Genomic DNA, 143040 nt, shown 5'->3' on the forward strand with positions numbered 1-143040 from the left:
CAGCACAGTGACCATAAACAACCTTCAAATTTCTTACAAATGTTTAACCCATTTAATTGTGGAGACCTCATGGGAGAGACTAAGAATAGGTCCAACATGCCCATGCTGCTGTCACTCATAGGGCTGGATGTGTGGCAGACTCTTGCAGCTTAACCAATTCAATCCTACCTGCACTTCTGGAAGATGCCTGACCAGCTAAGCTTGGTGTAGGCTGCCAGAGATGCCTTTGAGGGAATAAACTGAGCAGTTAACCTGCAGTGGTGGTACATATCTACTTCTCTTTTTTTTTTGGGTTGAGCCACTGTTGTGTGTTTTAAGATGGTTTGGTTTAGGTACCAGTAGCTACCTAGAGAAAGTTCTGCATGCATATGAGTATGTGCTTGGTCTGTACAGTCACTGTATCATGTCTGGAAAAGTCTTCATATGGGTTAGAGGGGTTTGCCTCCAGCACTTTTTGTTGCTTCTTTCCTGTTTCATCCTTTGTCAGGAAGAGTCAAAGGTGGATTTAGCCTTTCAGCCAGATTTGCAGCATTGTTGCTATGGAAAACCACTGCAAAAGAAAGATGGCCAGGGACAACCTTGGTTGTTTCATAAGGGCGTGGAAGGAATGACTGGTGGTAGCTCATGTTCAAGAGGTATGGGTGACTCTTGGAGGAAACAGGAAGAGCGTGACTGGTGTGGCACTAGAGAATTTGTGCAAGGAAACTGCCTTAAGTCTATTGTGTTGGAAAGGAAGAAGTTAATCTTCTCATTTAGGTGCAGATGAGACTATGTCTAAACTGGTTGGGGTATTTTTTGCTCGTGTGAAAGCTTCTGTATGCATAAGATGCTCAGGCCAAGAAGGAAAAGCAGTTTTTCCTACTGTAAGCTGTGGTTGGGCAACAGTAAGCATGAGCTGTGTCACTAGTAAATGTGGCCTGCCTTAATAATTTGCAGAGCTGTTGTGTGAGTTCAGGGTTTAAATACCCAGCTAGAATGGCTGAGAACAGGGAGGGAGAGGTGGAAGCCATGAAGAATAAGCAAAGCTTGCCTGTGTTCCCATGGTAGGCCTCTCAATTTGTGGTTTCTGTGCACTGGGGAGCGGGAGTTCGTTAAACATGCATGTGGTGGAAACAGGACTGCTGGGTAAGGAAGGCGATGCAGGTATTGTGCTTGTTCTTGCTGTCTTTACTGGTCCTTTCTACCCTCTTGCAGAGCATCTCGCTGCTCCAAGTGTTCAATACCACTACACAGGGGTCCTCAGGAGATGATGCTGGCAGTCAGAGCCACTTCCAGTCCAACCCATTGAGGTGTTGCGGTTATATGCTCTAGCAACAGTAAGCCCTGGTGATTCACCAGCTGGCTTCTTGCTCATAAGAGATTTTCATTGTTTGGCTTGACTTCCTTGAAAGAGAATGAAGAACTGAAAAGAAAAAAATAAAATACCCTTTATTATTAAATACGTATAAATATAATATATATCATACCTTAGTAACATGCCGCTGCATGCAGCAATCTGATTCTGGTTTTAGGCAGTCTTAGTGAAGCATCTTTCGACCACAGTGTATTTTGATCTTCCATTTAATTTTCAGTAGGCTTTTTCTTTACCACTCTTGACATATTTTTAAGCAGTAGCAGTTAGTCCTCTCCACCATGTAGATGCAACTGAATATAGCCAGTAACCAAGCTGTCATTTTAAAACCTGCAGTCTGCAGAGGAAAGAAGTGTGGTTATCAAAGGAAGTAGATATTAGCTACTCACACAATTAAGTTTTCCATGTTATTGGCAAACATTATACTTGGAGTAGAGTAACATGGATTTACATTACCTCAAACTGATTACGTTTAGATTTTTGTTGGGCCTTGGTAGGGTGTGTGGGAGAATTCCGCCTGTTAGGTTTTTATCTTGAATCTTGTGGCCACTGACAGACTACCTATTGCTGTTACAACAGTAGCTCCACCTCTCTCCAACATTAATTAGGAGAGGTTACATACAGTTTAAGTAAACTACACCTGGGGCTATTTGTGAGGATGACCATAAAGGTAAAGGACATGGAGGGGAGACAGAGGGAAGAAAAGATTAATGGTTACTAGGTTTCTTAGGTTCTCTTCTAATTTTTATAACGTATTTTTCTTCAGGATAGGGGAAGGGGTTAATAGTGAACCACTGCTAATTCTGGGAAGGTGCCGCACCCCAGAATTACAGGAAGGATTGTTGAGGATGCTGGAAGAAGCAGTGACCTTTGAATTGCTTTTGTTCAACACAGTATAGCTCAGCTGGCTGATGTGGATTGTATGCTTGTTTCTGTCCTATCACAGTACAAAGCAAGCTTGTTAGCTTAACATATTGTTATAAATCAGATGGAAGTAAGTTCAGGTTACACTGCAATTGACGAGTTAATACAGTTCAGCAGATAATTTGTAGCTAGCTATCATGTGGTGACTTGACTGTTAGCAGTCATCTCTCCTTAGCCTCAGTTCCTTACAGGACCACCTCAAGACACTTGTCCCTTGCAGTCCTGACTGCCAACATACAGAGTTAAAGATGGGTAGCTTTGAAAGGCAGCCCTCTGTGTTCAAACATAGGACTCTGAAAGGTGCTGGGTATAGAGCACCTATTTCTTTCAAAAGAAGCTGTTGGAGCTGTTTCTGTACATAAACAGAAATGTGGTTTTGGTGCAAAGTTAATCCAGAATTACTTAGCAGCATCTCCCATAGGTTGCTGTCAGTGTAAGGATCCTGGATTATCTAAGATATAAACAAGACTTTTCTATCTAATCAAATCTGAGAATTAAATTTTGTCCAGCAGTGTTGAACTTTTAGGGAGAATACTTGAAGTGTGTTTTATTGCCAGTGTAATGGAGATTCCTGTCCCTGCAATGGAAAGAGCAGTATCCCTTGGGTTTGATCCAATTGCCTTCTAATATTACCTAAGACACCTTGGAGTATCCGAGATGTCCTCTTGGGTCTAGTGCATAGGACTTGGGCAGACCCTTATCCTTCCTGAGCAGCAGTTGGAGCCTGTGCATGGTACAGATGTTGGCAAAGGCTTAGAGCTGCCTGCTGTTGGCTCATTTATCTCCAAGGAAGAGGCAGAAGAGCCAGTCCAGCAGCACCTAACTGCTAGGCTAAGCAGGTGTGGAGGAGACTTGACACTTGTGAGTGTCAACTACTAGTAGTATTACCATGATTATCTCAATGTTTGAAGTATGGCTAAGTTACTTACTATGGAAGTATGAGTTTCTCCTTCCATCTGTGGCAAGAGATGCTGGAAATCTCGGTTTTCTTTTCAAACAGTTTAGCAGTCATTCTGGTCCTGCTGGTGGCAGAGACAACTTGAGTTAAGATATCTTTGGAAAAATGTGATTTTTTTTTTTTATTGAAGACTTTTAGTTGAAGGCTTTTCTTCCTCCAGAACCCGCGTCTTGCTGACTCCTGTGGGAATGCCATGTGTGGCCGAACATCTTGAATACATGTTCCTCATCTCCAACATACGATGTAGAGTTGTCAAGCACTTCCTAAGGGTTTTGCCTGGGAAAGTTCTAGAGTATTTGAACTAAAACACTGTTTATAATGGATGTGCACTAGTCTGTGCAAAGTCAACTGACAGACTCCTGTAGAGTCACCATATAGCAAAGCATTTGTTTTGTGGACTATGTCAGTGTGAGTAAGTCTTACTGACTTTCTGAATTAAAAATCATCTAAATGTCTAAACTTCTGCTAATGCTCACGTCTCTGTTAAATGAGCTTTGGTTCAAGCACAGAGGGTATATGCCTGCCTTCCAGTTGTAACACTATTTGCTGTCTTCACTAAGCATCATTTGGTGTGGAGGAAAAGGCCTTTCCTGGTTTTATTGGCAACTAAGTTATACAGTCATGAACATTCTGGGCTAGAACATGTGTCTTGCAGCACTTGTTCTTACAAAGCATTTGTCTTAGAATGGGTGAAAGACCATTTTTTAACCAATTTTATGCACTGACCCTGACAAATCTGTTACGTTTATCTTGAGACTCTAAGTTAGCATGTAAAGCTTTTGAGAGAGGGCTTCACAATGATGTTCCTGTTGTTGATCCTGTTCATGTGATGGCCTGAGCCCACCTTGCAGTGGAATTGACTTGTTCTGTGTGCCATCCTAGAGGGAAGCCAGCCTTTTGGAGAGGCAGCATACAGATGAAGGGTGAAAAGTCACCCTCTGTGCATGGCTTTTCCTTTCCTGAAAAGCCCTGTATTTAGTTTGGCAAAGCTCAAGCACTTTTGTCTGTGGCCCAGCAATGAAAACTGCTGGATGAACTGAGATGGGTTTATATGGAGTGATTTCTTCCTGCCCTGTGGCTTCAAGCTGTCAGCTGTGTGCTGAAAGCTGACATAATTAGAAACCATGCAGCTGTTTTATTTTAACCATCATGTATCTATTTCTGTTCTCTTCCAGACATAGTTCTTTTCCTCTGTGTCCTCTGCTCCATCCACTGAAGTCCAGAGAGTTGTAGAAAAAAAGGGTTAGTCAAGAGGGAGCTGAATACTTAAGGATGAACTACCATTCAAGAGGACCAGTAAGATACTCTTTTCCCTCTAATCCACTGAAACCAGCCAAGGAGTGTTTCCCCACTGCCGCTGAATACATTTGTCTTTCAGAATGTGAGTAATGCTATGCAAAAGAGCGCTTAAAGTGTCAAATGATTCTATCAGGTGCAAAGTATGGCTGTTTCCAGGAAAAATATATGGCTTGCCATGTAGTGTGTTACATGTAGGCTATCAATCCACTGGGTGGCTTGGTGTTTACAACACTGAAGCTGTTTCTATTTCCAGCCAAGTCTCGTAGTGGAATACCAGTCCAAACAGGTTTTGATTGTCTAGCTCTTGTCCAATGTGCCTTTTAAAATAAATGTCAAACTCTATCTTATCTAGGTTTTACCCTCCTCTTGTAAAGACTAGCTTTCCATTGCTTTCATTCTCTTGACAACCTTCTTCATGTCTGCTCTAGGTATAATCTGTGGCAGTGGAATTGTACATGGTGCTCCAGAGGGAGTCTGGTCTGTGTTGCAGTGAATGGTGTACTACTTCTTGAAGTAGCTCATCTGTAATACCAACTAGATTTATATTTTCCTTTTTGATGGGTGAATCACAGTTTTGGCTCCAAGCCACTTCTGGATTGCTTTCAGCATGATCAAGTATTTACCCTTTTGCAGTGGATGATCTTTTAGGTTTTCAGTTGTTTATTCTACAGGCATTTGATCTTGCACTTTGTCTTATTGCATACTGTCATATTTGTTACTTGATTTAATTCTGAATTAAATCCTGATTTGTTTCCAAATACCTAGGACACAATTCAGTATGGTGTACTCTCACATTAGTCTATGACAGCTTCCAGAGCTGACTTCTTTTTCTCCTCTGTTCTAACTTGTAACTATTTTGAGGCCATACAGTTAGGTGTATCACCCCTTTCAGACCTCTAGAATGGAAGTTTACAAGCAGAACACTGAGGGCTATACCTCCAGAAGGGAGAGCAGCTTCAGTGCCTCTCGCACTGTGCATCTTTGCTCACTGTCAGTGGAGGACGTGGGTTAATGACTGCAGCAGCAGCAAACCCTTCAGCAGGCCTTTAACTAGCCACTCAGTCCAGCACTGCTTCCCTGTCAACCTCGAACAGAGAAGCGAGGGGAGATGGAGACTCCTTCCAGTGAAGTCAGAGCCTCATCTCGCCACAAATAAGGGAGGTACCCTGCTGTTTGTACTATGTAGACAGCCTGAGAAACTCAGCTGTCACTGACACTGCTTGATCTTTTCTCCCCACCCAAATGCTTTGTAAGCATTTTCTTAAATTTTTAAGTAAGCCTAGACCAGGCTGTCTCTGGCCCACCCAGTCTCAACAAGCAGGAAGGGTGGAACATCCTGAGAACCCTGTCTGCTGGGAGATGACCCATATGCTCAGCACAAAGATGTCGCTGTGTTGTTATTGCAGCCCTGTTACAGCTAAGCATTACACATGTATGTGTCCTTCTGGTTTAGTCTAAGTATGTGATGGTACTGGCACCAGGGTGGGGGCAGTCCTCATAATTTTTATTTCTTTTTTTTAAATATTCTTAAAATGCTGTATTTCAGCTACTAAAAGTCTTGAAGCACTGACTCTTAGTGTTTACCGTGGAAGATTGCTGGTTATAAAAAGATAGTGTACACTGTAGGAGAGAATCTCGTGGCATTGAGTGTTACAAGGTACCCAAAGCATGGTCTGTACCTTGCTGTTTCCTGTAGGGGATAAAGCTGTGGTGAAGCTTACTACAGAAGTCATCTGTGGTTGCTGCTTGACTCCACTGCTGGGATACTGGGATGCAGGAGGGAATTTGGATCATTCTGCAAGAATGAACTCTTGAGTACTGGAACTGGGAAGTGCAGGCAGGGACAACACTGTGCTCTTGCTGGTAATGGTGTAGTGCGGCTCTGCATAGTATGGGTAGGAGTAATGAAATGTAACAGGTCATGGATGGTGTCCCTCACATGCTGGTAGCTACTTTTGTGGTGTCTTTGTTCTGTATTCCCCAAGTCTGGTTTATCTGTAGTGTGATTGTGACATGCCCCTCAATGTGACAGAAAGATTTCTGGATACAAGAGACTGTAGGGTCTGCTAGGCTTGTATCGAAGTTTGTATTGAATTGTATTGTTCTGTTTTGCTGTCCAGCAGTTCAAACATAGACACTCCTTTATTTGTTGCTGTAGCCTCAGATTTTCCTGACTGCTTTCTGGAGGCTAGAAGTGGGCATGATAATGATGACAGCCTCAGCCCTCATGGGCAAATGCTCCAGGGTCTAATTTACCGTACTTTTGATTCTCATCTTGCTGTTCCTCATCACCACCTTCCCTTTTATGATTCAGAAACCAGACCTGTGCTCAAGATCATGTTCACTTCTATTTCCTTGAGTCTCCTTCATAGAGAGTAATGACAACATGGAAATATCTTGTCCTGTCATGGACATGTTGTTAATTTCATTCTTCACAATAGGAAAAAGGTCATTAAGTTTCCCTACATCTTACTACTAGCTCTGTAGAACAATTATGTTAAATAGAAAACCAAAGAGTAAACCAATTTTATATTTGTAAGTTGTCTTTCATCTCCTAGAGATGAACATCAATCCAAAACCAAATTATAAGGGGAGATACTTTTTTTTTTTTTAATCTCAGTTCCTTTTTCCCTTTTTTACTTTGCTTTTACAAGACTTATAGCTTAGTCTCCAACACATGCATCATTGCCTTTACCTGAATAGCCATCCCAGAAGTAATGGGGAGAAATCTTCAGATAGTTGGGTATTAGCACAGCTTAGTATGTGGTTACCCAGTGAAGGTGATTTGAGTCAGCTATAGACCTGTGCCTGCATAATAGTTTCTATTTTTGTATTAACTTCTGCATGGGCAGTTCATTACAACAGCTGCTGGTTTTCTTGCCTCTGTTTCAAGAAGAACTGCCCACGGAGAGGTTAAATACCATGGCATAGGCATGCATATGTCTCTGTTATTTAAGGAGGAAAATGAGCTGTCATGGCAAACATGATAGGGAGTCATAAGGGTTGCCGAAGCAATTCTGATGACACATTAGTATAGCAAGATCTTGTTAATGGCTTAGTGTTTAAGTCAATTCTTCAGCATTCTGCAAGTTGGGGCAGTTCTGTATAATGTACATTTCTCAATTAAGGAAAAGATTGACAAGGCAGCAGGAGGCTCCCAACAGAAAATTACTTCAGTGCAGTTTAATAAGGAGGAGGGTTTTTTTGGGATTATCCTAAGTGAGACTGAGTAAATGCTGCTTGACTCAGAGCCCTAGGTAAAACCATACAGTTTGCTCTTAGGGGCAGAGGAAGCAAAGCAAAATGGATTAAAAAAAAATCCCCAAAGTGAAGGGTCACAGGCCTAAAAAATTACTTCTGTATCCACCAGCTTTGGATCTCTTCTCCACCTGCTTGCAATACGCATGAGTTCAATTAAGCTGGTGGTACAGCAGTAAAAGAGGACAGTGAAGAGGTAAGTTTGCTTTAAGGGGTTTCTGATTTGTACACAAGCTGTATTTAGACTGGTTGCTGCTAAACAGAATCCTGGATGTTCTCTAGCCTGTGTTCAATTAGATTCTAGCAGAGCAACCTAATCCTGTTATGTTTTGTTACTGGCAAATTAAAGCAGTGTTCTAAAAGGAGATAGTAAATGCCTTTCAAAAGGTTGAAACAGCACTTACCTTTGTTTGTTTATGGCTTTCTTACTATATCCTTTACGTGAAGAGTAAGACTGAAGTCATAAGATTTTGGGATTATTTGGGTACCAGAACATGGACCAGATGGGATGGTGAGGTCTTTGTGGGAAAACGTTGCTTTCTGTGCCCACAATGTAGGAAATGCTTAAGATAAAGCTTAACATCAAGCTGGGGGGTCAATTACATGTGTACTCCTTCATGGATTTTTACTTTCTCTTTGATAACAGAACCAGGGTTAATTGACATACATACCTGGTTACCATAGGGTGTCTCTGTTCAGACACCACAAAAAAAAAAGTCTAGCTTTTGAAATCTGGGCAGCAAATCCTCCATATACTGTAATCAAACACAGCCCTATGACACCCAGCTGCAGTGGTGCTGCCAGGAATAATAAAGGCAGAGAGTGAATGATGGTCCTTGTGTATTAGAAGCTTCTCTTCTTTCCTGAAGTTTCATAATGAAAGATGCTCCCTCAATAAAATCAGAAAGGAAAGTGAAGGTTTAGTAAATATTGTTTGAGCCTGATAAAGGATGTTGACAGCTTCCAGAAAAGTGACTTGATTTTGTTTTTGAACAGCTTTATTTTAATTACTAGATGAGGATTTGAAACTAGGTCTTCAGAGATGCACAGGCAGTCAGTAGTGGGATAGTTCAGCATCTGCTGTGTAAAGGCATTGTGCTCACATGACCTAACTGCTAGCCAGGATGCTGGTCAGACTGAGTTCTTGGCTGCACATTGGCATTTAGTAAAGTTTGTCTAACTAGAGTTTATCCCAGGAAATTACACATCTTTGAAACTGTGCTGCTCCTAAATATCTTGGAGATATTAAAATAGGATAAGGAGATTTAAATATCAAGGATCGTGGTCTTGCCAATTAAACTAGATGATTGTTATAGGACCCTTCCAACTGATCTGTTCTGATGAGAGGGCTGCCATGGCTCCTTAACTGTCTAAGAGCAAAGACAGCAATACATCTTTCCTGTGACTACTGATCCAGCTAGGCAGGTCAGACCACACTTTACTGAGGAGACAGCTGGAGAAAACAGTGATCCCAAACTAGCTGTTGTTCTATCACAGGATTAATAATACTTCACTATTATTATTAGGGAGTGTCTGGCAGCTAAATTAAGTAGGGACTTGTGGAGTAGTTAATGGAGGGCATCTAGGGAAAATGAGAACGCAGCAGTCAGAGTATGGTGCTTCTTGAGAGTGTTTGTAAAATGTCCAGTGAATTGAGTAGAAAATTCTTGGATCACAAAGGTGAAATAGTCATATTTAAGAGCTCTAAGTGGAATTGTCTTCCAGAAAAGTGATTGTTCCTTTTAAATGTGAAAAATATTTGATATTTCATGTGCCTTACCTGTATATTATATGGCAGTATTATCTTGTGCTTGCTTTAAACTTGCTGTTCTTGTTTGAAATCCTTGTTACTGTATGAGAGTGAGTAGTGTTTTCTTGTTCACTTTCACTGATCCACACATTACTCTCTAGTCCCCTACCCCTTCCTTCATACCTTTTTCAGGTTGCACAATCCTGGTCTATTCAGGCATACCATGCATAGAAGGTGCTCTGTTCCTTTGATCAGCTGTGCTGCTCTTTTCAGGACCTTTTACAGTTTATCTGTGTTGGCTTTGAGGTGGGCAAATGGTATAATTTAACACAGTATTCAGGATAAAGGCATAATGTGGATTAATGTTGTGATATATTTGTTCCCTTTTTGCTTTTCTATTCTCCCTAGAAGCAGTTTCTACTGTTCCTCTTGTTTTCTTTCTGAGTTGATATTCACATAGGTGACTCTGCCTCAATCTTATTTCTGAAAAGGATAACCAACTCATCATCTGACACTTATACGTAAGGTTAGAGCTGTTTTTTCTGTTGGTGTGTCGCTTTATGCTTTTTCATTCCAAAGTTCATCTCTTGTTTTATTGTATAGTATCTCAATATTATGACATGTTTCTGCAACATGTTGTAGCTTCTTTACTGTCATGAGTAGACAGTTATCACTGGATGATTGTCATCTCAGTATTTCTTTTTTAGACCATTTATGAACGCAGCAAAGATTCCTGTGAGATAGTGTTGTAATTTATTTCCTGTTTCCTCTAAGTGATTTTTCCACCTCAAGACTTCATATCTCATGGCAGCTCAGATCCTTTAAGAGGCTTCTGTGAGAGATGTTACTTAATTTCTTTTGGAAATCCAAGCAGACCTTATCAAGCAGATCTGCCTCATGCACCGGCTATTGGCCTGCTCAGGAACAGAGGTAAGTTTGCAAGGCAGCACTTTGCTTTACAAAAGCTGTGATGATTTCGCCCCATACAGTAGATTTATAGAAATACATGCTACTTTTATTAGTTAATTGCTTGTGCTAATGTGGGCATTTTGTATATCATACTGCACCATCAAATATTCCCCATGCTTGCTTTAGAATCTTTTTTTGGAAAGATTTCCCTCAGTCTTCTAGATGAAGTAGTGTTGGGTGAGAGGCTGCATATCATGCCGACATTGTTCAGGTATATGGCAGAAATATCCATACTGATCAAGAGTTGTTTCCTATTTTGTAGGTTTTGTAACTTCCTGTTCATGAAATAGTTATTCACAGCATCTAGAAATCAAGTTTTATGAGTGGTTTTTATAAAGACTTCACATCTTACTTCAGAGTAATTTAATCATTTGGAAACAATAGTTCCCTGGGATTTCTACGTTTCATTGCCTTTCTGTCACCATGTTTCCTTCATAACTGCTGTGTCCATGTCCTTGTTTAAGGCAAGTGTTCTGGGTCTGTGCCACTATTATCTTAGAGAATTATGTGAAATGGAAAACATTGTTTTGGATTTCTGCTGCTGTTCTGTTCACATCAAACTTTTTTTACTACTTTTATTTTACTATTTGACTTTTTTCAACTTCCATCCTATTCTTGAGGTTGCAGTGTTGACCACAGGATTCAGAACAGTGTATCCTGTGTGCACAAGTCTTTGTTTTTGTGCTTGTCAGTTTGAAATTTCATAGAATCATGGAATAGTTGGGGTTGAAAGAGACCTTAATGATCATCTAATTCCAGCCCCCCGCCATGGGCAGGGACACCTTCCACTAGACCAGGATGCTTAAAGCCCCATCCAACCTGGCTTTGACCTCTTCCAGGGATGGAGCATCCACAACTTCTCTGGACAGCCTCTTACCAGTGCCTCACCACTCTCACAGTGAAGAGCTTCTTCCTGGTATCTAATTTAGAGACCCTCTTTCAGTTTAAAGCTATTGTCTTTTATCCTAGCACTAGTTGCTCTTATAGGAAGTCCCTCTCTAGATTTCTTGTAGGCCCCCTTTAGGTATTGGAAGACTGTTATATGGGCTCTCCTGAGCCTTCTCCCATGCTGAACAGCCCCAGCTCTCTCAGCCTGTCTTCATAGCAGAGCTGCTCCAGTCCTCTGATCATCTTTGTGCCCCTCCTCTAAACTTGCTTGAGCAGGTCCACGTCCCTCATGTGTTGGGTGCCCTGAAGCTGGATGCAGTACTGCAGGTGGGGTCTCACCAGACCAGAGCAGAGTAGAGAGTGAGAATTACCTCCCTCAGCCTGCTGGTCACGCTCCTTCTGATGCAGCCCAGCATACAGTTGGCTTTCTGGGCTGCAAGTGCACACTGCTGGGTCATGTTGAGCTTCTCATCAACCAACATCCCCAGCATGTCCTCCTCCTCAGGGCTCCTCTTAGTCCAGGTTCTGCCCAACCTGTAGTTGTTCTTGGGATTTCCCCAACCCAGGTGCAGGGCTGCAGTGTCAAATGTTTTGCACAAGTCCAGGTAGGTCATGTCAGTCACTCTTCCCTTATCCAATGATGTTAACCTGTCATAGAAAGCTATCAGATTTGTCAAGCATTATGTGCCCTTAGTGAAGCCATGCTGGCTGTCACCAGTCACCTCCTTATTGTCCATGTGCTTTAGATTAGTTTCCAGGAGGATCTGCTTCAAGATTTTGCTGGGCACTGAGGAGAACCTGACCAGCCTGTAGCTCCCTTGGTCTTCCTTTTTAACTTTTCTAAAAACAGGGGTTATATTTCCCCTTTTCTAGTCAACAGGAGCTTCACCAAACTGTCTCAGCTTCTCAAATACAACGGGTAATAGCGTGGCAACTTCATTTGCCAGCTCCCTCAGGACTCAGATGCATCTTGTCAGGTCCCATGGACTTGTGCACCTTCAGGTTCCTTAGATGATCTTGAACCTGATCTACAGCATGGGTGGTTCTTTATCCTCCCAGTCCCTGCCTTTGCCCTCTGTGACTTAGGTGGTGTGGCTGGAATTCTTGCCAGTGAAGACTGAGGCAAAGAAGTCATTGAGTACCTCCAGCCTTCTCCATGTCCTAGGTAACCAGGTCTCCCACTTCCTCTTAAGAAATTTCTGTATGATATTACTTATGTGAAGCATGTATTCATTTTCTGTCTCAGTTCAGGTGAAAATCTGGTCAGCCTTTGTTATGGTTAATCTTCTCTAGAAGCTTCCCCAGTCCCTGATGAGCCTGAGCCTCTTTTCCTTATGCCATTGCTTTAGTTGTGTATTAAGACTTTGCTTCCTTTTTTAGGATGGGGTCCAGGTCTTTGGCATCCGATGATCTGCCTCCAGAATTTATCTTTTATGTGGTGCCCAGGTGGACCACAACCCCTGCCTCCTTCCCAGCATTTCCTACTTAGTCCAGGCTTTTTTGGTGTTTGTAAGTGTAGCACCAGCAGGCACACCAGTACACTGTTTCTGGAGTTAGGAGTCAAACCTGTTGAGTACCTGGTAACTGAACCACTGAAGGCTATTGCCTGTCCCTTTTTCTCAGCTGGGGTTTCTGCTCCAGGGAAGTATTATCAGCCCAAGAACTGTTACGTTTTTAATCAGTTTGGTACCTCTGTGTCAAAACACTAGGCCTGGAAGAGCTTTTCAGTGCCTTAAAAAGCCTCCTCAACTTAACCTCTTCCCTTAACCATCATAAATAGGGCTTTTTTGCCTGCTGGTGAGACTATTCAGAGATTGCCAAGAGGCCTCTGTTGCGTATGTCTTTCACTTGTGCCCAGATCAAGTCACAGGAAAGAGCTCTGTCTCTGAAGGTTACGGGCTGCCTGGAACGAATATGTCTTCCCACCACCTACACTTAGGTCAGGTAATCATATGGGACTTGATACTTACCGTGGGAAATTGTCACCCTCTAGCTAGGCTTATGACTGCATTTCTCTTGCATATCTGGACTGACTCAATAGAAGTGTTCCTATATGGGATGTTCCAGTTCTAGTGTTGAGAAGTAATTACATTATGTGCATCCTTATCAACACTATTCATGTGTTTCATAACAAATTATGCTGAGACGTTGAATCCAAATTATGAGAAGCTGAGGCTTATCTTTAGCCTGCATTTCATTCAGAAGAAGCTGGCCTTCCCAGAAAGGCAGTCTTCCTGTTACTTGGCTAGCAACTTGACACAACATTGAAGGAGGAGTTCCAGATGTGTAAGATGTATTTGCATGAGTGTTATTAATGTGGTGATTCCTGAGCTGTAGAGGGGTCAAATGAAGGTCATTAAGGTGGAGGAAAAGAGTCCTTAGATGTTAAAACTTCATTGCAGCAAAGCAAATATGTGCCACACATATTTTGTTGTGATGTTCTGTCTTCTTTACTTGCCTTCTGAACCAAATCTGTGTGTAAGGCTATGTGGGCATATACATCTTCTAATAGGCTTGGTGGAACTGAGAACCTAAAATTGAAAAAAGGGTTGCAAAGAAAAGATTGAGAAATGCTACTTTAGGTTAGAGTTTGTGCATGCATTAATTCACTTGCTACTTTAGGTTAGAGTTTGTGCATGCATTAATTCACTTGCTAATTGGTTTGCTGTAACTAGCACAATTAGAAATGCTTATCTAGACAACCTGCAAATATTTATCACAAATGTTTATGACTTAGAAGAATCTTACCAGGACAGAACTATGTGTGTGGCTAGGTAGCCACAATTAAAATCAACATCTAAGGAGTTAAAGAAGAATTACAAACTTGAATATATCCATTATTGTTGGGGCATGTTCTTTTTTGGCCAAATAATCAATTTCAAGGAAATTCAAGGGAGTTGAGAGGCACATGCCACTGAATTTATATCAGTTTGTCAGCTCTGTATCTGGCCTAGCACTAACATTATCTCTTTAGAACATGTCAATTTTCTGCATTGGTCCTGCCCAGAATGTCTGGTTTGCTTTTAATTATACTGGAGAAGGAAATAAACTCTGCATCCTTGCAAAATTTTCATGGCTCTTCTGATTTGGGGTGTTGCAGGGTGTAGTTAATGCTCTGAAAAGTCTTTGGGATTCCTGGATGAAAGGTGTGATGAAAGAAGTGTATTGTTGTTTTAGGGGAGGAATCATACTACTAGGTAAGCCTCTGTCACTGAGACTTGCTGGACTCGTTTGTTCTGACTTGCCTATGACTCCTTTCTTTCCTAATTCAGGAGATAAAGCCTCAAGTCTATGCTGAGATGCTGCACAGTGTGTTGTGGCATTTGGGACAGTGCATCTCCCAGACAGAAGAGCTTCTTGCTGACCTCTCAGTGGTACCCAAAGGTGAGTGCTGCAGCCTCTGACTTGCTTCTTGGTAGTTTGGGCAGCATGGCTATATCATGTGTAAGTTTATAGAGCAGTTTGAGCTTTGGGTGAGGGCGGAGAGAGAATGGCGCTAGCTCTGAGCTTTCTTTTGATTTGAGCTGCCTTCCATGCATTGGTAATCCTTCTGATATTTCACCCTTTCTCCTTACCTAAAATGCATTTATTTTCCACCTGCTCCTCAGCTCCTCTACAGCATTGTATGGTGACAAATTAAGGTGGCCTATGGCCACTGGAAGTTGTGGTGGGGAAGCAGGTGAGAGTAATAACTGCACCTCAATTCTGATCTGCTTGTGTTAGTACAGTTAGAATGTGTTGCAGTCACAAGTACTGAGTCGATAACCTGGCACAAAAGGGCAAGCGGAGTAAACAAAGTAAAAATAGGTTCTTGTGCTTTTTTGTATTTTCATGGGCTGTGTATGCAGCCAGTGAAGTGTTAATCTGTGCAGAATAGGTTTGTATATGCACCAAATCTGGCACCAGACCATTTCACCCGCCCTGCCTTGGAATGAAAATCAAACTAAAAATCCACAAGGACTCTAACAGTTGTGTCTTGCTTCTGGATTGGATTTCAAGCAGTCAAAGCAGGATGAAGAGAAAACTATATGGTGCAGAGCTATTTTCAAAGGCTCAAAAGCAGAGATCTATAATCTGGGACTGACGAACTAACAGAATAAGATACTTTGTCTATGATAAATATAGCTGGAAATGGAAATCTGAAAGGTAAAGATGATGTAGAAGTTGCAGAACCTTATCCTAAACTGATTGCAATCAGTGGCCATGTACTTAAATATTTCCTATATACCGGGATGGCCTCTTGCATGTTCATGGAAATTGTAAAGTCCTTATGTAGTGAGTAGCCCTCCTACTTCTACTACATCTTATTTCAGAACATGGGAGACTTTCTCAAGATGTTGGCTGGGGCAGTCAGCTGTAGACAGATGCTCTATTGAACAAAAATATTTCAGTTGTTGATGTTAGTTACGTTCCACAGACTGTCGTAGTGGTACAGGAAGCTAGCTCTGTCCCAACAATTAAACAGCCCGTAACCTCCAAAAAGCCCTATGCAAAATGGATGATAAAATAACAAACAACAGAACTTTTGTGATGATTTCAAAGGTGATCAAATAATATATGAACAGCATTTTGCATCATGGCATTAGTTACTGGTAAGCTCTGAGTTAATATATCACAAAGACTGAATGCTGCCCTTGAATCTTGATGCAAATGACAAGAACAGTATTTGGAACTGCTGTCTTTGCCCAGCTGAAGTGTGCTCTTGGTAAGCATCAAGATCTTAGAATTGGGTGGTTGAGGAGGAGCTCAGTTAGTAGTGGCAAATACATTAGTGATGTTTTATCTGACTGCAAAGGGGTGGCATGCAGCACTTACTGTTTTTGTGGTATGTTCAAGGGTGTGGGGAGATCAACTGATTCAGCATGACGCATAGAACACCACACGTTTTGTTTCCCTCAGTAGATCCCTTCAGTGTCTGGAAGTCTTCCATTGTATCAGCTTGGGAGATACTAAGCACTGAGTCACTGAGGTTGGTAACTGACCTCATCCAAGCAAGGGTCGTATGGTACTCAGGCACTGGCTGCTGCTTTTTCAATGCCCAAAGAGTAGAGGTTTTTGTCCTATTATCTTAGAAGTGTTTGTCCCAAGTATGCCACAAGAGGAGAGGAGTAGTATTAGGTTGGTGTGATTGTTTGTGGCAAAGGTGGGAGCAGAAATAGCATGTCTTGCCTCATGGCCCTTTGCTTTTGCTACAGCACTGCTGGACTAAGACAGATGTATTCCCAACCACTATGCCAAGGTAGGTAGTTTCAGGGACCTAGTCTGGGTTTTCAAAGTGCACTCACCAGGCTAGCAGACTAGTCTGTTCAGTTGTCTCGTGAGAAGTCCCACTCCTAGGAAGAATGATTATAGAGATGTGCCTGAATTCATCTTTGAATGGAAAAACTGGTCATGGCTATAAATGTGGAGAGACCATCATCAGCAGATGTGCCATCCAAGCTCTGACACTGGCTCTTCTGAGAGTATTGGAGTATGAGTGAACAGGGGTATAAAATAAAAAATATAATAATGAATTTATTATAGGAAGCCAGCAGCAGATCAAGTGGAAGAAAATATGCAACCTCTTCTGTTCAGTGCATGGTGAAACCCCTTCAGTAAACGGCTAGTGCCAGAAAATGTGGTTTAGATTAATCTAAAAGCAAATCTATGTTGGGGATGCTGTGAGGGCTTAGCTTAAGAAGTCAAAAAATGTCAAGAGCAGATCTATATAAAAACCCAGGGTAGCTGTTCCCTGCTTATCCAGCAGTTCAGTGACTAGGGCCTTTTAGGTTACAGTTACACTTCCTTTACTTGTCTGAACAGACATTTTCTGATCAGTTTTCTGGTATTGTTCTTACTGAGGCTTTTATAACACACAGTAGCTCTACCAGAAGAGATGGATAAGCCCAATATAGTGAATCAAATCCTATCAGGCAGGGGGTGGGAGCCAAACTTTGATCATTTGCATTGTGAATGAACTTTTAGGGAGTTTGGTAAAGGATGAGAGGGGAAAAGCAGCTTGCAACCTGTGTATTGTGCTTGTCTTTTGCTTTTGGGTATATGTGCCAAATTGGAAGGTAGGGAATTCAATTGGGGTTGATCAGAAGGTCCTGTTTTCTTCTTGGTTTCACAAGGAAGACCAGACAATTTTAGGAAAATTTCAGTACAGCTCTTCTTCCTAATGTACCAATAACTATTAATGCAACTTTATTTCTTGCTGTATTGCACATATTAAAATATCCCATACTGAGGCTTGATTTAATATATCTCTCTCTAAACATAACTTCACTGTGATTAAAATACTTTAACTCTGTATAAACAGCTGTTTCCAAAATAGTGCATTCGAATGAAATGCCTTCAGTATGGTTTAACTTTTTAGTGATCAAAACACATTCTGTGGGTCAGAGCCAAAGTGCGTAAACTAGGAAAATGAATAGTTTGGTTTACACACCAAATGAACTATGCTCTGAAATTGTCAAATGCTGCTGTCTCCATGGATGTGTTTTGGGCTCCTGTTGGGAATGAAGCCTGTTTTAAATGAGAACAGAGGTTACTATAGGAGGTCTGATGTTCATCCATAGTATTGCCAAGACAAGAAGTTTTGTACTGAACTAAAAGATCTTGGGTTTGAAACTCTCGCTAATTCACTGCAGACAGAAAGCTATCAGATCCAGACTGTGAGGAGGTGGTTTTTAGAGTAGAGAGGACTCAGCCTTTGAGGTCTCCCAGTGGAGTCTAGCTTCTGGTATCATTAAGGTTTGCTCTGGAGGAATAACAGTTATCCTCATCCATACCAGAGGATAATGCATTACTGTTACCTGACTTCCCTTGTCTTCCTTCCTGAGAGTTAATTTGTAGCTTAATAGAGTTAGGGCAGTAAAACGAAAAATCAAAGCATGTGGCATAAAGAGGCAAGAAATACGAGGCTGTACAAAAACACCTGACTCTGGGAGGCATCTACACAGACAGCTGTGGTATTGGGGAGTGTCTTCTGAGGAGCATAACTAGCCATTAAGAAGTGCCTCCTTGCCACAGAAGAAAAAAAGGATGCATCTGTGGTTGAAGGTGATGAGATCATCTCTGCCTCTGTATTCATCAGCACCACAGAGGATCAGTGTTTCTCTGGCTGGTGAGTGTTGCTGGGTGGAGCAGAGTTTTCTTGATTACTAGAGTGCAGATAAGACCATGCAGAAGTCTGATTCCTAAACAGGGAGATCCACCTGCAACTGAACTATTTAACTATAGAGATAGATGTCCCCAGCACAGAGATCCTTGTCCTTCTGGTAAAGCATGACAATCCTGCCCTCCATGACATAATAGCAAAAGAGTGAGTTGGAGGTGTAATATATGTGATTAATAAATGAATGGACTGATTGGACATAACCTGGGCGAGAACTGTCCCTAAACATCCTAGTAGGTTTCAGCAGAGGTAGGCTCAAAACTAGACCTAATTGCAAGTGTGGTTTGTTTCATGGGTACAGACCCTAGCATACAAGTATCAAAGGCTAGAACTCCTGGACACTACTGGACATATACGCTGCTCTAATACAAGTAATACACATTTGGTGTTGCCTGTAGTCGAGCTGTTCTTCAAAGAGTAAAGGATACCTAATTTTGAGCGAAACAAGACTATTCCCTACATTCATACTGATTTCCTGAAATGGGTGGTAAAAGATTAGGTATTTACTGAAAAGGCTAAAAATAGTTATTCTTTACTGACATTCAGCAAAGTTGGTGACGAGCATGTCTGCTGATAAAATAGACAAAAAGAGCAGAAAACCTTTTTCTTTTTGAAAAGGCATTTCCATTTTAATTTGTACTAATTACCTACATGAGGTTGTAGGTGGTTGTTGACACTTTGAGGATGTTGGTTGATTAGAAGCTCAGCATGATCTGGCAATGTGCACTTGCAGCCCATGTGCTGGCCTGCATCAGAAGGTGCATATCCAGCAGGTTGACGGAGGTAGTCCTCCTCCTCCTCTATTCTGCTCTCATGAGACCCCACCTGCAGTACTGCATCCAGCTCTGGGGCACCCAACACAAGAGGGACGTGGACCTGCTTGAGCAAATCCACAGGAGGGCCATGAAGATGATTAGAAGGCTGGATCATAGGAGAGGGTAGCACCTCTCCTATGAAGATAGGCTGAAAGCATTGGACTTGTTCAGCCGGAACAAGAGAAGGCTCCAGGGAGGCCTTAGAGTAGCCTTCCAATACCTAAAGGGGAACCTACTGGAAATCTGGAGAGGAATGTTTTATAAGAGCAAGTAGTGCTAGGATAAGGGGTAATGGCTTTAAACTGAAAGAGGGTAGTTTTAGACTATATATAAGGAGTGGGTAACCTCTTCCAGTGTCTCACTATCCTCACAGTAAAGGAAGGATGTGATGCCCCATACCGTGTGGGACACAGTAAAAAGAAGTTGCGATGCTTCATCCCTGGCAGTGTTCAGAGCTGGGTTGGACGGGGCTTTGAGCAACCTGGTCTAGTGGAAGATGTCCCTGCCCATGGCAGGGGCGTTGGAACTAGATGATATTTAAGGTCCCTTCCAACCCAAACCATTATGTGATTGATTCTGATGCAGAAATTTACAGAAGTGCATCCTTTAAACTGCTTTCTTTTAAAAAAATAAAGTTGAATCAGTATTGGAAACCGAGGAGGATTTTATCCCTCATATCCCATGTTTCCATTTCCACCAGCACTGCAGCAGTTCCTCAAGTGTCTGTTTCCCCTCACAAGTCTCTAAGACCTGTGGAGAGTGAGCAGTTCGGAAATGTTGGAGGAGGGGGTCTGTGCTGCCAGTGTTTGTTGAGGTAGCTGCTATGTGCATGAAAAGGAAATAGAGACAGATTGAAATGGAGGACAATGCTGGCTGTCGGAGCATGGGTCCCACAGGCAATGAGGTGCTCGTTTTTCAAGTGTGAGTCTATACCTATCATAGCTTAGGCAGAAGGCCATATCTTGAGGAAATCTGTGTACAGTTAAGAAACCGAAACTGTAAGAAACAGGAGTGCTGCTGCCTCAGTATCTGCAGGGCCAGCCATATGCCATCAGGGCTGTGCTGTGTGTTCTCTGTTAAGAGCAATGGAGGGATGTTGCTTGGATTGTTTGGGTGGGAGCATGCTGGAGTGGGCTGATTGAAGCATAGAGAACCAGGCTGATTGAGATATGTGACAGGGGCTCAGGATGGAGAGCAAAATCTCTCCAGCGAGGAGGGCAAAGTGAGATGCTAAAGCAGAATCTTTTAAAACATGAGAGATGGCTAGCTAAGGAGAGGCAGAATCATCTTACCATAGTGGACTGTTGTAGTTAGCCAAGGGACTTCCATGTAACTGGCAGTAACTGACTGCTGATAAAGTATGCTCCAATTCCATGAGATGGGACTGTGAAAAGACTGAGATGAGGATGGGAATGGTCTGTCGGAAGCTGCAACATGTTAAAGAAACTGAGGCAGGACAGTACCACTGGTCTTAGGTTTTTATCTGAATATCTGCATCTGTGAAACCCTCAGAGGTAATTGATAGTGTATATAGTGAAGGTCTAAATGGTAAGAAGTCAAGGCTTTGTGGAAACAGTTCGGCTCTAGTGCGTGTATATTATGTGCTTACTGCAGCTTGTACTTTCCAGAGAAAGTAATTTTGGCCAGCCTGGGCTCTGCTTTCACTGTGATTTCTTTTTTGCCACCTTATAGTCAAAAAACCTGCAAAGACTTACTCTCTCTCTTTGTTCCTTTCTGCCCCTTCCTGCCTGTGTTTTCTGAGGTGTTGCTCAGAAATGGCAGTGCCTGGAAAGAGGAAAATTGTGTTTTGTATGTCTGGTCTACAGCAATACAAAACATGGATCAGTGGGTGTAAAACAGCATGGTAAACAGCAGAGTCCCTCCTCCCTAGAGCTGGCTGTTGCTGTTTGTCACTCCAGGCACCTTTGAGGAGTTATCCCATGTGTTTTTCTGTTACCCTGTACTAATGCTGCCCATTGATGTAGGGACTTAATGAGAGGCATACAACAGTTACTACAAAGCATGCTGTGGAATTACTGGGGATCTGAAATAATTGTGCTTAAGGCTTTGCACTGTCCTACAACAAAGCTCCTGAGAACACATGCAAATGCAGTTATCCTCATGTTCTCTTGCTTAATGCTGCAAAGGAGGACATAAGTGGAAGAAAAATGCTTATGTGTTTTTTGTCCATGTGTAGGTAAAGTTCCTGACCCTTCTTACAGGTCTGTTGTTGGCTTTCAGTGAGTCACAAAGTCCAGGTCTTATTTCCATATCACATTTACAGGAGTAGCTATTTCTCTCCCCTCTGGCAGATTGTCTGCCAGGAAACAGGATGTGGTCTCTTACAATGTATGTGTGGTTTTGGTGCAATAAATCCTAAACCCTGTAGGAGATCAATAAATGTTGCTATTCATGCCAACTGAAAATAACTCAAAGCTGTATATTATATGGCATCTCCAGTAACCTAGATTATTCTTGGTTCAGAATTTATTTAATCAGTCATGAATTATTACATTTATGTTCAGTTTAAGTACCTGTGTGGGCAGTCAGCTGCACTTGAAATCTGTTTAATATTTCTTAATGGGAAATTGTCTCTACTAGCAATACCTGCACAACTCTAGGCTTTTTCAGGGGTGCATGTGAGGCAATGAAAGCAAGTGAGAACAGAGGAGATTCTTACTAGATACAAAGAAAATGCTTTTGCTTTTGATCAGGAACTGGATCAAGTCTTAGGAGAAGACTGGAGGGTTTCTGTCCTTGGAGATACAAAAATCTTGCTTGGACGAAGTCTGGAGCAACCTGCTGTAGTGGGACCTGGTCTGAACAGAAGGTCAGACTCACAGGGTCCAGAGGTCCTTCCCAACCTTCCTCATTCTGTGAGGTTTGTCAGATGAGTTAAGCTGTGCCAGATATGATTTGTTTCAGGATGTGCTATTGTTTGTGCAATAGAGTGATTTCTCCATATTGTTTTCTTCAATGTAGGTAGTGATCCAGATGGACAGAGCAGCAAAGCGTATGGAGCCATGGAAGATGGCAGTCATCGTTGTGTCAGTGATATTGGTGTTAGCCCTCATCATTGGCTTGACTACATACTTTTTATGTCGTGGTAAGTGCACCAGTCTTTGTTGTCTCAAATCATCAGGGATCTGTTGTGTTTCACTTCCTACTGTGGTCTTGCATGATGATTTAGGTATACAGCTCACCCCTGGTATAGAATCTGCATGAGAAAACTTACTACACCGTATTCAAGATCTGAATTGATTAGAAAACCTACAAGAATACTTAAAATATTATTTATTTTAAGCAGGGATTTAAGTTTCTCTCTCTTTTAGTTTGTTGTCTTACCCCAGTGCCTCCATGGGTATTGTCCAGAGCCCCCTTTTCCCAAAGTGCTGATAAAGCTGTAATTCCACAGCTGACAGGGTCACAGCCAGAGCCTGGGAACCTTACTTGTGCCATACTCTGTGACATACTGTGCCGGTCTGAATTGTACTGCAGAAGGTCAGCCACCTTCGCTTTTCTTCTCTAGATCAGGATCGATATTACAATGCAACTTTCCTAGTCACCAATGTTGAGTATGACCCTCAGTATGAAAGGCAAACCACAGAAGACTTCAGGCACCTGAGCCAAGAAGTTGAAACCATGGTAAGCTGTTTCTGTTTCTGCCTGACCTATGGTGAAGCGTCTGTGACTGATTGGAAATAGAGGTGATTGTGCCTCATCCTTATGCCACTTACCTTTCAAATCTTGCTATAGTGGGTTAAAGATGCATTGCTGACTGTGCACAAGAAGATGGTAAGCACAGGTGCTGTCTGTTCCAGTAGCTCTGTGGTGGAACAGGCACCCACAGAGCAGAAGGGACAACAGAATTGGCCAACTCAGGTGTTTGATTTTTACCCTCTGGTGAATATTTAGGATCTTTGGTGTAGAGATGGAATTCTGAAGGCATTTTCTTGTGTTTCAGAGGCTCATGAGACTGCTATATCTTGAGATCATGTACATATTACAGGTGTGGTTTAACACATTCTTTTTACTTAACAGATGTCTGCAGTATTCAATGGGTCCTTTCTAAGTAGAAGGTACATCAGGTCCCATGTTGTCAGCTTAAGGTAAGTAATGTGAATGTCTGGAATAAGGAGGGGTGTGATAAATATGCTTTCTTCCTTCTGCTTGACCATATGGAGCGTGCCTGGTTGTTTATGCTTGGATTACACCAGCAGCATGACTAAGTTGGCTGGTTGTTGCTCTCCTTCAGTGCTGACAACACTGAGGGCTCAGTTACATTCAGAGGTCAGCACGGAAGAGAAATTTGCCTTATAATTCTGCAGATTGATTACCAGTTGTTTATGGCTGTGATGCAGTAACCAAGTTACTACGTGATCCCAGTTTTTACTACTAGTTAAGGGATTGAGAGATGCAGGGTCAGCTCTTTATTTTACTTAATTCTTCCTATGGAAACTCAGGCTGGTGTTTACCCGTTTTCATGGTGTACAGCAGAAGATGACTATTCTCCTCCCTCTCTGAAAAGTTCTGAAGGACTAAATGATTCCAATGTGAGATACCTGGATACAGAGCTGAGGGAAAGAAGTGGGGCAAAAAGGTATAAAGGTCCTGTTTAAGAGTTTTTAAGCCTTTCCTGTCTCTGCAGTAATTATGTATTGCTCTTAGCAAATAAGAGTCATCGCTTCCTTCTCCTTCACATTACTTTTGGTTTGGAGATATATTTCTATAAGGCTTGCTTTTGCTGTGGAGTATTTTTCCTAGACAGCAAAGAATACCAGACTTCCCACAAATGTCCTTCTCCACAGCACTTCTGGGTTTTCTTGCCTTTACCTCTCTCTGGATGGAATGAGTAATTTCCTTAAACTGTTCCACACTGTTTTCTGCTGTTGGTTTCTTCCACAAGCCTCCATACTGTATGTCAACTGAAAAGCCTCCATACTGTATGTCAACTGAAACTGCAGAACTTGGGATCTTGACTACATACCTTTTAGGTTGACCAAACAGTGTATCTCATCCAAGCTTGTTTTTGCTACAGATAAGTTGTAGGTATCTTTAACTAGGAACTGGACCAGCTTAGCTGCATCTCTGCTGTCATTCCCTCTAGGCTTTAGCTGGCTTTTCTTTAGACTGCTAGCCTAAAATATTGGGTCCAGTATTTTATACTGACAGTAAGTGATTGTGCCTTGCTCAGGTAACTCAAGCTATTGAGTTTTTTGTCTCCAGATAAATAGAGCTAACTGACCAATAAGTGGACAAGTGACTTAAATAGAAAGAAATGCCAAAAGACTTTTTTAACTTCTGTGGCTCTTAACTGGGTCTTTTAATGGCTGTTAGGAATGGCCTGTTGGGTGTCTATTAAAGGGTTTTAATTTGCTGTATTGTCCTACTGACTGTGAGCTGTGTTGAGGCCAAAGGGTGTGACCCTTCCTCTCCTCCTCGTCTATACTGCCTATGACAGTTCCCAGAAAATCCTGGGAATATGGGAACAGTGGGGAGTACTCCCACTGTTATAGCAAGAACCAAGCCTTTTGCTGCCTGCTGACATGTCATCATCTTCCTTCGCTTGTGCACAGCTATACTATTTGTTCTATACATCAGTGCAGACCAGACCTCTTTTTATATAAAGAAGGCATACAATGCACAGCAGGACAAAGAGGATTAATGGTGGAAAAAAGAGAATGACACCACTTTGTTGTTATTGGTTTGCAGCCCAGATGCTGATGGAGTGCTTGCATCTGTTGTTCTGGTATTTAAATTTGCCTCAGCTGACAGTAAGGCAACAAGCTGGAGTCAGGTCAACAACGTGTTACGCAGAAGGCTAAAATCAAGCTCCACACTCTTGAATGTTGACGAGTCTACCCTTAGACTCACAGGCAAGTGGCTTAGGTTTGTGTTTTCAGCTTGGAATTTGTTCCTCATACTTTGCTGTTCTTAGTGTAATGAATGTCACCTTAGTATGCAAATGCAGACTGTTCTTATTTTCTTCTTTCGCCTTCTCCAAATGCTGTATTACTGCTGACAGCCTGGGAACTTGGAAGAATTAGCATTAAAAGAACCAAAGCATGCTGGCAGTGATTTATGAGTGAGCTCTCTGTGTACCAGAGGCTTTCTCTGTGCACCAGAGGCTTTCTCTGTGCAATGTAGGTCTGTTGGTGGAATGAAGTCATGTCGTGTCCTTTCCTCCCTGACTCATCAAAAAAAGGCCCAACTTTGTGACCATGGGCTCACAGGTTACTTTAAGGCACATAGTGAATTGAATGAGAACCTGTATCACCAGGTACTGGAATGCAGAGTCCTCAAGCTATTAAAAAAATGTACAGAGATACCACTCCCTGGTATCTCATTTGCTTATCTGACAAATTGTTGTGTCCAGTGTTCGTAACAAAACCTGAGGTTCCTTGGGCAGTAATCCGCTCCCATGAATCTGTTGCTGGTTGCCATCAGAATCTGGCAGTTTTTTGTAGGAAAGAAATCAGTAATGTTAGTTTAGCTCCAGTCAACCCCAGCACTGAGGATTTGTGAAGAGTGTTTTGACCATGTTGCCATACTGAGCCTGAATAAATGCATGTAGGCATTTGCTGGTGGCTGTGCACAATATACATGTAGATGTTACTTGGATGTATTTGCAGTCATCTGTTGCTTCTGTTAGCTTTGAGCTAAGGCAAGAAAGGCGTATCTTTTGGCCTTATGCTTTCAGTGAGGAACAGATGCGTAACTGAACTTCTCCTTTTACCATACTGTCAATCCATACAGTTAATGTAAACTATTTAATTTGTGTTTGCTGGCTACAGGGAGGGAATCTGTGCTAAATCACATAGCAGTATAAAATATGTTTACTGTGTGTTTGCTTTTCATTCCAGACTTGAATAAGGAAAAAGGCGATAACCTTTTAAACAACTGTAAGTACAAATGCTGTATAGAAAAGGTCCAGCAATATGGTGCTATTGGTTCTGTGTTTACAAGACTCTTATGCTTTTAAGATGCAAGTTGGGAAAATAACATTAAAGATACTAGAGCAGTAGACAGAGCATGAGCCAGGGAAGACTTCAGCTCATTTTCCTGCAGTCAGGCTGACTCTGTAGTGTTTGCAGAATCAGGCATTCTGATTTGGTGGTGCAAAAGTGTAAAGCAGTTGCTTTAATGTTGATTATGGGAAGTAGGGGCAAGTAGATGAGCTGCTGTTAGTGAGCTTTGCACAAAACCAGGATTCTTGCTGGAATCCTTTCAAAAACATTTTCCCTCTTGCCCCCTCATCTCTGCAGAAAGGTTTGACCATAGTTGTCTGTCAGATTTGAGCTAAACCTGGCAATATACAGGGAAAGGCCAGAGTGTAGGAGATGAAGAAGAGCTGGCCATAGTGAGAAAAAGGCAATGGCACAGCCCTGGAGAGGGGCAGGTTCTGAGTCTCTCTCTCCTGTTGTCTGCTTCCCCCATGAGGTCTTAAAGCTTCTCTGGAAATGGGGAGACAGTTTAAATCCCTTCCCATGGGACTCCATCAGTCCCCTGAATGGTCTCAGAGCCTTTGCACACTAGCTTCTTATCTTTAAATGGACTGAGAATTAACTGGTTTGGAGCTAAGGTGTTTTTTTTTTCAGCTGAGTAATACATGCGTGTGCTCTTGGTACAGTGGCTATAAGTAAACTGTTGGAAGAAGAGGATGTTATTTTTTTGTTGCTGTTGTCAAAACTGACCTGGAGGTGACCTGACAAAATCCCTTCTTTGTTTGCCCAGCTTATGGGTGGGGTTTTTTGTTTGGTTCTGTGGGGTTTTTGCAGACTAGTCTTCAGGAATTCTGTGACACTTAAAGCTGTACTGACTGTGTTGGTCTTGACTTTGCTATACAGGTGGGATGTTAGAAATAAGGGAAAGATTGACTTCACTGAGTTCTTTAGTGATGTGCAGTATCTGTCTTGTGCATATTTTGGTGGTGTGTGGGGGCTTAGATCCCCCTTGGTGTGGTGGTTATTGGTGGCTCCTCAGTATTTTCATACTCGATTTTTAAGAAGTCTTAAAGGCAAACAAAAACCTCAGGATGATGCTTTTTACTGAGAGTTTAGTCTTTAGTTGAAACTTACATGTTGCTATTATGAAAGCTATATGAATGTAAATGCTTAGGTTATCAGTGCATGTGTGCCTGTGTTCCTGTATGCACAGATACACTAGTGACTGCATGTTAACTTTCTCTCTGTACAGTTCTAGTCAAATATCAAAGCAAACAAGGTTTGTAGAAGCAGTATCTTTCTAAACAGGTAAACAGCTACAACTGGGAAAATACACAAGTGTCTCAGATACACAGCCTTCAGTTCCCATGGGAGTGCCTATGGGTTTGTGTGTCTGAAAACTGGCTTAATGAAAAAGTAGTGACTCTTCTACCAAACTTTGTCTACCGCACATCTATCCTGAGATGCTTGTGACCATGACACCTGGTTTCCCTGCTGCTGGAGGCACTGGTTTAGGTGGAGGCTGTCTCATACACCCTGCCCTGTTATACCTCTGCCTGCAGCTGTGAGGGCCTTTCCCAAAGCAACACCCTGATTTCCCTCAATCAGGTAAAGCAGAGCTGTTTTTTCTTTGGTAGGCTGTGGAATACGAAAACAGGCATTCTCCTTCACAGGAGAGGAGAGAATAACCGGTGGGCAGCGTGCACGGGAAGGGGAATGGCCCTGGCAGGCTAGTATTCAGTATGACGGGAGCCATCGCTGTGGTGCATCAGTGATCAGTAATACGTGGCTAGTGACTGCAGCCCACTGCTTTAAAGGGTAAGTCATCAGCACTTCAGCACCTTTCTGATCCTACAGGTCTTAGGACTCTTGGATGCTCAGACCTTTTGGGGTCTGCTGATATTTGTATATGCAGAAAGATAATAATAACTTTAAGTCTGTTTTTTCAACAGTGAGCTAAGCTTCTTTAGGGATCTTGTTTTATGTGGCTATGACATAAGCTCAGATACCTTACAGGGGAAGAACAAATCCTAGGAGGTGGACTGCCAGCTTTGGAATTCTGCTGAGACCTCCAACACAGAAAAAGTTGGTCCGAAGAATTATCGTTCATGAAAGATACAACAGCTTAGGCCTTAATCATGAATATGATGTGGCTGTTGTTGAACTTGCCTCTGCTATTGTGTTCACAAGTGATGTGCACAGTGTTTGCCTCCCTGAAGCATCTCATGTGTTCCCAGACAACAGTTCCTGTTTTGTCACAGGTTGGGGAGCTTTGGAGAATGATGGTGAGTGTCTCTTGCTTTCCCATGCCCTGTCACACATGTATTTGAGAAGATTGCTGTTAGTTTTATGTTTTGGGTTCTTTTCTTCTTTCATTTTGGGTTCCTTAGACTTAGTTTGATAGGTGCATGTGCTAATGATACACCTGTGGGCTTAGTTTGCTGCTTGTTTTTCTGGCTTGGTCAGTAGGTTGGAAAGACAGTACAGTGAAAGACTTTACAAGTTAGCCTTACAGGAGTAAGAGCAGCTTTTGTTGCATCATGCATTGTGCTGGTTGAATACATTCTGTTCTCCATTCCCACTGGCCCAGTCCACCTGAGTTTAGCTCTGACGTACGCTCTTTCACCATTCAGCTTTGTCATAGATGTATCATGACAGTTTTCATCAGTTATTCTTTCTTTGGTCATAAATCAGTCTTCATCTGATGACTTGAGTGAGCTTCATTCAAATTAGTCTATGTCAGTGAGGACTGAGATGATGAGACTATGTATCTGCTTATGAGATCCATTACACTATACAAGTAGTGTATGGGGTGCATAGTGATTGTCCAAAGCTACACTGCAATTAATCAAATGGGCCTTTCCAATGATACAAGGACGTATCTTGTAGCCTACATCTGAGTTCAGCACTGAAACATGTAAAAAAATCCCTTTGTCTGTTATGCTGAAAAGCATGTGGTGAGGATGAAAGCTAAAAAAGTTAGGTTTGGGAACAAGTGAAGGACTTTAAGAGGAGGAAAAAAACAACCCCTTATTTCTTCCTGAGACATTGCTGGGTAGCTCCTTTTTGTTGCCTGTAATAGCAGAAAAGCTGTAGGAAAACTTGACTACTCCTAATCCTTGAGTGTTATAGTTTACATATCCTGTCTGCAAATTCTCTTTCTAGGCTATAGTGTTAATCAGCTTCGACAAGCAGAAATAAAAATTATAAGTACTGCAACTTGTAATAGAAGAGAAGTGTACAATGGAGCGATAACACCTGGAATGTTGTGTGCTGGATACTTGAAGGGGGAGGTGGATGCCTGCCAAGTAAGTTGCTTCATAGGTTAATAAAAAGGAAATAGGAGGGGCAGGAGGTGATGTTTCCTAGGAATAAAATGTACCTTGGGGAATCTTGATTAAATTTGGGGGTTAAATATCTTGACAAATGTAAATGAAGAGCTTCATGCTTCACGGCCTGAAGTCTGCACTTAAGGGCTTGGGGTTTATATATAATGCACATGTGAGAGAATAGATGGGAGGGTGTGGAGAGGGAGAGACTGAATTTAGACATAGGCTGTCAGCCTCTGTGTTGCCAGTAAACAGTGTAGGGGTTGAATTATAGCTGTGGTCTAGAGACAGATCTCTCTTGCAGCAAGTCTCATTGTTCTCTTCCATTAGTGAGGTGAACCCTGTTTACTTTGTTTCTGCCTGTTGACATTTTTCTCCTTAGGGTGACTCTGGTGGGCCACTGGTGAATGCGAACTCCAGAGGAATCTGGTATCTGGTGGGAATAGTAAGCTGGGGAGATGAATGTGGCAAGCGAAATAAACCAGGAGTCTACACAAGAGTGACTTATTATCGAAACTGGATCAACTCAAAAACAGGCATCTGAAACCTGCAGTGGATTAAGTTTTGTGGGCTACGTGCAGCTATTCCTTTGACACATTCTGCTCTGTGGTTACCCTATAAACAGCTGCTGGCTTAGCTTGTGGTCATGTGTCAAGTGCCAGCAAGCTCGGAGCAGTCTAGGACTTGAAATTGGTTTGGTCTATAGCCAAACAGGAACAGACTTTGTATATGTGACAGCTGTTGTTCAGGAAGTAATCTATCAAAGGGACAACTGCCTTCATACCCATATGCAATATACTGACCCTTTTTCTCTGTGGCCAAATGCCTTACCCCCAACTTTTATACACAGGCAAAGCACTTGAGACCAAACAATCATTTCCCAACATCCAAGAGAAGTTGTAACTAAACGTGGCCCACTCATTTTCTCTGTGCTCCCAAGGCCCCATCTGTCTATACACCAGCTACAGTCCAGCCCCTGACTCCAGAGCTACTGCACTCCCAAATTCTTCTTGAGGGTTTTCCTGCATCATTCCAGGGAGCATATTCTAATGAAGAATGGAAGATGTCTTAAAAGAGTCCTGGTTCCTAATATCACATCAGACTGTTACTTAGGTGAACAGAGAATTTTATCTTGCTGTGTTGCCCTGAATAGGGAATCAGTGGAAAACACTAACTTTTGTCCACCTTCTTTTGAACAAGTATATGCACACCCATGCATTGCTTCATATGAACAACCCCTACCACAGCGTTTTCTGGAAGAGTGATTACTGAATTTAAGACCAAAACCCACTTTGCCTTCATATCAGTCTGTTGTCATATTAGAGTATTTGGGTTAATTTCTGTTTTTAACTTTACAGACTGTATTTTTCTGAATAAAATTCCATGACATTTTATGCAGGATGAAGGATTGTAATGATCTCAGTACAACCATTGCCAAAAAAACGCAACCTTTTAGACTGCTTATTCTTGTGAATGCTATTCTCAAGTCTTCATAATTTAATGTGTGCATCTTCAGCTGCATCCTAAAAAAAGCTTAGGTTTTGTATTATGGTGGAAATACCTATCTCCTTCAGAGCAGGGCAGAACTTCTGACTGACCCAGTCATCTTATGTGAAGATCCTGCTCTTCTGTCCGGAACTAAGAGTTGTCTGTGTCTCATTGCCATAGTATAGGTAACTCATTTAATCTTGACCACACAAACTTCATATTCCTTCTGACTTTGTTTTCAGGAGCTCATGTTTCCATCTGCAAGGTAGATCTCAAACACCTTCCACACTTTGGCAGCAGAACATGCCTGTTGCTAGTGAGGATACTTTCCTTGGTATGTCTGCAGACTCTTTCCAGCACTTCATAAGGATGCTTATCCTGACAACAGCAAATGCTGTGGTCTTAGTTGCTAGATAACGAGCTACTCAGATTGATCCCTTTTTCCTCTATGGTCAGAAGAGAAAGAACTTGGCAAAAGAGATACCAATCACACTGTGCCAAGTCTCAGAGCTCATGCAGCATGACAAGCAAGGAAGAATCTTATGCCAGGCATAAGGCAAACAGCAGGCTTCCTGCAAGGTTATAGGTATAAAATCAGGGGAACAGGCCCTCAGTGATTACAGTGTTGGGATCAAAGTGCTGTCCAAATTGAGTACAAGTCAGTTGACATAGTCAATGGCACTTCAGGGGACCCCTCTGGTCTATGCTGCCTAGCGGAGCAGCAATCCATTAAGTTAACAGGAATATTTTGATTACACATTATGTGATCTTGTTGCTTGCCAGTACAGAGAACCAAATTTTTGTAGAGCCTCACTGGAGGTACTGGAATATTTGGATGCCCAGAGAAGGTCTGTGTGAAAGATGAGGGTACGCAGCTGTTGTGTGTTCTGTACTTGTGTGTGTCGGGGAATCTCGCACTTAATTCTGTTTCTTTTTTCTCAGGGAGCTTTTCTTGTGGAATGTTGTAAGCTTCAGAAACAAAACTTTGGTGGCTTAATTTCTACATAAGAAGTAAAAAACGGCAGACTAGTTCTGTAGGTCTGGGCCCAGCACATCTCATCTTAGTCCCTTAAGCAGAACATGGCTTTGAAGTCTATTGTAAAGGAAGCTTAAAAGTGGTGTATGACAAGTACATATAATTATGTTTTCTCTTGCTGGTAACAAATTTTCTTACCAGCACAGAATAAAATTTGGTCTTCATGAAGAAAAGCATCATTACAGGATGCCACGGATTTCCAGTTCTCAAAGCACTTTAGGCTTGGGTTTTCAAAGGACATAATGGTTTCCCCATGCCAGGGATTTAATTATAACTTGGAAACTTAACAGTTTTAGTCTTGCAAATCCCAGCTACCTCACTGTTTCCCCAAAATAGGTAAGTAGATGTCCAAAGAAATTATTTTGCATCTGTGGACATTCCTGTTGCACTTACTTGGGTACAAAATCAGAAAGTGTTAAGCATGTTGCTCTGTGTCAAGGGCTGCAGCAAATACATCCTCCAAAGTGGTGCACACAAGGCAGGAGCAATGAACTTGTCACTCAGAACTGCTAGTTCCTTAAGCATCTACTCAGATATAGTACCTGATCCACCTTAATCACTAAATGCCAGCACAGTGCAGCCAGGAGGATGGGGCTGAAGAGGATCTCGTGTCTACATCATGTCTGTTTTGGGAGCCTCTACTTTGTACTGCCTTGTGAAGTTTTCCTGATAGCAACTGGAACAAATATTCTGATCTGGATTCTCCTGGAAGCAATGTAGTTTACATGCTGTGAAGCTTATTGGTGATGCAAAGCAGTGTAAGTAGGGACTGTCAAGAAGCACACTGGGAGTGCTGGGGATATGATGGGTCCAAGTCCCTTACTTGTGGCAAAACTACACTGATGGCAGCACTGTCTGGCTTTTTCTGTGGGGACATTATGGAAGCCTGAAGCAATGCAGGTGGTCAAACCATTTTATTTGTTTTATGTGGCCTATTAGATTTGTGTTTCTTTTAAGATGCAGTCTCACCTATTTATGAAGCCACAAGCTTCATCTTCTCTCAGCCACATTTTCAGAGGAATTAACATTTTCACTCAATGCAGAATGGGGTGTATCTAACTACAATCATGCATGACACATAGGAATGTAATTTATATGTAATTTTAATAAAACTTGTTAAATTTGCTTTCTGTTTCATGTACTTGTTAATTTCCTGCATCATGGTAAATATCTGTAAGATGGGGGCTCCTCCATTTTAGAACATGTTGCACTGATCCTCCACAGTGTATTTATGTACTGGCTTTTATGTAGTCTTAACCATCTGGTTTTATTGACTCGTTAGAAGAGCATACTGGAAGAAGAGGAGAACTGTTAGAAGAGCAGAACACCATCCAGACTTGGAAAGAATTTACCCGCCTGGCCAGAGGTTACCCAAATTTGTGTGCAGGTAAATAGGTCTTGTGTCAACCACTAGAGGGTGAATCGTATTGTGTAAGAACCTTGTGCTTCAGCCTGCTGGTGGTGCTCTGCTCCAGCTCTGTAGACAAATGAAGGCAAGGCACCATGCCCGTGTTGCCTTGAGGATGGAGAGATGCTACACAATTGTCTTGAAAAGCTTGAAGGGACTACAGCCGTTCAACTTTTAGCATAGGCCTCTGCAGCAGTGAGGGAGTTTCAGTGTTTTCCTCCATGAGAAAGTTGGCATCAAAAGCTCCCCTTTATGTACGTTAGGTGCAGTGTGCTATGGGTGTGAGCAAGGGGCTGAGAAGGTTTTGCCTGATTCTCTGCCACACTATAGACAGGCCCTTGTCTTGTGGGAAAGTAGGCTGGAAAGGCACGTTGCCAGACGTTGGCATCATGGGTCTGGTTTTTGAGCTCATCAGCATAGCAAAGAGCAGCAGTAACTTTGAGAATTTGATAGATGGGAGGTTTGCAGCAGCATACAGCTGCTGTTTGCTTTAACCTCCCATTTTGACAACTCCTGAAGATTCTTGTCGATCAAAAGGCACTTACCACATTTCTTCGTATCCCTTTCCCATCAGGATGGAAAACGTGGTACAAGTTGCACCATATTCTGAGCTAGAAGAGCAAATTTTTAATGAGTGAAACATGCTGGAGTTCATTGATTCTGGTCTGTAATACCCAACAGCCAAAGGGATTGTCACGGCACTTGGGATTATCTAACGGGGTAAAAAGGAGTGCACCTGCTTTACTGAAGTATTACAGGAAATGCAAGGTTGCCCATGGATGGGAAGATGTAAGTTTGGAAGAACAGTAGCCCTTTCATCACATTTTACTGGGTCAAGTGCAATAAAGGGAAATTGTTACCCAAATATGCAATTGTTTTGTTTAATGTAAGCTTGATTAGGTCCAAGAAATACACAGCATGTCTCTGATTCACTTGATTAGATACTGAATTCCTTCCTCCCTCCAGTAAATCTGGAAGGTTGTGCTTGCTGTGTGCTGTCTGTCCTCTTAGCTTCTGCACTTCTGTCTTCCAGTTGTGCCACTGGGCAGTCCCTTCCTTGATGAAGCACTTACCATCAGTCTAGCATCCAGAGCCTGTTTTAACCACAGATTGTTCTTTGTAAATCAATACAGTAATCTGCCAGCAGTAGTGCTGCAGCTCTGACATTCCACACACTCTTGGGATCACCTGCAGCCTTTGGAGTTGTGACTCAGACAGTCTGGCACTGCTCTCCAGGCCAGCTGAGATGACCTGCATACTAAGGGGAGCTGTAACTGGGATCATTCTTTCCCCACTGGACAGACTGGATGGGGGGACTATACTAGGAAATAATGTCTCCTATGCTAGAGAGTGGTGAGAACATAAGAAAAATCTTTTTACTCTAAGAGTGTTTGAACATTGAAACAGGTTCTTAGGAGAGGTTATGGAGTCTCCATTCTTGGAGATACACAAAAAGCAACTGGACATGATCCTGTGGTCAAGCTACCCTTATTTTGGACAGGGATTTTGGGCTATGCTGTCCCCAGAGTCCCCTTTCCATGTCAGCTACTCTGTGATTCTGCTCTCCAAAGTGTCTAGCAGCTTCAGTGAATGGCACATAGCTGTAGCTAAATGGTGGGTGCTATCTCAGATGAGCTGAGTGTCTCTCAGCTGATTCTGTGACAGATGAATGCTGTGGTAGACAGCCCAAAGCCAGACACCAGGCTGTCTTCATGCTTGACCCTTAGATGCAGTACTTGGCACTGTTGTGCCCAATGTGTCTGGCACTGTTACTATTGATTGAGTAATCAATGAAAATAGCAGGGCACAGGAGAGAACAATCCATTCTGTGCCATGTAGGTAGAAAGCAAGTTACCCAAGAGGAAGCTCAGCTAGAAGGTCTTGCAGGGAGGCAGCAAAGCAAGTAGGACCCTTAATCCGTACTGAGCATGCTGCGTGATGCATGCTGCATTTTTCTGTCAGAGTGACTCAGTTCCTGAACTGTAGCTGAAAAGACAGCCAGAGTTGAAATGGCTGCAGGATGGAGGGCTTGGGCTTGATTATCATTATGTCTAATTTAGCCTATGAAGTCTCAAAGGCTGACACAGTGTATGATAAATCAGGCGATTGCTCGCAAGAATCACATTTAGGATCATGCATGCTGCTGGAAAGCTGTGGCAGAAAGCATCTCAAAGAGACAGATTCTGCCTTCTACCAGGCAAGTTAGCTGCTAACAGACAACATGAAATAAAATCCAAGCTAAGCCTTTTCTGGGGATAAAGAGATGTAGGAAAAGTCTTGCTTAGAGTGTGATGGCTTCCACAGATTTCTGTGTTAGTGCTCCCAGTAGGTCTCTCTAGCACTTCTGATGTCTGAAACAATGCTGATGTTCTTTTGTTTAATTTGAGCTGTGCCTGTAAGGGATTTATTTATATCTTAATGTGCCATGTTTCTTTGTAGACCTAGTCTAATTTGTATAAAGGTCTCCTGTCTCTTTGGAGACGCTGTGTATCTTGACTGGGACCAGAGGATCTGTGCAGGGGATGTAGCTTGTTAGCCAGATTGCTAGGCAACATGGGTAAGAAAATGTAGGCTGTCCTGTTTCACTGTACCAAGTAGCAGCTCTGGCTGAGCAGAGGACAGGTACCTGTGCGCTACCTTTTTGCCTCAAATAGTGCGATGCGATATGAATTCTTTGTTAATGCCTCTGGCAGTAGGGGACTTCTGTTGTCAAAGGGCGTTGTCAGTATTCTGGGCAGGCCCATTTGGCTGCAGCTCAGACGGGTGTAGCAGTTTCTGTTATAAGGGCCTGGAAAGAGGGACTATTTAAAACCAACCAGGGCAGGATCTAGCATACTTCGAAGCTTGAGGCCATTGCTGTAGCATCTGAAAGCCTCCACACATTCAGTATCTCAAAGCTGCATATGCATGTAATGAGATCTGGCCCCGAGTGACTTTTCAAGGCTCAAGATAAAGCACCTGGCTTCTCTCCCAGCCTGATGTTGGCTCTAGAGAATCATTCTGTCATTTTAGTGGATTTTCTGGTTTTGTTTTCTGTTTATCAGTTATGGAAAGCCATGGAACATGGTTTAATGTGAGGTGTCTCGACCCATGGTGCGGGGTTGGAGCTAGATGGTCTTGAGGTCCTTTCCAACCCTAACTATTCTATGAATCTATGGCTGGGAATTTCATGTGGCAAAGGCAAGCATGGTATAATAAACTTGTGATCTGTTTTTTGTCAAAACAGAAAACTTTGTGCAGCGCGTCTACAGCTAAAGTTAAAAAGTATAAAGAAATGCAGCTCATTTAGAGCTTCCTCTGAATTTTGAAAGCCAAATGCAATGTGCCTTTGTGTTTTTTGGAAGAGGAGGCCTGAAGCTATAACTCAGCTGCCAAGACATGGTGGTGCAAAATGAGTGGATTTGTCCTAGGAAAGGATTTCATGGCATTGTACCAGTTTGGTCTTATCAGATGCTCTCAGAATCAGAGAGTAATTTAGATTGGGAGGGATGTACAGAGGTCATCTCATCAAACACCCTGCTCAAAGCAGGTCTAATTAGTTCAGGTTGTTTAAGGCAATACTACTTAACAGTACTTCTGTCAGTTCTGTTAAGTATTATCAGCAAGAACATTCACTTCTCAGTTCAAAGGTAATGACTGACAGCTGGTTTTGGTGTAAAATTCATGGCCTGGATTGAGTAACTGGTAGACAATTATGTTAAACATCTTTGCTTCAAAATTCCAAAGATGTTATTGCTATGGGGCTTGCCAATGGTCTTCTCTCAAGGCATTCTTTGTATCTGCAGCCAGGGAGCCTATATAAGTATGCAAACATAAACCAAGGTAGTCTATTATTAGTATTCTTAGGCAAGCAGTCTGTCTGACTGGCTGGGCTGACTTTGCAGGGTTAAATGGAGAGAATGGTCATTACATCTTTTTACACTTTCATTCACGAAGTCCTGCATACCCACATTCTCCACATTTCCACCCCACACTCTGATTGCTAGTTTCTGCACTGCTTCCCTAGTATTAACTAAAAAGGTCAGTAACTGCCTTTAGCTTACTGAATAACCCTGTAATACCCAGCACTTTGCAACTTGCTAATTTACTGTGAGGAAAAGTGTTCCTTAATGATTGTCTCTTCTTGGCCTATCTGTACCATTGTTGCTGGCGGACATGTGTAAATTGATTTTGCATAATCCTGCAAAGGCAAGTTATTTCCTGATTTTCCACTGTTTTCCAGGGCAGTTAATTTTCATGGTTAATTAATTTGAACACAAAAGCAACCTACTTGAATTTCTATTAGGCAGATAGCAAAAAATTCTCGATTGTAAGGAAACGTGTACCATGATCAAAATCATGTCTTTGGAATATCTCTATTATTCGTATTCTGGAGTAACAGCAGAAAAGTCTATCCTAGTCTGCTCTGAAAGTTACCAGAAGTTCTTGCATCTGTTGTCTAACACCCTTCCTCTACTACCTCCTGAGAGTCTTTGCAACCCGATATTCTTCTAATGAATGCACTTTATCTCGATAAAATCTTGTTGCAGAGCTCAAGATCTCGTGTAACTTCTGTCTAAGACTCTAGCTGTTTGCTAAAACCTGCTTCTGCTGGATTATATTTTTTACCTGACCCAATGGGTAGAGCTGGTCTCTCGGCTTCTGCGCACATCAGGGAAAACTCTGTGCACCCTGCAGGGTAAACTCTTCAAAAACCATCTTTTCCCAGTGTGCCTGGCCGGGGTACTCAGGGCACGTGATTAGTAGTCCCTAAATACTAATTAAACCAGTAACAGTGCAGAGCAGACCGCTATGAACAGCCTCAGCCTGACCATTCTGTGCAGAAATCGCTATGTGCTTTCTTGTCTTACATCCCAAACTTAATGAAGCTTTTGTCTGTATTCTCGTGCTGTGTTTTGTAAGGATGACAGGGTTTCTGATTGCAGCGTTAAAAAAACCCAAACAAAACTAACAACGAACCAAGGAATTCTAAGGTATTTTCTCGACTCCTGGACGGAACTGGTTTGTAATCATCTTCAGCACCCCACTGAGTGCTAGAGTTGCTATAGGTGGGTGGTGTTTCTGGGTGGAGCAGGGATTTCTTTCGTGCACAAACTTTTCTGAGTTTTGCTAATCTTGAGAAAGAAAATAACAGGGCTGGAGAGTGGGAAGGGAATACTCAGGGAGGATGCTAGTACTTGGCAGGTAACTGTGTGTTCAGTCAGTAAGGCCCCACATAAGGTAGGTAACTGCAATGATGCCCTTTCTACAGAGAGCTGGGAGAAGCCGAAAAAACCCCAATTGATTTGATTGATCGTGTTAGTGAAACAGGAGATACCATTCAGCAGTTCTCAGCTTTTCCTGCAGTCCTAAAATGAACCGTCCAGAGATGTGCTTCCATAACTTCATTGAAATGCTTGTGAATGGGCATCTTTGGGTAAGCTGGAAAAGAACTTGTTATGATTAGGTGAAATCTTCCTCTTGCTGTTTTTTCTTGGGGAGTTGGAAGGTAGTAAATGCTCCCATAAAAATTACTGTGAAATCTTGAGACTTTATTGGAAAGCCAAATGTTTCAAACATTTTAGCACAAATCTAAGCATATAGAAGACGAGAAACCAGAAGTCTCGTTTCTGGTAATTTTCCTCTTTGTTTTGGAATAAATTCTGCAAGTGTAGAATTTCTTGCTAGAGAATATCCACTTTTCCCTTTTCCAGCTGGCTCTGAAGAATCATGTTTGAGCCGGGAGAAGGGAATATTCATATTAACCCTTTCCAGCTACCTCCGAAGAATCATGTTTGTGCTGGGAGAAGGGAATTCCAAGGAGATTGGTGGCCTTTTTCACAGAGTAAGCATTTTCCACAGGCGGGGTTATGCCAACCATTAAATGACTAACATGTAATTAGGAGGCTGGATACTTATAGTTGTCATGTCCCTGATGCCAAGGGAGTCCAGGACAGCTGTGGAGGAGTGAGCACCAAGGGAGATGAGGCTTGGCTGACCAAGCCATTTGTGTCTGTTGTGTTCAGCCTTTGTGTTGGCTGTCTCAAGAGGCAAGTGACTGCGGACAGTGTGGGGTGTCTCCCATGTGGGTTCTGCAGTGAGCGTATGGTAGAAGGTGCTGCTCAGGAGAAGGCCTGCTGTAGAGATACAAGCTGGACAGAAAGGGAGTGCTGGAAAAGGGAAATCTCACGCACTTCCTGTTCTGCTGTGGTGAAGAACAAGTCATCTTGCCTGGGCTGGTTTATCTGCTCTGTCCATCTCTGCCTGAGGAACTCTTTGATGCGGAGCTGATCTGAGTGTCCTTATCAACTCCATGCTTGCCTCTGTTTGTTTTTATTCTGAAGTTCGCTCCCTCATTTTGCAATAACCCACAGGGTGCTGGGTGTTGCTCAGCCGTGCCTCAATGAAGGATCTTCATTCAACACCTTTCCCTTCCCATCACACCAGTCAGTGCGACTCCTGCGTCTTCCAGCAGCATTCACTACGTAGTCCAGACTTTAGTCAAGCCTTGGTTGGCGGTCAGAAAGGCTACCAGACCTACCGGGACCTACCATGGGATCTTCAAAAGTAGGTGGTGTGTTTTTAACTTCACAAGTCTGGTTGGGAGGTATAATGGTGATAAAGGATGCCGACTATAGGGCAGCTTTAGGACTTCAAGAACACATACATAAATCCAGAAGAGAGATCTGTTTGTTCTCTTGCCTGATCTTGGACCTCACTGCTCTATTTCTGCCCCTTTTCATCCTTTTAGATTTAGGGTACATCATGGGTATGTCTGAAATATGCAGCCTGAAAAGGGGTGATAGAGGGAAATCTAAGCTGCAAGTTATAGGTTGAAAGGGAGGCTTTGCAGGTAATGGTCTGGATGAAGAAAATGACATGGCTATGGCTGGAGTGAGAAATCCTTCCCTAGCATGGCCAGAAGCACAAAGATTTGCTTTCTGTTTAGAAAGACGATGTGATGGCTCAGGTTGACACTTATTTTTCCTCCTTGTGGTTGTCTTATCCTGCCCCCAGCAGGCTTTTATTGCAGCAGTGCAGAATCCAGGAGGCTCTTTTGTGTCAAAATGAAATGTTAGTAACATGATTTTTGGAAACCATGGCTTTTGGTTAGGTCTAGTTGTAGTATTATTTCCCCCAAACCCTGCAAAAAGTCCCAGTTAAGTCAGTGACGGCAGCACAACTGCATAAGGAGAGCGCTACAATTATTTACCATTCCATTTTTAAACCTGTTACTTTTAAGGAAAAACCTGTGATTCTAGGGTGTAATGACGAGGTGTATTGTCTCACTGATGTTGTGCAGTCAGAGGTGTTGGACATCTTTAGTTCTGTTTTACTGTAACAATATTTCAGACAGTGCTGGAAAGTTCAGAGTGTTTTTACAAAGGTAAGTCTCCTGGCTGTGATGCTGTTCTGTGCTCTACTGGGGCAGAGCAGGGATCTGGTCATAAATGCACAGCAAGCCTCCTGGAATTTGCTATTTCTGTATAAATGCTCTGGCTCCTGGATTCAAGTGGCAACAGGAGATGCTCAGTCTCCTTGAGCTTGTTTTTTGTTGTTGCCTCAGGGATTGATGAAGCTTGAAAGTATGACCTCAGCAACAAAAACACAAAAGAATTTGATTAACACCCTAATGATTTGGCTGCATGGCTGAGGTTCTCTGTGATGGCTGAAGACTTCAACACCAGTCTTGTCTCTGGCATTGCTTTGGGCAAACGGCTGTGGATGCTTGCAAGATAGCGCTTGTTTTTTAATCTGTCCTCGGTATTTTTAAAAATGTTGTGGTTTGGGTTTTATTTACTCATTTGTTTTAATAATTTCTGGACATGCTGAAATGCAAACATTGTGTCTGGATTCACAAAACTTCTACTTCATGCCCACTTAAGTGTTTTTCTCATTTTGCGAGGACAGTGTTATTTTAGTCAATAGTGTTGGCTTTGTCAGAAGAAGACTGAGTTCAGCTTTTGGTTCTGTACTCTTTTGTGGTACCCTGCTCAATACCTTCTGCTATGTATAATATCCATACCTCAAAAGTTATTCTGCTAAGTTAGGTGAGAAAGAAATCACCATCAGTTGTGGATACCAGTTTGTGCATGTTACATAAAAAGGCAAAACTGAGTGAGAGTTCTCTACCTTGCAGAATTGAAAAGCCATTTCTTTTTCTAGTTAGATATAAATCTAGATGCTGTGTCTTATTGATATCAACAGTGTTGTAAGTGATTTTAATAAGTGTGCTAGAAGGTAGTTAAACAACACCTGAGTCCAGTTTGGCCTCCTCCTAATTAGGAAAGGATTTAGTTGTTTAAATAGTTGTTTAGATTATTATAAAATAATCTAAACAAAATAAATAGATATTGTAAAATAATCTAAAGTATGTTAGGGGAAATCTGTGCTGGATAATTAAATATTTACATGTTTGGGAAGGGATGGAGACTGCCCTGCCTTAATCAAAGTCCCTGTGTAGCCTGTTCAATGTCCAGAGTTCTTTGGGCAGGAATGTAGATCAGAGCGTGGAGCTCATCACATGCTGTGCCTTAGTCTCTTATAACAGCAGTGCTTCAGTTATGCCTCTTAACAACATTTCAAGATGTTGGAATGAGTGCTCCATAAAATCCTCCAGGAAGCAAAGCTGCTAAGGAAAGCAGGGTGGAGCAAACAGCCTTGCTGGTCTTGTCCCTCTTCTGTTGTGCTGTGTCCTGCAGTCTGGGAAGCAAATGCAGTGTCATGCCATAACTTCCTTGTGATGATCTTGCGTCGCTGGCAGGGAGAGCTACAGAGTGGCTGGTGCTGTATATGGTAACCTAAAAGTGAATGTGTAGGTTGAAATGCAATGCCACCTGCACCAATTTGTCATGCAAATTGGTGGGCAAAATGAGTGTGGGCAAAGTGGGTGTAAGTTACAGACTGCTGAAGTGTAGCAGGAAATGGATACCAGCCCTGGTGCTGGGAAACTCATGTCCCATCATCATTACTGGGAGTTAACCTTGATCATTGCAAGAGGCAGGTACAGTTCCCGCATGGTACCAAACAGAAACCTATTCTATGCAGTTTGCCCCAGAGTAGATCCTGATTCTGGTAAAGCCTAGTGAAATACATCTGATTCTGGTACACACCACACCTGGGTTAACTCTTATGGAGTTGGTACAGTTTGTGTTTCCTTGCCATGTTCACTCAGTTTCTGACCATTTTAAACTGGAAAAACAGAATGAGAAAGGACCTCCTTCTGAGTCTTAAAATCTAGTTGTCGTCATCAACTGAGCCAGCTCCAGTATAAATCCCACAGCTACTTTGGCCTCTGCTGTTCCTGTTAGAGTGTGTTGCAGAAGTACCTTACTTATGTTTTTCACAGTTTTAGGATTGGGCATTTTGAGTCAGCATAAGCTTCTAACGTCAAGTCATTCTGCTTCCATCACATACTTGTTGGATATCTGTATTTCTGGTTACACAGCGATCTCCGTTCTGAATCAAGTCAAGCTAACATAAAGCCCGGTATGGCTTAATTTGACATTTTCATGTGAAAGATACAAGACAATCTGAATACCTCATGTGGTCTGTGGGTAGATTTTGGTAATAACAGGGGGACAGATTTCATACAGGATGGAACAGGGGAATTGTCCAGTTTCTCTGCCAATGGAGAACAACCCGGGATTTCAGAGTCCCAGCTGAACCTCTTGTTTAAAAAGCTTCCTCTAATTTCAGCAGCGTTTCCCCCATGAAGAAATGGGTCCATCTCTGTTCACTGAAAATACATTGCTAGATTACAGTATCTCACTGTTTATCTACCCAGCCTAGGAATTGTTTATTATAGATGAAGTACAAAATATGGAAAAACTTATTATTCAGCCAGAAACATAAGCTCCCAGGCCACAGAAAAATGGGATTCTCAGTGGACATAAGCTGTCATAGATGCACACAAAGTATCACTCAGGCAGAAGGGCTGGTCTGTTGTATCAGATTTGCAGAACTCCTCAGGACGGATGTATGTAGTTGTTTCACAGTGTTATTGCACGTACCAGTAAAGAGGCTTATTTTGTTAAAGAGGTTAAAACACCATCACTGCCCTGTTACGTTCTTGTTTATATATTGTGACATGGTTTAGTGTGAGGTGTCCCTGCCCATGGCAGGAGGGTTGGAACTTGATGATCTTAAGGTCCTTTCCAACCCTAACTATTCTATGATTATCAATAAAGCTGATGGTGGGGTTTTATCGTTCATTTTTCTTGAAACACCTTAATAAGAGAGAAGTACCACATGTGGTAGAAAATTTGTCTAAGCATGCCTGTCTTATAGGACTAAGCCCAAAGGACATTTAATAGCCCACAAGAGATCATCTTTAGGTGACTGTTTTGGGTTTGGCTGTTAGGCTGTCCTGTCAGCACCTTTCCTGAGCAGACACTGTCAGTGCACGCATGCCAAAGCAGATATGGTGCATGCTGACTTAGCTAGACACTGTTTCTGATTCGAAGCTCACTGGAGGGGTTCCCGTAGGTGTCAGAGTGTGTTTTCTGCCCTGGTGAGGAAGACCTCCGAGGCTTTTCCTCTGGAACAGGCAGTTTCAATTACGCTATTTAAATTCCAGTAATGAAAAGGCCCTCATTTCTTTCGTAAAGCAACGGTTTCAGGCTGCAGCGAGGCAAGTGCATGCATATTTCAGTGTGGTGTTTACGATAAATGGCACCCTTTAAAATGAAACAAGTTAGGATATTATGTAAGAGTTTTAGTCTTCCTTTGAGACTGACCGACCTCCCCCCCCCCCCCCCCATACTCCCCTATTACTGAAAGTCAACAGACATAATCAACTATGTCCTTCTTATGTCTGCCTTGTAAAGTGCGTAAGTAGAGGGATCATTCAGGCTCTGTGTTTGTTGGTGTGAGCTCCTTGTTGAAGACAGGGTTTCTCCGGGGCTTCTTTGTGTTCTAGGAGTGGGGGGGGGACTTCAAATGCAGAACGCAGGGCTCCAAGTCACCTACCACCACAGGACATATCTCAGTGGGTATTTCTAGGAAAATGCCAGCTGGATACTAGGTGAAAAAGCCAGGACAGTGTTAGGAATAATTAGGAGACAAAGAGAGGACAACCAAGTAAAATGGTTACGGCAGAGGAATGATTTTATAACAGTTTTTGTCATTTATCTTTGTCAGCAAATATTTCAGTCCTCTTCCTAATCGGACAAATCTTAATCAGGGACTCTCTCTGTCTTCTGCAGAGAGGTGAAAGCCAGTTCCTGACTGTGGTCTAATTAAGATTTCTGTGGAGTCTCTGGGGTAGAGAGGACCCCACTTAAGCTGCAGGCAGAAGGGACCCTATCAGAAAGCCTGATGAGGTCAGTGGGAGGCTTTCAGCTGGTATTTGGGTCAGGCTTAAAAACTCCATTTCTCCTCTACTGGATTTCAGTGAGCACCTCAGCTGAAGTGTTTCTAATCCTGCTGTGCTTTTCTGTGTTACACTCCCTGTTCCCTCTCTGTTGTTCTCTTAGTTTGCAAGGAGTTAACAGGGACTGCTTGACTCTTGATCTGAGAAAACAAATTTCCACTGTTCAACTTTTAGCAGCTCTCTGCAGTATAGTCAGGCTCTGATGGGTCATCACGTGGATGGAAGCTGTTTCAGTTCTGGAATAGTTACTTCTCTTGTGTGTCTTGAATCCCTGTAAACATTGTCCAACTTTGCACAATGGGACATAGAATCATAGAACGGTTTGGGCTGGAAAATCTAGTTCATCTAGTTCCAACCCCCCTGCCATGGGCAGGGCCACCTTCCACTAGACCGTGTCGCCCAAGGCTCTGTCCAGCCTGGCCCTGAACACTATCAGGGATGGAGCATTTACCACTTCATGTCAAATTAAATAATTGATTGTTGAGAAATGAACCTCAGGAGACAGAGCAAAGCAGCAATAATGCTCAAAGTTAATGGGGATAGAAAAGTATCAGGACAGAAATCTTAGTTTTCCTCTCACAGATATATTTAAAAACCTGGATTTCAAATCCTCCTTCAAATCCTTTATTCAAATGGTGAAGTATCAAGATGGTACAGCCTAACCAAGAACATTTTATCAAAAATATCTTTTGTTTTTAAAACCAATTTTTGTTTTTTAAAACAAATTAACAGTGAAGAGTAAACCTTAACAGTTGTTTCATATTGTTGTTCAACAACATTTTAAACATTTTTGTTTAAAAATATTTGGGAAAGTTTATTTAGGAAAAAAAGGAAGGAAAAAATCGACATCTCAAGTCCCAAATCAGCCCTCCCCTCTATTATGTGACTCTCTAAGATGTATTTGTCAAAACAGGTTCTTGTCAGAGGAAATTCAGTTTAGAAGCTGATGCTGAGTCCCCTCTGCACCTCTCTGACATGATGCTCTCAAACAGGTTTCATGAATGAAGTGAAAGTCATGTGTGTGAGTTGAAATTACATGTGTGAGTAGCAGTTGCAGGCTGGGCTTTCTGTTTGCTGAATGATGCCATGGCACTTGAAAGGGAAGAACGAGAGTTACAAAAAGTGTTACACCGTGCACAAAAGAACACTGAAAAGGTTCCAAACTACCTAGTACTCGATATTTAACTGTGTCCTGGCCATATTACTTCTAGCCTGAAACTGCTCTTGCACTGATACGAGAGATCCAGGACAAGTCTGAACAGATAGGAGTGACAAATGAGTATTCCTATTTTCACTCAAACAAATGTCACGATGTTTAGCCTCACGTGAGTCAGTTGTTTTCCAGGCTGAAGTAATAAGGCTTTAATTGTAAGGCTTTACATTCAAATTAGAATGAAATATCAATACCTGCTTTGGAATTTATGCACAGTGTGTTTGGTGTCTCGTTCCTGCACACAGCTGCAGTGGTCACTTGCAATTATTGCAATTTCCAGCTTATTTTAATGTATTTAAACTTACGGCTCATGAGATGTCTGTTTCAGAAATGAGAAGTATGTATTCTGTTGGGAATGTGGGATGCCTCATACCCTCAGGAGAGGATCCGTACAGCCTGCTTTCCTGGGGATGGCTGTACCTTGACCTGAAGGGGTGCATGTTTGTGTGAGTGAGGTACCCGACTCATAGAATGAAGGACTCTTGTCAGAAATTGTGGCTTCCTGTCCTGTATTTTGTAATGGCTGATAACATAGTAGAAAGTACAGCTTTAAGTATCTTCATATGTCTTTGAGTTTATAGTCAAAGCCAGAATTTGCAGTAAGTGATCTTTTTCAGGCAATTTTTTGTCCAACTGTAATATTGACCTACGGACTATTGACTTCCTTTGTGTTAATTTGGATTAACACCCGTGTAATTAAGAGTATGTCAAAGAGAAGTATTTGGTGAGGCTTCCTACCTGTCTACCTTGGTCCATTCACGTGTCCTTGCCCATCCCTGTCATTCCATCCCCACAGCAAATACAGCTAAAGCAGTGCTTATCTTTTGCTTTTAGATTTAGTCTGAGTGAAACAGGAAGCACAGGCTGGTCCTCTAAATACCTCTCTTCTTTTGTCCAGCCCTGCTTTGCAGGCCAAAATGGACTGAGCAGCTTCCATAGATCTATACTATACAAAGCATGGGATGCTTTTTACTCTACAAAACAGTTTTAGGAGCAGAAGCGCCAGTGTGTCTGTGATAACTGATTTGTTTAACCAACTGAAATCTGCTTACACTGCTGTATGAAAGTTCACCTAACTGAAAAAAGTTTTACTCCAGTCGGGGGTCACATAGGAAAGTGCTCAGTGGGACTCCTATTTAATTTGGCCCTAACAATAAAAAACACAAGCAAACAACAGATAAAACAAACAAACCTAACAAAATCACCCAAACCACAAAACTAAATCAAAACCCCCCACAACCCCCCCCTCCCACTCTCCCCCAACACCTCAAACCCTGTCTGTTCTGTGACTTCTTGTATATCCCAACATCTATTTCAAAACAGTCTTGAGTCATGGCTTCAATTCAAGGCTGTTGGGTGAGAAGTCAATTAATGCTGCTGGGAAGACTCAGCTGATGTTGAGGGAGCTTCATTTTGGGGCGTGGGGTGTTTAAATAGGAAAGGATCTTTTATTAATCTTCACCCTTTGTTTTTATTTTCTCTCAGAATTCACCAGCCAGCCATCAAAATAAGACATTTTGAGCCCTGGAAAATTGCTCTAATTGTTATTGGAGCAGCAGTGGCAGCAGCTATCACCATTGGTCTTCTAGCTTATTTTTTGGCATATGGTAAGTTTAATATAACATTCCTATGTGTGGTGAATTTCCTTGTTTCTTGTGCGACGCAATGCTGGGATCTTGCTTTCCATCAGCCTGTCCCACCATTTTGGGGAAACCCACCGGCTTCTCTAGAGCTCTCTTTCCTTCCTCATTTAGCATCTTTGCAGATGTCTTGGGAACATTTCATGCTGTGCAGGGTGGTTTAAGGCTGTGGTTTCTGTTGGCTTTCACTTGCTTCCACTTCTTTCTCATGATCTCTTTCTGTGATGAGGTCAACACACAAGTCTTCTGGTCTCCTTTATGTGAGTAACAGCCTTCAGCCTGTTTCTACCAGTGGTGTTTCTCTGTTCCCTTGCCCTGATCGCCAGCAGCTGCCTGCCAGGGCTTGGTATTGAGTGGGCATGCAAACCAGAAACAAAGGTAAACTGACCAGCAAGATGCCACTTGTGAGCCTAAAGTGTGACCCCTGTGTGAGCCCAACGCGCTGATGGTTGGCCACAGATAGTAACTGTTGGGGAAACTGGGCTTTTTGTCCTTGCTTGGCTTAGATCACATAACTCAGCTGAGCTCTCATACCTTTTGGGAGCTGTATTTGAATGGGTTGGACAGAGGTGAAGGCTCATCCACCCCCTAGATGTCTGAATATCAGTGAGCCCCAGGTGTTTCTCAGAAGTTTAAGCATCTTGGTTCTTTGAGTATTGCCTGTTCCTCTTCTTTCACTTACAGATCAGAAGCTGTTCTATTACAGTGCCAACATAAAAATCACCAACATCCGGTACAACAATGAATTGTCCAGACAGTCCTCAGGAAGGTTTAGAGACCTGAGTGAGAGGGTTGAGAGACTGGTAAGTTTGGACTGTTGTGCCTTTCTGTTAAGGACTGTGTGATAATGCAGTAGTCATTATCGTGAACAGCACACTCTTAGACCATGGGTGTCTGGTGTACCCTGAGCCCCCATGGTCAGCAGACCATGGATCATGACCTTACCTGACAGACCAGGCACTTGCCAGTCAACTTGTTCTAGCATGTCACTTCTCTTTTTCCCTGCAGTGGTGAACTAGATATTGATAATAATCTCAGCTTCTTCCTTTATCAGTAATCACTTGTGTGCGTCTTCTCTTTCCCTGCCCTGATTTGTGATGTATGCCCCACCGTCTCAAAGGAAAGCATGCTTTTACACCCTTTCCTTTATGGGGTGGGGAACCTGTCAGACTGTTGCTGTGTGTTGAGAAAACAATGCACAAGCCCTTTTCCTGCACCTTCGGTATGTTTTGTTGGGAAACCCTCCTACAAATAGCAGAGGCTGCTGAGTGGCTCTCAGTCATACAGCAGCTATGGAAATAAATAGACACATTGCAATTTCCTTTCTTGTTTTCTCTTTGAGACACTTCCCCACAGATGCTAATTACAGAGTTCAGCTCTTTATAGCAATAAGCATGTGATTGTGGTTGTATCTTTTTGTGTTTCATTCATCAGAGTCCAATTTGTATCTCCTGCCTCCTGTTTAGCAACCTTGCGTAGATACTCAGTTTAACAGGACGCTCAATGCTTTGCTCCCCACTGTCATTTAATCAGGGCCACTTGTCCACAGCAAAACGTGAGCTGTGGTGAACACTGTTCTGGAGAACTAGGGTACTACATAAGGATTTGGCAGTGCTAGCATCTTTTCCTGGCTCCACTGCTAAAAGCCTCAGAGATCTTAGTCAAGTTGTCCTCTTTTCTGTGCTTGTTTCCTTTCCGCCCTCTTTGCCTAGCGGGGACTGTACCAGGTTTCCCAAGATCTGCTTCTGGTGCGTATTTGTATGTATAGAGTCTTACATAAGCTGCATTTATTTAGCTGCTACCACTTTACAACTATTACCTGATAATCGCAGGCTTTTAACTTTGTGATATAGGACCTTGGAGAGGGAATGTTCTCCCTGAACAAGACACTGTGTATTGCTGAGGTGGGAGGAAGGCAAGGGGTGGGTAGAAGTCTGAGGAATTACACTTCACTGAGTAAAGCTGCATCCCTTTCTCCCACTCCATTCCCTCTTCATTTTTTAAAAATGTACCTCCTTTGGCAAAGAAACACTTATTGTAACTGAGAAGTTATTTCAGACAGTGTCCAATAAAGTCAGGTTTCCCCTAAACATGGCTATTAATTTAGATGTTTGAATGGAAGCCAATGTTGTAGAAACCTTGTCTCCTCTATGGGTGTTGAGCACCTCTGATAGTAGTGACAGTAACTATCAGTGCTGGCTGAGCAGTGAGAATCATTATTTCAGGGCATGTTAATTGTACCTGAGAAGTATCACCCTACCAATGCCTTTCCTTCATTCCCATGACTTTTCTTAAGAGCTGTCTTGCATTCAGCCATTAACTTCTACCTCCCTCTCAGATTCGATGAGTTCTTTGCTGTAATTTTAGGTTAGCTGATATAAATGGTCCCTGCCATAAACTTTGACTTTTTGTGTTTTTAGCTCCAGGCATTCCAACTAACAAGGACGTATGAGGTTGAGAATTGCCCATAAGCTTATTTAAGTTGACTCTGTACAATTATTCACTATACTATTAGCGAATAATGGCATGTTCTTTTTAAGTCTGATTTTCTCCAAGCAGAACTCAGCTTGTGGTGGCAAAAATCAACGCAATCTTCCCAAAGACACAAATATTCTCTTGACTTCTTGACAGTCAGCTGTCTCGGAACATCTACATTTTTATCTTCAGGGGTTTCACACCATATCTTCGATAGATGAGGAGAGAGTTAAGAGGGTTTTATCACATTTCCTGATTTGTCTGGATTTACCAGAATTCTTTGTCTCTTCCAGACTGGTGTCAGGGTTTTGGATGTCCAGGCCTTCCCATGTCCCATGTCGTAGTAGTAAGGATACCTCAAACTCATCTTGTGAAACAATGAGTCAATGCAGATAAATGCGATGTCTTTCACAATAGTTGGTGCAAAGTGAACAGAAGTGAATCATCTCTGATAATCAGAAGCATTCAAATTACCTGAGTTAGTGCAACTCCCTGCCAAGTGTTCCATTCTCTGATCCCTCCCTGATGAGGCCCCCTTCATTTGTCCCCAAAACAACCTTGAAAGGAGCTCTTTTCAGAGTTGAGGTTTCATCAGGGAAGAAGTTTCAACTCCCATAGGGAACTCTTCCCATGCTTTCTTTGGAACTGTCAGCAAATGTCCTGGTGTTTGCTTTGGTTTTCAGACATGAGTAGTAACACCCATTGTGTGAACATTCCTGACTCTTATCTCATTGAAGGTGGGAGGGAATGCAGCCCAGGTCATGCCAGAGAGCTGATGAAGCTGGTGCACCAGTCAACATCTCAGGGCTGACTGGAAAGTCTGGAAAATGTCTTGTGGGGTGGAGCTGGGGGGACTGAGGAACAGATGATGAAAGGTCTTTGCTCTTTGCCTTGCTTCCTGCAAGTGGCTGTGAGCCTTTTCTTTGAGCTCTCTTGAAAAAGGAGACCTGACTAACTGCCACTATGGAAGGAGATGTTCCAGCTCACCAGAGCCTCCTTGGTTTCTTAGCTGGACCAGTTTTACTTCCCTTGCCAAGCTATAACATGCCAGATTGTGCTCTCTTGCAATGGATAAAAAGGACACAGTCATAACCTCAATGGCTCCTTCCCCAAGGGGCCTCTATTTTATACTGGGTTCACTTAATGCCTGGCTGATCTGCACAACTACCCACTGTTTGTCACCAACTCCTGCAGCACATTTGGATTTGTTTTTTCTTTACCCACAAAATGTATTAATTCTTTCAGGTTTCCCAAGAATGCTTTGGGAATCCCTAATTACTCTCTTACTAACAGCATACTGGGGGGGATTTCTAAGGCCCTGCTTTAAGCTTTGCTTCTTCAGTCCCTCTGGCACCCTGGTGTGTGAAGAGAGTGGAGACAGCAGCTCTATAGATTGACCTGGGTGACTGAGATGATCCCAGTTTCCTACTCTGGACAGCAACACTAACTGTCTTATGCATAGGGAGGAGGGTGGAGGGGCTTTGTGTCCAGTGTGGAAAGTCATCTTTGACCCCAAAGGAAGGAGGTATGCATTCAGGAGAGCTTGAAATGAGTACCTCATCAAGCCCATCTTAAATGAGAATTGACTCAGTGGAAGGCTGACAAGTGTCTAGCTGTGAGAGAGCAGTGAATACCAAGCAGTCACAGCATATGGTCCCTTCAATACATGGCTGGTTGCTCAATAAAAATAAACACCAGCCTTTACTTTGCCCACCAGTGACTGGCAGATGTACCAGTCTGCTCTTCTTACCACAGTAACCTTCTAATACTTTCTCCTAGACGTTGTGGGCTTTCCCCTCTTACAGGACAGCCTATGCCACCCTTCTCCTTTCCCAGACACCTAGTGTCTCCCTGTCTCCTTCTCAGGTCAGAGCTGTTCCCAGTCCTGCTGTTGGGCTGCTCTTCCCATCCCAGTCCATGTGTCTTTGTGAAGTCTGGTGTTAGACCCTGTACTGATGGTACACTGCAGCCGATTCCGAGCCTGTGGCTTGTTCATTATCCATTACTCTCTCCTGATCCTGCATGACGGTAGGGCAGGCTGTGGGTTGGGTGGATGGATGAATGTAGCCATGAATGTAGTGTGACTTGCTCCTTTGCTAGCTGGGTGGCTGTGGGAGAAGTGAGGTGTTTCTTTTTTCTCCATGAGTGCCCTGAGCCACTGAGTGGTCTGGCATGGATTTCTCTTCTTTTCTCATCACCTGCAAACCACCTGGGCTCTCCCCCGTCCTTCTGCTATCTGAAACCAACACAGAACAACACTGAAACCAGCCACAGAACACTGGCTGGGTTTGGGCAAAGTGGTTGGGAACTGTATAGAGAAGATATCTGGGTACCTTCCCTGGGAAACTACTGCCTATCCCAGTATAGTCATTGAAGTTATGGAATTTCATTAATTAATTCTTGCCTCAGGACTCAGTTTTGTGTGTCAGGACATCTCTTTTAGAAAGAGACATCTTGCTTCACGACTTCAAGTGATAAAAGAATCTTCTGTGTCCTTAAGTATAGATACTGGGAGGGAGGAATTTTTGATGAATACAGCTCTTGAAGTTTGTCCTGTCTGATAGAATTGAATTAGTGTGGGTTTAATTTAGAAACAGTGTCTCTACTGAGTATTGCAGAAGCACTTGCAATACCACAGGAAAATCCTGCAGAATAGTTCTGATGACTGTGCCTGTTCCTTGTCAGTTTAAGGACTCATTGATGAGTCTCTGTACTGGAGCTGGTAATGAAAGAGGCAGTTTTCTCCCTTGGGAGATGATGATTTTAGAGGTTGTTAGTACATTTCTCTCACTACAATGGGGGAGAAGCAGAGGGGCGGGAGGTGCCACAGACCTCCTGCCCCACACACACCTCCTGTTCTTTGTGCTGCTAAGGTGAGAGAAGGATGCCAAGGACTATTGTAGAGAGTGAAAGGCCAACTCCATCAAGCAACTTCAGCACCTGAGAAGAGATCCTCAGAGATAAGAAAGATTTTTCAAGTGTTTATGGGACTCAGTTCCTTTAGCACATTCAGATTTTATTCACCCTCATCACAATGTTTGAGTTGCTTTGTGTTCTCTCTTTAATTCCCACAAAGACACCCTTGCTTCCATGGAAAGCAGAGATTTAACATCTGATAAGCTTGTTTGGTGGATGGGTTAGCCTTCAACTTGTAACTAGTTCAGTTTCTAGCTTATAACTGAAAGGCTTTGCTTTATACCCAATGATAAGCTTGCCCTCCTGATATCAGGAAGTACCTTGTATCATTAGAGTTGTGTATCCTAGAGTTGTGGTTATTGAACATCTGAATGGACAAAGCCTGCAGTACTGGCTCAGGTTTCCATTTGAGGTGAAGTCAAACAAAGCCCAACTTGAAAAGATGGGCAGCAATGAGTAAGTAGATGAGACCACTGTTTTATGACACTCGGCCTTTTTAGGGTCAAACATGACTCAGGTCTTCTTGGGGAGCAGAAGTGTTCATGTGTTTATTTGGGAGATGAAAGACAAGTCACTTCAGAGCCAAGAGCTAGCAGCAAAGCTGGCTGAAACCGTACAAGAAGTGTGTTTGTCAGATCTCCCATGTGGGAGTTAAGGTAAAGCTCGGAAATGCGGGGCTTGCTCAGTCAGTGCCTTACGGTCCCTGGGCCAGGAGATCGACTCGGTAGGAGCAGATCCCCAAAGCAGCAGGTTTTTGAAACACTCCTAAAGGCTATTTGCTCTGTGAGACCAGACTGTGAGGACTAAGTTAGAGGTGACAACTGAACATGCCCCAAGAAGAGCGAGTGTGCTGAAGTTCCAGGGAGTCTAACATGACTCTTCACAGCAAGTTGGAAAGTACACATATTTAGATGTATCATGTAGCTTAATTTCCTGTATGGCACTGTTTTCAGATACAAATCCCCAGTTTCAAACCCCAAGCATTCCTAGGCTCTGTATGTGCTCCCTCAAGTACTTGCTTAGTACTGATCTGAATTAAAAAGAACAGAACTTTAAATAAACCTTTTTACTGTTCTTCACTTAATGCAATTTTATTTAGGAGTGCATCTATGGTACCAAAGCCAGAAAAGTGAAGACTTAAATGAAGTTTTTTGCAGACTTTATTAAAAGTACTCTCCCTTGTTTCTTGCTCTGCAAAATAATGTTGTAAAATGAAAAACAAAAAATATTTTAAAAAGGTATTAAGAAGCATTTTAAAGAAAAAAAGCCAAAACAACAAAACCGAAAATAAATTTATGGCATTTGACAACTTCTGCATCAGAAACTTTAAGGGAGTGGCTCTCTCGAATAGGAAACATTGTCGTTGGACTAGCATGGTACAATAAGGTTGCCCTCTATGGGCGACTGGGGCCAGAAACAAAGCAGAAAGCATCTTTCCCTGGTAATTCAGCCAAATAGTGACATACGGCAATGTTAACAGTGGCCAAGATGACTGTGTGGTAACTTGTTTATTTAGCTCTGGAATTAGAGGGTGACAGCACACTCAAATGCCAGTATATGTATATACACAGGTGTGGTCTTAAGAATATAGGTGAAATGCTGTACACTGAGAGTGGAAATAACTCACCGAAAGCTCTTACATCTTGCTTGTGGTGCCTTTTTCAGAGATTACTATTGAAATCAGAAGAAGACGACCACTGACATAGGCATATATACTGCATTGACTTAAAAATTGAGATGCTTTCTTGCTTTTAACGTTTGTCTCCAGTTTTTCCTGTTCCCATAGGTCACAGTAGCACAGGGAACTAAAATAATACCGAGGAAAGTACCAAGTAATTCTAAATACTAGTGTGAGTTGATGCAGTGTAGTGCATCAAGCTGTAGCTCAGTGTTTTTCCTCACCTGTAAGATCTCAAACCATCAGTGTGCTCTACCTAAATAGTACGAATTTACAGGATAAAATGACTGGCTATCAATAACATGCCCAATATCCAACTTTTTGTCTAACTTAAATTCAATGATCCTTCAATTTCATTGATTCTTCAACTTACACAGTGTAATTTTCTCAAGCAATAGGCATACAAGCTGATGTTTAATTTTTTTCCTGGTTCGTCAGGGCAGAAGGTCTAACAAGCATGTACAAAGCCAGACACCCCTTCCTCCCCCATCCCCAAAACAACTGTAATTCAGGTCCAGTGTGTGGCAAGAAAAGCTGTAAAATGTGCACAAGGAAAATGGATGAGAACCTGAGCTGGAAAAGGAATTCAAAATTAAATAAAGGGCAGTTATTGATACTGTGTGTGATTAAGGGTAGAGCCTTATCTTAATTACAGACCCACAGTCCAGAATTACTGCATTGTTTATGGGTAATTAAATCAATGAAGTGATTCAAGATGTGAACTGGTGTCACTGAGATCAAAATCTGGCTGATCAAGAGAGTGGTTGTTTAGAACATGGTGTTGTCAAAAGGGAGAATCCAAATTCAGTACTGAGCTTGTATGGTTGATGCTTTTTGGGTACTTGTAACCTGCATACATCACCATTGATTTTCCTTAGTTTTCATAAAGCTATTATTTTTCTAAGGGCTATTTGTTCCTATATTTCATCTCTTTATCTCTAATTATTGCTTAAGAAAACAGAAGGTGCAGAGTCATTTTCCTGGGAAAAGTATACTCATTTGGAGTGGGGGTGGGAATACTCAAAGGCCCTTCTCTGGATATTGGCCCAGATGATTTTCTCTTCAACCTTGAGTTTTCTCTCCCAAACTTGGGAAATCTTCTCCCTAAGTGGGCAAAATTTCAGTGGCAGTGTGAAAGTTTAGGAAGATAATTATGGACAATTGAAAGCAGGGAGTAGGAATGGGAATACTTAGGTGACCTTAATTCCAGCTGTCACTATTACATGGCTATAATGAAACTCTCATGCCATTACATACCTTTGAAATTGGTTCCACTAGGCATAAGCATGGTACTTTAAATCCTGACATTATCCCATATATTAGTCCTGTTAATTTCTTTTATCCAAAATAACCCCATCTTTTTAGGAACAACTGTACAAGGTCAGTTATTTCCCTTTTGCAGCTGACACCTCAAAGAACCATTCAGCCTAGCTCCTTATTTTAGCACAGGCAGTAACCTCCCAACTTTAGCAGTCCAATTACTTTAAACATTGTGAAGAGTTTGCAACACCATTTGCAGACGCATGGGATCATGCTGCTCTTGCCTGCTGTGACACATGCTATTTTTCACAGAATCATAGAACCGAGTACTTTGGAAAAGACCTTTAAGATCATCAAGTCCAACCTTTACCCCAGGACTGCCAAGGCTATCACTAAACCATGTCACTGAGGACCTTGTCTACATCGTTTATGAACACTTCCAGGGGCAGTGATGCCACCACTGCCCTGGGCAGCCTGTTCCAATGCTTGACCACCAGGCAGGTTTCCAGCCATATTTCCCCAAGCCTGTAGCATTGCATGGGGTTGTTGTGGCCCAAGTGCAGGACCCAGCACTTTGGCTTGTTGAACCTCATACAATTGGCCTGAGACCATCAATCCAGCCTGTCCAGATTCATCTGTAGAGCCCTCCTCCCCTTCAGCAAATCTACACTCCTGCCCAGGTTGCTGTTGTCTACAAATTTACTGAGGATGCACTTGATCCTCTCATCCAGATCATCAATAAAGATATTAAACAACACTAGCCCCAATACCAAACCCTGCGGGACACCACTAGTGACTGGTCACCAACTAGACATACACAACTTTGTGTATGGGTGGTTTCTGATAGGGAAGTTTCTCATCTGGTTAGCTGGAGGCTACCATTACACTTGCTCTCCTTCAGGTCTATTTTGCCTTTGGCAAGCACTGCGGCTGTAGGGCTGTCACTGCTGGAACTGAATCGGTTTCTAAGGGGACTGTGATGTCCACATCCTGGTCTGGGACAGTGCCAGCTTCAGGGTTTGGTGTCCCTGTCTGTCTTTCTCCTCTTGCCCTCTCTCCCTCAGTTGAAACCTGGGCAGAAGATATATCCAGTTCTCAAGAGAGCTGCTACTGGGTTTGCATAATGGTCAGCTCTGGGTGGAGCTGTAAATTCGATGCAAAATGGCCAGTAAGTTGGGTGCTAGGTACAGAATTAGCAGGTAGTATGTTCCAATTAGTATTTTTGGTCAGAAAGCTTTAAAAATCTCTAATCATAGGCTTTACAAATCACTATTAATAGGTTTTACATCCTAAAGAGCTAATGAAGCAGGAGGAAAAAGATGAAGATTACTGTTGAAAGATTAAACATTTAACTTGAAGCAGGCAAAAGGGCAATAGCATTGGGCAAAAAGAGCATTTGTGCTCCCAAATTAGACATCAGGAAGAAATTCTTTACTGTGAGACACTGGAACAGGCTGCCCAGAGAAGCTGCGGCTGCCACATCCCTGGCAGTGTTCAAGGCCAGGTTGGACAGGGCTTTGAGCAATCTGGTCTACTGGAAAGTGCCCCTGCCCATGGCAGGGGGGTTGGAACTGGATGAGCTTTAAGGTCCCTTCCAATACAAACCAGTCTGTGATTGTATGAAACCTACTGAACACTTTTGAACATCACACAAGTAATTCAGGGGGTGCTGCAAATGTTCCAGAGGAAAGTTCTGCTGATTTCAGAGATTTATCAAAAAGTTTTATACTGGATTTATTTACTAGCTTTATCAAAAATAAATCCTGTTACCCTGTGTGCAGAGCAGTGTGTGCTGGGAAAGAGCAAGGGCTGACACAGCCAGTCTTGCTGGGTCAGGTCCAGACTACGTGACCTACTTCCAGAGACTGCATTTTTTTTGGGTCCCTGGGAAGCAGGGCATATTGGATGACTCTGAAACTGGGAGGATTTTAGTAGGTTGCTCGCAGGCCTCAGAGAGTGGCCACGGTGTGACATGAGAAAAAGAGGATAATGATGAGATCCAGAGTTATTCAAGATCAAATAGCAAAATGGGTCCTATTCATCGAGGTGTAAAGAAACTTTCAGCTGCAAGGAACAAGGCAGAATTTTCTTTGTGGTTGTGTTTGCCCTCTTGTTGCATCTTTGGTGCTAGCCACTGTTAGTTCCTGCATTGGCACACATGGACCAGTGTTCAGGAATGAGGTCCAGTTTGCCTTAGTGAATTATACTGCATGCAGAGAAGTTTTGTTGAAATGATAGGGGGTTTGAAATTACACTGAGGAAGTACCAGATGGCATTAAGCTAAACTAGCCAGCAAGTGTTAACTTAAAGAAAAGCTTGTTGAACAAATGCTAAAATAAAGGCTGTCAGGAAAGTGCTGCTCACTTGAGCTGGACTTGCTGCTTGGTTATGAATGCTTATAGACCTTGCCTGCAGCAGGAACTGTCACCACTGAGCAGTCGCTAGACAAGGGCCAGGAAAAAAAGTGAGATGCAATTAATCAGTGGTGAATTTGAGGGATCTGGTCATGACAGGGTCACTTATGAGTGGTTATAATCAAAGCAAAGTACTTAAAATGAGTGTAGATGCTTCTCCCAGGCAGGACCAGGTCCCACCTAGTTATTGGACAAAATTCTAGCTGCTTTTGCTTCCAGGGTTGTGGCTCAAGCTAAAAAGAAAGCTATAAACAGGCTGGAGAGATGTATAGTGTTTGATATAGGTGTTAAAGGCTTTACCAGAAGATGAACAGTAAAAACATGAGACTGAACATTAATCTTTTAAAGTTATTATCTGAAGGCATCTTTTCAGAGCTTTCACATAAGATCTGGATGAATATAAAGATTACTTTTATTAATTCAGTTAGCCAAATTATCATTGAAGGAAAGTTGAGATTTGCGACAGATTCATATCTGTCAAACATTCATCAGCAGGTGAGAGATAGGGGCCATGGTGCAAATGTTTGGCTAGCATGTCTTCCTTGATAAGATACACAACCACATAGCTCAGGCTATAGCAAAGATATACAAGGGAATGGGTGGCAGAAGTAAGGATCCCTGTGTCTGCTGCAGAAATACAGTGGAAACTCGAGTGAAAAAACTTGCAATCTCTGAGATGAGACAGCACAGGTATCTTGAAAACACAACTGCCAGGAGGAGATAAAGGGTTAACTCTCCCTTTGCAAGGGATTGTGAATTCTTGCCTTCTTCAATTGAAATCCTTAAAGTCAGCCTGCTTTTGCTTTACTTTTTAGCAATATAAAAGGTTGAGGTCTCCTCAGCCTACCTCAAGGTTCTTTTGTCTGCAAAGCACTCGGCAAACAAGTCCCTGTCCCAGAGATCTCAGAAGGTCTCAGTGGCAGTGCAGCCAAAGATAGCACATGCCACTGCATGCCATGAAGCTGGCAGTGCTGCTTAACTGCATGCTTCTGCTTACATACTCATCAGTGAAGCAGTTAACACTGTGCACAAAATGATAAGCAGATGTTATCATTAAAAATAACATAAAAATAACTTTTTGTCTGAGGGCAAATACTTCCAATAACCAAGGGGGGCGGTGTTGGAATAGGCTGCATGAAGTGCATTCTGCCTATTTATAGTAGCTTGTTGCAGTCGATATATTTTCCCATAGAAATTTGTCTGTTTTAAATGTATAAGTAACAGCAAGAGCAAGACAAAAGACCAGCTCCGTGCATGACCATTAAGAGCTTTTCTATTTTTCTTTAAGAATGCATGCTTAAAACCACCTTAAAACAATGTGTAGCTTTTATCTTGAAATTATTCTGCTTCAGTATCACTGTGTAATGACACGAGGCTTCATGTTATGACAGCCAAGTCTGGAAAGCAGGTCTTTCTTTGTGTTCTTTGGGAGGAATCACTCCCAGATTTCATGCTTACGTGATTGTTTCTGTAACTGAAAGATTTCAACACACAACATGTAAGTTTGAGAGCCATTGCTTTTTTTTCTTCTTCCCTTTGGAAGACAGAAAATCTGAGACTTGGCTAAATCAGCCTTTATGGGCTAAAAACTACAAATAAAAGACAGCTTGCATGATTCTGTAAATCATTTATACATCATAGGGATTTTTTTTTCCTGTAATGCATTTGATGTTTACAGAACACATTCAATTTACTGGCTCTTGCTGATAGGAGGAACTGCATAACTCACTAGTGACTTTGCTATTTCTCAATACTTCAGTGATCCTGAGCTATTCCTGGCAGAATTTCATCCATGTTATATCACACTGTGCTGTCTCAGACTGATCGTGCAATGCTGAGATAACATTCAGCCTAAAGCAGGATGTGGTTAATCAGGCACCAGCAAAGATGTCATTTGGGGATAGATTCCTTATGAGTCCTAGATTTCTGATGAGAATTGCTTGCCAATCCCTCTAGCATGTGGCAAATCACAGGGGCAGATCACTGGTATTTTTGCTATAGACTTCTCTAGGTCTAAGGATAAGTGCTATATGAGAAAGGACCCCAACAAGAGAGGCTCAGTGCAGAGCACAGCATGCTGCAGCCTTTCGGTAGGCCACCTCTAGGAGGCTGTGCTTTGGGAGACTGCAGCAGTGTGTTTCAAGGATGTTTAAATATCCTTTGTTGTGTCTGGGAATGGATGGGACTGCACTATATTGGCACACTGATGTAGTAATAGGGTATTAGAAAAACGAGTTAACTTTTTATGATGTGCCTTGGGATAAATGGGAAACAGGAAAAGTCTGTGGCAAATGTAACTAGAGGCTGGCCTCGATTGTGTTACTTTGACTCTGTAAACCATGAGTTTGTAACTAAATGCTGCTTTCTGAATGCTCCTTCCAGCAATAGGTCAGTTTCCCTCCTTTCTTGTTAGAATCATAGAATGGTTTGGTTGGAAAGGACCTTAAGATCATCTAGTTCCAACCCCCTGCCATGGTAGGGACACCCTCCACTAAACCATGTTGCCCAGGACTCCATCCAACCTGGCCTTAAACATTGCCAGGTATGAAGCATTCACAACTTACTTGGGCAACCCATTCCAGTGCCTCACCACCCTGACAGTAAAGAACTTCTTCCTTACATCTAACCTGAACTTCCCCTGTTTTAGTTTGAGTCCACTACCTCTTGTCCTATCACTACAGTCCCTGATGAAGAGACTTGTTGTTATCTTATATTTTTCTTTTTTCAACAGATCGACAAGACATTTTACAATTCCATTTTAAGGAAAAAATACATCCGTTCACGCTTAATCAGAGTGAGGTATGTGAGATTATAACAAATGCATGCAGCTGAGCTAAAATGAAATGTGCCCTGCTAGAGAGCCATTTGATCTGATTCAATAAAGTGTATTTTATGTAAGACCAGAGCATAATCCCCAGTTGAGCATATTCTTATTCTTGGATCTTGATGGAGAAGATAAACTTCAGTTAGTCCAAATTATATACAAGTTTGTGTTCAGATCTTGAACAAGCTATAGCTAATAAAGCAGATATAACTTGAGCTATCTAAAAAGGAAAAGCATTTTCAAAACTATTTCTTTCACTATAATGCACGTTATTTTACTCCTAGCACTGCTGCTGTGCTGGGCTTGTCACATAAAACCCAAGCGTAGCTGTGCTTGTTGAGAAGATCCCACTAGTCGCTGTTGCACCTTTAAGAAAGGGCATGAGTAGGTGCCTAGGGAACAGTAGCAGTACAAAAGATATGTATAACTGCTTTTTGGTAAGCTCCCTACCTTCAGATGTTTACCACTTGGGAGCTCCTGAAGCCATTGTGGTTTGTTTAGCGGTAACTGCTGGAGTTATTTTCCAAGGATTTGTTCAGTCTCCCCTGGACTCTTACAATTCATGTGTGTTAGTCCTTTAAGAAGAATTACTTGTGAAGAGCCACCTTCTCTGGATCATTCAGTGGCCCCTCGTTCTTGTGCTAGAAGAGGTGTTGAAGAGCTTACCTCTATCCCTCCTCTCCATGCAATTAGTGGTATCGGACACTCCCATCATATCCCTTTTCTCTCTTGTGCCACATGAGCTCTACTCTCTTTATTTATTTATCTTCCCCCAGTTGAAAGTCCCTGCCTGCTCAGCCATTCTTTGCAGGAACTTGTTCCTTGTCACTTTGTCACTCCGCTCTGTATCTTCCAGGTCTGCTGTCCCTGAGATGAAGGCTTCAGACCTGTGGTTGGGATTATCACTGAGCAATGGGATTTTTTTTTCTCTCTTTTATTCTCTGTCATTTGCCAATAATACCTAATGTTTGATTTGATTTTTTTGATCGCTATTGATTGTAGAAAATGACTTTTTCATAGAACTGCCTATTGTAATACTGAGGTCTTGTTCCTGAGTGACAGTGCCCATTGCTTTGCAAGTAAAACTTGAATGTCTTAATAATCACGCACTAAAGCTGCAAGACCAATAATAGCAGCATCAAGATCTTATTCTTGTGAATGTATTTCTCTTTGTTCTTCTGTGGTTTGTGACATCGTGCCTTGTTCTCTCCCTTAGCTTAATCGCCGGTTACACACAAGTCATTATTTGAATGTAGCTTTAGGAAACTTTTCTTTATACTGGCCAGAGTTCTGTAAGCGCATACAAGGTGATTTAATTATCTCAGAGGCAAATCTGTAGGGAGAAGTAGTATTTTTTCACTACTCCTTGTTCCCAAGGACAGTCTGAGCTGTGACGTTTGCTGTGATGGATGCAAGACTTGTATGCACCAAAGGTTGTTTGCTTCTCTTAATATGCAATCTTTATGCCTTGCTCAGACTGCAAGTCCTTTTAAGCAGGGTCACAGCTATGAGTTTGTATGGAAAGTAGTACCATGCATATTTTTTAGCTCAGTCTAAGCAATGCATTAATAATAATGCCCACTGAGAAAGATAAAACAAATCTTGACAAGGTGCGTTTGGCTCTGGACCTTTGCTATACAGTGAGTGATTCAAGGCAGGCTGTACTTACCTGAGGGTTTCAAGAGGTGTGGTGTGCTTGCAAGAGTTGATATGGTAATTCCAGTGTGGCACAGCACAGGAAGAGGGGGGGGGGGGAGAGGCAAGGGAACACCTCAGAAATGGAGAGCAACACCCACAGTTGGATCAGATAATATCTGGAAAATAAATGGAGTGGCAGTCACGCTGAAGTTGGCACAAAGGGAAAACACAGCCTGTTGGAAAGTTCACGTATAGCTACTCAGTCTCAATTATGAGATCCTTGAGGCAAGGAACATGTCCCACTCAGCTACTGAACACTTAGCATGCGTTGGTGTGCTCATGGCCTTTTATTTGCCCTTCACTGGCAATATCAGGAACGTCTTTTTCATTTTTGTGCATGTTCCTTTTGAAGATTGTGGCATGAGTGTGCGACTTCCGTATAAGCTACTTGCATTGTATTTTTAATTTTCTTATATTTCCTTTATATACAACTTATCAAGATAGTGAGGTATAACTGGAAGATCTTATCCTTTTTCTGTCCTATCTGAATGATGCTTCAGACAGAGCAACCTGCTTTTAGTTTGCCTCCTATACAAAGTAACTGATTCCACCTGTTGTGTCATTGCTTCTTGGCTCAGGTAGAAGAAAGCACAGGAGAGAAGGCTCTCGGTACACACTCTTATCTTCCCTGTGTAATGACCAAGGATAAGCCATCTACAAGAACACAGCAAGATTTACTACACCAGATTAGACCCTTTGTAGTCTGGCATTCAGTCTCTTGCAGTATCTGATGCTTTAAGGAAAAATAAATACTACTGCCAGGTGAATGCAGTCCGTTAGAAGATTTTTTTTTTCTTCCTTTTCTTTCATCTGATCTTACATGGGAACTGTGGAACTGCGTGTCCATCTCTTGGACTGTGATAAGCAGTCCAAGTGAGCTGCTGAGTTTCATTATTGTTGTATAATGTGAGGTTATTAGTCATATTCTCCCAAGTGGTTGCAGTGGTAGGATTGGGTTGCGTGGTGTCTCCGCCTTTGCTCAAATACCTTTTTGGTGATGATTGGGAATGTTTCTTCTGTGTACGTACAGGGCCCTGGAAAGGTCTGCATAGATACCATTAACCATCTACTTGTTGTTTCTGAAGTGCTGTTTATCTAGTTTTTAATTGCAATCAAATCAGTTCATTCTCTCCTGCATCCTCTCCCAAGCACATAGTCGGTGGCTGCTTTTTAGACTCCATTATAACATTGGTCTGTCCATTTGCTCACAGAAGGTATCTGGCCATCTTCTATCCTAAGACTCATTTGACCGTTCAGCATTTGCTCAGATTCCTTTTGTCAATTCTTTCTCCCCAAAAATGTACAAAAACGTATCCAACCCTTTATGTTACTTTGCCATTCCCAGGAGAGCTAAGATAAAAACTAAGAAATGCAGAAATGGGCTGAGGGTAACCAGACTGTTTTGTTGGTTTGTAGCCCAGATGCTGATGGTGTCACGGCAGAGGCTTTGCTCACATTCTGGTTCTCATCCACGGATTCTAGAGAAGCACTGCGAGAAAAAGTTGAGAGGATCTTACGGAGGGGTCTGAAAAAATACACAGGGCCTCTGCGGATAAATGTCAGATCTTCCACCATCTCAAGTAAGTATGTTGCATCTCTCTTAAAGGTAGTTCTTGCCTTGTCCTGATCGATATGACTCGGTTTTCCCCTTCTGATGGGGGCTGTTACTGAGTCTGAATGACAATCTTTTCCTGAATGACAGTGGCAATATATAAACCCCACCTAAGTATTTCAATTATGTCTTAAATATAGATAAACAGGAGCAGCTGCTTTGTGGCCTCACAGTACAGTCTTAGCCTCCCTCCAAATTGCAATATAAACCTGATGCTACTATCAGGGCAAAGAGTAGGAGCCTCACCACGGTGCTTCAGTACACAGCAACATAAACATGCTCCCTAGGTCTTTGTTTCTCTGAGGAGCTTGAAAGTGCAAAAACTATGCTTGGATGCCAGTGGGGAAACAGACAATGCACTGAAAAAATAATATTTGGTGGGAAGATCAAAATCATTGTAAATTCCCCAGGGAAAGGGAATGAAAGGGAAAATCTTATTACCTGTGTGACTTCTCAGCTGGAGATACAGCCCCTTCTTTGGGAAGCAGACCTGCATCTGCAGCCTATGAAAATCAACAGCACTACCTTTTTGATTTAGTAAAATACCGAGCACTGAAAGGCCGCTTTCCCTCCTTTTCTACACTTCTGGTTTGTTAGAGAATTTTTATGCAAGCTTAAACGCTCATCTCTGATTTGGCTTCAATTATATATAGTCCATATGTTTTTCTGGGTGTCAGACTTTTCAAGAGTGAGTCACTAGTTGAAAGGAAGGAACAGATACTCGCTCGATTTGTTTTTGCAGACCTTATGCCTAGTCCTAAGCACAAGGGTGACAATGCAGCACATAGGTGGGTACTTTAACAAGCAGAGATCTTATAGAAGCCAGAGGGCTGTGTGAAAGAACAAGAAGCCTGGGCCAGGTTCCGTGCTGGATGGATGCAGGTTTCCTCTCACTCAGAGATGATCAGGAGCAATCACTTGTTCTCTCTGTTAGTGCTTGAACTGGGCACACGGCACTGCAGTAATGCAGTGGAACTCAGATATAAGCTGTCACACACCCGTTGTTTCCTGATGGGTCAACCAGTCTTCCTCATTGGAATGCCTCAGGATGATTGGTGATATCCCTTTGGGCAAAGAATCACCATTTCTTTGCAGTGTTGTTTTATGCCAGTAGTTCCAGTTCAAACAAACCGGTTTGGGTTTTTTTTGAGGGATTTTTATTTGTTTGGGTTTTTGTTTGTTTGTTTGTTTGTTTTAAAGGCAGTCCGGTCATGATTTAGTAAATGCTGACGCTTCAGAAAGGATAAAATTGGAAGGAGTAAAAAAACCTCTTGTTAGAAAAGGACTGTGATCTTCTCATTGAGCTGCCTGATTAGCTGCTCTTATTTGAGTGGGAAGTGACTCAAAACTCTGTTTTAGTTGACCTTGAACTGCACCAGGGCTGTTGCAAGTAATGCACTAGTTGCTAGTTAGAAAAATTAGCTGACATAATTGAATCACAATGTTTTCATTAAATATTTGGTCTCAGTAGAAGATGGCATCTCTGTCTTACTTTGATAAACTTGTCTGATAAACTTGGTGTTGCTTTTCTTGGCTCTCCCAGCCTAACCATAAAACACTGACTACACAGGTCTACTACTCACTACAGGGCTAGCATTGTGCAATGGATACACGTGACACGAAGGAACATAAACAGTACCTTGACATTTCTAGGAGACAACAACAAAAGATTCCTTTTGAATATTTCTTTGCTAATGGGATTTCAGCAGTGCTATGAGGCTTAGGTAAGCTCCTGTTGGCGCTGCTGTTTTAGAAAACCAGGTTGACTCAAGTGAAGGGCATGGAAGAGAGCACTCCAGTGCTTTTAGAAGAGATGCAGGTCTCAATTCATAAAGCTCATCTTCTTCCTCACACCTGGGAGAAGTGACAGTTTTCAACAGATCCTGAAAGTTCAGGTAAGGATTTAGGTTTTGCATTTCCCACTTCTCTCTCCCCTTCTGAAATGTCCTGTTCAACATTAGTATTTAAACCAAGGAAAGCTAAGAAGGCCTAGATTTTTCCATGCTCTGCAACAGGTTTCTACATCTTGTTTCACTGTGGTTTTGATAGTTCTTTCAACTGGAATCCTTATTTATCTTGAGGTAATCTCAGAACATTTTCATAATGGCCTGAAAAAAATAATTAACATTTTCATTGTAACCACCTTATCAAAAAGTTCTGATTTAGGGGCCATGATACAGCTTAGTTTAGCTAAACATAGCTAACTAGTTAAACAAATCCAGGTCAGGAACTTATTTACATTTATTAGGAGGGTCTGATAAGGAGAAGCTCCCTAAGTCTTCCTCCTGGATCTAATCATCTTGTTGCTCAACACTGTGTCTCAACTTGCACTTCAGTCAAAAGTATTTGCTTTGACAATCAGCTCCAACAAACTCCTGCAAATTGGGTGTAACACTGGGGATCTTCAGCTGCAGTTCAGGGCAGTAGTACAAAACCAGGTAGTCTGCCAGATCAGGGGTACAACTTGCTTTGCCGCTTCATTCCTGAGGATTGGGAATAAAGAGGGGATAAAATCTAGACTGACAACATTTTATTAGTTGTTTTGTTTTGTCTTTTCAAAAAGAGAGAAAAGCTTGGTCGTACAGATGTGAAGTGAAAAAATAGTAAGTGTGCAGAATTAAACCAGAATAATAGTCTCTGATTTGTATTGTCACAAAAAAGTAGATGTTCTTTATATAGGGCTGCAAAAATATATTTGTATTGGTGTGTGTTCAGATGTGTTATTACTGAAGTCCCTGTTTTCTGTAGGTAGACTTCATAGTTTCCTGGTCAAGGACAGTGGGATCTCCAGACCTCCACTATAGCTTTGATAGAAAATAGGAGGTGATCTCTGCACTTGTGTATAAACCCCATTGGAAGCCCAAGTATTTTCAGTGGAGAATCAAGCAAACCAAGTGCTATCTTCTCTGAACAGCCAGCAAAATGAGGTTATCAAACACGGGTCCCTTAGAAACACCCACGTTAGGACTTGCTCTTCCACTGGCACTGAAAGAAGGTCTTGCAGTTTGTCCTCTGCATAGTTCTGGCACCAAAGAGACCTCCCACAAGGCTGATTTCTTTTTTACCCAGGGGTTTCCTGGTTAGGAGGAGAGTCACCTCACAGCCTGGATCCCTATTAAGCAAAGCATAGAGCGGCTTGCCAGACTATTTCCTTTTGCCAGCTATGTTGGAAGTCTCCCCAAATGTTATTGGGAACGTACTTCTGATATCAGAAAGAGACTGCTTCCGAGATCACTGGCACTGTTCAAAGCAAGCGGGATGTATTCCCACCTGTTGCACAGCTGAGGCTTTTGACTATAAACAATGAGTCATGAATTGGTTTTGATCAACAAGTCAACTGCTACTATTTCCATTTATCTGTAATCTGGGGCTTGCTAAAGCTTCTTGCAAAGTACAGAACCTAGGAGACAGATTCTTCTTTATTGAGTATTCTGTGGGAGACATGCCAATGAGTGTCTGTCCTGGATGACTGAGGAATGTTTCATTTCAAACAATGTATGTAGCAGTCTGGTTTTTTGTACTTTACCAGCCACAACAACAGCTTGGTGGAATGAAGCAGGACATGCACCTGTGCATTGGGAAATACAGTGGAGATCTGGCATTTCTCCACTTCAATGCCATTAGTTTTGCACAAGGTGGTACTTTTTATGTTTGCAACAGTCTAGAGAGGCTGATTGAATTGTATTTTTAAATTAATATTTTTCAAGCACATGCTTCTGATAAAGGAATTAAGCAGGAAATCATCCTGGTCTGACTAATATGACCCAGATATGTTGATTTAATTGATTTCCTCCATTAATCAATTCTTGATTTTCCCTTCCTCTGCCTTGCCTGCAGAGCTTGCAAGTGATTTAGGCTGCCCCTACTGTAGTGAGACCTTTGATTAGAGCTGGGGCATGGGCGTAGGTCAGGAAGAAAGATAATGCTAAAAACTGTATTAGCTTGGATACACGCTACAGACCTGGTTCAGGGTCATAAAGATCCCTCCTTGGGCTGCAGGATGCCCAGGTGGAGGAGTTGTAAGTATGCTGTTAGGTGTGGACCTCTGTCCTCATGGACAGCAATAAGATGTAGTTGACGGCAGAGGGAGTTGTGGATGCAAGGACAAGTCCAGCAGTGGACATAAGTAGGGAGGGAAAGACTGGGTGACAGGGACAATTAGAGGTACAAGGTCTTTGTCTCGTCTCTACCAGGTTACTCTGTTGTTGGAGGAATGAGAATTGCATCACCTGTATCTAAGCCATGTTTTGCTACTTCTACAAGGGTGCATAACTCTAGGAAGGCAATTCCTGTTGAGAGAGTGGCAAGAGTATTGGAAGGTTAGTGGAGAGACATTTTAGGCTGTTGTCCTGGTTTTGGCTGGGGTAGACTAAATCTTCCTAGTAGTGCAGTGCTATATTTTGGCTGTAGTTTGAGAACAATGTTGATAACACACGGATGTTTAGTTGGTGCTGAGTAGTGCGTAAAGTCAAGGACTTTCCAGCTTCCCATGACCTGCCAGTAAGACACCTGCCCTGAACACGCCGAAGAGATATTCCATACCATGCTCACTGCATAAGCTCAGGGAGGAGGGCTTGACAGGAGCCACTGATTGGTGCTCAGGGATGGGATGGGCATTGGTAAGTGGGTGGTGAACAATTGTATCATGTACACTTATGTTTCTTGGGGTTTATTTCCCTCTCTCTTTTTGTTGTCTCTCTTTTAATTACTATTATTATTATATTTTATTTCAAATATCAAACACTGCCTCAACCCATAGATTTTACTTCCTTTTCTCCAGTTCTCCCCATCCCACCAGGGGTGGAAGAGGGTGAGCAAGTGGCTGCGTGGTACTCAGTTACCTGCTGGGGTTAAACTATGTGACAGTCACATGCACTATGTAACCACACAAAAGCGTGACTTTCCTGCTGAGCCCAGAGCTCATGTTTTCCCATCTTTCAAGAAACTCCTGCATTTCCTTTTGGGTACAATTTTTGGAACATGACTGAATCTGCTGGTCACTGCTCTTATTCCCTATTTATCCCCAAACCTTGGGCCTTCATGGTCTTTAATATAATTTAAATGTATTAGACTAGAGCTATTATCCCCACCTCTGCCTTCACTGCAGGACAGATGCACTCTGTGACATTCCTCTCAGTTGTCTCAGTTGGGGACCTACTGAAACTTACCAGCGGTCCTATTTTTACCTGCATGCACTGTTGTTGGCCTAGCTAACAGTCAACCAGGTGAGCCCCCTGTTTCTGATGCAGCTGAAATCTTTGTAATCCTCTCTCTTATCAAGGAAGTTGTTACTAAAATGTGACAAAGAACAGTGGGGAAAATGCTTCCTCTGCTCCCTGGTGCATTTCATAATGCTGTGCTTTAAATAATGCATGTACAAAAATGTGGTGTTAGTACTGAAGCACGCACTTTTTCTTACTATTTTTCTTTACAACCCTTTTCTCCCTTCATACCCCATTTTAGATAATCTCTACCTTGCCTTCTCTGTGCAAAAAAACAACTTACGCATGCAAAATGTGGGAACTTGATAATAGAGATAGAACATGCGGTTTGCCTTTGAAGCTAGCAGTTATAATATGACACATAGAAAATCACAGGTGGAAACCTTTAAAGAAAATCAGGTTTCTTGTGGGAATCAGCATCTGTGTGAAAATTATGTAATTGGGTAAAGCTGCATCAGGTTTTTAAAATTGATTTCTCATCTTTCATTTTGGAGCCATCTCTAGACCTTTCCACACCGAAAATGCATACTATCCCCTAATAATGCATTTTCTTGCCTTGCTAGAACTACATCAGTATAATGTCTGGTCCATTTATGCCACTGAGTTCTGCCTGTTATTTTCCTTTTAATATAAACACTGATCTCTGTGAGTAAAATGAAATGAGGCAGTGGACGCAAGATTAATCCTTCTGATACAGTGACATTGATACTACAGATGTGGCAAAGTGAGCAAAGTGTTTTTCTGTAGGAATCTCTGAATCCCTCCGAAAGAAGTGGTCACGCTGCAGTTAACTGGGAAATGCAAATATTTAGATGGTCAGCAAATAGATTAATGGGCTTTGGGCACTTAACTCCCTTCGAAATCCTGACCTTAACTTGCTACTGCATACAAACAGTTCCCAAAATAAAGATGCTTTCTTGCTCTTGCTTACTCCCCTTTTCTTTCTGTTTGCTAAAACACATACGTTGAAGAGTAAAATAAAAGTTATTTACTGACATGTTATTAATCTTAAATAGTAACTGCAAGTCACTATTCTCATTAGTTGGCAACTAAGCCCAATAATTTAAGTGGTTTTAAGGCTATTCTGTTTACTAAATATGAAAAATAACTGTATTAACAGAATTGTCCAGTTGGAGAAGAGAGCCCTCTTCCGAAAGATGAAATCCCTAAGTCACATTTCAGTAGATTGCTGTGATTTTAATTTAAACATTAGTTTTCTCTTTTAAGTTAGGCAAGCTTCAATTTAATAGCAAGTTCCATTCTACAGATAGGCAATGCATGTTCAAGTTGAACTTGTTCTTGTTTACAGTGGAAGCTTGAACACTGTTTTCCTAAATGCAGCACAACTGTATTTGCAGTTGTATGCGGCTGGGACAAGATATGACACTTTAATTGTTAATAATTGATGCTTTTTCTTGGTAGTGCGTACAACTAGGGCAACTACTAGATGAGCAGGGCAGCGAAATTGTCTCTCGTGCCTTACAAGTGGTTGCTTCAAGGCAGGGCTTGCAACATGTTGGCTGGCATTTGTTAGCAGCTATGCTGTTGACCAGGCCAAAATGTCAAGCTAGTAACAAACGAAGGCAAGCCAGTGAGCAACCTGATCTTCAGCAGTATTGTATAACCCAAAGGACTCCTGCTTTTCATGGGATCTCCTTCTGTGACAAAGTGATAGGCTTGGTTGGTGAGGGAATACTCATTGTTCATTACTTGAATCCCGTGTTCAGTTCTGGGCCCCTCACTACAAGAGAGACATTGAGGTGCTGGAGCGGGTCCAGAGAAGGGCCGTGGAGCTGCTGAAGGCTCTGAAGCACAAGTGTGATGAGGAATGGCTGAGGAAACTGGGGGTGTTCGGTCTGGAGAAGGCTCGGGGGGGGTCATATCGCTCCCTACAACTACCTGAAAGGAGGTTGTAGTGAGGTAGGGGTCTGTCTTCCAAGTAACAAGTGACAGGACAAGAGGAAACAGCCTCAAGATGTGCCAAGACAGGTTTAGACTGGATATTAGGAACAATTTCTTTACCAAAAGGGTGGTCAGGCATTGGCTGCCCAGGGAAGTGGTGCAGTCACCACTGGAGGTGTTCAAAAACCGCGTAGATGAAGCCCTCAGTGACATTGTTCAGTGGTGGTCTTGGCAGTCCTGGGGTAACGGCGGGACTTGATGACCTTAAAGGTCTTTTCCAACGTAGCTGATTCTATGGGATGTATTGTGGGCTCTGCTCACCCAAAATAGCGTCAGTTGGTTCATGTTTCCAAACACATATGTGTGCTCTGGGTTTGGGATCTTGGTTTTGAGTCTTGGGTATTATGCCCGTAATTTCACTTGTCCTGATCTGCATGGTGGGTTTCTGGGCCTGTTACCAAACAGGCCTGCTTTCACTTCTTAACAACTCCCTTTACTTTGTGGTTCTCTACACTGCTGTGGTGTTTTCTTTGCTACTTGTGTTCCAGCTCCCAGTGTGGGATACATGGTCAGGGCAGGTCTTTAAAATGAAGTGGTGCCCCTACTATGATGAATACAGCATTGAATTTATTGACAGGTGTCACTGCCCTTTTTCCTTCAGCAGTAGGTAGGTGGGAGAGTACATTGGCTGCATAGTTATGATATATTATAAAATATGCTAAAAATCCAAAGCCCTGCAGGCATGCTATGTAAAACTTGCAGTATGTGCGTGTAAGACTTGTTTCTCCAATTCCAAGTCAGTGCAGCTGGAAGCAATGGGTAAAATATTGCCTACGTGAGGTTTGTACTTCTTCCTAGGTGCCTCATAAAAAGGCAAATAGAGATACAGACAGGTGCCTTGCCGACCAGCTGCGTGACTCACAGCAAACTCAGTGCAGTGAGAGCATGCCAACTGAATTGCTTCCGGCACTGCACTTGAACAAGCTGGTTGCTCCTTTTGTCTTCTCGATGAGCTTTGCAACATAATGTAAGTGCTAATAATTGACTGCAGGCTTTATAATTAGGCATTATGAGGTAAATGACTCTCCACCCAGAGAGGAGCTAAAAACCATTATTATCGATATTGCACTTGAAGGCAAAAGGTGCTCTTTCATTGTTGGTTTCTTACCAGTTTCCAGCTATAAAATACTAGAGTGACTCAAATTAGGAGCTAGTTCTGAAGGTCGTATGAATTTCTAGGAAAACACTGGATGCTCATCACCAGAAATAAGCAGGGCCAGTTTTTTCACAGCACTTCTTGCCATTATAAACATACAGGTGAAGAGGACAAATCCTTAGCACAGCTCAGCACTCATTTTTTTCCGCTCACTATGTAACTTACTAAACAGTAATATTTATGCCACCGCTGAATCCCTCTGCTGGCCTAGCTTTTACCATCTTGTATTAGGTCATTTTGAGGTAAGGGATCTTGGCAACAACCAACCATATTATCCATGGAAATTCCAGCATACAAATGACATTCCTGAAATGCAAAAGCATCGGTACTTGAAGGTTTTCCTTCTTTTATAGGAATTGAGGAAGTAAAGTGAGCATTTTTACTGGAAGGGGACCTTGCAAGTTGTTGCCTGCCCACCAGAAAAACTTACTTATCTTTGTTATGTATGTGAAAACTTCCTGTTTATAGTGAATAAGACTTGCTATATAAATGTCCAATTATAACTCATCTCCTATTCTTACAAAATAAAGCAGCAGATGCATGCATGTATGGCATTCCTGGCCCTGCCTTTGTTCTGTAACATTCCCTGCAGTCAAGCTGTACATGCACCTGAGTTCTGTTTGTTTCCTTCTTCTATCCTAATCTGCTTAATGTCACATTAAGGAATGAATGAGTACACCTCTAGTAATGGTGGACTGCAAACATGCAGTTCACCCTGCATACCAGGAAGAGCGTCAAGCCCACAAGAAAAACACAAGTGTTATGAGCACAACAGGCGACAAGTATGAGCCAGAGCCCTTTGCATTCAAAAGAGACTCCTCCTGGCTTGGTGTGGTTTTGGATCAAAACCAGAATATTATTCTGTGTAGCTGCAAAGAGAACAGGGAAATGAAGTGAGTGGATAAGGACAGGAATCTGCCAAGAAAGGTTATCCAGCTGCAAGATGTGACGATGTGAATGCTGTTCAAGAATCACTGTGTAATTTAAAACTGTGGTTTTATTTTTTACTTGTTTTGACTGCTGGCAACTAAAATGGTAGCTATAGTAAAAGAGTATTCTGGAAGAAGGGGACATTTGAGCCAATACTTGTTACTGTCAGCATGATCATACCGTGTGGTCCATAAACATACAACATGCATATTAAAAGAGGGAATATATTGCTACAAGCTGCTGTGCTATGCTATTAACTATTTATTTTAGTATTAACAGTGCACCAGACACGCTGCTGCTCAATAAGCTAGGAGAAAGGAGAGTGAGCTATTGTAAACTGGCATTGCCACAGTAAAATCAGTGCTTTCTGATCTGGAAGAGGGCACAAAGTGAGTACCTGATTCCTTCTGCCCTCACTCTGATATGACATATGGCCAACTGATTTTCTACAAAAGAGGAACTTCAAAACTTTCCACTGTAAAAACTTCTCCCCAGCAAAATTGTAGATCTTGAGTAAAACAGGACTTGTTTTGTCTGTACTACCCTCCAGGAACATCAGGGCCGAGCAGGACGGGGGGAGACCCTGTGCCTGTTCCTCAGAGGATGCTGGCTGGCTGGAGAACAGCAAACAGCACTGCAGAGAGGAGTGCAACAGCCAGTGCAAGAATGTGACCACTTGAGAGCTACACTGGTTTCTCTAGCAGTCTCCCTCAGCTGCACACCCTGTGTTGCCCTGCACTCACATAGCTAGCTGTTGGGGGGATGACTATGCAGATGGGAAACCTTGTCTGTGCTGTCCTGGCCTTACCCTGACTGTTTGTTTGTTTCAGATATGGAGACAAAAAGAGCAGAAGCCCTCTTCAATGACAGTAAGTGAGGGCTTTTTAAGCCTGGGAAATCTCTGATTGTTTTAATTAGCATTAATAGTTTCTGAGCACTTTTCATGGCCCTGAAAAACCTTTTCTTATCCTTCTGTCTAAGGAATGCGACCTTGTACTTCACACGGATAAGCCATGTGTTTAGGAACACTGCTCAGTCACAAGGAGGCCTTTTTCTTTTAGTGTTTTCTGGGATGCCTAGGATGACTGGCTTGAAAACTGGTGATGGGGTAAAAAGTCTTCACCCACTACTGAGTTCCCTGGTCATTCTTTTGGTAGTGAGATGTTCCTTCTGCTAAAAATATCAGCAATTCTGTGAGAAAAGAGCAAGTACTGAGGGCTCTATAGAAATCCCCAGTGTTGGGCAGAGAGGAGGCATGCGGGTCCTGCTGGTGACTATGGCAGGCTTCTGTCTCCAGCAGTGCTCGTATGTTAGGCGGAGGGCGCATCTTAAATGTAAACCCAGTCATCTAGGAAAGAACTAACTTAGCCAGTGAGGGCTGAGCACTATAATGTTCAGGACATTCGTTTATTTACTAGCCTGATCCTGTTGCTGTTGGAACCAGTGAAAGCTTTTACGCTGTGTCTGATTAACTGTGTATTTGGACATGAATACAAAGCCATGTTTCTGCATGAAAGCTAAGGCACTGCAGATGACTCCTAGGTATATGTAATAAAACTGAGTAAGCAAGGAGAACTTGCAACAAATAAAGGAATTTAATTGCTTGGGCTAGATGACTGCTTAATGTCATGCACAACAGATAGCTAAAGGGTGTACTATAATGTGCTAAAGGCAGGAGAGTCCTTATCACAGATTTGAGTGCATTTTATATTTGAGCAGATTGCAGTGAGAAGCAATCTCTATTATAAGCTGATTAAAACATGTGCTTAAATAGAACACTTCATCAAGTCTAATCCTGCCTACACAGGGTTGTCTTCTGTCTCCCTTACGTAAAATATTAGAACTGCATCTTGGAGCAGAGACTGAAGAATCTATTTCATATACGCTTGTCTTGGATACTGTAGCATAACCATTTGTGTCCACCTTACTACCTGTTATTTTCCTATACATAAATTAAGTGATGAGATTTACACCTGCACATGCACCAGCATGTTGTTCAATTGATACTTTAAGGATAGCAGCAGACCTCTAATGCAGCCTGCAAGTGAGAAGTGTCCCAAAAGTGGTAAGATTGGGCTCAGGCAGGAGATTTTTGAGTAATGTCCTTCTCTGAGCTCTCAGAAATTGGGAATATGTCATTTACTTAAGGAAATGTAAAGAAGTTACATTAGAAAGTGATTATAATGAAAATGTTTTGGATTTTGAAATGGCTAGTAGCACAAAATTGTTCCATACAGGCATAAAAGGCAATATGACTGGTCTCAAGTTAATGCTGTAGCGGTTAGATTGAGGTAGTTTGGTTTAGAGATATTTTCAGGCTTTCAGAGAAGGAAGTTCGCTTGTTTGAAGATACAGTTGTTATAAAAAGCCATCTTTGTTTATAAATTGGGTTTCTTTTGACTCTGAGAGGTTTGATTATTTCCTTGGCAGCAGGCTGTCAAGTAATGGAAGATTAAATAACATCACTTGGTGCTGGTTTTACGTGCTGGTGTTCTGGGATACTGATGAAACTGTGAGTTTTTCCCTGTGTTTTGAACATTGACTGTTCAGATGGTTATCAGGATTATGCAGTTTTAGGACCAGTAATTAAGGATTAAAAATAGCTTTCTGCAGGGAAACATGCTAGTTAAGACAGTCTTGTGAGTTATGATATATTCTTCAGTTTTCCTTTCACATGTAAGTTTTGCACAAGTAGATTCAAATTTCACCGATTTCCTTCACTGTGGTTTTATGTCTCAGAACAGGGCAGACTCTACACTGAGCACATGAACTTCTCCATGTTACATGACTTTTTTTTTCTCCAAAATCTATGAACAGTTTTCAATCTGCTGTGTTATTGCTGCTTCTTTTGACTATGAGGTACTGTTAACATAACCTTGTGCAGATCCTAGCAGGAAGGGGCTGTGTGTGGCTCCAGTGTTTCACTTCTGAGGACTTTAAGGGCCCTGGGGCTGACAGCTCTTCAGAGGTGTACTACTGATTTCTGCTTTGTCCCACTCTGGGTCACTGTCTGCAGGAAACAGGCAGTGCAATGGTTTGGATTGTGTTGTCACTATGCAAATAATTCTTAGCCCTGTCTCTTTTTTAATGAATTGGTCCTCTCTGTCAACTTTGTTAATGTCTAGCTGAAATTGGGGCCTGGATGAAAACTAGTGGGTCTTGGTCCAGGTAAGAGGGATTTGATGCTGTTTTGATGGGAGAAGACAGCTGAAGGAGCTCTATCCATTGAGGAATTTTCTCAAAGCTATGGGGGAGCTTCAGCTGCTTCTGAATATCCTGAGTTTAGTGGCTGAAACCATGCATATTTTAATTTCTGTCTGGGTTTGGAGGATAATGCTTTTTGACATGGATGCACACTGTGCTGGAAGTATCCATGCCTTTGTCTTCTCTGGCTTGGATTAATGTCATGCTCTTTGCCTGAAGTGCCTTTCCAGGTCTGCTTGAAGACTGCCATTTGTGCAATGCACAGTTGCTTGTTTCCAGGTGACATCTTGCTGACGTAATCTGCATGCATGTGTGGCAAAAACCCATGGCTTGGATCATTCCTGTCTTAGATTTTGCCTTGTTCATGTTTTATCCTAATGACAAATTACCTGGGACATTAATGACAAATTACCTGGGACATTAATGACAAATCCCCTGTGTTTGGGAATTGTCCTGGGTGTGTGGTGATGGTTTTGATTTCTGATTTGGGCTGCTTATGTAGTTAAGCCTGAATGCTTGACCATCATGGCTCTCTACAAGTCAGATGTTCATTCAGGCTTCTAACAGAATGGGTTGTGCATGAGGATCTCTGATTTGGGGGACTGGTGAAAGGTATGTTTTCTTGTTGATGTTAATAGTGTTAGAGAACCGAAGTGATGTGTTACTCTACCTTTTTTTTCACAGCCGTTGGCAGGCATATTACTCAACAGAAGAATAGCTGATACACTCTTTCTCCTTTTGACAGTCTGCGGGTTACGACAGAATAGGTCAGTCAAGTCAATGGCAAAATCATCATCACTGCGAATAGTCGGTGGACTGTCTTCTGCAGAGACTGGGGACTGGCCGTGGCAAGCTAGCTTGCAGTACAATAATATCCATCGCTGTGGTGCAACACTCATCAGCAATACCTGGCTTGTATCTGCAGCTCACTGCTTCAGAGAGTAAGTTCCCATCTTAGAGAGAATCTGCAGCAGAATGCGCCCCATTCTATGCCTATCAAGTTATGTGGCTTTCCACATTTGCACTACTTCCCTAACTCTTTTCCAGGGAAATAATTTTTTGCCTTAGAGGAGAAAAGTCAGGGTTAAGCAGACACATCACTTGACTATTTCAATGAGAAATTAAAGACTAGGCAGAACTCGCAATTGTGAGTGGAAATCAGTAGTCATTTGGCATATTGAGAAAAAAAGCGCAGAGACAGTAATGTGACTGAAATGGCAGAGTATTTATTTCCTGTTGCACTGAATGTGGCACTCCTTCATGTTGAAGTTAGGTGGCTGCCACTGCAGGCTGCTACTACAAGTTATAATCTCACATTCCTACCCCTCTATTCAGCCATGCATTCCCAACTCCTTTTTGTTTCAAGCATGGCAATTGTGAAGCTGCAGGGTATGTAAAATGGAACGGATTAGTAACATTCAAAAGATGCAATGGAGATGAAGAGTTTTCTGGCAGAAGAGCTTTTTGATTTGATTACACTCTGCAGCCACACAATGGCTGGATCAGGGACAAGGAGCAAGGGAGGAGTATGAGACCATGGCTGAGGAGGGAATGCAGATTGCCCTCTTCTAGCAGCAGCACAACATCATGTGAGACACTGATGTAAAGTGATGAAAGCCTTAAGAATCTACTAGGGACACGGCTTAAAGGAACTTTACAGTAAAAGTGTTAATTAAGTTTAAAGTCCTGGACAACTTTATTTACAGCTAAATAACAACACTCTTACCTTTTTCAGCATGGGTCACCCTCAGGAGTGGACTGCTACTTTTGGAGCTCTTTTGAAGCCACCAAGCATGAAACGCTCAATCAAGACTATTATAATTCATGAAATGTACCAGTACCCAGAACATGATTATGACATTGCACTTGTGCAGCTCTCGAAACGAGTTGAGTTTACAAGTAGCGTACACCGTGTCTGTCTACCTGAGCCATCTCAGACTTTTCTGTACAATACTTACGCTGTCATCACAGGCTGGGGAGCACTTACCAATGACGGTGAGTCTGCCAGGCAACCTGTATGTTGCATAAACAGTAGCTCTGTTGTGCTACTGAATTGATACCTCTTTTGCAGATATATGTTGTATGGCAATAAGCCTAATGCTTTAAGCAATAGGCTTGTTTAGTTGTAAGCAGCAGATTCTTGTTATAAAATTACACTGGACAAAGAGCTACTGTCCACTCAAGCAGAAAACTCTCTTTTTCCAGCCTTTCCATTTCACATTGTAAATTCTTAAGACATGTAATCTATCAATGCATGTGTTTATATAGCACCTAAAAAAAAATATTCTCCCAGCCCTAGACAGAAGCTACAGATAACTCTGAGCTTTCAGGTAAATCAGCAGAGGGAGCTGCAGTGACTGACGCAAGCTCAGACACTTACCAGGCCATGCTAAGATTTAGCAATGGAACCAAAGATATCTTCATTTTGTATCATCTGCTCAAATTGCTAGGTAATTTGTGTTCCATAGTATTATATGGAATATGTAAAAGGCACTATGTGCCATGCAATTGTTACTTCTGTCTTAATGGTACAGTTTTTAAGACTATGAGTATGTACATTTTCCTTAAGGGCCTAACCTAGACAGATCAACAAGCAAAACCTCTACATCATACCAAGTCAAGCTGATCATCCATAAGAGAACATTAAATGCTCTTCCTGTATCTATCTATCTCAACTACTGCAAGATAATTCTGTTAACAAATATCCAAACTGTATTATTCCTTAGGTCCAGCTCCAAATGCTCTTCAGGAAGCAACAGTGAAACTTATTGACTCAAAGACTTGCAACAGAAAAGAAGTGTACGATGGGGACATAACACCTAGGATGCTGTGTGCTGGATACTTGGAAGGAGGGGTAGATGCTTGTCAGGTAACTGTAGCTGAAAATTAGAAAGGAAAACTATTTTAATACTAATTTTGGTATCTGGTTGACCAAATCTTAACTGACAATGTATTAGTCCTTTATGTAAGCTCCATTCAAACAGGAATTAAGTTGTAAAATGAAATAGCATTTATTGCACATCATTTAGCACATAAAACCTATACAAAGAGAGCTAAATTATGATAATATTCACCATTTAAACCTTTCATAGCATGAAATTAAATCTTATTCTGTAACTCAAAAAAGCTGCTACCAGCCCATTTGCTTCTCCTGATTTCTTGTGTGTGAAAACAAACAATACGGTTGCAAAGGGATATGGCAAGAAATTGACAGAGATGCTAAATGCTGAAATAGTAAATATAAGCTAAAAATTAAATGTCTCAAGTAATTAAGACAAACACCTATGCAGTTAGGAAGGAAGAAGCTTAAGAATGTAGCAGTTAAGTAGCCAGCAAAAATGCACTATCGCTCGTTGAAATTAAATTCTGGACTGGATCATCCCGATGCAGATGTGTTATATGGTCTTTGGTAACAGACTTGGATCAGAGGAAGGAAAACTGTCTGAAACAAAGATAACTGTAAGGAAGCTATGTGTAAATAGAATGGTAGAGATACATGTGTGGTGCAGGTCTACAAATGCTGCAAGTAAATGTTTGTTTGAACAAAAGTATTTTCATAATGGAAACTTTTAAAAACCATGATTTCTATTTATGTTATTTACAAAGAATGTACTGCCAAGTGCTGGTTCAAAACAGACTCTTTCCAGAATCACAGTCCTATAGATTTGTGTCCAAAGTAAAACCCCTTGAAGAATAAGTCCAGGAGGCTCAGTTCCCCTGCTCCTGGCTGGCGCAGCATTTAGGAGACCTGCACAGAAGGGTGCATTTTGCTGGAAGATGGGGAATTTGGTCTGTTGGGTGAGGATTGCCTTTCAGCTTGTAAGGTTTCCAGTTTAAATATTATTACCATGTCATGCTATTAACAGTATCTGAATTGACCCTTTGAAAGTAGCTATTATCTTCAGGAGATATTGTCTAATTAGAAGACCAAGTTCTTGATGAAATCTGTTTTGAAATGTTATTATTGCAAGTGACTATTTGTTGTAAGAATAGTGGTTATTGGGGGGGGGGGGGGAAGTTTCTCTTTACTTAGATTGTTGTGCATATTTGTGCTTCCCTCCTTTGTCTGAGGAGGAAGTCAAGGCAGGTGGGAAGCGGTGTTTCACAAAACAGAAGAGAAGCTTTTTTCCTTTTTACTGTAAAACTATGGAGGCAAGTCAGGAGGTTCCATGGCAAACAGGAAAAAGCCACTGACTTCTGACTCAAGTTTCAAGAACAACCTGCATTCTGCAGGAATGGCAGCTCTTGAAATACTGCTTGTTTTCTTGCTTTCTTCTCTTCTTGGGCACACCCTTCCATGCATGGAGGGAATTGTATTTTTCCTTCTGATCAATTATATATCTTTTCTCCCCTCCTCTTTCTTTAGGGTGACTCTGGGGGACCACTAGTTACTCCAGACTCTAGGCTGATGTGGTACCTCGTGGGAATAGTGAGCTGGGGAGACGAATGTGCCAAACCAAATAAACCTGGAGTTTACACACGAGTGACTTATTTCCGTGAGTGGATTACCTTGAAAACTGGCATCTAATTCCAAAATCAAAAATGGATTTAACTACATGGACTACATGTAACTCATATTTGTCTGTAATTCTAAAAGGTTATTTTTTCGGTATATATATTCCTATGTAGTTTTGGTTAAAGCAAACTTCACTCACAGCAAGCACTATCTTTGCTGTCAGAGATCCTAACCCCTTGTGAATTTATACTGAACATATCAGATAGCATGCCTCATCTTTGAGCCTTGAAATATTCTCACTTATCAGAAATTACAACCTGATGTCATTAAAATAACATTTAAAAGCTACTAGTTTTACCTGTGTTATAAATACAAGCATTTTCCAGGAAAAAAAAAGAGAATTTTTAATTCAGCCATGGCCAAGGTCTGAAGCTCAACCTTCTTCCTCCAGTGAAGCAGATTCTGGCACAGCTGTGTTTCTAGAAAAAGTGAATCCCTGATTATTAATATTGTTAGAGATTATCATCTGCACAGACTGCAGCCAAGACCCTGCATGTTCACTCTGCTCGATGTTCTTGATCACTAATGGTGGATCAGTCAGGATCCGAGGGTAGGTCCTAGCTAAGGAAAAGGAGGATTTCTGTGCCTGCAGTAAGTTGGAAGTGATAAGAGTAAAGCTTGGTGTTCTTCTTTTGAAGCACACTTTTAATGGGAATTTTTTTCTGGATTCTGTGAGGTTCAAAGTACTTGAAAGTGCTGTTGTGGAAGTGCTTTATCACAATACTGTACTGCTACCTCTATACCAGATGGCTTATAGATCTAGTCTGTTAAACTCACAGTATGCTTAAGATACAGAAAGACAAGCTCCACCCAGATTTCTTTATAACAAGTGTGTCCTCATGAGCAACCTCCCTGGAAGAAAACCCAGCATTTAAATTTGTGCTAAAGGAAAAATAAGTATTTACCACCAGTGAAGTGGAAACAACTTTTTTCATTCAAGAAATAGCGTGCTTTTTCACGGCATGCCAGCCAGCGGAAACCATCTCACTGCAATGAAAGCAGTTAGTGACACTGTCGTGCTTCACTGATGGATTCATTTCTTCATGAATTAATATGATCGTGTCTTATGAGGCTGAAGAGTAATTTTATATTAAATAACAGTCCCAATAAGAACTTCAGAGTAAACGTGATCCTTATATACCAATTAAGCACTTTTCCTACCTCTGTTCATGACATGGATTGCTGGTGGAGGGGGTTCCAGTGGCATGACTATTACTGTCCCCTAAAGCCCAGGCTTTCAATATGAGGATCCAAAATGTCACTCCAGTACTATCTCCTGCAGTCTTTGAATGCCAATTAGAATGTTTAGGCTGTGAACGCAGGACTCACAAGAGTCTGTAGTAGACATGAAAAAAGCTGCAAGCCCCACAGCTGAACCTGCTACAGTTGAAAATTGCTCTGAAGCATCCTGCCTCCCCTTCTACTCAGGACAGGGTCTGTCCTCAGCCTTCCGACTGTGCAAGTTCTCCAACAATCAGCACCCCTGGGAATGAGATGCTCAGCATTTCTTCTGAATTACAAGTCTATGTATGAATGGAAAAGACATTGATTAAACCTTGGTGGTGGAGGAGGGGGCTGTCTTGTTATTAGGCTCCTTCCTGTCTACATACCTTTTGAATTTCTGTAAAAGACAAGATGCCTTATCTCAGAAAAAAAAAAAATTGAAGGTTTTGATTTTGAAATAGTAGTATCTTTATTCTCATTTTCAGTGTCCATTGCAAAATTAAAAGGATCTTGGGACAGTCAGGAGGATAGTTACATGCAGCAAATCTGTTTCCTTAATTTATTAATGAAGTTTGTAATTTATGCACTTTTGAGTTGCTGCTATTTTTCAGTTAAGAATTTACTCTGGGCCAGGTTCAGTTAAAAATAGAAACCTCACAGGGTTTTGGATTAGGTCACTTGGAAACACTTTTCTTCTAGTGCCTAGGTCCTCTTTTTTACGAAAGCATCCTTTGGAGAAAAAAAGTACGTCTAGTTTTTTTGTGCCTCTTATTGCTTTGAAGGTGAAAATCATGACAAGTGTCCTTCCTTACAATCAGCTGATGAATTGCAATCTAAAGTTTCACTTTCATAGACAGCTAAGGCTTTGTTTTGCACTTAAATCTATCTTTTTGCCTAGCGAATGGAGGGGCAACAGCAAGGATGTGAAGCCCAGATTAGATACAACCCCTATAAACTGGTTCCTACCTCACACTGCAAGTGAAATGTGTATATAGAATACCTTTAAAATGAGAAAGGCAGCCTTTATTTCATGTTTTTTCATGAGAGGCCAAACAGCCGAGAGGTGCTTAGGAGAATGTCTACCTTACTCAGGGAGTCCTGAGCCAGCCAGATGCACTTTTCACAGATTTTTTAGCACACTGTCTGGCCTGGGTTTGTCTTACACTCCATGTCAGTGTTTTATTTATGAAGACTCTGTTTTCTGCCCTAGAATAAAACAAACAGAATATTGTGTGGTTAAAGAAAACATTTATAAAAACATTTTATTATCATTGATGTTAAGATTTAGCAAGGATTTAAATGATTAAAGGTTATTATGTTTCATAGCATTAAATGTATTTAAAAACAATTCCTCCTTTTTTGTCCTTTTTTTGCTTAATAATAATGGAGCTAAAAATTGTATATGATGCAAAATGGACTAATCTTCCTTATTTTGATATAAGACTATTCTAAATCTGCAGCTCTCTCTGTTCATTCCCCATCCTAGGAACTGTTTAACAGTGGTTGGAGCTTTACAGATGTTTCAGCAAAGAAAAGGTGGTACTTGTGCTCTTGTAAAATTTAACTTCAGTTAAGCTAGTGCTATCCAAATTTGAGAATGGATCTGAAGCTTCATTCAAGAACCCACCACCTTACTTCTAGCCTTGAAAAATTTATCCTTGTAATGAGGCATTCCTGGAAATTGGCTGTAGGGAGGTCTATGCAGCCGATATACCAATTCTCCTGAGATTTCCCAAGCAGATTTAAAGCATCAAGAAATGTATTCCAAATTTCTGGTTATTCAAATTGGTTGTTTGAAGACTACCCATGGTAATTTTCAGCCTGGAGCACAAGTAGGAAAGAAATAAGAGACTAATTGTGAAGAGGTCTGGTTGAGTGGCATCAATCTGTCACCAGGATTCCTTATGTAAGTAAAGCCTGTGGAAACTCCAATCCCATATCTGCTGTTCCTGTTAACAAATTAGAAGTGCTAAGAGCCACAAGCTCTTACAACCAATTGCCAAAAGCAATGAATATTTATCTAGCACGTAGCAGCCTGCATTACAGGTGCACACACATGGAAAAGCTCGCTCTTGCTTTTGGAAATTCATTCACGCACATGTCAGCACAGAATCAGCTTAGGTAATTGGTGCCCTTGTTCATCTGGATCAGGATTTTAGCAACATTGTTAACATGGTTTCTAGGAAGGTGTCACTTGCTAGAGCAGCCTTAAGTGACAAGATCCTTTGGCCCACCCCATTGGGAAGCTGGAGTCCTTTTAGACATGACAGCAAAGCACTCCTACACAATGTTGTGCCAAAAAGAGTTAAAAAAGAAGGTAACAAAGTCAGACCTTCAATCCTCTGAGAGCTGATGGCAAACCACAGCCTATGGCAAGATGTTGGGAAACCCACTGAATGATACTGATGTGGATTTATGGTCAACTCTGCACTGGCCTGTGTGCTAAACAGAATTGTGTTTGCCTTAGTACTTCCAAATAACACATTTTTAGGGAGAAAACGACAGACATTTTTGTCTGCTAATTTACTTATTAACCAAATGGATCATGGACGCAGACGCCCCCCAGATCTCCACTTTGACGTCCCCATTAAGAATGTGAAATTATGTCTGGAAATCAGGAAATTAAAAGACTTACTTTAACAAAAACCAACAACCAAACAAACGAATTGCAAGTGGCTGGGATTTTCCCCTTCAGATGGAAATGAGATTTACCGCTATATCAGCATCATATATATATCATATATATATGTATGTATATACATATATATTTATTTTGGTATATATATCATATATACCAAAATATACATTGGAAATACTGGACCTAAAGATGTCTGTAATACCTGTACGCAGAAGAAATCTACAGCAGTGCACATAAACTGAAGATACTGAGATTTTGGGCACAAATAGTCTTGAGTCCAGAGGTAGTGGTGTTCTGACCATAGCCAGGTACCGCTCATTGCTTCAGGAAGCCAATAAACTGACTTTGAAGCACTGCTCCATACGTTTTGCCAATCTAATGAGGTACAAATATGGATTTGAGATTTCCCTTAAAATTTATTTATTTAACCAAATTTGCTAAGATTTTACAGTTATATGTATTTTTCAAAGAGAAGGCTAAGGGGAAAAGTTAAATGGCTTTACTATTTCAGATTTTGCAGTCTTGCAAAATAAGAGAAAAACCTGTATATTTTTGGTTTGGTGCCATCGATCTAGAGGGCTCCTGAGTACACCTGCTAATTGGTGTATTTGGGAACCACTTGCTTTGGCTTCTGGGGTAAAGAGAATCTGTTCATTTTTATTTGGCAATTTATCTTAAAATGCCCATGTTCACAGTTTCATTGATGGTCTTTGCTTAATTACCACTGAACTGTTAGGTGAAAATTAACTAGATGTTGTTGTTTCTCCATGTAGACAGAAGGCTTGTCAGCATTCATTGTTACTATGCAAAACCTGCTTCATGCGAGATGACTGCATATCAAAGTGGATGGTATCTTAAAAAATGCAATGATCAGGACAGAGAGATGGTAGGTAGCAGACTTTTTTTTTTTTAATTTTCACAACATATTTGATTGAGAAGCTCTTAAGAACTGTTAGTTTAACCTGAAAAATAATAAAAAGAGGTTCATTTTTAAGGCAAGATACCACAAAATTAAATGTAAAAATAGCTGATAGAACTTAATTAGCAAAGTAGCAAAATGAAGCTGACAAACTATTTCACTTCCTCCCATCCTTTACAGCTGAGACTCTTGTTAATTTTGTTCCTTGGGTACACGCATTGCTTTTTGAAATTACTTTGTTGAAATAATGGAAGTAATTTTATTGATTATGTGAGAAAGTTACAGAGCAAATACCAGCCTTAAATATTCCTTTACTGGTTAGGGCTGCGTTTGCCATCCTGAAGAGCCGAACCGCTTTCTCCGTTTATCCTCTCTTTCAATCCAGTATTTCAGACTTTACTGGCCTCTAGTGGTTCTTTGAAATTTGCCCACATCTTCTCTTGTTACTCCTGTGTGACACAAAAAAAAACGGGTAAAAGTCAAGCTCTTTCACCCTAATCCTGCCAAAGCAAAGCCCACGTTTGAAAGAGCACAGTGTTGTCCGTCTGCTCTTAAGTAGTTTTTTACTAATTCAGCACAAGAGTTTCGTGTGTTCTTGGACCGAGGTGTAAGCCTTGAGGAAGACGTGGAGGGTTGCTAAGACTGGTTTGTTAGAAATGAGTGCTAAAATAATGCATTGCATTCTCAGAAAGAGCATAAAACATGTGCTCTCTTGCCTCTACAAGTTTCCCAAACCCCAAGCAAGACAGAAAAGGCTTTCCTTTTTTTTTCCCCCTCTCCCATGTACTGTAGGATGCAGGTAGTTGTTTAAGTTACAAATGTTTTCAAATATAATGTGACTGTTATGTATACAACTGCGTGCACTGACATTTTTCAGTCGTTGCTTGTGCAGCAGTATGAATCCTTCCCATTCTAGCTATAAGAGGGGCTAAGGGTATCAAGACAGGTTCTCACCTACCCTAACGACTAGGAATGGTGAAAGGGAAAGCAGGGTTAAAGTTGAGGAAAGGGAGACTGAACTGCTTGATGGGGTAAGGTGGGCAGTGCTGGGATCTTGATGAGCGCCTGGGGAACGGGAAACAGTATTTATAGGAGGTGATGTTGAGCTGGTGGTGAGGCAGAGTGGTGGTTGCTGCAGCTTGCTTCCTCCTGGTTAAAGGACACCATGAATAAAGGGAAAACGCTTCCACAACATATACCATGCCGGCAAGGGCCACACATTGGTTTTGACACCTATTCCCCAGATCTCTGCTCCTCTACAGCCTTGGATACTCTGCAGCATTTCATAACTTCGCTCCCTAGACCTTTTTAATGACATTTTGCCTGTTTTTGAGGTAGGCACGATGTTGCTGGCACTGGCCTGCAAGATGCAGAGACCTAAGGAGCAGGGCTCAGCAGTGCTCCCGATCGTCTGAAATGGTAACGCTTCAACCTAACGGGGGCTTGTTTGCTTTAAACAACGAGCTGTGTTACTTCTTGGGCAGAAAATATTTTTAGTCTAATGACTTACGCGCCTCCCCCGGGGTACCACAGCAACACACGCTACCCGCCGCCATCTCAAGCCAAGCTCGGGCCGCCGCCGTCAAGCAGGAGGAGGCGGGCCGCGCCGGCCGGCCCTAGCCCGGCCCCTCATGTCGGCGCAGGCGGGGAAGCGCCGCGGCACCGGCGCTGCCGCTTCCTACCCCCTTCCTGCTTCTTCCCCCGTGGTGCCGGCAGCGCTCAGGCCTCGATCGCAACGCCAGGGTGGTGAGGGCGGGCGGCGGCGGCGCCGGAGCAGGGGGGGCTGCAGCCTGCCGGGTGTCGGTGCGCAGCGCCTCGGGGACGCCCCGAGGGCGCCGGGGTTGGGGGCTGCTGCCGGTCGGGCAATGCTGGCACCCGGGTCGGGTTTGTTTGGGGGCCGGGCGGCTCCGTCTCGGTTTCCGCTGTAGATCCGAGGTGCTTTTCGCCCATTAGCCCAGCTGGGCAGATAACAGTGAGTCTGAGCGTCATCTCTCTCTCCGCCGACTGAACAGAGAACTGCATCGGCTGGGATCCGCCTCTGGAAACGCTGGATAGGTGGGATGAATCCAGGCCTCCCTGCCATCCCAGCCTGCTGAACAGCAACTAATTAATACTGCTTCAGCCTGCGCTGACTTGGAGGTAAGAAACATTGAAACCAGCCCAACACTATAGCTCCTGTGCCTTTGCTGCTCTTCAGAGCATCTCAGTCCTTTTGGTAACGTGCAGCCTCGCAGTTTGTCCCTGGGCTGTGTCCCACAGGCAGCTGAGGCTTAAAAAATGAAGGGCATTACTTACGCAGTTAAATAGGAGCCTGGCAGTAAAACTGATAGCGTTGGCTTTTAGAAAGGAAACAGGCAAATGCGTAAATGTCAACTACCTGGTTAGAACTAAGACATAATCACTTTCCCCTCCTTCTCTCCCCATATTACCTGCCTGTGAGACAGACTCGGTAGGTTAAACTAAAATGAGAAAATTTGATGTAGGAATATAGTAACAAAACTTTGTCTTAGAACTACTTGATAATAATACCACTAAGTCCTCTTTTGGAAGGATACGTTTTGCCATAGCTGATGGGTATACCTGCAGCAGCTCAGTGCTGTAACAGAGCATACAGGATGACAACTGAGAATTGATAAATATATTGGAAGAACCACTGTCACACAGGTCTGTGTGATAGAGGTGAAGAAGGTTCTCTTGTGGGTTGATTGGACATCCTGTTGGTTAGAAAAGGTTGTTTGGGATGCGCACCGATTGAGATGGCTGTCAGTAACCACAGCAGAGCAGGCTGGGTGTTTTTATCCAGGTGGATCACCTTCCTCACCTTAGTACCACAATCTGTTTATGTTGGGCAGACCCAGAGTGCCTCTGCTGTTTGTGGAGGAAGATTACGGAGCAGAGCAGTATGAACATGGTTGCTCTTGGGTGTTAGGAGATGGTGTTGGCTTGATTTGAGGGGAACTTAAAATTCTTGTATCCCAGTCCGTGGCTGAAATGAAGGCTTTTACCTAAGCAGGGCCAGAAGCCCATGACTCTCAGATGAGATGTATTGCTCTCTGTCTTAAGGTTTGGGTCCTCAGATGATCTGGTAACATTGCCATTGTTTGTCTTCAGCCCCTGTTGTGTAAGGGCACGGGGACTGCACTGAAGGTGGTGTAGATTGTGATGGAGGTGCCTCAATTTGACTGTCTTGTATGCTAGCTTATGTGTAGGAGTTAGTATCCACACTGTAAAAGAGATTAACTGGTGCTATTTGTGGCCTGCTTTCAATGTGACTCTGTCCCTTGCTGTGGTACTTGTGTGCTTTCTAGTTAAGCCTAAAAAATCAAAAGGACAGATTCCAGGTTAGAATGTTATAGTCTGTGAGTTGTGGTAGGCTGCAGGTGCCACACTTCAGAAACCTTAAAATGTTTGCCAAAACCAGATGAACAATAAATTTGAGTTAATCTTTGGCCAGTTAACCTAGTCTTAGTGCTTAGTTATCACAAGGGTCACTTAACAATAGGAAGGTCTTTGGTAATGACTGAAGGCCTTAATAGCAGATTTTTTTTTTTCTTAAAATCCTAGGGAACTGTTTAACTTGAAATCTTAGTTAAATGTTGCATTCATTCAGATCTTTGGGTATTGAGTTCTTCAGTTAGCTTAAACAGTAACTTGTTTCTTAAGAATTTTTAGCAAACATAGAAATAATGCAGCATAAAAAACTACTCGTAGTCATTCAGGGATCTCCTGTCTTCTCTTCAAAACAAAGCACCAGTCAGGTAGATGGAAGTTAAACAGCTTGGAGCTGTTAATATAAAATGAAATTGTACTTTTAGTAAATATGACTGTGGCAAATACAAGAACTAAGTCTTGCATCTCTTTAGTGGGGAAATTAAATATGTATTTTGAAATCACTTATGGAAGGTTTGAGGATTCTTGTCTTCTGGCTCCTGTGCATTTTAATTACCTAGATGTTGTGGTGTTCTATAGGCTTCTCTGTTCAAAGTGATTCCTGTGTAATATCAGTTTTTGTGTTTTTCATTCCTTGTGTTGAAGAACTGAGTGGAGCAGAGAGAGGGGGCCAACTGTGACATTGCATCCAATGTAACTAGATTATTTCTTTTTGTAACCCTTCTAGTGTAAACAAATCATATCAATCATGGCAGCAGACTCTATGGAAATTGATGATGCTTTGTATAGGTAAGAATATCTGATTTTTAACCGTTGCTCTTGACTTACAACATGTTTGCATATGGTAATGTAAAAGACAAGGCTTGAAAATGCTGTCTGCTGCTGAGGAGGTAAAAGTGTGTGCACTTGTGCTGCTGTGTTCATCTTCTTATAAGGCAAAACCCCCAAAGTGTTCAGCAAATGAAATAGAACCCACTTCTTTGCAAAGTTAGTGGTGACAACTGACTGAATTGATACATTTCCTCATTCTGCAAAACTGTAACTGTTTCTTTATTGGTCTCGTAACAGGTGTGTTATGGCCATTATTAGTATTAGAACAGTAAAAAGCATAGGTAAATACTATGTAGTTGTTCAGAGTTCCAATGCTATCAATAATGTGTGCTTTTTGGAAAACAGGAATAATACTTCTCCTATTTGTAATAGGGATTTTCTTTATGTATTCAGCTTGTTTCCCCTTTGACAAGGTAGATATTCCTCTCTTGTTCCTTGTCTTTTGCTGCCTTCTTTTTGTACGTTATGTAATTTAGCTCCTTCATAATTTCATTTATTCCTCAGTCTTTAACATACTTCTCTGTCCTCATGAAATGTCATCAGTATCTCTCTTATCCTCCAAACTTCAACGTACTGGGTTTTTTGGTGTTGATTTGGTGTTTGTTTGGTTTGGTTTTTTTTGGTAGATTTGAAAAAAAACCCACATTTATTTTCTATTTATTTTCTTATTATTACTGTTGTTTTAATTTGTTAGCTGGGAGTGGCTTGAAATCATTTGGCATGGCAATAGTTCAGAGACCCTGTACTGGAACAAATGGTATCCCTAGAATAACGTTGTGGATGAAAAGCTTTTACTTTATTATTAAAAAATATATATATATATACACACACATAAATTTAAAAACCAAATACTTACATGCTGAACAAACGAGGCTTGTTTTTAATTAAGCTTACTGTGTTATATGTGTCATTTTACATTTTGGCATTTGTCTTATGAAAGTCGTGCTATTCCTTGGTGAGAAAGGCAGTATTTAGAATGGTTTAAGTTTGATTGTATGGGTGAGTGTATAGGTTCCAGAGCTCAGGTTCTGACTCAAAAAGCTGCTGCACTCTCTGGTTTGAAAATTTCTGATAAAGAAGTTCTTTGGCTTGCTTATGTCTTCAGTAGTTAATTCCAAAAACCTACTATCCTGAAAAAGTCTTTACATGGATTTAAAAGAATTTCTCTTAACACCTCACACTGAAAAGGTCTGTGCTACATGCATTTCACTATTTGAATTGTGCATGCAAATATTACAATTGATATGCATTTATTTCCTAAAGCACTACACAGTTCAAATACACAAAAAGTTACCTCCTCAGTGGCTTGTTGAACAGAGGACTGGTAAATAGAACTGTGCACATGTCACTAGTGACACACATCTGCAGAAATTGGTGTGGTGGATTAGAAACTAATTGGGATGATAGAATAACTGAAAATACTTGAACGTTTTTTGGAAATGACTGGGGATTCTTGACTTGCTTTCATGTGCTCTTGACTTATTTGAATCTTGCTTTGATCTGAATTTATCTTTGCTGTAGTCGCCAGAGGTATGTTCTTGGAGACACGGCAATGCAGAAGATGGCTCAGTCCCATGTATTTCTGAGTGGTATAGGTGGCCTTGGTGTGGAGATTGGTAAGTTAGGTAACATTTATTTAAGCATTCACATGTATATGTAAACATACTGTCCCAAAATACTTATAAAGCTTATTATAGATTTAATAAACATGTCTGAAGTATCTGAGTGAATTTATATGTGTTTTCTCTAGGAAACTTTTTACTAGAATATAATTTCACTTTTTACTTTAAAATGTGCTTCAAAGGGCCAGATTGCTTTACACAAAATTGTGTTTATTGAGTGAGGGTTGAGGGCGGATAATCCAACTTATTCCTTTTGACATCAGCATCAGTGACTGTAACGCAAAAGCAGCTATAACCGAATGTAGGAACTGTGGGGTGGAAGGTAGGACAACAGATGCAGTTTGGTGAAAAATACATAACTGCCCCAGTGCAAGAGACTGCTTAACAATTTCCCTTACTTTTTGTGAGCAAGACTTGTCTTGGCTGGTTCTTACATGGCTTATTACACTTCAGTTGGTTTTAATGGTACTCTGCACCAGATGCCAGAGGAGAGTCACGGAATTTTCCAGTTTATTGCCATTGGTGTCTCTGTAATCATGCCTGTGGGATGAGCAGCTGACAAATGACAAATGTAGAGAGACATTTTAACATTGGTTATGCTATTCTGCTTTCAGTGGTGCTGTAGAATGCGTAAGCTGAATGTAAAAGAGAAAAAACCTTTAAGATGTGAAGTTCTTAGTAATAGCATACTGTTATTGTCTACCCACGTAACTGTTCAATTAGAGATATGCAAGATGTCTGCAACAGTCCATCTCTCTATTTTGTTTTGTTTTTTTCAGCCAAAAATATAATTCTGGCTGGAGTAAAGGTATGTAAAACAGTTCTGTCATTGGGTATTCTTGGGTGAGCAGGAGAAAAAGGGACAACACTACTATGCAGCTAATCTTAAATTTCTGAAACTGACTTTCAGTAGAGGGATTGCAAAGCATTTGAGGACCTGGGAGTGAAAATTTTAAATAATCTGGATGCTCAAGTAGTACAGTCAGACTCTCACAGTGATGTCCACTGCACTCTGAAATACCTCATGTAATATTTTAGTCAGCTGCTGATCAGACGTTGAATCCTTTTGTATAAAATGGCCTCTCCTAAATGGATTGCTGTAAACTCGAAAGCCAAACTATTCAAAATGTTATCCTATTTTGTCATCCACCAGAATCGTTTTGTGTAGACATTAGAATGGTTGGACGTTTTAATCCAACAATTGCTTTTGTGCTGCTGGTATTAATTTTATTAGAGAAAAGCATTTTAAAACTCTTCCAATTGAGAAGAAAAAGAAATCTTGTTTATAATTTTGGGAATCCATTAATTTACAGATCGCCCTTTAATCACAGTGTGGCAGAAATCATCCTTATTATTTAAATGTTGTCATCACTGCTAGCTGGGAGGAGAATGCTTAGTGAAATGCGTGTTGCAGTGTGTTTCTCTCAAACAGTAAGCTTTCTTGAAAAAGAGGTTGGAGGAGCTTGTATACATGGAACAACTAAATCTTCTGTGGTGCTAGTCCTCCAGCATTTTATGTGGGGCTTAATCCATCCTTTTGGGTGCTATGACCATGTACACTTCTTCCAGTAAATACTTTTTGCTAAACTTTCGTAGGCTCTTACAGTTCATGACACCAAGCAGTGCACAAAATGGGATTTGGGGATCAACTTCTTCATCCATGAAGATGATATTAGCAGTCAAAGGAGCAGGTTGGTAAAGTCTTTGGAGTGAGGGAAGACTGAACTTGACTAGGAGTAACAGTTTAATCAGCCACAAAAATAACAGTTCATTGTCTAGGAGCTGCTGATACATATACTGCTGATACATATACAAATACTTCTTACATCCTTTCTCTGGAGTTACTGGCTTTGACTACAGTGCCCAGGTGGGTATTAGGGGAAGTCTAATTTAGGACTGGAGTTCTTAGTCAAATATCTCACTTCTTGAAGTTTGGAATTTGTAATGTAACTTTAATAGTAGGGGCCAGGGTGGATTTCTTCTTCAGGCTTCCTCAACCATCTGGGTGAGACTAGAAAACAGTCATGATACCACGTGATCATGAGACCTGTGATACATTGGACAGAGTTTTTTCCTCAAACCTTCTAGGAACTGAAGTATGAATAAATGAGTCAGTGATTGTTGCTAGGAGACCTCCTGAGGGGCTCTCCTAGGGCATGTCTGGTATGAAATTCTGTATTGAAAATACAATTTTGTAGATGCATGAAAAATCTTGAAAGTTGCTGTTCTTTCAGGGCTGAGGCTACACTTCATCGCATTGCAGAACTCAATCCGTATGTCCATGTAGCAGCATCAGTTGTGCCACTAGATGAAACCACAGATCTGTCTTTTCTAAAGCAGTACCAGGTATGTCGCTCTTAAGGCTGTTGTATGTGGTATTTTTCTCACAGCAAACAGCTTAGATTTATTTTTTTTAATATAATAAAATGAAAATTAACCAAAGTATATTTTAAAATGATGTAAAAAAAGAAGCAGATCTCATATTTGGACTAAGGAAATTGCCATGCTTGTTTCTTCAAGGCTGAAACAGTGTGTTTGTGTTCCTAGCACTTTCTTATGCTACTTACTGTGGAATTTATTATGACAGTAAATAGCTAATAGATACTGCCATACAATTTTTGTTGTTGTTAGAAAGTGAAATTGTGACTTTTTTTGCAGCTACAGAGTACAGATATTCTGCATATATGTTGTGTGCTGTATTCCAGGTGGTAGAAACTCAGGCTATATAATTAGAAAGATATTTATGCATGCATGTATCTATGAAATGTGAGCTCCTCTGTGCTGGAATGATGGTGTTTTCAATTGTTCAGTCAGCTGTCTCATGCTGGTGTGCATGGCTCAGTCTGAGCTGGAAGCTTTTACTGTGTGGCTTTTGGTTATACCCAAGCTCACCAAGTTTCTGAATGTCCCAGCTTTAATAAGCCATGTATAACTGAATGGGATGCAGTGCACATGCTTTGTAACCCAATACTATCCTAAACTTTAAAAGAATGCTTGCAGAAATTGTATGTCTGCAGTTTGATGAGCATCAGTATGTGAAGCTTGTTCAGACTTCTCGGTGTGCACTGATGAGTATTATTTGTGTTTGTTTTGCTAAGTTTAGTCTTAAAATTCAAGATCTGCATTCTCCCTGAGATTACCTGTAACTGTTCTCATAACTATTCTAATCAGGTTTTGAGTTTCATAGCTGCAGTAGAAAGAAAGTGAGAATTTGCTGTTCTTGCTCTTGCTTATCTGGTTTCCAGAACTTGTGGAGCAGTAACCCATCTATTTTAATGTGTAATGAGAAAACTGACTCAAGACTGCTTTCTCTGTTATGTGTGTGGGAAAGGAATCAGAACACCTGACCAATTTACTGTTAGTACTGCTTTTTGTCATAGCCTGAAGATGTTGATTTCTTTTGGTGTCTTAGATATATTTCTGTTCTTCTTCGCAGTGTGTCATATTGACTGAAGTAAGCCTGCTGCTGCAGAAAAAGATTAATGACTTCTGTCATGCTCAACAGCCACCTATTAAGGTAATAGAAGTAAAAACATGAATAATCTGTACAGTGAGCATTCTGAGTCTCCAGCATGTTCTATCCAGAAATGGGGAAAGCTGGTTATGAGGTGTATAGTTCTATGCAGATAGCATGTTGATCAAGCAGTATGAGTTTTGGGAGTACAATACTCATACTTTGTACATATATATGGTATTATCTGGGTACCAGCCTGGGTAACCATAGTTTGGTTCTTAACAACAACAGAAAATTTCTATGAAGAAATAGTTTTCACTGTTTACTTATAATAATTCTGAAAGAACATGCTAAGACCAAATGTAACAGTGGTAGAAATGGCAGTATTTCACTGTACGATTCTTGGGTTTTGTGTAGGGGTTCAGAAATGCTCATGCAGGTTCAAAGTCTGTCATGAATGCTGTGCTATGTAGTCAGTGGCCTGGGTGCACCTGACAGGTTTGCATGATAGAAGGTAAACTGCTAGCCTTGGACAAGGTTGAATGAGAGAGGTCGGTCTTTTGGCTTGTGCTGCTTTAGGGATACTCATGGGTTTTACTTTTTCTGTAGTTCATCAGTGCAGATGTATATGGAGTATGTTCACGTTTGTTTTGTGACTTCGGTGATGAATTTGAAGTGCTGGACACAACGGGAGAGGAGCCAAAGGAGATCTTCATTTCAAATATAACGCAAGTAAGGGGTAGAAGTCCCTGTGCTGCTTTATTTTTTTTCTTTATAATGACTTGTTATTGGCTCTGTGACCAAAAGGACTGAAAAAGTTATCATAGGTAACTCCTTTGTTATGACAGAACTAATGTGCTAAAAGTATTAAGAGGCTACAGTCTCAATAGGTGAAAAGCTATGCGTCTACAATAAAGCATGACTTCTTTACACAAGACACTTTCCTCATTGCTAACTTTGCCATTTTCACTTTTAGTCAAATCCTGGTATTGTCACTTGCCTTGAAAATCATCCACACATGCTTGAAACAGGGCAGTTCTTAACCTTTCGGGAAGTAAATGGAATGTCATGCTTAAATGGATCCACACACCAAATAACAGGTAAAATGTTGCTGACTCCTTTGCAAGGTATTTATTTTTTGGTCTCTTTTAGCTTGCTGTAATATAAGTTACTGTAGCCAGAGGAGTGCAGACCTCCAGTGAGCTTGCACAGAAAGATCTGCTTTTTGGTGCAGAGGTCTTCCTAGCGTTGTCTTGACTCCATTTCCATTTATTAAAGTCTTTCAAAGTCATCTTGCTGCTTAAGTGGCAGTGGAAACTCTCAGCTAGTGAAGACTGGTTGGCAGTCTCTGAAGCTACTGTCATTAGTTTGCTCATGAAACTCTTTTGTTTTTTGGAGGGTCCCATAATGCCTGTACTTTTATCATGGTTTTGGCCTAAATTAACACCGCTTTGTGTGTCACAGTTTGCTTTGTTTTTTGGGTGACAATGTAAGCATTCAGGGATGCCCTGACATCTGTTTCTAAGCATGCTTTTGAAGTGATTCTTATGATTTGTATTTACCCTGCTTTGGTCTGCATTATGCATGTCTCAAGGCATAGTACTTGCTTCCTTGTGGATGCTGGGTAATTGCTCAGTTACCAGATCTGAATGCCTGTTTGTCTCAAGCAGAAGAGAGAGCAGGTGGGTGGGGGTTATTTTGTGGTCTGAGACAAAAGCAGTACCCTTGAACATGGTTGAGTCTGTTTTCTCCAGACTCTTTTGTTTTGCTATTGCTGATGCTGTGTTCAGTTCTTCCTCTTTTCCTCTAAACACAGCTCTGCTTTTGGTTTCAGTTTTCCATGTATTAACAATTTTGGTGTCTTCTTGCTTGATCTGAATGATGCTCCAGATGGTATAAGAGAAGGGTTTTGACTTAAATGCTTCAGCTGCCCTTCTTGTTTGCCTGTTGTTTCAGTCACGGGGTTGCAGTCCTAGTCTGAGCAGTGTAGTGGACTCTGCTGTGCACAGTCTAAACAAAAGTAAGAGTGATTTAATTTTTGTTACAGAGCTGTGGTCATCAGAATTCTTGTTGCATCTGCTGCCACTTCAAAAAGCTTATTTCATAACGGATCATGTGAGACTAATACTTTAGTCCAGAAGCTGGCAGGGAGAGACAATCCTGTTAGGAGGATCAGCTGTGTTTATGCTTTCAAAGCAGGGTTGCACACTACAAAATTACAGCAAAAAAAGCACTGGAAAAAACACAATTTATTGTATACAGAATTGTAGCATCCAATGACACTTCTAATTGTCAGTCACTGTTTATTTTATTCTCTTTTCAGTGGTGTCACCTTATTCCTTCAGCATTGGTGATACGTCAGATATGGAGCCTTACTTACATGGAGGCATAGCTGTCCAAGTGAAGACACCCAAGATGTTTTACTTTGTAAGTGTGTGCTTGAGATAACCAGGATCTTGAGTGTTACTGGTATGAGTACTGGAAGCAGAGTTCAGCAGATACATGATTTAGTTACCCTGATTTGGGTTTACATTAATTTTACTGGGTAAGAATAGTGGTACTGTTTTACTAAACCCTAGAGAACAGGAAATACTTCAATTATCTGCCAGTTTAGAGAGGGAAAAGAAAGTCATGGACAGCCTATTGTTGTACTTCTGGGGACTCCAAATATGGGATTTCTTGGTGGTGTTCTGAGAAGAAGAGACAGATGAGTTTGTATAAGATGGGTTGCAAGCTACATGGTGCTGTGTGCCTTCTTGGGCCTGCAGAAAGTAGATCCTGGCAGCCCTCAAACATGCTTCTAAAAAGCTGGGAGTGAGGACCAGCTGCTTCTGATCTGAGAATGCATAGCTCAGTATCTTGTCTCTGTGGAGCAGTAGCTGCTGCTTCTTATTCTTGTTCTTCCTGAGTGGGGAAGTTCTGCAAGCACACATCCACATTTTTATTGCCTAAAAAATCTCTGGTAGTTGACTTCAGAGCAGTTTGAAATGGGTCTTGCCACTAGGATGGGAAACATCTCTTTAACAATTTTTGTTTTGCAAAACTTGCAGTAGGTGTTTATTTTATGCAGCTTTGGTGACATTAATAATGGAGAGAGTAAGAGCAATGCTAGTAAGAAAGGATATTTGGTCTGTAGTCTTTCCAGGAGGAGTATTGATTTATCAGGTAGCACCGACTGTTGTATCCTTAAGTGGGTTTGTTATCATGAATTCTGTTTTTCCAGGAGCGGTTGGAGAAGCAGATAACAAATCCATTATGCCTTGTTGCAGATTTTAGCAAGCCTGAGGTAATTAGCATGTGGGGATTTGGGTGTAAGTGCTTTATTGTTAAAACTACATGGAATGTAATATGCAGCTTTATGTATAGAACAATATTATTTCCTAGCTCTGTTCTGTAGTAGTTAAATATGAGTGAGATATCAGTTTGTGTAGTCACACAGAATATACATTATAGTTTAGATCAATGTAGAGGTTTGTTATCCATGATTTGCACCAACATATTGAAATGCATGGCTCAGCCACCTCTGCTGTTTAAAATCTCAGTTTTTGATAAGTCTCTCTTTCAAGGGAGTGTAAATTTTGCAAGTGACACAATGTTGTTTGGTTGATAAAAATCACACTGGCATCAAAGCTGTGATAATCATAAAAAGATGGTCATAGGTTGGTTAGAAACCGCAGTTTAAAGCGTAAGAATATTTTCTTTTACCTTTGAAAAAATGATTCAGAGTTATATTTAAAATCTGATTGGAATCTAGCAGTATTTACCTCTAGCACCGTTTTAGTTAAGTGTTAGGGACATGCAAGGTCTTGGGCTTATTAAAATCTTAAACTAAAAAAATGTTGATCTAATAATTTTTTGGAGGCTTTTTTTGGGGGTAATGTAAGGTCTCACTTGCCTTTTCAGATTTTCTACTTTTTGTCTCTTGATGGTGGGTTTTGATACTGATGTTTGGCAAAATGCAATGCATATTGGGGTCTAGTTAAAAGAAGATTACTGCATTTTTCAATTGCAGCACTAAATTCTTTTGGGAACTCTTTAGTTGGATTTAGTTTGAGTGCTGAATGTGTATGAAGGGCATTGCATTATGACTCAGTAATAATTCATAATCTCAGTTTGTAAAATCATGAGTGAAAGGTGTTTCAAAATAAATCTTTAATGTTATTTAATTTTTGTTTTTTGAGTGGTATGGTTAAGAGATAAGGAAATGAAATGGTAACAGAAGAGTTCAAATAGTTGCTTTTGTTTCCTTCAGTTTTTGCAGCTGTTGTTGTCTTAACAGGCACCTTTGCAGATCCATGTTGCCATGCTTGCCTTGAACCACTTTCAGGAGAGCTTTGGTCGTGGACCAAATATTGGGTAATGCAGCAATCTTGTCTCTGCTAAGGCTTGAATCAGGGAGATCTCTCCATTTAGTGTAGTTATGGGTTTGATGTGCAGCAGGGTACCTTGTCTGGCTGGTACTTAATAGAAGGCATAGAAGTGAAAAGTTGAAATCTAGATGAAAAATGGTACCTAATGCACGTCTGGTTTGTAACAGGACTTTCCCAATATAGCAGTGGCACTTTCTGGGTCTAAGTAGACAGAAAATGCTTTTGGAGGAAGTCCTGCTCTGTTTCAGCTTTTTCACATTGAGGGGTTAATATGGCAAAGTTGTTTCAATGTTTTGTGACTTATTCTGTATCTTACGGATTTAAAAAATACTCCAGAAGGTGTGAAGTATTTGTTTTTTATTTTCAGTATGTTTTTTCAGATGTATTTCTTAATGCACATAATTGAGTTCAGCGAGATAAAATTACTTAAAAAGTATAAATCTTAAGACTGGACTTGCACATGGGCTTCTCCATTGAGACTCCTGTTCTTGAGCTAACTGTAACCTTCAGAAGTGCGTACTTAATGCTCACTGTTAAAGCCAATATAAATTTCCGAACTCTTCCTACTGTATCCAGTGCCTTTTTTTGCCATTGTGTTTCTAGAAGGACTCTGGAATGGTTAAATGGTCATTATTGTTTCTACCCTTGTGTCCAGATGCCTCCAAGATGCTGAGGAAATGCTGAAAATAGCCATGTCTATAAGTGAAACACTGGAAAACAAAGTAAGTAAGGAACTGTAGTCATTATGACTAGTTTTTGATGCACTTGTTTACTTGCCTAAGGCCATGCTTTATTTGTTGGTTATTGTTCTGAACTTTGTATCCTTCTTTAGATGGATCAGCTGGCTTTCTGAAGGCCAAGTGAGGATACAGAATCCGTGTTTCAACATGGATTCAAATAAATGTTCAGCTGACATGAAGGCTGAATCCTGTGGCTATGTGAAGCCAGTGTTTAGATAAATGCATATTGGAAGTACAGGGTATACAGTGGATCTGTCTTGGCTGGAAACATTTTTGCTAGTGAAAGAATTTATCTGTCTTATACTGGAGAACAGAATAATCTGTGAAGCTGTCAAGCACTGACTTGCTCAATTGAGGGGATAAATCTGTTGTTGTTATGTCTTACTTTTCAGCCTCAGGTGAATGGAGATGTAGTGAAATGGCTGTCTAGGACTGCTCAGGGATTTCTAGCTCCTCTGGCTGCAGCAGTAGGTGGTGTTGCGAGCCAGGAAGTCTTGAAAGCAGTAACAGGAAAATTTTCTCCATTGCAGCAGTGGGTAAGGCTGTCTTTGGTTTTGGATCTTTCTTTTGACAGTATTGTTATAAATGTATGGTTGATCATACACATGTATGCTGTATGATCAGAGTAGCCTGAACAACTTCAATAATGGGGTAGAGGGGTGGAGAGGAGAGACTTGAGACCGAATTTAGGAAAAAATATAATGCTGTTATGTCTACAATAAATGTGCAGCCAGCCAGTTTTGCTTAAGTTTTTGTATTTGGCATTCAGACATCACATTCTTTTTTTCCCTCACAAGCAAGGAAAGCACGGGCCTACCAGTGCGTGACTGTAAAGGTGTGAGGTAGTCCAGATGCCAGCTTAAGCTACTGTACATATGAGCAGTGCTTTCAGACTCTCAGAATAAGCGTCAGAATAAAGTTAGATTAAAAAGCTTCTTAGTCTAATTTGGAGGTGTGACATGCCTGTCGGAAGTCAAAAGCTTGCGGTTTACGATTCAGTGAGCTTTTTTTCCCTCTCTGACCAGGTGCTTTTTCCTGTCCACTAAAATTGTAAATTAGGAACTGATTGCTGTCTAGTCTTCCACTAACAGTAAAAACTTAATGCTTCTAAATTTCTAGACTCTGTTGTACATTGAAAATACTTACTTTGGTTTTCAAATGAAAATACCGTGAATGACTTTCACAGGTTTTTACCGAGTCATTTTCTTTTTTGTTTTACAGCTGTATATAGATATGTTAGACATAGTAACACCTCTAGAAAAGATGGGATCTGAAGAATTTCTCCCACGGTAAATATACCTACAGTCTGCTGTTTTATGTACTGTTCAGATCTGAGTCTCAAGCAGGCATAGAAGAGGTCTTAGTTCAGTACTGTTTGCTGGAGGGACAGGTTTGGGGTTCAGAATGTGTGTCCTGTTTGAGTATGGGAGGAGTAGGAACTATAGGGGACTCACTCTGATTTTCTTAGTTCATGTCAAACTGCAGTCTGGCATCAATGATGATAAATGGTGATAAATGGCAACTTAGTAGTTTTCTATTTATGTCTCCTATACCTGCATAGGGGAGATAGGTATGATGCCTTGAGAGCTTGTATTGGAGACTCTCTGTGCCAGAAGCTGCATGATTTGAATATTTTCTTGGTGAGTATGACTGACACTTAGACTTTTCAAATGCTTTGTTGATACAGCTAATGTCCACTGTCTTCCAAATAATGAAAGCAGCCCTGATGATGTGTGCTGCTGCAGAATAAATGCTACAAAATTATAATGTGACTTGTCTATTATACTTGTCTTCATGGTGTTCACTTATGTTTCTGACTCTAAAAATGTTTTCCTTAGGTTGGCTGTGGAGCAATAGGCTGTGAAATGCTAAAAAACTTTGCACTCCTTGGTGTTGGTACTGGGCAAGACAAAGGATTGGTAAGTCACCTGCAACCTCACTTTGCTCATTAAAAACATGACAAGGAATAGTTAAGCAATTAGACTACTCAAAAATGCTGAAAATCTCAGTTTTACTTCAGGCTAATCTCTGAGCAGAGACTAAAATGGCCTCAGCATGGAGTGGAAGTAGTGTGCAGTTAATTAGAAGCAGAACACACTTTGAGCAGTCTTGCTGTATTTTGATATTAAAATGAAATTTAATCCATCAGTATAGGCAAAGCTGTTAGCCATAGTGGATGCCAACAGTATTGCTTTGCTTTGACAGGTTTCTGCAGAGCTTTCATCAGGATTATTGCTCAGTGCTATGTTTTAATTGTAACTTCAGTTGTTGCTTTTACCCCTTCTGACTTAGGTTACAATTACAGATCCAGACTTGATAGAGAAATCCAACCTGAACAGGCAGTTTCTTTTTCGACCTCATCACATACAGGTAGGCTTTCTTGTTCAGTAAACTTCCTGGACTGTTGTTCTGTTTCCCCATCCTGTGTCCTGACAGAGAGCTGAACTTGTGAGTGTATGTACCTTTGTCCAGGAAAGAGATAAAAACTGTAATGAAATCCAGTATATTTTAAAACAATGCCTAGAACTACGTTGGCATCCCACTTATCACTAGTATCCATTGAGTAAAATTGGCTGGTCTGATCTTAATTTGTACTCATACTTTTGACTAATGAAATCTCTGAAACTTGAGAACTGGATAAAGAATACTGTGTTGCGTAAGATGCTGCTATGGGTTAATATGCCAGAAACACTTTACTCTATACCACTGAAATTGGGGGAGAATAGAACAGCAAACAGTAGACAGCACTGGCAGAAGTGTTCTTAATAGCAGTGCTACTGTTAATGGAACTTGACTGAAGTTGCTATTTTCTGACTTCAGTCTTCATTAAACTGGCAAATAACTTGGAAAAAAAAACATACATTCAGTAAATGTGTGATTCAGAAACTGTTAATTCTGTAGAAGCAGAGAGAAAATATCCATGTACTTACAAACACAACACAAAATAAAACAGGTGTCTTAGATCCTGAGAGCAGTGGGGAAAAGGAACTCTGCTGCCCAAAATCCAGGAGCTGAATTTTCCACCTCCTGTTTATGTCTAGCAAATCTGGGAATGGATTACATTTTGAATGAGTAGATAAATGGAAGGTGAACTCTTCAAGCTTTCAGAAGCCACAGTCTTAAGTTCTGCTGTTCTAAGTGCTGATCCCTAGAAAATTGAAGGTAGTATGGCTAGAAATGTCAAGTAGGTTAAGAACTCTATTTCAGTTTAGCTTCTGAAATTGGCTTTGTGTGGAATGCTTTGCATTCCGCATTAACTAATAATAACTAATAACTAATATAATAACTAATGGGCTTATCCTCTTGACAACCATGAGCTGGTCCTATCTTACGGCATTTTGGGAGCATGAGAGGCAGCATGTGGCATCAGTTTCAGTTACTCAGTACATTTCTGCTGCACTACTTCAAATAAAACTAAAATAAAACTAGATGAATACGATATTTATTAGTGAGGGAGGTACATGATTAAAGAATTTCCTTCATTGTATGTTTTGCATACTAGCATTTCTGTCAGTGAATTGTTTTCTGATCAGCAAATGAAATTGATAATTCTGTCCCAGATATTTCTTATCTGAATATCATTGATAGATATATGTATTTATACTTTCAGAAACCTAAAAGCTATACTGCAGCAGAAGCAACTCTGAACATCAATCCTTACTTAAAGATTGACTCATATATTAATAAAGTTTGTCCAGCCACTGAGAGCACATACAGTGATGAATTCTATACCAAACAAGATGTGATTGTGACTGCTTTGGATAACATTGAGGCAAGGAGATACATTGATAGGTAGGTTGTGGAAAGGAAGCGAGGACTGCTTTTCACATTCTTACGGGAACTCTTCTTTTCCATTAATGTTCTTGATTGCTATTGTTTATAAGATCTGAATTGCTCAGATTTATCTTGCTCCTTTATAGGGATGCTGGCTGGGGGGAGGATGGGATTTATACTTGTGGTGGAAACCAGCTCTGCTGTTGTGTGGCTCATATGGTTCACACGGCAGAGTTTCGGAGTGAGTTCTTGGACATGAATAACTGTCAAGGTCTGATGAGGGAGGGGAGAATAGTGTGGCAGTCTTAAGGTTGAATTATTTTTTGTGTAAGAATGTGTATTTAAATTTATAAGTAGGGGTGTTTACATTTAGAAAGAATTACTAATGCTCCTAATCCAGGTAGGCTCAGGTTTACAGTATCTTGATCTAACTTGAAATAGCTCTTCTTAGTTAATATCTTATTTTTCTTTATTTATAAACATTTAATCTCTTATCCTGAGTTTGGTATAAGCTTTTCACTTTTCTGAAAGTGTCTAAAGTCAATTCTGTGATTACACTCTGGTAATGTCTGCAAGGCAGCAATGTAGTGATTACGCTCTATTCTGTCTTTCCATGTCAGTCGTTGTGTAGCAAACCTGCGTCCTCTTATAGACTCTGGAACTATGGGAACGAAAGGACACACAGAAGTTATTGTGCCACATCTGACAGAGTCCTATAATAGTCATGTAAGTGTTTTAAGATCATTACTTCTCTTCTGTAGCTAGTCTGATAATGCCCTCTGATTCTTTAATCATTCATGTATGTTTCTAAAATAAGTGGCCTATGTGAGCTGCTGAAGAGCAGTACTATTAGGAAATAATTACTTCCTTGGTTTCTGAAGAAAAGCTCAGAGGAAATAAAATTTGAGCAGATTGGAGATACAATGTTTGCTACCTAACTGATGATTACACATAGGCCAATAATGAACCTTCAAACTCTTGCAGTATCCTGTGTAAGTTCTTACGAAACTGCTTTTATAAGGTAGAAATTCACTGGTTGAGGACACCACAAAATGGTGTACTTGGGCACAGAGACAGGATTTCGAGTGTCCTAATGGTCCTGATAGGGTTCACAACAAAAGAAGTGTTTCTGGCCTTGAGTGAAAGAGTGAGAGCCTGTGTGAATGCTGACTGCACATCCTGGAAATGCTGGCTGCTGACTTCTTCTGTTGTTTGTGTTTCAGGGTTCAATTTTGTTTTCCAGTGTTGAGTTAAACTGTTCTTCATAAATAAGAAATGATGTTAGTGTTCATAAATTTTGTTCTAAGCATAAATATGCCACCTTGTATTTTATAACAGTTTGAGTTTTAAGTAGTCTAAAAATTCTTGGTGCTATTATTAGCAGTAAACTTGAATAAATCTGTATTTACACACAACTTTACTTAATTACAGCGGGATCCACCGGAAGAGGAAATACCTTTTTGCACCTTGAAGTCTTTCCCAGCTGCCATTGAGCATACGATACAGTGGGCAAGAGATAAGGTAAGGGAATAATCTTACTGGCATTGAGCATAACTTACTGTGTATTTGGAAGCATGGGGGATATGTTACACTTCTTGAAAAATGCCGTATTTGTTCTTTTTATTTTCTAGTTTGAAAGTTCATTTTCTCACAAGCCTTCATTGTTTAACAAATTCTGGCAAACCTATGCATCTGCAGAAGAAGTTTTACAGGTAGGGGAACATTGACAGGCTAAAATACAGGGTTTAAACTGAAGCTGTATGGATTTTGATTCTATTTAAGTTCAGTGAGATTAGAATTATTTTCTGATTTTATTAAAAAGAACCTGAAGCCTTCTTTGGCCAAGTCATTAGTTGAACAGTATTTCTGGCATGTCTCATAATTAAGAGCCAAAGTCTCTCATGCATGGGCTCCTTCCCTAGCTCATGTGTGCTCTCTATACAATATAGAAATACCAGAAATACTGAGGTACTTCTGGTGAGTGTATAGTAGATGTCACACTGATGTAGAACCAGCTGGGAAAAATGAAGGGAACACTTAGTTTCCACTGAATTCAAATATGTAATAAATTAGACTGAATTGTTTAATATCTATCTTTTGTGAGTCTCTAATGGCCTACTGTCTGTAGGGCTGGGTAGAAATAAGTAGACCACAGTACCTAAGGAAAAACCCAGTGGAGAGATCACATAAAGGATAGTATTTCACAAAGTAATGTCTCTTTCCTTTTGCTGTAAATTCCTAAAAACATATTTACTGTTTGACTGGACTGGGAGGAATCTTGTGTGTTTTAACATTTTCGTATTTCCTTCTTTAGAGAATAAAATCAGGGGAGAGCTTAGAAGGCTGTTTTCATGTTATTAAAACACTCAGTAGAAGACCCCGAAGTTGGACTCAATGTGTAGAACTAGCAAGAGTAAAGTTTGAGAAGTATTTTAGCCATAAGGTAGGTAAGACCTGGAAGTGAGGTGGCACTAGACTGATGGGGATCTTGGAAAACTTGTCGATGTCACAGGAAGGTTGGCTGAAATAAGAGTCAGTCATTCTAAGAATCTGGTCCACAGTGTTGCTTAAAGTGTATGTGTGTATAATTTTGTAGGAATGATGTGATCATGATGCTTTGTGTTAATGAACATACAAATCTGTGCATATATCGCCCTGCTGGTAGTTGTCACATTGAGAAAACATTGCATTCCCAATTGTGAATCGTATGCAAGAATCCTAAAGTGACCACAGAGTGGGGGGAATGCTTTGCTCATTGGAGTAAGTGTTTTGCTTGGTCTTTGGATGGATGTGGTCACACTATCATCTTTGGCCTGTGAATGAATAGGCAAATCACTCTGTCTAGCAGTAATTGTGTGTTTAAGCTCTCCATCTTGATACAGGTGTCCTACAGCATGGTAATTTCAAACTGTGTATGACAAATTACTAAATGTACTCTGTCTTTTCCTCTAGGCTCTTCAGCTCCTTCATTCATTTCCCCTTGATACACGATTAAAAGATGGAAGTAAGTACATATGCCCCTTTGTGCCTGTTATGAATTCACATACGTCGTGTGCTGCTGTGTCTGATTACCCTTAGGATTTCATCTTAGTCTGTCTTCCTATTAGGTTTATTTTGGCAGTCACCAAAGAGGCCACCTTTCCCAGTGAAGTTTGAATTTAATGATCCTTTGTAAGTATGGTACTACCACTGATGTGTTCTATATCATCCTATAAAACTCGCCCTACAGCAGAAAGTCCAAGGCAGTGGCTTTATAGCACTAGAAGCTAGACTGCTGCTTGATAGGTACTAGTGCGTAGTCTTAACACTGTGGCAGATTTGGTGAGCTGCCTCATGCTTTCACTGCAGGGAATTTAACTTTCACTGACATGGGATTGGAATGTGCTGTGGGAAGTTCTGACAAGTTCTAAGCCATTTAATGGCTTAGAACAACCCATTTCATTTATTGTGTAACTACAAAATTACTGAGTTGTTGCTGTCATATGCCCCTGCCCCCATCAGCCTGCCTCATGAAATGGAGGATGTGTCAAATTAAATTGACTGCCTCAAAAGACCTAGCGGAGGGACCACTTTTCTTCTTCATAATTTGGGTCTGATCTAGATGGCTTGGGTATTACAGATAATTTAAAATAAATGATGCAATTGAAGGACTGAGAAACCTTTTTCTGCTGAATGTCTACACCTGCTTTGAGAAACCAGATCACCATTTTTAGTTTGAGTGAAAACTGAGATCATGGCAAATATCAAATTTTTATTTCTAATTAGTATTGCTAAGGTGAAACTTTATATTATCATATTGGTGTCATGTGAATGTTTGTTTTCTTGACTGCAGAGGTTAAGGAAATATGGTTTTCTTTAAATAACTCTTCACTCATCAAAATTTGCTTAGTTTTGAGGATGACTTCCAAGTCCCTCAAAACCTGTCATCTGTTTTGTACTGTGAAGGCTGAAGGGTGGAAATTCTGTTTCTTTGTGTGTGTTTTCAAGACCTCTTTGAATATGATTGCAAACCTTTGAGCAACTGAAGTAAAAAATCAACAAAAATAATTATCTTCCTCTTTTCTTTAGGCACTATGGTTTCATTGTGAGTGCAGCAAAACTCTTTGCAACAGTGTACTGTGTTCCTTTTACAGAAAAGGTAATCTGTACTGTAACAGCGTTCCTATCACATAACTCAGATGTATGTATTCAGTTTTGGCCCACTGTCCAGTTGCCAATTCTTTCCAAGAACTGATTAAAGTGATTCTTGAAGTAATCTCTCCTTCAGCACTGGCTGTTCAGTAGCTGCTTACATTTAGTTGTCTTTGTTTAAATCGTTAACCTGGAGAAGAACTAGGTAATATATTGGGTATTTTCAGTAAGCACTGAACTCGGGAACTCAGGAATTCTTATTTTGATGGACCTATTTCCTGTGCAATATAGTAAATGAACTAAAATAACTGAAAGGCATTTTTAAATTGTCAGCTATGGTCTGGGAGCTTTATTCTTACTATTCACAGCCCCTGTTTGTTGCTTATCCCTTGTTTCTTGTTACCTCTTTTCTTTACTAATCGGATTTTCCTGTAAGTCATGTTTATGCTTGTTCAGTTTTCAAGTGCTAGGCACTTCACACCACTCTGGTTCACTGTGGCAACTGGAATGTCACTTGGTGTTTCAGTGATGATGTTTCATTGTTGAATATTTGTGGGATATTTTAGGTTTGGTATTCTTTGAAATGCTACTGGATATAAAGTCTTCTTGTGAGGGCCTTTTTGTGTTAATGTGAATTTAAATTGTTTTGTTGTTTGGTTTTTGTGGTATTTTTTTTTTTAAACCATAACAGGATTTATCAGAGGAAACTATCTTGAAGATTATTTCAGCTATGAAGGTACCAGAGTTCAGACCTTCAAACAAAGTAAGTGTGATATTTAGTTTAAAGAAAAAAGATAAATCCACAAGCAATATCCCACATCTCCCAACTATGTCTTGCATTGATGCTGATGAGAAATAAACACAAATTAAAATGTGTTTTGGGGAAACAAGAGTGTGGCATATGGGTCTGCTTTAACTGGATATAGATAAAGTGCCTATATACCAGATGCTAAATGCAGGATGTTGCTTTTTGCAAATGATTTGTTATAGCATTGTTTTCCATGGATGAGTGTGATTGTAAGTCTGCAAGCTTTTTTTAAGTTTATCTGTATTTATGCTATATTAATAAAAGAAGTAACATTTTACCCAGCAACTTTAAAGCAATCCAAAGATAGTGTCTATTTGTTACTTCTTTCTAGGTACTGTAAAAGATGTGTCATTACTTTTATGTTTATTTTTGAAGTGTTAACTTTAAAACAGCTGAAGTGCTACTGTGCAGTGGCTAGCATTTGTCATCATTTAAAATTAGAATATGTTCTAGGGTGTTCTCATATTTTCTTGCCCAGTGTTAACACTTGTTTCATGAATGCTTGCACTGTAAGAAAAAAGTGATATTTTGACTCAGAATCACAGACCGGTTGAGGTTAGAAGGGACCTCTGGAGACCACCTAGTCCAGTCCCCTTTCTTACGCAGGGGCAGCTAGAGCAGGTAATCAAGGACTGTGTCCCATTGGGTTTTGAATACTTTTGAGGATGGAGACTTCAGAGGTTCTCTCTGTTACCTCTGCCAGTGTTCAACCATCCTCAGAGTTTTGGTTGGGTTCTTTTTTTGTTTAAAGAATTTTTGTATATTTGTTACAGAATTTTATGCACTTTAAACATGCACAAAGCTCATACCCACTTGTCCTGTCACTGGGCACCAGTGAAAAGAGTCTGGCTCTGCTTCCTGTACTTTCCCCTCCATTAGATGTTTATATTTATTGATAAGATCCCACTGAGACTTTTCCAGGCTGAACTGACCCAGCACTCTCAGCTTCTCCTTGTATGAGAGATGCTCCAGTCCCTTAATGATCTTTGTGGCCTTTGGCTGGAATTCCTTCTGTAAGTCTATGTCCTTGAACTGGGGAGGAAATAACTGTGGGGAAGACAGGAAATCTAGTAGACTTCACACTTGTGTTGTACAAAGTTTGTGTATTTTCTTACTCAAGCACTGCACACACTTGCAGGTTGTACAGACTGATGAAACTGCAAGAAAACCAGATCATATTCCAGTCAGCAGTGAGGATGAAAGAAATGCTATTCTCCAGCTGGAGAAGTCTATACTATCCAATGAAGCTCTGGAAAGTGAGTAGTGCAAACTAGCTTCATAGCTTAGTAACATCTTGCTATTGCACTGCCAGTAGATGACATTCAGGTCTTTGGATAAAGTAGTTTGTATTCTGCAAGAATTGTAATTCTGAAAGCTTTCTGAGGTGCCATGCAAGTAAGTGTCTTTAGTGCTTGACATTACGCTGTGCTTCTATATTGCCGAGATTCCTGAAAGTGTAGGGTTCTCTGTTATACTTGCATGTAAACACAACCCTGATGACAGCAAGCAGGCAGCAATGAATTGAACTTTTAAGGAGGGAAGGGGTGCTGGCTAGATCCCAGATGTCTGAAAGTGACTCTGATATGAGAAGGCCGAGAGTTACTATTTAAAGGAGTCAATCTGAAATTAATCTCAAATCATGAAGGCTGTTAGCATCTTCTTCAGCATCCTCTAGATATGTTAAAATGAGGATGCTTGAATCCATTTTTGTGCCTGGACACATGCAGATTTCTTCAGACAACAGCTACATGCATGCATGTTTAGCTTGTGAACACAGAGGAGAAAGATTAGATTAGTTTAGCTCTGACTTATCCCATGGAATGTCAACCCTGATCTCTGTCTCCCATGCTACTGAGTCCCTAGTGAAATGGTTGTAGATAAACAAAGCTTACAGAGGGAATTCTCACAGGATGGAGCTGAATAAGAAACATCCGTAGGACTGTCCAAAACCTATTCCTGGTGTTGCAAGGAAAATTAAATTATGGAGCTCTGTTGGTAAGTCTTTGATAACTCACTTTTAACAATTGATAGGGGTATTTCTACTTCTACTATGGGGAAAGCAAGTTGTATGTGAGGCACCAAGATCCAGAATGTGAAATTTTAGATTTGTTAAGGTTCTAGTTCCCTATAACTTAAGTTTAGGACATGTTCAGTTTTCTAATAATAATTTTTGCTCCGTTTTGTGGTTTGTTTTTTTTTTATATGAACAGATGATTTGCAAATGAAGCCCATTTCCTTTGAAAAAGATGACGATAGTAATGGTCATATGGATTTCATAACAGCAGCATCAAACTTGCGAGCCAAGATGTACAACATTGAACCAGCAGATCGGTTCAAAACAAAACGCATTGCTGGAAAGATTATTCCTGCGATTGCAACAGCTACTGCTGCAGTGTCAGGCCTGGTCAGTATGCTTTGTAAAATGCTTAAAATACACATTTCTTTCTTACTGTTCCTTGCCTAAAACCACTGTTGTTTGGATATTGATTAACACTACCCTGACAGCCTCGTTAAAGAAAAGGGTTTATTTCAAAGTCAGCAATTTCTTTTTCTCCTGTACCAAGAGAAAAGGTTGCTCTTGGTTCTAGATCTGGTAAGCCCTTGATGGTTTTATTTTTGATTTGCAGACCAGAAAGAGGAGTTGAAGATCAGCATTTTGGCTTGTTTTTCTGCAATGTTTCCTTCTGAAACATTTCCACTAGCAGCAACGGATTCTATTTCTGTGACATACTGGGTTGCATTTCCAGATGTGATTTACTCTGCTGATTTCAGAAAGGCTGATCTTTTTAACAGCTTACTCTGTAGTTGCTGGTCTCTTGACTAAACTAGGCGATAAAACAGTACCTGAAACCTGTGTTTGCTCTCATGGAAGTATGGGCTTCTTATTTACTGTAGGTTGCACTGGAACTCATCAAAGTTGTTGGTGGCTACCCAGCTGATGCATACAAGAACTGTTTTCTGAATTTAGCCATTCCCATAATGGTTTTTACAGAAACTGCTGAAGTAAGAAGAACAGAAATCAGGTAGGAAGGGCAATGGCAGAAGTGTGGTATTTGAAAACCTGGAAATGAATGCTTAGAACTTGGTGAGCCATTACAAGTGTGATGTTTGTACAGTTATTAAATCCAGATAACAAGATTAAGGCCTTATGTGCTTGCATATCAGAACTATGATGCAACCACAGTTCATAGTCATACTCCCAATTAGACATTATAGATATTCCAGTTTTGTTTCTTGGTGGGGTTTTTTTTGTTTTGTTTTGTTGTTGTTTTTGTTTCTTCATTGCTGTTGTTGTTCTTTAAACTTGGAAGATCATGAATCACTTAGTGGTTGCAATCAAACTTTACTATACATTTACTATGTATTTCTAAAGACATAAGTACTGCCAAGGGTGTCCAATAATGCATTGCTCAAGAACTTGATGTCTTCAAAATGCAGCACGTCTTGTGTCCTGTTTTAAAAAGTAGTGGTTTTAAGGGCTTAGTTTTCTTTCCTGTGGAAGCTGTTGTTTGTGAGGCTATAAAAATCCAGGTGAGTTAGACGTGTGGTGTGGTTATGAATGAATTATTAATCCTAGTCTAGGATGTTCATCTAGACTAGGCACACTTCTTCATCTTAATCAGTACAGGAGATAATTTTCAGTAGGTCCGAAAACTCAAAGGTCTTTGTCAGATACTGTGTTTACTCAGAGTTCTTAGTGTGCCTTGTGCTTAGTCAGGTCAAAGGGCTGGAGAAATGGCAGCAGAGAGGGAAGAGAATTTTGCTAAAGATAAAAGAGCAAGTTGCTAGAATACAAAGCAGTTTTTCAATATGCGTTTAAAAGAAGTGCCTGAGTTTGCATTCTAAAGTAACAAAAACCTTACTCTTTTAAAACAGAAACGGGTTGTCATTTACAATCTGGGACAGGTGGACAGTTTATGGGAAAGAGGATTTTACCCTGTTGGACTTCATAAATGCTGTCAGAGTAAGTTATCCACTGTAATGGTTTAATACAAGGTGAGAGGACAGGATTTTCTTGGTCTGGGTTGTTGGTTTGGGGTTTTTGGTTGTGGTTTGGGTTTTTTCTTTTTCTTTTATTTTTTAGTTTTACCAAGAGTCAGAGTAATTCTAGAAAGTACTTATGTCAATGGGAATGTCTTTAAGTAAACATGTCCAAACCTGTTTTAAGATTTTTTAATTTGACTGGCTCAAATGTATCCTAATAAAACTTCTGTCAATATGTACGCATTAGCAGGCTTTCTGGTTGTGATTTTATGGTCTTGAATACTTAGTTGTACTATTGGCAGTAGTAGTATCTGCTGGATTGTGCAGCTGTCCTAATCCTCTAATAAGTTTAATTTGTGAATTCCAGGAGAAATATGGAATTGAACCAAATATGGTTGTACAGGGAGTCAAAATGCTGTATGTTCCTGTGATGCCAGGTCATATTAAAAGATTAAAGCTGACGTAAGTATAACTGGAAAATGGATTGAGGGATGCAGTTGCATGTACAGATTATGTTCACTGGTTGTATCATAAAGACTTGTGCCTGACAGTAGTGCTTTCTCTCAAAGTGGTTGCTAGTCATTAATATTCGGGAAAGAAAAGAGGTAATTTCTTCTTTTGTTTTTTTTTTTTTTTTTTTGTGGGGGAAAGACAAAAGAGAAAGTGAATTAACTTCTGTAGCGAGGACAGGAGACTTGCAAAATGATGCTGTAACTGACGAATGCTAGAATGAGAAACCCAAAGAAGTCTGACAGTACGTTGGGTATTTTGAGGGGTGGACGGTGAAGAAAGTACCTTGATTCAAGACGAACAAGACTAAGGAAACCTTTTAAACTGGCTTAAAAACTAATAGTGATAATTAGTAACTCACCTCAAAGAATGGGAACACTTACTTAGGAAGGAGTTAATGTATTGGTTGCAGACTGAGTTTCTGGAATTCTGTTCAGCTCATAGTAATTCCTTGAGATTCTAGCTCACTTTAGCCCTTTTAAAAATGAAGGCTTTACACAAGGCTTTACAGTGCCACTTACTGACAGGAAATTGGAGTCTAAAGACTGGAAGTTTGTGAAGGTGTGAGAACAGAGCATTAGTTTTGATTGATAAGCCTTTGCAAAGTAACAGCCAGATCTCACCTAGGTTTGGTTCTGCTTTATATGTTGATTGAACTGTTTTAGGTCAAAATTTGTTCCTCACACCAGCTGTGAACTGTATGCAGGAAAGTGTTCACAGGCTTTGCTAGAGCAAGTACATCAGTACCATTCTGAAGGTCTGCCTGCCAGGAGGTAGTGCCAGGCAAAGTAGTATATGCTATGGAAAAGCTACTTCCAACTTCCAGGGAGAGAAGATCCTCTAGGATGGTCCTGCCTTTAGAATGCCTGGCACATTCTAATAATAATTCACATAAATGTGAATTTATACCCTATCTCAAGGTAAGTTGTTTATATTCCTTCTCCTACAGCTGTAGAAATCATTTTGAGTGGTGTGTGTAATGAAGTCAAAAACAAGGTGTGAAGCTGGCTTCTTACAAATGTCAGGATTTATAACTCTTGAGACCCTGTTCAAGCTTTCCATGTAGTTACAGCAGCTTGGTGTTCTGTTACAAACAGTCCCAAAAGCTTTATAAGGTATTTGTACAGCAAACTTTGGTCTTGCTTGTGTGTTTTTAAATCTTTCTCTCACTGTAATATGACAAGCAGTGCAAGACTCTTGTCTTAATTTCACAATCACAGCATCGACTGGTAGCATACTCCCTAAAAGTAAATTTTAGAGACATAGTTATCTGCCTTCCTCTGTACCTTGGAACTTCCTCATGCGAATGGGAAAGATCTCAGTATCTCTGCTAAGAAGAGGATAATGCTTTGTGTTCTTGCAAGGGAACAAGTACTTTGGGGGAAGCAGCTTTTTGACCTGCGTGCTAAAGCATAGCCAGAAGTGAAATCCTTCTGTAAGTGACCTGTGAGGAATAGAAATGAGGGACTGTATTCCCCCAGCCTCTTAGCATTCGAGCTCATGAACTAGTGCTCCAAGTTGTCAAGAAAATAACTTTGAGACATCCAAAGATACGTAATGAAAGTGAGGTTGGTTGACTATCAAGTGTCTGCACTGGAGTGGTTCTCCTTAATAACATAGTAAGAACAGCCATTATTGGTAGACTGAGAACTTGTACTCCTCCTTATTGACCAGAATCCTGGACAGAAAGCTAGATTTGCTTTGTGCTTCAGTAGGATGCCAAAGAGCAATTCTGTTGGTGAAGAATCCTAACCAAAACTGGCCATCTTCTCTTCTTTGTTGTACTGAGCACTTGTTAATGAACAATGTAATAGCTTACTAACAGGCTATGTCTGTCATGAAAGTGGAATACCATTTGCTGTACCTCAGGTGGAGGACCAGCTTTTGTATCAAAATTAAAAGGCAGCTTATACTCCATTTTAATCCGATTTCTAGAATGTTGGGCTTCATTGCTGGCAGTGAAATTCATCCTAGCCTGGCCCTGAATTCCCTCTACCAGTCCTCCTTCTGGTATATTAACAAACTGTCCTTCATTTCCTTTTAGGATGCAAAAGCTTGTGAAACCATCAGCTGACAAGAAGTATGTAGATTTGACAGTGTCATTTGCTCCAGAGACCGATGGAGAGGAAGACTTGCCAGGGCCACCAGTGAGATACTACTTTGTTCAGGAAGACAATTGATGGTAGAGACAAAAGTCACTCCTGGACCATTTGTTCTGAAAGGAGTGTGCTAATTTTCAGCTATTAAAGATGGTACTATATATTTCTTTTTCGTGAAGCCTTAATTAAAACAAATGGTGAAAATCAGTGGCTTTGCACTGAAGACAAACTGGATTTATGTTTCATCTGCTCCTGTTTTCTTCAAACCTGTTTGCTCAAAGGAGGATTGGTCACTCCATGAGATGGAATGTCCAGTACAGTCCTTACCTTAAAGACAAGATTTGTATTGATTTGTGGGGAGCTGAAGAAAGCAAGAAGAATGGTCAACCTAACAAATGGTTTCCATGTGCAAATTAGGTGCTGTTTAGAGAAGAGTGCAGAAAATGGGGAGACTGCCATTTTATGATGCTTCTGGTGTTCTAAGAGCATCTCAAATCCATCTCATGTTATTTAATTCTCAAACAAAAATGTCGTTCTTGCCATCTACATGTGAGATTTAATCTATCCAAAAGGTTTGAACTCCCACTTAAAAGCAGATGAGCTGGTTTTATTGTGCTGTTGGTGCTCTCTTCTGAACAGTTAGCGATGCTGTCAGAGCAGCTACCTTATGTCAGTCTCAACATGGAAGTGTAGGGAAGCACATCGTGACTTCATGAGAGATGTGTCCATTTACACCTGCTCAGGAGAGCTGGAACTGTTGTTACCTGCACTGACTGTTTTTTGCAGAATACTGCAATATGGGGAAGGTGGAAATGTACTGGAGAGCTGAGTTAACACTTTCAACATTAAAACTTTGTTTTCAGAAAGAGAAGACAGTTGATGGGTGTAATGAGCTGAACCCAGAAGGATGTGGTTGAGCCTTTCTGGCCTCACCAAATTAAAAACTCTCTAGCAAATTAAGTTTGAAAGGAAGAAAAGGCAAAGGGCTCTGGATGTTTGTCATAGCAAACACTGTTTCCTTAGCTGCTTCTTTTGGTACCACTCCCTACTAGCACATGATTGTGCTGTATACCTGTTCACAGCACACATCTGAGTTGCACTGAATACTGAGGCTTTTATCAGTCAGTTACTAGGATATCCAAGTATAAAGAAACTGCTAAATCAGAAATAATTAAGCATGAGCTTTGCTGCTGTGGTGAGGCAGAGGTGCATTGGAGAGGCACCTGTGACACTATCTTATATTCTCTACCATTTGAACACTGGATAGTTAAACTGGTAGTTCTGTTTTTTGGTGGTTTTTTTTTTTTGTGTGTGTGGTTTTTTTTCTTTTTTTCCAGTGATAATAGAGTGAGGTTAGAATAAAACTATGAATGGAAAATCTTTTAATGTGTTTAAGCTTTTGAGATTGTGATTGTGCATTATCTCCAGCAGCTGTTGCAAAAGCTATTGACTACTTAGCTATTTATTCTTGATTATAAGTTATTAAGCTTTAGGGATATCTTCACATTAAGATTAGTGAACATTACTGGTTAGGAATTTTACCTCTCCTTTTTTTCCTTCTCAGTTGTAGTCAGGAATAACAGCTGTTAGGCTAAGAACTTGAACATCAAGACATATGAACTGGATAGAGTCAACACAATTATTCCAATATTTGGGATTTAGTCTTACATGCAGAATACCTTCTGGAAGGTGTATATAGTTTTACAGTCAGTCTAAGTTTATAGATACAATTTTTTAGAATAATAATAGTGCTTTTTGAGATACCTAAATGATTTTTTTTTCCAAGAGCTTTGTTTAGAGAAACTTTTTGAAACAGGAGAAAAGGCTACTACATTTTAGAGTGCAGAGGAGGCAGAAGCAGACAGCATGTTTCTACTTCTAAATAACTAAAATGTATTTCACTGTGGCAGTATAAGAATCTGGACTCTACTGAAATGACTAATTAGTGCTAAGAATCACTTAAAGGTTTAAGTCAAGTCAAAAGCACTGTCAGCTCTCACAGCTGGAGACTGGGAAACAAATGAAACCTTAAGTACACTTTAGTGTGGTGTTAACATCATGCTTATGCTTTTGAAGTAAGTAGCATATAAGAATAATAAAGTCTCAGTGCTTTGTTAGAATGCCATTTGATAGTCCTCAGGGTTTAAAGTAATTTTCAGATATAATTAATGGCTTTTATTAATGACAATAATGTGAGACCCTTGCCAAATAGTCCAGGTCAAGGCTGGAAGGGATCACAGACAGAATTTACAGGCATAGCTGTATCTCTGTGCTGCTCTTACTGTGTGTCTCTGTTGGATGGATGTCTGTTCTATGAATGGGTTCTGCTAAGTTAAACAGGTGCTGATGGAAAAACTGAACATGCACAATTGCTCTAGGTATTTATTAGCAGACCTTTAAAAGTTTCTGGCTATTAAGTTAACCCAGGTAAACTCTTACAAGTAATAACCAAAGAGGACTTCACATGGAAAAACTGTGCATGTCAAGTGGCTCATTAAAGTTGTTTTTCATGTTTTAAAACTTTCTTAATTGCTGATATGCATAGAGAATGCGAGATGTATATTGAGAAAGTGGGTACACTAGAGTGGATCAATTCAGGGTGAATTTGGGTTTGATAGAGCCCATTTCTCAATCTGCTGCTGCTTTTTATCAAAAGTCTCAGCAGTTGCTCAGCATGATCACACTAAAAGGGCTCAGTTGAACTGGGCAACTGAATTTCAGCATGGTGGTCTTCAGATCTCCAGTGTTGTCATTATCAATGCTGGTGGTGCAGAGGCTTGTAGCACTACCTGGAGTCTGGGAGCTACTTTTTCTCTTTTTTGATTTTTTTTTTTTTTTTTTTAATTTTCCCCTTGGAGTGAAAGCCTCTGTGTGTCTAGGACTGTTTGATGCTCTGTTCCAGCTAGAGCTAGCCATCTCCCTGCAGCAGTGAAGCCATTCCACTAGAACACTTTGAATAGCTTTCCTTCAAAATGTTATTAGTTGAAAGAGCAGCTGACTTGCAGAGATGAAGTTTTATTACCAGTATTAAAGCTTTTTCTTAGTCAAATGCTTTCTTACAGAGTTTGCTCATATTTTTACAGAATCATATAATCATTAGGGTTGGAAGGGACTTCTGGGGATCATCTGCTCCAACCCCTGAGCAGGTTAAACAGGAACATGTCCAGCTGGGTTTTGAATGATTCCAGAGAGGAAGACTCCATGACATCCCTGAGCAGCCTGTTCCAGTGCTCTACCACCCTCAGTGTAAAGAAGTTTGTCCTCATGTTGAGGTGAAACTTCTTGTGCTTTAGCAGCTATCCAAGAATAATGACTACGTAGAACAACTCTGGCACCAGCTGGGCCTCTGAATACAGAAACCCTGTCACCTCATCATCGCATCTCACATCCTAAAATAATGTGGGTTTGAACTAGGCGGGGTGTTTGTATATGTCTGACTTGTATAGAATAAGTAAAGGCTTTAGGTAAGTTCATGTTCTTTTTTCCATGTGTTTGAAACAATGTAGCTGTAGGCCAGTTGTGTGAAGAAAGGAACCAAATTTCAGTTAAATGCAAGTGATTTACTAGCTTAAAAGGTTCATCAATCCCCATTAACTGTTTTGCAGTTACTGAAAGCACGCTCTGCTGCAGCATAGTGCAGCAATCTAAACCTTTGTCCAAAGGTTGATAAGTTTTGACCAGATAGCTTTTCAGAATTTATTTTAGTAAACATGTATTTTCATATCTTTTCTGTGGTCAATGAAGTAGCTAGTGTATTTATTCATGCTGCAGAAAGCTTACTGAAGCTTGAGCTGAAAGGTGTCAGGAGGTACAGCACAGATACAGCAGCAGAAGTGTCTTGCTAATAAGTCCATCATTTTGCATGTCAAAAGTGAGATGTGGTGAAGAAGCATTAAGTTCCCATTTCTCACAGCAACACACAAGTTTCATTTTCATACTGAGGAAGACCTGCAGCTCTAACCTGATGCATACTGAGCAGCACCATCTTCAGAAAATAAGCTTCAGTATTTTCATGAAAAGGAAGTGCTAATATCTCATGTTGTACTTCTAAAATACAGTGGGTGTGCCTGTATGGTCACAGTAATATACTAGTCAGAAACACATGAGCATTCTTTTAAAATAACCTTCCCAAGCCTTGACTGCCTGCCACGTATAATAATTCGTGATTCTCAACTGGTATCAAAGAAACCTGACAATCAGCCTTGGTCTGGAAATAAGACTAACTCTACCTAAAGCACACCCTGTGTGTGTGGTGAAGGTGCTGCCTGCTTCTGTACCTACATTATAGGTGCCTTCAGCTGAGCTGCATGAATGCTCCCCACCACTGCCAGAGATGCATGTTTTGTTTTGTTTTTTTTAAAGAAAAACTTTTTTTAAAGAAAAACAAAGCTCTAGTCCCTGGAGGTAGTCATCTTCACTAACTGTGAAGGAGTATAGTTCCGCAGGGGGTACCCATTCTGTAAGAACTTCACTCAGGACAGAACTTGGAGGCTAAAAATACTAAATTTGGATCTTACTGCTTATCACTTAAGTTGCATGTTTTGAAGGCTGATCCTGGTTTCCAAGAAGACAGATGTGCCTAACACAGCAGCTAGGTATGACCAGCAGGTCTCTCATGCTCTGCTGCCTTCCCTCATTATCAGTTGTGCAGTCTTGTCCTTCTGCACTCACTGGGGCTCGTCTCAGTCCCTGAAGAAGGTAGTTTGGAGAGCGTAACTAACAGGGATGCCAACTTACTTTTGGTTAGTTTCCTGAAGCAGCTCATGTCAGGGTCTGATGAACGGCCCTGCTGGCATGTAGGAGGGGTGGGAATGTTCAGCTGGGCAGAAGGTGTCTCAGTTTGCTTGAATTTATGCCCTTGCTCAGTTGCAGAATGTGGAAAATGCCCCAGCTGCCTTATTTGGCATGTTCCAGGTATTTTAAGGGTTGCCGGCCTTTCAGAGAAACAGGGACCCCCAGTTTCAGTTTCCCAGACTTGTATTTTCTGGGTTTTGGTCTGTGTTGAACTTCTCTGACAGTGCTCAAAGCCCCAGCAGAGGTGAGGCATCCATGCTGTCTCTTTGGGATACCTGCTGTTACAGGTGAGTAGACAAGAAATGTTTTTTTTTTAACACAGAGTTTATTGCACTCTGAGGCAGCAACAGAATTGAGTCCATGAATACAGTCTAATTTCAATACAGTATTTTTCCATCACATTTTGCAGGCACAGTGTGTCCTCTCTTTGCCATTCTTGTCCTTTCTTTTTTTTCTACTGTGTGCTTCTGTATCTACAGAGATGTGAGTGCAGGTATGGTAAAACTGACTTTGCAACCCTAAATACCGGGCTTGTCATCAGTCGCTGAAAAAGGGCAATAAGCTTGATTAGGGACATGCTGTGAACATACATGCTATTGTAACATACACAAGCTTGTAGGTGTTTACAAATTTGTCTTAAATAGGTATCTTGGGTGAAAAAGCCCATTCTTATTTTCCCAGTTAGTCCACACCAAGTTAAATCATCAGTCCTACTAACAAGAAAAAACAAAGATTTAAGAATCTCACATATACTTCAGGTGGTGTCACTGAAGAGTTCGGCATGGATATTGTTCTCCAGTAAACAGAGAATAAGTCAGAGCAATATAACCATGTCAAACTTTGCTCTTGGTATAAAAAATATTGTGATAGCTTCATTGCCTTTTCACCGTGGTGGTAGCTATGAAATCAGCCAAACTCAATCTGCATTTAAGTAGCTAATAGTAAATTGCAATGGGATCCTGGAGATATTGATGGCTACTTTATATAATTTATTTTATCATCCTCTTCCCCTCCTTCCTTTCCCCCTTTCCCCCCCGTAATATGAACAGAAATAACTAGGTATTGTTATTTCAGCGTAATCATTTGTGTCAGCCAGTGCTGAGAAACATTTTCTCCCACAGACCTGTAGCAATACATTTTTAAAGAAATGCTTCAGCACATCCACTTCCTGGGACTGCGTGCCTTACCTGACATCTTGAGTGCTGGACAGACAGGTAACCTTGGAAGTACAAGGCAAGTCCGTGATCTTCTGCTTCTCCTCGAAGATTCTCTGGGGGAGCGGCTGTGCAGTTTCCCTCAGCTACATGTTTGCAATTTTGGCTAAAGTGCAGGTTTTTGTATGTGTTCTTTACTGGCTCTGTTTAAATGGCAGACTTAGACTGCTGATGAGTGTTAATGAACATTGGTGCCCGTACATTTGCTTGGCGAGGTTCGCGATGACAAGCCAGCACTTAGTTCACTGCTTGCCAGTGTGTATGGATAAGCATCAGTTTCTGATTATATTTTTGGGACGTCTTTTGCAGATACTGTAAGATATTGGGGTATTACAGCGTTACGTTCCCAAGCGGTTTTTGTTTTTCGTTGAGTTTTTCACTTATGCTTTAAAGGAAAACGTACATCACCCTGCGGGGACTGTAGGCGCTCCGTAGCTGCCGCTTCCATGAGGGCCGCTCCCGGGGCCTCCCCTCAGGGCAAGACAACGGTCCATGAAGATGGCCGTTGTGGTGCTGGTGCGCGCGTGCGCAAAAATCAACCGCCCTCATTGGCTCTCAGCGGCCGCCGACCAATGGGATAGGGGAAAGGGGGGGCGTGGCCGCTGCTCGCTCTCGGCGCGAAGCTGCCGAGGTTTGAAAGCGGTGGCTACGGGGGTGTGGGTGTGTATGTGTGAGGGAGGCGGTAGTGTGGGGACGCGCCGCCAGGCCCCGCGGCTCAGATGTCTTCGTCGCCGTCGCCGTCGCGGCAGCCTTGGACGGCGAATGCCTGGGTGAGAGTGTGCGGGGGGCAGCGGCGGGAAGGGGAGAGGAGAGTGTCGGGGACAGAGGCAGTTCCCTTCCGTAAAAGTAGGGGCGCGGCCCTCTCCTTACTGTGCTGCTGAGGGGCGGGCGGGGCCGTCCTTCAGCCTCTCACGGCGCGGTCAGGGTTCTCCAGAGGGAAGTGGGGTGAGTGTTCTGCTCTCCCTCTTGGTCCCGGTTGCTGGCATAAGCACTTCTGCTCTGAGGGCTTGCCTATTGGGACCCCGTTTCCCTTGGGCTGCCTGCAGCTGCGCCTGCCTTGGAGATCTTCCTTTCATGGGTTAGCGTGTTAAAGAACCAGTGACTCTTGTCCAGACGTGCTGTAGAGGTACTCGTCTTCCTCCTGTAGTTATCTGTCAGAGATGGAGCTTAGGTTTTAAAAGCTCTGTATGTAGTATAGTATAATGATAGATAAACTGCTAAAAGCTCTTTTAGATCTGTTACAGGAATTGTTCATTTTCTTACGTGAAAGGTTGCTTGCGTGTTCGTAGTACCGTGCTCAGCTGCAAGAGAAAGACGTTTAAGCCTGAGTGACTGCTTTGCTGTGGAATATGGGTCTGGAGTGTTTCTGAAGTGATGACTTTTGATCAGTCGTTTTCCTGTGTGACCTAGAGTAATGCCAATATGGCTAACTTAGAAAAATATGCTAAATTCTATTGTGTTAGGACTAGGTAGTCTCCACACTGCATATACACTCTGTTCTAATTTACAGAAACAAGAAGTCATGTTTCTTTTTCGGATAAAATTAAAAACTTTTGCACTGTTTTCTTGTCATTGCTGAGAAACTGCTTACTTTAATTTTTCTTGGCTTGCCCTCCCTTCCTGTTTTTATCTTCTACAGTCTTTGCCTCTTCCGGGACAAAGTAGGTTTAATTAAATTTGTTGGCATGGAAAGTAATACCGATAATATAGTGGATTGTTACTACTCTAGTTATGGTAATAGATGACTGAAGTCATGTCTGCTGTTTGAGTGATACGTGGGGTTTAAGTACATAAAGAAGCGCTGGGAGTAGTTAATTCAGACTTTAGTTTTCCCGTGGAACAGCTGACATGCTGTCATTGCCTGTCAGCCTGGTCATGCTGGTGGTAAACACAGGGCAAGAATCTCCATGTAAGCAGTTCTCACAGAGCAACAGGTGTGTTGTAAAGTTATGTCCTAGCTTGTTTTGTGGTAGTTCATTCCTTTTCCTCACTTAAAAGATTATTTCTGTAGTTGTTGCAGAAATGTTAACCATTAGTTTGTGATTTCTGTTGCGTAAATCTCCTGTAAGTGTATCTGACTTTAAATGCAATACATGCTTCGTGGTTCTTGAGAAAAGTCGAATTTCTGGAAGTTGTTACAGGGGTTTTGGCTGCTGTGGTGCTCTAGAAAAAAGAGGGCTGCAGTAACTCCGACTAGATTCAGATGGATCAAGAATTCCTGAGACTGGCTTACATGAGAAACAGGAAGGTGGTCATTTGTTTGTTTCTCTGTCAGTGGTCACCATGCTTAGTAAAAATTGATTCTTATTTCTTCACAGAATTGTTATAAAAGAGAGTACAGAGCAAGATTCTGCCGTGGAAGAGGGTAATTTGCATTTAACATTTTATTCTTAAATACAGTTGTTTGGAAAAATTATGCTGATATTTTTCTTCACAAGCTTAATATTGAAACTATTGAGTGTATGTTAGTAAGCTGATCACATGTTTCCTAAACTTGTATTTTTCTAGTGGTGAGAGGAGCAAATTGTACAGGGAGGGAGGGGATGAAGTGTCAAGGGTTTCCTTTGTATTTCTTTGCTGAAGAAGGAAACTGTGGTGTAGCTATGCCTAAGCTAGCCCATCTAGGATGCCTGAGCACAGAAACAGTAGTCTGTGCAAACATTTTGCCTTTTAGGTGGTAGAGAGATGAAGCACACAGAGTTCTAGCTTATTCGGCCCTTGCTGATAAATGTTAAGCATGAGTATTTGCAGTGCTGTAGCTTTCTCTAAAGTCATGTCGTAAGTCTGTGAGCTTTTTGTTACTGGAATCCATTTTTAGACATGCATTTCATGATCTTACCAAATGTACCAAATTATCTGTTTTTAAAGACATATAATAATCATGGAGATATACTCCATGGCTTTGCTGTTGTTATTTTTGTTTTGATCAACATTTTCTGGCTAGTTCATCGCTTTTGCCATTTTCGTTTGTCCTGGGGAGGTTTGAAATAGCAATCCAAGCAGCTGAGTTGTTTGCTTGCTTACGGATTTGATACCGCAAGCCAGTCCTTGCTGCTGAAACTTTTGTAGAAGCACAGAACAAAGAAGCAGAGGTGACTCCTTGTATGAAGGGATGGATGCCTCTGCATTTAATTTCTGGGTCTGCTGAGGGTTGGTCACTGCAAGCAACATGACTTGACTGATTTTTCAAAAGATGATTTCAAGAGAGAATCTGTATTCACAGAATCATAGAATAGTTAAAATTGGAAAGGACCTTAAGATCATCTAGTTCCAACCCCCCTGCCATGAGCAGGGATGCCTCACCCTAGACCATGTCTCCCAAGGCTCTGTCTAACCTGGCCTTGAGCACTGCCAGGGATGGAGCATTCACCACTTCTTTGGGCAACCCATTCCAGTGCCTCACCACCCTCACGGTAAAGAACTTCTTCCTTATACCCAGCCTGAGCTTCTCCTATTGAAGTCTGAACCCATTACCCTTTGTCCTGTTGCTACAGTCCCTGATGAAGAGTCCTTCTCCAGCACAAAACTTTTCTGCCTCAGAACTGTTGCAGTACTTATGTGTTTTATGTAGAGAGATTTCTTCATTTTCATTATATTCTGTGTCAGTGGGTCTTTTTCTCCTGGAATCCTCATTTAGACAAGTTTCTTTGCAGATGTCTGTGCATGGAAATGATAGGTAAAATATGTTAAATTTGGGACTAGTAGAAATAATAATCTAAAATATTAGCAGTAAGAACTTTACAGCTTTTTTATTGCTGGGATAGGAACATTTAGTATTTCTAATTGAAAATGTTTGGAGTTTTTTTTCCTCTTCTTTCTAGAAATAAGATTGCTGTAGAACCAGGTCAAAACATACTGAAACTCATACAGGACGGTTTTGAAGGTAAGCTTTGATTTGGTGTTTTGTTTAATTTGCTGGTTAAAAAAAAATAATTTTCCTTGTATTATATTTAATGGTCAGTAAACAACAGTAATAAAAATAGAGATAAAATGAGTAAAAATTAAGTCTTTCTCACAGTCTTTAAAAAGCATTTCCCAGCCACTTAAAACTGTGTCTTAGCTGTCTTATAAAGGTAATCGTTTTCCTGAGTAGCTGGTTTCTTTCTTGTTTGCTTTTATGTGACCTTAACGAGCCTTAAGAACTTGTTGAAATAAGTAAAACCTTGACAACTCCAAGAATCCCTTATTTATATTTTTTTATTGTAGGTTGTGGCAATGATCTTACAATTACCTCTTCAAGTCCAGCGCATTGCTCAACTCCTGTCATCAGAAATGACAACACTGCTACAGGGGTAAGTTAGTTAAAGCAGGTTCACAGCCTATCGTTGGGTACAGTTTTACTTGGGTACAAGTTTAGTTCTGTATGAGTGTTGTATGACTAAGCTCTGTGTGTCACTTGAATTAGTATACAGGCTATAATTTAACCTTCTGTAATAGTTGTTGGTAATGCTTTTTTCTCAGTTTGTTGTGCTATAATAGTAAAACCCTATAACTAGATTTATTTAATAGCTTATTTTCTTGGTTTTTTTTGCTAATAAAAGCTTTTTCAGCTTTTTGCTGGAGTACTAAAATCTCTCATGGTCTTAGGTTGAAGCATCTGCCTTTTAACTGGTGGTGGGTAAGGCTGTTTTGGACTCCTTTGGGGTTGGTTTCAGACACTTTGCCAGATATATGGACACAGTTCTTAGGTATCCATTAAATAGTAAAATTGAAAGATGGTTCTTGTAGCTTGTGGACTCCTGATAAAGTTACCCATACAACGACTTGGTATACCTGTAACTTTGTTGAAGGGAGGAGACAAGCCAAAGGTCTTGTTCATGTACTGTCTGACAGTTATGCCAATAATCTAGTTTGTATATTCAGTTTTAATGTTTTGATTCTAGTAGTGTTTTATAAAAATAGGATATTTTATTAATAGCAGTGTTGAGAACAGGCATCCTTTATAATGGTGTTTGTTTACTTCAGTCTGATGTTAGAATACTGCATAATCTCAAACTGATTTTTTCAAAACCTCAGCCTGACTTAATGAAGATGAATTAAATTGTTTAGACTAATTCACTCTAGTGAAAAGAGTAAATAGGTTGCCTGTGGGCTAGCAGGTTGTTCAAAGCTGCAAATCAATTGTTACCTTGCCCACTGTTTAACCTGTTTGAAATTTACAGTTAGTTTTAGAAAGTGTTAAGTGATAGGAAATGGAAGTGTTTAGTTAGAATAGAAATGTGCTTCAAATGAGTAAGAATTAAGAGAAGGAAATTATATTGTGTTCTGCAGAAATTTATATACCTGTCAAAACACGGTTGCTATATCAAATATTTTACTTTGTCTCATTATTTATTATCAACTATGCAGTCAACAGGAGACTTAACTAACTCTGTGGAAAGAGCCTTTAATTCTGCAATGTCCTTACCTGCATCACCACTAAAACCAGTCAACAACAGAGGTTGGTAGCACTACTATTGAATTAAGTTTTTTATTTTGGGTAACTTTCATGGGTTTTTTTTAAGGTTTTTTTGTAGAAGAATTAAACCTATTTTATTTATATAGCAGGATGTTCACATGAATCACCTCTGAAGCCTGTAATATGTGATTGTGTAGCTGATTCTAAAACCCCAGAGTCTCCAGTGCCTAAAGAAAAAACAAACGACACATTAAAAGATGTTGAAGCACTACACAAAAGTCCTGACATGTCTTTGGACCCTGAGGATGGTCATGGGCCAATTAGATTGCTTCTTCTGGAGGAAGCAAAAGGTCCTCCTGTACATACGTAAGTAGATCTGAATGTGGTGGTGGTATCGTGTGTTTTCCCCCCTCAGGGTAAATTAACATGGTGGTTTCAATTATTTATGAGTTTGGATTTTGAGGTAATAAAAAAATAATTCCAAGCTTTTGAGAAAATTTTCATATTTGGGTTTAGAAAGAACAGAATTTTTTTTTATTAAATATTCTGGTGATAAGGGTTAATTCCCAGAAGTGCAGGACCCAAGTACAGGAAGCGTGTCAGAACAGATTTGGACTCCTTTTTCACAGAAAGTGCCCCGAATTGTCAACTTCTCAAGTAGTTGAGACTTTTTCAGTGAGTCCTATGACAGTTAAAAATCTGTTAAAGCAGAGATGAGCAGTCATTGTTCCTCTCACTCTGAATATACTGATGCTTTAAGCAAAGTAGAACAGCTTCAATTTGATCACTACCTCCTCTCTGGAAAATCTGAAGTCCAGCTGCGAGAGTGGCCAGTGGTCCCAGCCACAGTTCTGCTTTTCTTAGAGGTCTGACTCTCCAGGCTAGATCATAAAGGGAGACTGACACTGATCCCAGTAGATCCTATTGACTCCCATTGATGGAGTGAGATTTGGAAGAGAGTGCACCTGGAGTCTAGGAAACCTGACAGTTTCTGAATCACATTCTCCTAAAATTAGGAATTGTTCTTGCTGTGCAGCCCTCACTTTGATCAAATCACAGGCTGACCCCATGTTGCCTCATTGATTTAGATACTTGTTACTATGCTGAAAAGTAGTACAGCTAACCTGTGTTCCAGCAAATTACCAAATGGAAGCTCACTCATGAGACGTGAGACACTGTCCGCAGGAGAAAATGAGGGCATCTGTCCATCCATATGAGGCTTAATGTGCAGTCAGAATTTATAGCATATTTGAATGCTGTTTCTCATACATAGATTACACTTTCATGGCCAAAATGCTCCTGCTGCAGTGAAGAGCCACATGGAAGTTGAAAATCTGGGAGGACTTCAGACTGGAAGAGATGAGCAGGTTGTTCTCATGAATGGAACAGAATGTACTGCTACGTCTTCTGTACAGAAAAGGAAGTCTTTCTCTTCAGTTGTCTTAGCAGCTGTAGCAACAGAAACACTTGGAAAAAGGTTTGTTTTGAGGCTTAATGGGGAATGTAATTTGCTAGTAAAATAACTCAGTCCTGAGTACTGGTGCAACATCCTTTTACCTGGAAACATGGTCTGGGAGAAACATTGGTCTATCCCAAAACACACTGAAAAATGCCTCTTGAGAAAGGGTTTGAGTAATTGTTTCAGAGTTCTGTGCTGTTAGGATTTAACAGTGCTGTTGCTTTTGTCTGCCAGTAAACTAGTGTGTAGCTATTAAATAGTGTTTCAGATTGAGCCTGAGATGTTTTGATAGGTAGGTTGGAGGATTCAGGAAAACCTTACGTGATTCTGAAGTCAGCACTTATTCAGACTTTTTCAAAGCTATTATGGATCTGACCAGTTAGATAGGAAGCTGACTATCCAGCATCTGAGAAATAATGAAGTGTGCATATGAGCACAAAGCAGGGAGAAGGAGGCCTTGTGTTCTCTTTGGAAGCTAAAGGGCAGTGAATGATGAACTTTATAGTAATCCTTCTGAGGAATGCCTTGTAGCATGTTTTGGTGTTCTAGAATGATCACTAGATTTGTGAGATTTTGATTCATTTTTTTCTCCCCACATGATGCGAATACTTTGTCCCTCCTCTCTTTAGGTATTCAGCCTCAATATCACCTCCATCACCTCCTCCTGTCAAAGATCAAGATATAGAAAATGAATGTGATTTTTTCATTGATGAATCATATGATGTATCTTGTAATTCTTTCTTTTCAATACCCCGTACAAACAAAAAATCAAGAAAAGCTAGCTCTGCAACTCCTGTTTCTAAGTTTCAGCCCTCTGAAAAGATGACAGAGAGTAAGAAAAGCAAGAACAGAAAAGCACAAGTTGAAGCACTTACTAAACAGACAATGGATGATTTGAATGTCAGAATACATCAGTTGAAAAGAACATCAGAATCAGATTCCATCTCTGACAGTGAAGGAAAGGTTCTTAAATCTCAAAGGCAAAACATTACTCGTATGGAAAAGGAGAAGACAGAGGGTAAGAAAGGCAAGAAGAGAAAAGTGCAGGTTGAAGCACTTACTAAACAGAAAATGGATGTTTTGGATGTTAGAATGCATGAACTAAAAGGAACATCAGAATCAAATTCCCTCTCTGACAGTGAAGGAAAGGTTCTTAAATCTCAAAGGCAAAACATTACTCATACGGAAAAGGAGAAGGCAGAGGGTAAGAAGGGCAAGAAGAGGAAAGTACAGGTTCAAGCACGTACTAAACAGAAAATGGATGATTTGGATGTCAGAATGCATGAATTAGAAGGAACATCAGAATCAGATTCCATCTCTGACAGTGAAGGAAGGGTTCTTAAATCTCAAAGGCAAAACATTACTCATATGGGTAAGTTATTTAAATAGGTCTTTAGACTTCTTTCTGGTTGTATGGCTGGATTTTTTTGTGGTGGTTTATTTGGAAATAAGGGTAAAGTCGATGAGAGACATTAATGGATTCCTAATTGATGTTTCAGTTGCAGTCAGGTGTGGGTGTATAGAAGGTGGTGAGACAGAGTGTCTTCGCACCCCACCGCCTATTCAGCTCTTTCTGTTAAGACATTAAAAAATAAGTTAGCAGTATTGTCTTATCTTAATGAGCAAAGAAAGTAGCTACCCAAAAGCTTTTCCTCCTCTCTGTGTAGAAAGGAAGCTGGTGAAGATCAGTGGTGAACTGGTGGAGATCAGTTTTTAAGAATTATTTGTGAAGGGGTTTGTAGCAGGAAATACTGAAAACTGGAAAGCAGATTGAATGTAACGTTTCTGCTGTTTTTTGTCTGCTGGGAAGTACACTGAAAATTCTGGTTTTAATTTTTTTATATACTGTAGTTCAGAGAAAGCCTTCTTTTAAACATCTGCTTTTTTAAACAACTGCTTTTGTGATACTCTAAAAAAAAATATTATTATTCTTTGGTTTATTTTTCTCTTCAGTTATTAAATCATATATCTTTAGGTTTAATGAGAAAAGATACTAATGTCCAACTGTTTTGTGTATTGATAGGAAAGACTAAAAAGGATGCACTTAAGCAAAGCTCTCCAAACAAGGAAAAGGACACACCCTGGAAACCAGAAGCCAAAAAAATTATGTTGTCACAGTCTGGTCTGGAAACAAAAGCATGTGATGCAGAACAATGTAAAACAATGGTGATGCCAAGTGAGGATTCACTTATGTCCTCAGCTGGGCATCAGCAAGAGCAGTCTCCGTCTCCAAAAGAGAATCTCAAGTCTTCCAGGAATCCACGGTCTGCTTCAAAAGCTTCTCAGCATTTAGTTCACAAGAAACAATCTGTTAAGCAGAAACATCCAGGGGGTACAGTAGCTAAGAGACTGGCAGGAAGTCCGAGGAAGAAGCTCAAAAAAAATGGCAAGAAAAGTAGTGATAAAAAACCTCAGTTACAAAGAAAGGAGATTTCTCACAGTGTACCCAGTGAAGAAGAGCTTGAAAGCGAGCCTGCAAAATTGGATGAGGTGTTTGCCTCAGTCCTGTATCAGGAATTAGAGACTTCTGTGGTTCAGAACTTGGCTAAGTCTGAAAAGCCTAAAAATGTATTGCAGACATTGGAGTCCATTGGTGGTGCAAATTACAAAACTCCTGTAAAAGCACTACAGCATGTTATAGGCAGCATGAAGAATTCTGAAAAGAAACTGCTGTCAGCTGAGTCTTCAGGGAAGATACCCAAAAGGAGTCACTGCAGAAGCAGTGAAGGTGTTTGCTCAGGCCCTGAGGACGATGAGTCTCAAATGGATTCTGACAGCTGTTCTGTACAGGAAAGTACAAGGGAAAACCGCAAGTTATCAGATGTGAAAATAAAAAGAAACAAAAGAAAACGCTACGCACAGCACGGACTAAAGTATGTTTATTTATGTAATTCCTTACAAGTGCAGTATAACTTGGTAGATAATTAAATGCATCTTGTTAACTTCTAAGCAGTAATCGCCAAACTGAATAGCTAATAGGGAAATCAAATGGTATAATCAACATCCTAGTCACAAAGGTGGGTGCTGAATCTAGTGTCTGCTTGTACATAAGGAAATTTGTGCTGGATTTTTTAGTGTGTTCCTTTGAGACTTGAGTAGCAGATACAGTTCAAAACCAAATAAAGTAAAAAGCCCCCCAACATGCACACAAGCCCACCACCTGTAGAATGATCTCACTGTCAGGTTTGTTTCTTTGTTTATAAACAGAAAAAATAGTGTTTTAACTCTTCAACTATATTTATTTCTGAAGAATTAACTTTACTACTGATTGGTAATTAAAAGACTAAGTCTGTTTAACCAGTCTAATTGAGATTTTATTCGCTGCTCTTTGCAGTGCTTTTTAATTTTTTTTAATGAATCTGTTCAGTACATAATATTATTGACGTACAGGTTTCTTTTAGTAAGCAAAATTGACTTAACAGTAAACCTAATAATAGTACGTTTTTCTCTTCTAGAGATTCCATTGCAGCTCTGAAGCCTACATGTCACGAAAGGTGATTTCCTGAGCTGTTTGTAAAACTAGCATTTAATCTTAGTTCTGCCCCACTGAGACAGAATAGCTGCTTGGTACTACTACTGCGTTTTGTGTTCTGTTACTGAAGAACCTAGTAGAAAGGAATTGTGATTCATGCACTAGGTGTTTAAATACCATGCTAATACAGTTAATTAATAAATAAGGAGTCATAGTAAGTTACTTGCCTTTGAGGATTTTTTTTCCTTTGAGGCTTGCTTCCACATTAGTACATCATTTTTGAACAGAAATACTAGTGCTCCTAGAAATAACTACTGTACTAATAAAGTTGCTGTTAAGCAGGGTATAGAACTGTATCTGTATCCTGCTTATATGTATACAATCCAGACTCTTGTTTGTGCATGTGGCTATGCATGTATCTTCTCCTTTGTGAGGTGGGAACTTAATAACAAAGCAAACAGGAGTGGTCATCTGTGAATATATTAAATTCTTATGTTTTAATTCTACTGAAAATTTTAATTTAGTGAACCTGTTCCTGACTTGGACATATTTATAGTGCAGCTTTTCAAATCTAGCATTGAAATGCACCTTTTGGAGGATCACCCCTGAACTTCATTGGCATGGTAAAAGCAGTGAAGCACAGCCACAGATAGGGGAAGGTGGAAAAGTTAGGGATACTAGTGCTAAGGTTCTAATAGAGGTCCTGTTAGAAATTATTTGATTGCTAGAGAATCTTTGGTGGAGTTACATATATGTTAATTATTGTCATTTTACGTGGAAAATTTTATGTCAGAATGCATACTACAAATTCCAATTGCAAACTGTTTTATTGTCCTTTCTTTACAGTATGCAAATTATTCTTTAAAGCAATTCCGTAATCATGTTCTGTGGAAATAGTTTGGAGGGTAGTGCTACAGAGGAGAGGAGAAGTTCTGTTTCTTCTCAAAGGGAGATAAAAGAAGAAATTGATAAAAGATTTTTAAGAAACCTGTTTAGAGGGAAGGTGTGAACACTAGTTTGTCTGCCTAATGACCAAGTAGAGAAGGAATTGATGAATTTCAGTCCTGTGACTCCTAACTAGCGGTCATTTGCTTCAGTGTCTAATCAGTACAGACAAGTTTAGAAGGAAAAAAAAAAAACATCTCACGTGATTTGAAAAGAAATCCCTTAAATTTGCGATTTTTGGTAGTGCTGTAATGTTGCTTTGCCATTTAACATATTCAAGCAGTGTATTTTTTTTACCTTTGAAGCAGGCCTGTTCTAGAACATTGTGATAAATTCGCTTCCAGAAGTCAGTCTTATGAACAGGATGATACATCTTCAGGTAATGTTTAAAGTTGTTATTTTCTTTCATTTTATGTATAAGCTTCTTATAAGTAGTATTTCATGGTTTAGTAATTTCTTAATGTTGTACTCTGCTTGTCCAGGATAAGAAATGCATATTGTAATGGCTCTGGTCACCTCTGCCAAAAGCTATGATACAGTATTCAGGCTTTACCATGTGTTAGCTTTGGAGGGACAAGTACTATGTGGTTTGTAATTAGGCCTGCCAGTATGAAGTTACCCTTCCAGAATACTTTGAATACAGTTTTTAGGCTTGGTTTGTACCAGTTTGGTGTGTTGCCATGTGATGTTACTTGATCACTTCAGGCCAGATTGTACATCTTTATTGAATCATGGCTGGTTTGCCTAAAAATCCTTTGCTTTTTTTCCTTTTAAGTTCCCCTACATAAGTTGCACATGTTGTCATAATGAATATGAACCCTAGGGACAGGAGATCTTTTTGTTAGTGTTTTAGAGCCAGTTGTGAATGTTACTCATTCATGCAGTGTTTTCTTCAAAGACCTAGTTTTGTATGCGTTCTGATAAGAAGGTTGTTCTGAAGTCAGACTTGAGTGGTATAAAGCTGAGTGACCTTACACTATGAGCAATAAAATGGTATGTGTAATTATAATTTGCCAATGTTTGTTTTATCAAAGGAAAGGGCCTGGGAAATATTTACTTGAATGTATAGTTTTCATGTAATTTTCAAGCTTACACTGCTTAAAAGCTAATTGCACATACTGTTTATCTACACTGGGTTTCATGTATGGTTAAAGGAAAAAGGACTTCTGCTTGTATTGCCTTTGGTTGCTTCTAGTGGGTAGAGTGAATAAAAGGAATAGTATATTCTTATAATTGTGGGTTTTGAATGTATTTTCAGATAATTCTGAAGGGTTGGACAGTAAAATACATCATCTATTGTCAGACAAATTAGCAAGACATAAAATAGGTAAGATTATTTTAAAGTATCTTAGTGTAAGTGCATAAATACAAATGCATTTATATGTAAACTTTGATGTAAACTTTGCCGAGGGAGACACAGGAAGGCACCTAGAAATGAGTTCATATGTTAGTATTTACAGATAAGGCTTGGTAGTTCATCAGTGTACATTAACTCTGCTCTAATTTTTAGATTACTTTTAAAACTTCTAGTATTTCATTTTTATTACTGTATTCAACAGTTATCTTTTTAACTGTCACATTTTTGTTTTTCATGTAATATTAAGTCAAGACACTGCTCACAGTTCAATGAGAACAGTAACAGTTTGGTTTTACACAGTATTACTGAGAGTGCCAATAACCTGCCTTCTGTGGTGGTCTGAGTCTAAATAGGATGGAGCAATGGGCAAGCAGTCAATTGTAGTCCCATACTAGAATGTTTTATTGGGTTTTAGTCACTTCATTAGTATATTATGAGCAACACTATAGTTGTGTCTACCTTCAAAAACTATTGCAGCAAGTTATTTACCATTTTTATTTTTAGTCTTTAAATATTCTTGACTAATTTGCTCTCAACTCTCGGGGGGCTTTTATTCTTTCTTACAAACACCAGAATATTGAATGTTACCATATTTGTATATAGCAGCTTAGACAAATTGAAAGTTGAGACTTAGTAATAAGTAAGATAAATACCTGAGAAGTCTTGGAAATGTGGGGGGTTTCTGTTGGCAAAAGTGCTGTTCTCCTGGAACTTGGAGATTGGACTTAAGAATCTCAAAACCAAGAGGCTGCTTATGTATTCTTTGTTACTGTCCTCTTGCACTACCAAGGCAGTGCCTTTTCACTGTTGCTAATGAAATCCTTCACATTTAGGCAGGGTTCTTAGTCTTTGTTTAGAGTTGGTGTCTGCACAGTTGTGCAAAGCGTTCAACACTGTCCCGCATGACATCCTTGTCTCTAAGTTGAAGAGACATCAATTTGATAGATGCACCACTCGATGGATAAAGAACTGACTGGATGGTCGCACGCAAAGAGTTGTGGTCAATGGCTCAATGTCCAGCTGGAGACCAGTAACGAGTGGTGTCCCTCAGGGATTGGTGTTGGGACCTGGAATGGGCTGCCCAGGGAAGATGTAAATGCTCCATCCCTGGCAGTGTTCAAGGCCAGGTTGGACAGAGCCTTGGTGACATGGGTTAGTGTGAGGTGTCCCTGCCCATAGCAGGGGGATTGGAACTTGATGATCTTAAGGTCCTTTCCAACCCTAACTATTCTATGATTCCATGTTTGCTGCTACTTGTGCTTGAGTCTCTAATGTTCGTATCTCAGATTTACTAATGTATATAGAATGAAATCTAATATGAAGGCAGCATGGTGACTTTAAGGAAAAGGAGAATAAATATTGATGTATGCAAAGGAATGCTTTTGGCAATGCTGATTCCCTTTTCCTGTCATGATAGCAGTTTGATATAATTATCAGCTGGGAAGTGCTGACCCCCCTGATATGGAACAACAGGAAAGGATATGTAATGTTTTCCATTTCCCAATTTTCCTTTCATATTTAATGTAAATGATTTCATCCTTTAAATTAGTAATGCCTTCCAACACACCTAATGTTCGTCGGACAAAAAGGTTACGGCTGAGACCTCTGGAATATTGGCGAGGCGAGCGTGTGAACTATACGATGAGGCCTTCAGGTACTGCTTCCAAAATACCTATTTGCTTTCTCCCGGTGAAGCAGTAAAGAAAAATCTGTGGATTGATCTTGTGCTGTGAAAGCTTTGAGGTTCTTAACATTTGGTAATTTGGTTTAGAAAGTGGATCATTTATGGTCTCCAGCTATTTAGTCAGCTTTCTGTGTAGTCCTTTTTCTCTCCTGATATTCCTGTGTCAGCTAGAAATAGTATCAGCCTTGCCTTAACTGTTTAGAGAAGAACAAAACGTTTCTTTCTGCTAGTAGGTTTATTACATCAAAGATTCTGTGTGTCACCGGAAGAAGAGGGAGTCTACTGGATCATTCATTGGATCATTTCCCTTTGTGTGGGGATTGTTCTCCACAGTAGATATTACAGTATTTTATCTAGTCTCAGTGTTAAATTCCTCAAAGTGTTAGAATAGATCTTCGGGATCTGATCTGAATAGATCTGATGTTCTCAAGGATTTTATTTTTTTTCTGACAGTTCAGCCTATTTTAGTCCTTTCCTAATCAACCAGTCTGTTTGAAAATCAAATTTTTTTATGTCTCTAAAATTGATATTTTGTCTTAAAAATTACTTTCATGTCATGGATTTCTGAAATGTTCTTTGACTGAAATATGATCAAATTCTTTTGAAAAAAAAGTCTCAAGATGCATTACACTCCAAAATACTTGAAGTTGAAAAGCTTTCTTGTTCTGGCTTTCTACAGCGATCTGAAAATTTCAACATCAAGGAAATATATTCTCAACTGAAATGCATGTTGGTTGTGCAAGTCTGCATTCTTGAAAAATTATTGTGAGTTAATGAGCTTTTTTTTGTTTCAGGAGGGCTTGTGATTAGTGGAATAGTGTGTCCAGAACCAGAACCAGAACCTCACAGGAAGATTAAACTGAGGAAGGATGGTCACAAGCAGAGAAAGGATGAAACAAGTATGGAAACAAATATGAATACAGACTTTTTTCTTTTGATACTTAAAAAAGAAAAAAGAAAATACTCCCATTGCTGTAAGATTTCCCTGCTGTAAAAAAAAATGAATCTCTCTGGGTAATAAATATATTAATGTGATGATATGGAAAAACTGTTCTTACTGTATTTATAGCAGTGCTGTATAATCTCATGGAAGCTTTAACATTTCAGCATTACGAAGGAAGAGGTATACTTTTGGCCATCGATGGGAGACAGGATCCTGGTCTAGATCAGCCTTTGCTCTAAGTACAGTCTATGTTTTAATACAAATCATTTGCAGCCCATGTAAACCTGAGCTGGTAGTGACTGTTCATGCTGTATTTTACAAGGTGCTTTAGGTGCATTTGAACTGTCTTCCAGAAGTGGTAGATTTCCTCTTTAACAGACTTTCACCCTTACAGGTAATCTTTTGCTTGCATCCTTGAATTTTAAGTGATGCATATAATGACCATCAGCTGAGTAGTATTTCTAGGACATATTCCTAAATTTTATTGATATGATAAAAATTTTGTGTTTATAGCTGTATAGAGAGTTGCAGCTGTTGCTGTTTCTGAGAGAGAGATGGTTATGTTGAAACAAAGCTATTTCAAACAAGTTTCTCCTACCCTGACTATTGTGGCATAAGAGTACTTGCTTAAGCCATGAGTGCTATATCAGTCACAAAATGCTAAAGCCTGCTTTTTAACATCCATGTTCTGACTGCATTTAAGGACATTTCCTGTGCACTACGGAGTTTAAATTGTCTGCTTAAGAGAGCTCTGCAAGAGAGCTTTGGGATATTTATGCTGTCATGAACATTCTCCAGTGTCTCTTTTCTATTTGAAAAGTGTAAGGTTGTCATCAACTCTTAGGCTGTTTCCTTCTCTAGAAAAATCCTTTTTATTATAGAAATAGTTCTCTGATTTACAGCTTCAAGTGAGATTCCTTTAATGGCATTTCTTGAGAAAAGGAAAATTGAACACGTGCTTATTCTTTTGAACGCTTTATGTCTTAAGTCTCCTGACACCCATCAGCAGTAGGTAAAAGGAAAAAACTTGCTCTTCATACATCATGTATTTTATATCCTCTCAGCATCTGTTGCTAGAAAAGCACTTCTCTTAAAACACAGATCCTTTTAAATAAATACTGTTATCAGTAGCATAGGATATATAGCTGGCATTCCCCTGGAAAATTCTTTAGGATTTTAGAGACCCTTTATCTATTACACACAAAAATAATTCCAGTGAAAACTACATTTTTGGAGAATTGTTAAGGAAAGTTTCTCTTTGTTTCAAGAAAGTGTATTCAGTCTGTTTAGTCACTTAAACCAAATTTAAGTACTTATGTGTGAAATCTAAAGTTGTAGAAAAGTTGTTAAATAATCAAGTTTTTAAAATGTAGAGTGATTATTTTTGTGTTTTTTGTTATGGTGGGTTTTTGTTTTTTCTCAGGAAGTGAGATACCTCCAAATCTGGATCACAGCCTAGCTGATACTTCTAAGCCAACTGCTGTAGTGGACCCGGTAACAAATGAGGAAGTACTTCTAGGTGAGTTGAGGGTGTGTGACCAAGAGCCTATCTGAATTCTGTAGTAAGTATTTAGACCGATAAGGAGAAGAAGTGTTCATGCCACATGGGGCATAAAAGGGTGAGCTGTTGAAATACTCATCGCTCTTCTGGAGAAAATTCTGGCGGAGAGACAAAAAAGCATCCTGATTTTTCATCTAAATACTGAGTCTACCTTTTGGGGGGTGTTGCACTGAAACAATATGTAATGCGTAGGATTAAGTAGTTACTGAGCTAATAACAAGACTAATTATGCGTTAATATTAATGTTGATCTCCTGGACCTTCTTATAGAATGTGTTAACACTGAAAGCAGTAACGCATGCTTCTTCAAAGACGAATCGGTAGAAATATATAAAAATTTGAATACATCTGCTTTTGCCACTGGTAAATTGATTTTGAAACCATTTAAAGAAAAGGGACATCAGTTTGTCCACATGGATACAATAGTAAGTATGATTTTTTCTGATTTTTATAAAATGGACTATGTAAACATAAAATCTTTGGTTAGAAGTGCATGGAACATTGGTAGGTTTTTCAGGGTTTTCTCCCACTATAATGCAAATTAATACAGAGAACATAAATGAATCATTTCAGTTGTGAAATCAGTTATAATGAAAGGAACTTGTTATAGGCACTCTGCATGCATGTTGCCCTGCTTTGCTTCACATTAAATCTGTATGTCAATGAATACTTTCTTCTGGATCTTGCAGGCAAGATAGAAGTATCTAGCTTATCTGGTTTCTGATTTTGTTACAGCATGTATGCAAAACAAAGAGTATATTTTCTTGGATAACTTCCTTAAATGTTTGCAGAAGAAACATTGCTAACTTTAAAACTGTTTGGCTTTCATTAAGGCTTTCCATATTATCTGTGGCAAAGTTCTTGTTACCTTACATAAGACATCATATTATCTGACTACAGGGGACTTTTTCTATGTTCCAGCAGGTATGTACATGTGTTTAAAACCAGTCTATTGGACATAGATGAGACTTGGTTAGCAAGCTGCTAAGCAAAATAGAGCTGAATTATGAGAAAAGATATCTTTGAGTAGGGAGTGGAAAAACATAGGGTTGTGAAGACAGGAATGTGACCCAAGACTGGATATGAATGCAGTGGTACAAACACTCACGTTTATGTGAGTTGGCCTCAAAGTTATTTATGATACTACCAAGTTCTAAGAGTGAATTTCTCTTGGTATTCTGGTGCTGTCCCTAAACTATAGTGTTGGGGAAACTTTAAAGACAGCTTAATATATAGTGGTCGCTAATGTAATTGTTTTGGTTGCTATGTGTTGGCTGTTTTTTTCTACATATAATTGTGAAAATCCGTTTGGACCAGTTCATCACCTTTTGCACTTTATGCTTGATATGTAAAAGATGCAGAATGTCTAGTTGAACTGGTTGTAACTCCATATGGGTTGTTGAGAATTTAGTGATTTTGCCCTTCTGAGATAAAAGTAGAATGAATTCCTCCATATGGGAGATTGTTCTTCAGTGGGTAAGATGCAAGTAAGGAGAGTCTGTAGTAGTTGTAAAGCAGGCAATTCATGGAGCTGTAGAAAGCTTTTGTACAGCTTTCTTGTGAAGAGGCTATGTTAGAAAATGACAAGGTACCACTTGTTTTTCCATTAACTTTTCACCAGAACATCCTGATTGAACATTGTCCAAATAATGATTGATGCTTTGAAGCTGTTTTCTCTTTGTTTTAGTTTTAAAAGTACAGGGGTCTCCAGAGACAATTTTGTGGTTTGCTCTTTGCAAAAGCAGATTATAAAAACTGCTGAAAGTTCTGTGGGGCCACAAGAATCTATACTTCATTTCCATTCTTACCTGCTTCTTGATGGCCTCTCTCATATTGCCTGAATAGGCGATGCATTGATTGTGGAGGGTGATCTCTTTGTAATTTCATCAAGTGTGGCTGTAGACAAATGTTAGGATGTCGATTAGTCCTGACATTCAGTGCCTTTTAGATGTTTCCATATTTGTGGTTGTGTTAGTATGCAAGTCTATTAGTGAAGATCTTCAGTCCTTGTGTGGGTTTTACGGAGATTTTCTGTAGGAATAAATGAAAGTTAATTCAGTCACCTGAAAATTTTCTTGTGGGCTTCAAGAGATGAGAGCTCAAGCCTGTTACATACTTTTCAGTAAAAATCTTCTCAGCGACTTTATTCTTAGCACAGGTTAGAATAAATGAAACTAGCTATACTGCTTTTTATCTCTTTGAAATGCAATGACATGCCTGTAAGAGTGGTGTTCTACAGTAGGGGCTTATATTCCTTCTGTTAAAATATGTGAAATAGAAATACATTTGTCTTAAGAGAGGACTCAGAAATTACTACTGGCTTCTAAAGAAAACTTTCTCTGTTTTTATTTGTAGGAAATGGATATAACATACGTAATCTTCTGAATAAAGAAAGTGTTCTTCTCTTCACACAACTCAAAAAAGACAGGTGAAGAACTTACTGCAGAAAAATTTGAAACACTTGTAAAGTTTTTGTATGTTTCCAAGTTCCTTTTACATACAAAAAGTGATTGAGTGCACCCAGCTTAACATTTCAAATTGATGCAAAGCAGCTGAAATTAATGGAAGAGTTAAGAGCAAAACCAAAAGAACCTCAGTAGTTGGCGAATGAACAGGAGTGACACACTGAGGGGCTTCACTCTGCATCAGTTACTGTTCTTGTGTTCTCCAAAGACAGAAAGATGTACATGTAAAATATGTGTGTAAAGCACGTTGGTGATCCAGATTGTATGCGTCATCTCCCCTAAAGATGCTCAGCACTAGAAAAAATTTTGACATCTTCAGCTAACTTTTGGTAGTCTTAATGTCTGCTTGGTACAAACTGTTTAGAATGATCTCTATTTAAATGTAGGACCATGCTGTTCATGTTCTTGTCTAGGAGATGGGTTGCTGGAATCTTGGGTGTTGGGGTACAGCCACCTTCTACTATGTTAATGACATGTGTTTCTTCCTTGTTTAGCAGATGTATGGTTAGTGCCTCAAACTGTGAAATGGGAGCTCATAAGTAGGAGCTTATGAGTTGTATATTTCGCATGGAAACTATGGCTTGATTAGCTCTGAACACTGTGGATAACTTTATTTTGTGTAGCAGGGACAAGTCATTGCCAAATGTATTACTTTAGTATCTCCTTTTGTTTTGCTTGCTGTGTTCCTGGATAATAATGGGGACCTTTGGGAAAACTGTAATTATACTGTATACTCCAGAAGCCAAGTCTAGACAGCAGATGGTATACACAGCGTTTGTCTCCCAAGCTCTTTCAGGTTCCTTCTGGCTGAAGATAAGGATAAACTGCAGCTATTCTGGTAGGATACTTTCTCTCAGTGGTCACTGGTATTCTAGAAGAGAATGAGATAAGGAAAATTGAAAAGGAATCGTAAACTTTAAGGACTTCAGGATTGAGTGCAAACAGCCTTGGCCATGATCTTTATGCTATATCTTAAGTATACATTAAAGTAGAAAATATGAATTGGCTTTAGTGCTTCCCTTAAGCTTTCAGCTGCCGGCTAACTTCGTGTGTCTGTGAAAGGGCTCGGACGCCAAGATTATGATACATCCAAGCTCCCTTTTAGACTGGTGAGCTTGAGGTGGTGTTTTTCATTTTTTTTATCATACTCTCTCAAGCAGTATGCTCCTATGAGTAGCGTGTATATAGGCCGACAGTGGAAATACTTAGTAGAAGTTATGTGGCATTTGCATCCATGGCTAAACTCTGAGAGGGTGAAAGAGGAACATGCCTATTGCCATTTAGTTCTTCCTCTGTCTTGATATGAACTCTTTGCTTCCAAAGTTCAGACTGCACAAAAGGATCTTTCTTCTTTTTTTTCCCAGCCTCAACTTTCATAAACAGTTTAAAAGTTGAAATTATAATTAAAGACATTAAGTTACCGCTGATAATTTGATGTTTGCAGATTTTCTAAATTTTGGGCTTGGGTCGCTCTTTTCAAGGTCAGCAAGCTTCAAATACTGTCCCTTCTGTATTGGAGCCATACCAGCTACCAGATGGGCACACAGGCTGTTTCCACTGCTTGAGGGGATCCTAACCACTAAAACATTTTAGTTTAAGTCTTTCA

The 143040-nt window shown here is 40.7% G+C and overlaps 4 protein-coding genes across 4 annotated transcripts in view; all 4 read left to right on the forward strand.

The window, feature by feature from the left end:
* The first annotated feature begins 14233 nt into the window (after positions 1-14233).
* LOC130600061 (transmembrane protease serine 11E-like) lies at positions 14234-31612 on the forward strand. Its single transcript, XM_057411045.1, has 10 exons — positions 14234-14781; positions 22354-22477; positions 22901-23016; positions 23413-23480; positions 25084-25247; positions 26235-26273; positions 27953-28133; positions 28332-28600; positions 29481-29623; positions 30027-31612. Exons 1-10 carry the CDS (start codon positions 14689-14691, stop codon positions 30186-30188), a joined length of 1359 nt encoding a protein of 452 aa, XP_057267028.1. The 5' UTR covers positions 14234-14688; the 3' UTR covers positions 30189-31612.
* An 8244-nt stretch (positions 31613-39856) lies between these two features.
* On the forward strand, positions 39857-83042 carry LOC130600062 (transmembrane protease serine 11E-like). Its single transcript, XM_057411046.1, has 10 exons — positions 39857-40122; positions 47628-47749; positions 48467-48585; positions 61257-61324; positions 64464-64627; positions 74760-74798; positions 77879-78074; positions 78869-79128; positions 79860-80002; positions 81500-83042. Exons 1-10 carry the CDS (start codon positions 39959-39961, stop codon positions 81659-81661), a joined length of 1437 nt encoding a protein of 478 aa, XP_057267029.1. The 5' UTR covers positions 39857-39958; the 3' UTR covers positions 81662-83042.
* A 5179-nt stretch (positions 83043-88221) lies between these two features.
* On the forward strand, positions 88222-116377 carry UBA6 (ubiquitin like modifier activating enzyme 6). The gene is made up of 33 exons (XM_057411039.1): positions 88222-88569; positions 90548-90609; positions 92173-92267; positions 93053-93081; positions 93870-93964; positions 94508-94619; positions 95710-95790; positions 96337-96459; positions 96704-96827; positions 98051-98154; positions 98951-99013; positions 100007-100083; positions 100753-100819; positions 101230-101373; positions 102059-102126; positions 102399-102477; positions 102676-102756; positions 103130-103207; positions 104448-104629; positions 105232-105337; positions 106043-106132; positions 106243-106323; positions 106926-107054; positions 107564-107615; positions 107719-107782; positions 108680-108749; positions 109434-109505; positions 110689-110806; positions 111761-111954; positions 112446-112573; positions 113427-113514; positions 113902-113996; positions 116089-116377. The coding sequence occupies exons 2-33, from the start codon at positions 90569-90571 to the stop codon at positions 116222-116224; spliced, it is 3066 nt and encodes a 1021-aa protein (XP_057267022.1). The 5' UTR covers positions 88222-88569; positions 90548-90568; the 3' UTR covers positions 116225-116377.
* A 6266-nt stretch (positions 116378-122643) lies between these two features.
* Positions 122644-143040, forward strand: part of CENPC (centromere protein C) — a 27904-nt gene continuing 7507 nt past the window's right edge. Inside the window, exons 1-19 of the mRNA XM_057411117.1 lie at positions 122644-122921; positions 123791-123812; positions 124470-124516; positions 125973-126034; positions 126358-126443; positions 127501-127591; positions 127696-127915; positions 128823-129026; positions 129638-130380; positions 131032-131881; positions 132464-132502; positions 133731-133804; positions 134684-134752; positions 136332-136436; positions 137261-137365; positions 138833-138928; positions 139240-139394; positions 139803-139893; positions 141325-141397. Of these exons, the coding sequence (XP_057267100.1) occupies positions 122644-122921; positions 123791-123812; positions 124470-124516; positions 125973-126034; positions 126358-126443; positions 127501-127591; positions 127696-127915; positions 128823-129026; positions 129638-130380; positions 131032-131881; positions 132464-132502; positions 133731-133804; positions 134684-134752; positions 136332-136436; positions 137261-137365; positions 138833-138928; positions 139240-139394; positions 139803-139893; positions 141325-141397 (3410 nt within the window). The remainder of the gene's footprint in view (positions 122922-123790; positions 123813-124469; positions 124517-125972; positions 126035-126357; positions 126444-127500; positions 127592-127695; positions 127916-128822; positions 129027-129637; positions 130381-131031; positions 131882-132463; positions 132503-133730; positions 133805-134683; positions 134753-136331; positions 136437-137260; positions 137366-138832; positions 138929-139239; positions 139395-139802; positions 139894-141324; positions 141398-143040) is intronic.

Source organism: Pezoporus wallicus, unplaced genomic scaffold (genome assembly GCF_028554395.1).
Source record: "Pezoporus wallicus isolate ANWC-B61680 ecotype Strahan unplaced genomic scaffold, APGP_CSIRO_Pwel_v1 contig_2439, whole genome shotgun sequence".
NCBI lineage: Eukaryota > Metazoa > Chordata > Aves > Psittaciformes > Psittacidae > Pezoporus > Pezoporus wallicus.

Coding starts and splice junctions, on each gene's coding strand:
- LOC130600061 (XM_057411045.1), top strand. CDS start 14,689: ATGCTGAGATGCTGCACAGTGTGTTGTGGCATTTGGGACAGTGCATCT. Junction 23,481..25,083: donor TCCCATGTTGTCAGCTTAAG/GTAAGTAATGTG, acceptor ATTGGTTTGCAG/CCCAGATGCTGATGGAGTGC. Junction 28,601..29,480: donor GGGAGCTTTGGAGAATGATG/GTGAGTGTCTCT, acceptor TTCTCTTTCTAG/GCTATAGTGTTAATCAGCTT.
- LOC130600062 (XM_057411046.1), top strand. CDS start 39,959: ATGAAGGATCTTCATTCAACACCTTTCCCTTCCCATCACACCAGTCAG. Junction 61,325..64,463: donor TCACGCTTAATCAGAGTGAG/GTATGTGAGATT, acceptor GTTGGTTTGTAG/CCCAGATGCTGATGGTGTCA. Junction 80,003..81,499: donor GAGGGGTAGATGCTTGTCAG/GTAACTGTAGCT, acceptor CTCTTTCTTTAG/GGTGACTCTGGGGGACCACT.
- UBA6 (XM_057411039.1), top strand. CDS start 90,569: ATGGCAGCAGACTCTATGGAAATTGATGATGCTTTGTATAG. Junction 108,750..109,433: donor GTGTTCCTTTTACAGAAAAG/GTAATCTGTACT, acceptor AAACCATAACAG/GATTTATCAGAGGAAACTAT. Junction 111,955..112,445: donor CTGCTGCAGTGTCAGGCCTG/GTCAGTATGCTT, acceptor TATTTACTGTAG/GTTGCACTGGAACTCATCAA.